General features: G+C 41.5%; 1 protein-coding gene, 1 long non-coding RNA gene, 1 other non-coding gene and 1 pseudogene across 3 annotated transcripts; 1 reads left to right on the forward strand and 3 right to left on the reverse strand.

Annotated features, from left to right (window-relative positions):
• Positions 1-790: 790 nt before the first annotated feature.
• On the reverse strand, positions 791-12,388 carry C2H8orf37 (chromosome 2 C8orf37 homolog). Its single transcript, XM_039549652.1, has 6 exons — positions 12,259-12,388; positions 10,257-10,356; positions 7,816-7,886; positions 7,234-7,299; positions 6,338-6,433; positions 791-4,380 (listed from the first exon to the last, which is right to left on the reverse strand). The coding sequence occupies exons 1-6, from the start codon at positions 12,357-12,359 to the stop codon at positions 4,221-4,223; spliced, it is 594 nt and encodes a 197-aa protein (XP_039405586.1). The 5' UTR covers positions 12,360-12,388; the 3' UTR covers positions 791-4,220.
• Positions 12,389-12,458: 70 nt separating this feature from the next.
• Positions 12,459-66,596, forward strand: LOC109145300. The gene is made up of 5 exons (XR_002046614.2): positions 12,459-12,699; positions 27,413-27,509; positions 28,862-28,969; positions 57,578-57,660; positions 63,397-66,596. It is a non-coding gene; the product is annotated as an uncharacterized LOC109145300 (long non-coding RNA).
• TRNAS-AGA lies at positions 12,549-12,630 on the reverse strand. Its single transcript has one exon. It is a non-coding gene; the product is annotated as a tRNA-Ser (tRNA).
• A 319-nt stretch (positions 66,597-66,915) lies between the features above and the next one.
• LOC120411764 lies at positions 66,916-83,119 on the reverse strand (annotated as a pseudogene).
• Between the last annotated feature and the right edge of the window lie 61,060 nt (positions 83,120-144,179).

Here is a 144,179-nt window from a genome sequence, read left to right on the forward strand (position 1 = left end):
GTGCTGCTCTGCCCTCTGCAGACTGGACTGTATAATCACATACTAACCCTGATCACGCACTTCTAAAGCACATCTAACTCCACAGAAAAAGAAGTTATCAAACTGAATGAAACACACAGAAACACCACTGTGAGACTTCAAGTCCTAAATAAGTCAGGAGTACTCCTGAGGCAGCACGTGGTTTCTGAGTACCTTCACCGTGTCCACACTGGCAATTAAGTTAGGGAAATAATTATTGCCTGAATAGCACCAATGCCTGGAATCCAAATTCAGAATGAGGTACAGGAAGTATTTATGTTTGTTACTCTAATGTAAGCCACACAGCATTTCTTGATGGTGGAGAAACAAGTTCCAACTCCCATATACAGAGCAACTCCTCCGTGGTACTAGGAATGGTTTTCTACAGCAAGACCCAGGGCACGTGGACCACGGCAAATGTGTGACTGATACACCAGGCTACCAGCACCCCACTCTGCAAGTTGTTATATGCCACCCTGCACACCCTGCCTCTACCTTTTATCCTCGCTAAACATCCAAGAAATGTGGCAAATGCATCCACCTTTATGAGCTCTCTATAATTTCATGTGCTCTCGTCATGTTAGCTGGTAAAGAATGTTAAAGCTTATTAATTCTCCTCTATTTGCTGCATCCCCACTGATGTGAGAAAACACACACAACAGTACTTATTGCTTCTCATAAGCTGGACAATGCTTTTGTATGAAGGACATGTCATAACCCTCCTGGCTTCTCTTGGATAGGAATAATACAATAGAATTCACACAACACACAATTCAGATTTGTTCCAACTTTTCATTTTATTAAGTGCTGACATTTGAAAAACTTTCTCAAAGCACACATGCCAAACCCTAGGCATCAGATGTGGCCCTCACAAATGAGCAGCACCTGACGTTCCTTTACTCCACCTGCCACCTGTCTGTGGTTATCGGGTGTCACACCACAGACAGAACGTCAGCTCTTCTGAAAAAAGAGCCTGGCAGGAAGAAAAATTTGCGTATGCAGCTCCCAACATAGCACTTCTTGTATTCTGTGACTACCACGTGTGCTGGTTACATGACCCAAAGACTCACATGTCAGGAAACAAGAGAAGTGGCAGTCTTTCAGCAAGTGGCAGTATTTGCAGAATAACTTCAGTACAAAACTAAAATAAGTGTTTGGGGAAAAAAGGTCTTTATTTGATATTGCAAAGTTTGCAGTAAGTGATGTTATTATGCTTCTGTAAGTTAAATTTAATGGCGGGTCAAGATTCTTAATAATGACTCTTCTGAGCTATATTCACCCTCCATAGTTTGCAGGTAAAACAAGTGAAAGTTAGAGCAGCACATTAAAATTTGATGGAATCTCATTTTGCCATCCTTCATTGCTTTTATTTTTTTTGAGGGACCTGCTGCAGACTAATGGGACAGGCTAGAAAATTTCCAAGTGTATCAGTAAGCAAAATAAAAGTCTCAAATTTTCACCCTGCCCATTTCACAAATGGAAATTGTATAATTAATCCAAAGCAAAAAATTGGAGGAAAACAAGTGTCACATTTATACTTAGCAACACTGTTCTCCAGTGACTTCCATTTGACAACAGCTGAATTGCATTCTTAAACAGAATTCTTTACATATTCTTAAACAGAATTCTCTACATAATCCCTGCTATCTCAGATAACTGACACAGAAATATCACTTAGGGTCTGGGCTACATCGCGAAAACCTTGTACAATCTGACAGTACCTTCATCAAACGAGCATTCAAGCCCTAGTTTTACCTTTCTTTACATTCTTTTCATCCAAGGACTTTGGAGCGGTTTGTAACATGTAACTGAAGAAAGCAAAAGAAAGGAAATCAGATCTTAATGATGCTCCTCCTTCCAACAAAATAATTGTATCTAATGACATAGCAATTATTCTCAAATGTAGAAATATGCTAAATTCTGAAAACCCATACAAGAAGCACTATTTCTATACCTGTCTGCAACTTCTCTTAGACAAAAAGCTGTCATATCCCACCACTCTAACCAAGGCCAGAAGCAAGTTAACTACACTTGAATAAACCTGATTATTTCAGGGGAATGTTCAGCATACAGGAGACACGCTCCTTTTCCAAGTCGCATAAGACTTGGTCTCATGAACTGAGATGGGAATTAGGATTTTCCTCATTTCCTGCTCACAAGTTGCAAGCCCAGCTTGTTTCTATGCTGTGGCACAAGTTCCAGTACAACTCTAGCCAAAAGACACCCTGTGGAACTACTTGGTCATGAGTTCCAAATAGCCTTGGAACAGACGAGCCAAGGCAACTCAGCGTTTTTGAAATGCATTCTTTAAGAATGGAAAGCAGATTTCTTCTTCCCCAGAGCTTGTTGCCTTCTGTTGGGTTCTTCTCTTAGGCACTCTTCTCTTAAACACTGATGCTCTCTAGGCATGGAAGTCGCTTGGGCCCATCTGAAGAAAACCTGGGAACACTCACTGTGTACAGCCCAGACCAGGGCTACATCTTCACAAAGGACAGAAAGGCAAGCAGAGCTCTTCCAGGAGCTGACTGAGCATTAGCCAACTGGTCTCTGGTCCTGAACCTGCAGTTTTGGACTCCAGCAGTTGAAACTTCAGCCTGAAATACTAAATTCACTGAAAACAATACATGACCCTAAATATGTCTGTACCATCATGCCAAGCAGTACCTCTCCAAAGCCAACTCACCTCTGACTCTACAGCAAGGCTGCATGGGGCACTGGAAGGTGAAGTCTGGAGCACTGAAGAAGCACTGCCAGGCTTTCCAGGCACACTGCTGGGCCTCTGCAGGTTCTAAAACAAGCACTCATGGGAGAACAAGGTAAGCAGGGTGCAGAGTACGCGACGCCTCTGGTCACTACTGAGATCTGCTCTTTCAGAGGGCGACAGACACAGGAATCACCTCTACAAGAAAGACCATGCAATTGTTTTGGAAAAGCTCAGAAAGAGAATAAATGGACAGATTAGAACCATGAGCAAAACTTCAGAGAAAGGGAAATGGCTCTGTACAGCTAGAATTGCCCAAAGTAAGTAATTCTGAATTTATCTGTACAGACACACGTGCTGCACAGCAAAAATACTGACAGATGTCCCATTTTGAGACACCTTTCAGTGTAGTAAATGACAGGACTGGTTATTCTTTACTCCCTCTCCCCCTGCATAAAACTCAAATCTATCTTCTGTGTTATTTATACATAAAGAAAAGAAAAAGCTCATAAACTATAGCAACATTGACTGTAAGCAAGACAATTCAAGGAACAGTGTTACTGAGGGAAGGGAGTGTGTTGAAACAGGACAGTTACACTTTCTGAATACACAGTATTTTAAAGAGAAGCTGAAGTGAAAGCTAAGTGAAACTGAAAAAAAATCTTAATTTGAACATCATTGAGGATATATATTTTCTCACTCTTAAAAGCCTGAGCCTTTTTCCCTTGAAAATATCAAAAAAAGAGTAACATACCCTTCAGAATCTCTTTAAAATTGCATATTTAAAAATTGCACAATAACTTGCTCATCTCTTGTGCAGTGAGGGCTGAAGAGAAGTTCAAGAAACTCACTGTGGTAGAAGTCCTTAGTCAGCAGCAAGTGCTCTGAAGAAAGCAGTAGGAACTGGAAGAAAATTTTCAGCACCTGCAGTTTTTGGGTACTGGTGGGTAAAAGGAAGTAAAGTTTTGGGGTGTCCTGAAACCTTTAAGATGAGAGCTGATTCCATAGTAATTTTTTAAGAGATGAACAACCACTTGCTCTCATTAACAGCTATGAGCAAAGCAGAAAAGCAGGATTCACTTCTGTGCAGGAATTCATACACTTCTGTGTCATGGTTGTTTCCCAGTCCACCAGTTTGAGTCCAAGATTCTGCAGACACGGGAAATAAGGCTCTCTGCTAGATGTGAGGAACCGTCTCAAGGTGCTTTGCCCACGCCCAAGTCTGTTACTTCCTCTTCTTTTCTTTAACACTACTGTATGAGCTTTCACCTCATTTAGCTTCCAGAAAGCCTCCAAGTTGGTTGTTTCTCCTAATAATTCAAATCCCCACACAGCTTGCCAGACAGTTAAATTAAATTAAAAAAAAAAAAAGAGTTTTCAGGTTGAAATCTGGGTGTTACAATCTATTTCTAGATCTAAATATTGCAATTTTTCCATCTGTTCTCGGAAAACTGGGTAGGAAACAAATTGATTTTAAGACCCATTTCCACACAAGAAGACTTCATTCTCCATGTTTACCACAAACCCACCGAAGCTGCTGCTCTGTTTGGAGGTCAGTTAATTCATCAATGGATCTCCAGCTGCACTGACAAGCATATGCACGTGCTCCTTTCTTCTTTATCATCTTTGCTCTTAGTTTACTGAGCTCAGGCATGTTATTCCTGCCAAAGAAGTGAATTCAGCTCAGGATCATGCTTTTTTTTTTTTTTTCCTAAGAAAAAATATTCACGAGGCCATTTCAAATCAGAAGACATCTTAAGGACAATTCAGAGTGCCACTGTCATGGATGAATTTAGGGATATATTTGAATTCTGTTTTGAATGCAATCCTTTCCCGAGAGCAGTCTCAGTGCTGTGCTCCCAGATTGACTGCAGATTGGTGTTTTTGTAAACAACGTTATCTGTTGGGTTTAGAGACTTCCAGTCAGCCTCCAGAAAAAGAGTTGGGAAGAAAACCAGGCAGAGTTAATTCCTGTGTTAAAAAATGATCCAAAAATGTATTTATCTTATCAAACTTACTGTAAAATTGCTATGCATAATGGGTAAAATTAGAGTTAAACTTTTCATTAGGAACTGCTACTCAGGATGATTGTTAAAGGGACTGAAATGAAATGGCCATAAGACTGTACATCAAACCAGAAATAATTCCTGTGCAGCTAATAACCACAACAAATGAAAAATCAGCATGGCTATGACAAAACCAAGTTGTTTCAAAAAAACCAAGTGAAAATGTAGCATTTTAGCTAACTTTGCTCTCATGACCTCTTGCCGGCCATCAATTACTGGACACTGAATTGCAAAAAAACATTAACAAGCCCAGCTAAATAAAGAAAACCCAAAACAAGTGTCAAAGGAAGAACTTTTAGAAAAAGAGATCAGGCACCTATTGATGGAAGGAAAATGTTTAATCTTAAAGTTTGCTTTCTAAAATTCAGGTTTGTCAAAATAAACAGCTAAGTATCTTGCTAAAGATTACGTATTTTAATCAATTTTACAAATATGTGATACTAATGCTGCTCATGTGGGTGGGGTTTTTTTTCAGTTTCATTTATTAATTTCAAGATCTGAGAAGCAAAATAATTTTGACTTGGGGTAAACAAAAGAATCCCACTTTTATTTTTTTTTATCCACCTTTCCCACTACCAAACTCATCTTAGGAGACCAGTGCAGCATGGTATTTTTAAAGCTGCTTTAAATAATAGGAAAAATAATGGTATTCAGAAAGAGATAGAAATTTTGAGACAGGAAGAAAAATACAGGAATAACCAAAGATGTAATACAGGAAAAATAACGGAAAAGGAGCTGATGTCTCCATTATTGTTCTGCTCTGGCTGTCACACTCCTCACTGTCCAAGCACTATCTCTGAACACATCCACCTCTTCCATCAGTTAACGGGCACACACAGAGACTGTACTAAAATAAGAGAAATCCAAATTTGATGTCTGTATTAGGAACATGCCTACTAAACTACATTTCACTAAGTCTTGGCATTAACTTTAGAAAAACTGGGAATAAGAACTCCTTAATTTTAAGTCTTCAAAAACTATTTAAAGAATTAAAGACATCACAATATAAGCAGAAAAGAAAAATCCCACCTCTCCATTTAACCAAACCTTTCTTTCAAGAAAGAAATCTGTTAAGAAATGAAGCTATTTGATTTTCACTGAACATGACAGCATACTTGATAGAGGAAAAAAGAACATCTGACTTGAAACCATCACAGTCTGTATAACTGAAAGTGAGGTGCAAAGCACATGCTGAACAGTCTGCATTCATGTTGTCGACATTGTAGACACCCTGCACTGGTTGGCAGAGGCCAACCCATCACATGGATTACCTGCTTATTTTAGCAACAAGCTGGCCTTTTGATCCATGAAACTTGAATTCTTTTTAAAGCAGAGGGAGAGTCATGGGAGAAGAGACAGAAATGGATGGAAACAAATTCTGGGAGATGTTGCTTCCCCTCCCCACAGAGTTTCCCACCTGATCCCAAACAGGTAGCATGCATGCTTCTTTTTAGGTGACACAGCAGTGCTAAGGGCTTTTCATCTTTCCTGTTCATATCAAGCCTCAAAGCACAGAAACACAACACTAATACCAAACCCACCTCAGACCCACCTGAAAAAAAGATAATCACAGGACTGATCCCAGATGTAGTCATTGAAAAGTGACACTCGGAAGTCACAAGCAGTACAACGTAGCTGATCACACGTTCTGGACAAAGAAGAACAATCAATCAGAGAAGCTGACTGATACAATGTACACGGATCATACCTGGTGTGCAGTACAGCACACTCAGAAATACCAGAAGCAACGTCACCTAATCTTAATGCTTTTACATCTCTGTCATGTTCAGAATTATGGTATGTGATTTAATTATATGTTCATGTATTATTTTTACAGGTTCCTATCCTCACTGAACACATGAAATAAACTGATATCCACTTGATATATTCTCTTTAGTCTTCCTCACTGGTACAGGACATGGGCAGCATCCAAATATGTGTTGAGTACATTATTACTTACTACAAAAAATGCCACATGGAAATGCAGTGATGTTCTATAGAATGTTGTGGATAAATCTTCAAAGTACCTCTTCTGCTAAATTCACCTGCAATTGCAAAGCACTCTGACCATTTTCAGTTCAGGTTCTGGGATGAACCAGCCCACTGATTTAAGTCACATACTTGGCAACACATAGAAAAATGAAGAGAGGCAGGGAAAAATAACAATGCAGCAGCAATTTCCTTAACTACTTGTTACTGATTTTTGGTTTCATGTCTCATTTGCAAGCATCTTCGAATACCTCAAACAAACAAAAGGTCAAGTGGTCAACAACAGAGGACTGGAAGGGACCAGTTGATTTCAACTGCAGTTACAGGGAGCCACTTCTTTAGATGACTATAAGGCTGTTCTGCCCTGTTCAAATGCAGAATTTTGTACCACCACAGAAACACAGCTGTGAATAAAAATAATGATAAAGCAAATAGCACATATTTTTTCAGGTTTCCTACCTTTTTGAAATATTTGTTCCTATCCCAGATGGTGAAAGGCTTCCACCCAGGTACACTGGACAGCATCTATACGGATTCATTAAAAAATACTAAATTATAGCAAAACAGGTTGGAGAAAGCAGTACAACATTTCTCCTAGTTTAACCACATGGTATTTCTAAAAAAAATATTTATTAAATATAGGCAAAACATCCAAATGCTTTTAAACTACAGAATATTAAAATTTCCATTACCAAAGTGTTCAAAGAAAGACTCTTATGAAAATCACTCTCTATGCCAAATACACAAAGATCTATATATTGCAGCATTTGATAAATGTGTATGTCCATAAGGCAAAGGAAGATGTTGTTCAATAGCTTAAATAATTAATAAATTTATAATAAATTATTTTGATCAAATGAAAACACATTAACAATTCTTTGAAATTACCTGTTTATCTTTGTTGTTCTTTACAAAGACTGTTTCTCTTCTCAGCGTCTTTCTTAAGAAATGTCAACACAGATTAAACAGCAGCACTATTATTAGACTGATAAGAAGTTATAATCAAGCAATGTCCAACAGGCCCGAATATTTTTCACCTACCTTTTCCTATATGCCGGTACAACAACTTTATTTCTATCAGGTGTGAGACTTGCAGAATTAGACTTCAAATTCTGTTTAAAAACAATCCAAGAATAAAATGCAGCATTACAGCAAAGTCACAATATTCTGTTTTACTTAATAACCAGGAGCCAGAAAATCTGAGTCACAGAAGACGGGGACTAAGACTCTAGGATATTTCTTGTTCAAGTTTATGAGGCTCTGAAGTAACAGGTAAGTGAGGAACAAGGCTTCTCTTCCCATACTGAATTTCCAGCTCTGGCTGAAGGAATTCCACACCACATGATCGCTTAGACTTTACAATCAAGACTTAGTATTTCATGCCCTCCTTTTAATAATTCTGCTTTTAAAACCAGTTATAATTTGGAATCTCTCCCTCGATGTCTTTTAGCTTTTGTTTCATTAAAACCCATCAAGAACTTAGATTATTCAAAAAGATAGTCTTTGAAAAGTTTCTTATTTGCTGTACACAGAAGAGTTTATTTGAATTCTAGAATATTAGAACTCTAGATCCTAAGTGGGAAGTTCTAGGGATATAAAATGATAAAATTATACAAATTTACTGACATAATTCTCTCTCCCTCAGATGTATACAAGTATTTTTGTTGGTTCAGATTTAGCCACTCTGTAAAAAACGAAAGACAAACAAAACAAAAACCATGTCACTCATGAAAATAAGAGAATCTGCAGGAGGTTACGAAGTATAAGTAACACCATTTACTACTGCTGATACCCAAATGAATATCTATTTTCAATGCCTTCTATCATTGTAACTGTCTTGAGAATGTAAATTTGTGGCTTCATCTCCATCTCCTGCTGTGAAATGAGGAGTCATTTGCAGAGGATACAAAACGGGGAGCAGTGGTTGGTGTGTCAGATGACTGCACTGCCATTAAGAGGGACCTCAAATGACTTACAGAAATGGGCTGAAAGCAATCTCTTCAAGTTCAGCTAAGGTGAAATGCAAACTCCTGCCCCAGGGGAGGAATAATCCTTATGCACAGAACACCACGTGGGCTGACCAGCCGGAAAGCGGCCTTGCAGAGAAGGCTGTGGGAAATTTGGTCGATAACAAGTGGACCATGAGCCAGCAGTGTGCCCTTGCGGCACAGAAGGCCAACAGTATCCTGGGCTACATTAGGAGGGATGTTGCCATCACGTCCAGGGAGGTGACCCCTCCTCTCTACTCAGCACTGATGAGACAGAATCACAGAATCATTTCAGCTGGAAGGGACCTTCCCCAGCTCAAAGCAGGGTCAGTTTCAGCAGCTTGCCAGGGACTGTGTCCGGCTGCATTTTGAAAACCTCCACAGACTGAGACTCCACAACCTCTCTGTGAAGTCTGTCCCTGTGTTTGACCACCGTTGCAGTTTAGAAAAAGTGTTTTCTTGTGTACAGATGGAATTTCGTGTTTCAGTGTATGCCCATTGTCTCTTGCCCTGTCACTGGGCACTACGGAGGAGAGTCTGGTCCCTTCTTTACTACAACTATAGTTATTTACACACATTGATAAGATCCCCCTGGAGCCTTCTCTTCTCCAGACTGAACAGTCCCAGCTCTCTCAGCTGCTCCTCATATGACAGGCATTCCAGTCTCTTAACCATCTCCACGGGCCTTTGCTGGAGGTTCTCCAGTAGCTCCACCTCTCTCTTGTATTTGAGAGACCAGAACGGGACACGGTAGTCCAGATACAACCTCACAGACATGTTTGGAGCACTATGTCCAGTACAAAAGAGGCATGGACATAATGGAGTGGGCCCAGGAAAGGACCATGAAGGTCATTAAGGATTTAGACCATCTGACATCCAGGTATAAGCTAAGACAGTTGGAATGGTTTAGCCCAGAGAAAACAATGGTCAGGAGAACCTTACGAAGGTATGTCAGGGAAGAATAAAGAAGACGTAGCCAGACTCTTCTCAGTGGGGATCACTGACAGGAGAGGCAATGGATGCAAACTGAAGTACAACAATTTCCACTTAAACATATGAAAAATCTTTATGACTTGTGAGGGTAGTCAAACACTGCAACAGGCTGCTTAGAGAGGCTGCAGTCTACATCCCCAGGGATAATCGAAATGGGTAACTGGCTCTAGGCAGTCTTGCTTAAGCAGGTGGTTGGACCAGATCGTCTCTAGAGGTCCCTTTTCCAACTGTGACCATTCTGTGATTCTGAGCATTGACACTATGCTCTATTTTGAACTAGCATTTTGTTTAATTGCCTGTTACTGTGTAGGTAAGAACATCTCTTTGTATTTCTCCTGTTCCTCAATACAGGATTACTGCATTTTCCTTTCTGCTTTATTTTCCAAGTTTATTCTACAGCTTGTTTTCATTCATGTTTTGCTTTAGAAGTTTTAGCTTATGGTGCTTTTACTTCCATTGTTGAACCTGACTTGTTCTGAATTTCTCCAAACCCCTACTCACCAGAGGTGTTTTGGTAAAGCTGCTGTCATTACAGATTTCATCAATAATGTCATCTAGATCTTCTTTGCTGCTGCCAGCACTCATTAACACTTTAGCTGATCTGAAAAATAAATAAACCAGCCTTCATCTTTGTAGCAAGACGACAGCAATTCTAAGAACTGTGAATTAAAAAATATAAACAGTTACAGCCTTTTTGCTCTAATATTTTTGTAGTATCTCAGGTACACCATTCAAATAATGACTGAACAGATGTAAACTGCAGGATAACACCTTGCAGGATAACCTTGAGTTGTCGCATCATAGGTCTTATTTTTGCTTGCTTCTTTTATTTCCAACCACTTCCAACCCTGAATAAAATTGTGACAGTATAACCCATGCTACACTTACTGGGAAATTAACTGGACAACCCTGATTTTTCACATTTAGCTTCAGCAGCAGGAGCACAAAAAGGTCAGAGGAAGGTCTCTACTCAAGTTATACAACTGCAGGGGTTCTGAAGAGAATTCCTGCTGAACTGGATGCATTTAGAAAGACCACCTGCACTTTGCTTTCACTCAAGTAACACTCAAGTCTTCTGTTTGCTAGCTCTTTGTCAAAGAAAGACAGGCCTGTAGTACTGCTGTGTTAACCAATCACGAACAAATCTACTCCTGAGAAAGAAGAAAACTGTGATTTTTTTTTCAAGATTGTCGTTAGATCGACTAAAATTAAGTGCTCATCTAACCATTATGCAAACAATGTGGAAGTCCAGTAATGTGGCCAAAGGTAGTGGTCTTGCTGGTCTTGCATTAGTCATTGGATTCTTCAAGATCCTTTCCTTGGACTCTGAACTGTGTGTAAGTGCTCAGCAGCCCACCTGTGGAGACATCTGGCCAAGCCTCTCTGGTCCACAGACCTTCCAAAGGGAGTCCGAGATGTCTGTGAGGGCTGGGATGTAAACCTGATAGTCAGGATGGAAACCCAAGGGCTGGCAAAGATGCCTGTCAGGGCCAGGCTGGAAACCTGAGGGCAAGCAAAGACACCAGTGAGGGCCAGGATGGAAACCTGATGTCTGGGACTGAAGCCTGAAGGCAGGAACAGATGTCAGAAACTGAACACTTGGCAGTACTGTCAGCAATGACCCTGTCGGGACCAAACTTGCTGGTATTATCATCATTGTTTTGAAAATTGTGGAATTTGAGGCAGATACCTCAAAGTGTAGTGTGTAAGTTAAGTGCTTACTGTAGTAGATATGGTTAATAAAGCATGAACAGAAAAATTATGAACAGAAAAAACAGACCCGAAGGAACAGCATGAAGCTGTGTCAGGGGAGGTTTAGGTTGGATAGCAGGAAAAGGTTTTTCACCCAGAGGGTCACTGGGCACTGGAACAGCTCCCCAGGGAAGTGGTCACAGCACCAAGCCTGACAGAGCTCAAGAAGCGTTTGGACAATGCTCTGAAGCACATGGAGTGACTCTTGGGGTGTCCTGGGCAGGGCACAGAGCTGGACTTGATGATCCTTGTGGGTCCCTTCCAACTGAGAATATTCTGTGATGTGTATGAAATGACTGAAGTATCAAGAGAATAAAAGCTTTGATAATGCTATTGCTAAAGTTCTTCCTGCTCTAAATCGCAAGATTTATAGATATTTGAGGTGAGTTAGATACAGAGAGCTCTCATGAGGTCAGTTACAGAGCAAAGTAATCCCACAACCCTAACTCAGAGGCAAATTAGTGCAGCTTTTAACGCCATATTTAATCCGAGGCTGCGGTACACGCAGAAGACAAAGACTCTCTGAAGTAACTAAACTCGCTGGCACACGATTTGGATCTTTAAACAACAAGGGCTGCAGGTGACACTCGCCGACCGTCAGCCCGGTTCCGGCTCCCGAACCCGCGTATTTTGGGTTTCTGAGACGTGTGGCCACACGGGCCAGGCGGGGACGGGCTGCGCGCCACCCAGGCGGCGCCTCGCTCGGCGGGGAGCGTTGTGAGGGCGCCGGGACCGCGGCGGGACCGCTAACCTGCGCTCCTCAGCCGCCGTGGGCTCCTCCTCGCCGCCGCCGCGCCGGTGGCACAGCCGCCTCTCCACCTCGTCCAGCAGCCGCTCCAGCTCATCCGCCATCTTGCCGCCCAGCGGTTGCCGAGGCGGCCCCGCGGCGCGGGCGGGGGCGGGGTCTGCGCGCCCGGCCGGGGTGGGGGCGGCTGCGGGGTCCTGCGGGGCTCGGCCGCGGCCTCGCCGCGCGGCTGCCGGGATTCGGCGGAGAGCGACGCGGGGGGAGAAAAGGAAAATACAACGCCACCACACCGCGGCCGTAGTCGGCAGGATTCGAACCTGCGCGGGGAGACCCCAATGGATTTCTAGTCCATCGCCTTAACCACTCGGCCACGACTACGCATGCTGCAAAGGTCCTTCCCACCTTCCCATGAGCGGTTACGGAGAAGGAGCAGGGTTTGGTACTTAGGTACGTCTCCTCACGGGGCGCAGTGAAAGGTTTAAAATAGAGAGTAGGTTTAATGCATGTCATACAGTTCACTGCGCTGTATATTGGTCTGTTTATAGCAAAACCAAACGGTTAGGCTTTGCTAAGTCCCACGGGAGAAGCCAGTGGTGTTTGGTTTTTGGTTTTTTAATTTTTTTTTTTTTTTATTTTCGTAGATTAGGAACAGTCGTGGATAGAGCGGCCTCAGTCCCCTTAAAACCAGGAACACTCCCCAGCTGACATCCCCCATAGCGCCCGGGAAGTCGGGGCAGGCATTTTTGAGGAAAGTCCCATAAAGGTGGCTCTCGCCTATCGCCCTGTTAATAAATCCAGACAAACGTCGGAGGTGTCAGTCACCAGGTTTCCAATGCCAGCTCCACCTCCCCTCTCGTCAGAGACACGCGGGAGGTCAGGTGTCCCGACGCGGGCGCACCGCTCGTAGTGTCAGTGAATGCTGTATATTATTATATTTATTTAGAAATGCAAGGAAGCAGTTTAAAGAGAGAGGTCTTGTTAAGCTAAACAGAGCATTGCCATTTCCTTAGGTCAGCTGACACAGAAAGCACAGTGCTTGTACCCTCCCGTTGCCAAGATGGCTCAAAATTTGTCAGCCTGTGATGAAGTGGGGTCTGCAGTAAGCGCTCCAAGCAAAGCCTCCTGGTAACAAGGCATTTTACAATTCTCTGGGTATTTCAATTAATGAGTTGCAAGCCCCGTCTGAATTCCCTCATACTTAAGCTTTTATTTCATCATTCCATTTTCCTCCCCACGTATCTCAGGTCTCTGTTAATACCCCAGCCCAATCCATGGCAGTGCTGCTGGAGGAGACGTGTTGGGTAGAAGAGTTGTGAGTCTTTGCTGGGTTGATGTGATGGAAGAAACTAAATAGTGTTGATGCTGCTCCAGCTCTTTTAAGTGGTCCCTTGGCCAGGACTCTGTGTCATGTAGGTAAATTCAATCCAGAAGAAGTGGATTTTTGGGTGGAATTTTTACATTCATCTCTTGCAGCTGTGGAGAGTTTAAACTAATCACAATTCTCCCCAGTATGCTATCATCTCTGTAATTTGAAAAAGGATCAGGAGCCCACAGGCTTGGAAAATCTTGAAGAAACTCTTGTCTTGAAATACATCATCACATGTGGAAAAGACCACTTGCTGCATCATCTTAAAGGAGCTTAAGAATGCCGAAATCCAGTATCATTCTGGCATTCTTTCAAATGGCCTTAGAAATCTGAGTACATTCTCTTTTGACTGTAAAACAGTTTCTTTCCCTTTCCATCAATCCTGTGGCTGTCAGTGTGTCTGTTACAAGGTGCCAAAAATGTATGGAGTGTCTATGGGATAACGGTGCCAAAGTCAGGGGTGCCTTGAGGCCTTCTCCCATGAACTCGCTGCAGCATTTGCTCAGTTGGAAAGCATTTGAAACCAAAAAAGAAAAAAAAAATGAAAAAGAAAAAAAGGAACAGACCTTTAAAAATTGTTAAACTGAAAAGATTGGCTTTGTGCAGATTGCTGCCTGCTGTTTGGATCCTTGTTGTTCAAAACTTCTGAAAGGCCTGATGCAATCAAAGAGACAGAGACTTACTGGGTCAAATTGATTCCAGACTAGTCTCTGGAATCACACTGAGGTGAATCTGACATACTGGGCCTTCAGCTAAGCTGTGGCCAGGAGAAAGGAGTTGAGGTCATGCCCTAAATTTTGTCCTCTCTTAGGAAATCAGTGAAGTGGCTTGTTCAAATCATGTCTCCCACTGACTGCTTGGGGCTTATATTGGTGCAAATGGAAAGGTTACGGGTTGCAGAGGGCTGGAAAAGACAGAGTGACCACTTTGATGATGATGGCTTTTTTTTTTTTTATATACGATCTCTTAGGAAGAGAGGACAGAAAGCTGAAAGTCCTGGGTGGAAGCCATAATGTTCTCTAGACCTCAAGCTACTGAAAGCTTTCTCAGTGGTGCTGATAAAACTGGATTTTGCCACAACAGTGATGAAGACAAAAAAAACTTCCTAGGACAGGATGTTAATTTCTCTCTTCTGTTTTCTCTGGGAACCAAAGTGAGCCTAAATTGAGGTTGCCCAGAACTCTTCTCAGCCTTCTTCTCTGAACAATGAAGTCTCCAGGGATCGGGTAATGATAGAGGTCAGCAGAGCCAGGTAATACCAGTCATTTCCGAATGCTACCCATTGCCAGACAAAGAGGGAAATGATTGCAGGGAGGCCCTCTTCTTTTTGATATAGTGATAGCATGTTGCAGGCCTGTCTGCCTTCCAATCTCTTGCCCCAGAAGTTGGGGTGGAGGTAATGCAGTGATTGCCTCTCCCCAAGGTGTTCTGCTGCCTCCAGCATATGTAGAAAAGTTCAACTCCTTGCTCCCAGTCACAGGATATTACTCTAATCTTGTTCCTTGTCACAATCCAGTATAACATCATTTTAAGTGACACCACTTATTTCCTATTAGTAGTACAGTGCATCAACATGAGAAAATTCAGGGCTGAATCTAAATTTTTGGATATAATTTAAACCATTAGCAAGCATTCATGTGCATGAAATTATTCTACTAAAGATACCAGATTGGGAGACAACTTCTTGAAAGACCTCTTGGCAGCAAGACTAACAGTGTGTGCAAGATTCCTCATATAACACTGGTTTGTGATGTTGAGAGACAGCCTTGGATCAAAGGACAGTTTAAGCTGGAGGCTGCCCCAGTCTTGGGCTTCACTGTCAATCTTTCCATCAAAGGTGCCAGCTCAGAGGGTGGATTTTTCACTTCAGTTTGCTGGCACAGCTGCCTTACCCATGAGGGGCATGAGGAGTGGAACAACTTCCAGTTACTTCCAACCTTCCTCTGAATTAATAATTTCAAGGTTAGAGTATGTGAGCACCCACCAATTTTTGCCTGGGGCTACACAGTTGTCTTGCAAGGGAAACTGTTCCTGAGAAGAACATGTAAGTGACCAGAATGACAAGCCCTCAGCCCTTGCTGTGAGGGGTACACATACTTTTGGATATTTGTAAACATACATGCTCATTTTCAAATAAGTGTGACATTGTGGTGCTTACTAAGGGAAGCAGATTTTTCAGGACTGTATACAAAACAAAAAAATACTTGTCTGGGGGCCTTTTAATGAACATGGTATAATCCTCAAGGCTTCTTATAACCATGACATTTTGATCTCCGTGGGGGCATAACAAGCATTGGAAAGTCGTTTCTGGAAAAAAACTGTCAGCTTGTGAGGCTGTGTAACAAGGAGGTCACACTTCCAAATCAATGATAATTATGTGTAACTTCGAATAAAAATGGTGTTGCCAAGCACTGTGCAGCTTTACTGCACCTGCATTCTCTGGCACCAAGGGTGTCAGTCCCTGTAAAGTGGAGCAGAGGGAGGCACGTGGTGATAAAGCAGGTCAGTGCAGAGAACATATCACAAGGTAAAAATGTTTCCATTTAATAGACAGAAATAATAAGTAGTAGTAAATATAAGATAATTGGCCTGCCAGGAAGGACCCTAGGCTGTGAGAACATGAGTAGGGAGGAGAAAGCATCAAGCAGAGAGGACTGGGGACTACTGTGGAAAAAGTCCTTCCTGCTTGCTACCCATTGCACAGCTGTGGTGAGAGACAAACACCATGTAAAACCAGCCTAGATGAGGGAGCTGAAACCAAAGCAGAGACAGTGTTCCATCACCCTTGCCAAGGCTGGAAAATATTTTTCAGGGGTGATTCTCCAGAGGAGTTGTGAGCTAGGAAAAACTATCCCGTAAGCCACAGGGGCATGGCATGAGTGTGCATGTTGGGGGTGAGATGCTGTTTGTGGGAACTCCACACTAATATCCTGCTCCTCAGTGGGGCTGATTCAGATTTTTCTTCCTGAGGACCCAGATACTGCATCTCAGAGGGGACAGATGTGGTAGCTGACAGGGCTGGTGTTGTCACACATGAGGTTCCAGATACACTCATTTGTTTCACTGCATAGCAGTGTGCTTTGTTTCACTGCATTGCTTCTTTTTCTCAGTACAAGAATACTGGTCAGTGAAAATATATGTTAGGCAGAATCACACTTGTGTAACATTAGTACTATTTGCCTGTGTGATTTTGTACAGTTAAAAGACTTAAAAGAATGGCAAGAAGAACAAAATCTTTTACAGATGAAAGCTTCTTCATAAAGCCTCTCTCTAGAAGCTCAAATGCTAAAAAGAGAGCTTCATGTCTGTGAGTAATGAGGTTTTCATTTGGACTTGAAATAAACAGGGTTTTTTTCCAGTGCAGTTTTCAAAAGGGAGAATGTTTAAGGGCAAAGTGAAAATTAAAAGCTGGGACCTCAGTGATTTCAGCAGGGTCAGGATTTCATACAGAAGGTGAAAATCCAGTCCATCTCATTGCAAATATCCGTTCCTTGCTGGAGGACATGAACTGGTAGCTCTCCTTCCAGCTCCAAGCTGCATCTCCCAGCAGAGGGCATTGCAGAATGACATTATTGTTTTTCAGAAATCTGGCAGAAAGTAAACTGAACTTCAAGGGGTTGTTTGGCTGGTCTAAAATTTATTTTCATGACCTCCACTGGAAGAGTAGATCATCAGTCGTTTAAAACCAAAAGATGCTGCTAGCAAACTGTAGCTGGAAGATAAAAGGAATTTTCCCTTGTGCTCTAAAAATCCCCAATGCCTGAAAAAGAAAGCAAATGCCAGAGAGCATTTGTTCTTCAGTTTCTCTACCACACAATTTATTTTCATGTTTTAGATGACACTGTAGGCTGAACTGCAAAGACTTGTTTCAGGCTCAGATCCTCTTGACATTCTGTAAAAAATAATAAACTGTTTCCTATAAAAAATAAATGCAGAATTAAAATGATAATGATAATGATGTGAGCAACAAGAAGAAGAGAGAACCTTTAACATTTGCAGTAGATGTGGATAAGAAGCATAACATAAAATAGTGGAGATAAAAAAGGAGATTTTTCAAAAGACTGGGGCATGCTGTGAATCAAAACAAGAAGCTACAGGGTACCCTGAGCAGTTCATAGCCTTCAATGCAGGCTTCTCTCTTCCCTGCCATCTTCCCTGAGCCCTGCAGCCCCCCACACATTACCCATCAGGAACACATTCAGGGGACAGACAGGGCTGTACCTATCATGCAGACAGGTCTTCTGACCCTGTCCCCACATTCTGGCTGGTTCTGTCTCATAACAGTTGTGCCAAGCCACCTTCTGGAGGCAGTGTACATGGATTTCATGTACATGATCAGATGACTCATAATACAGGCCTTCTGTTAAATCTTTGTCTGCAGGCAGTGTTCAGTCCATCTTATTGTGTGGTCACCCAACAAACTGAGTGGGTACATACCTTGGTAGAGGAGAATGAGGGATTGAGGGCAGGAGAGGCTGAGAAGTGTGTGTAGCAACAGTACATTCTCTTGTTTAGCATTTGTTCTTTGGCAGATCACAAGAGGATTCAGTGTGATTGAAAGTAGTCATTATAGTTTTACAGGTGGAGAAACGGAGTCACTCAGGGGTTTGTAGCCTGCCCAGACTCATTAGATAAAATCAGGATAGAAGTACTAAGAGCAGTCCCATCTCTTGTGTTGATAATCAGCTGTGATGATCAGTGTGATGATCTCAGCTTTATTGTACGCTCACTGACCTGCACCATGTCTGTGTACTACAGTGAGAAATGCTTCCAAGTTAACAAGTGCAGGTGGGCAAGAGTTAAAGAGCAAATTCTGCCACCTTGATTCTTGATAACGTTCTCACTCAGGTTAGTTTACGGTGTTAAAACCAAAGGGACTTGAACAGAGCAAAGGTCCTGAATTTGAATTTCAATGAATGATATTAAGGGGGTGGTTGGGGTATTTTATGCATACCCTAAAAATGCCTAAAAGGCATTCAGCTCTGGAGGACTTGAAAGGACTGTAACCTTCCCTACAGTTAAACAACACATTTCTCCATAAAACTAACTTGAGAGAAATTCCCTGCATTCCCACACTGAACACTTAGCAGTCTTTTCAAACTTATGATATAGCAGTAAATATAGCTTATAACCATAAAATTAAGGTTATGTGGACTTGTAACTTTTTATTTTATGCTAGCTCTGTGGGCCACTAGCAATTTCTACAGAGGTTGCTGTCCTGAAGTCTGCAATGAATTACATGACTAAACTAAGAAGAAACACAACTCAGAAGAGTAAGAAGAAACAGAAAACAACCCTCATTCTTTAAACAGACACATTAGGTGTTTAAGGGGAGAAGGGCAAACAATAGGAACTTCTCATGCTTTAAAATGTCAATTTCTTTTAGGATAGTTCTTTGTGCTGTATAGGGAACTTGCTAGCATACATAGCTGTCATTGCACTCATGGGTGCACTCATGCATTCTCTTGGCTAGAGAATAACTCAAGAAAAGGTGATAGATCTCAAAAATAACAAGTGGTGTTTTCTTGGAGTGCTACCAATGAGATTCTAACAACCTGTGCCAAGTGAAGTTTTGATGATCAAAATGTAGATGATTTTTACTGTGGCGTACTAAAAAAATTTGTTTCCGTCTAGCTGCATCCTTGTAATTTATGTTACAGATTGATTGTGAAGTTACAGAACTCCTGGTTTCTACAGGAAATGGGCTCTGCTTTTTTTATGTGTGTACTAGTTTGAAAACAAACCAGTGGGAGGCACCAAGTCAGAATAACAATTTAATGGGGAAGTTAAAGAAAAGGAAAGAAAAAAACTAAAAGAAAACACTGGTTCAAACTGACAGAGTCAAGATACAACCTGAGTCCCTGTTAGGCAGGGTGGTGGTGGCTGCAGTCCTCTGAAGCGGTGATCCTGTAGAAAAAAAAGGTCTGCTCTTCCTCAGAAGGTCTAGTGGTGGCTGTGTAACTCCTGTCCTCTGGAAATCCAGTGGAAAGGCGTTGTCTCTGGTGTTCAGCCTCAGCTTATATCCACGATGGGATGCTTGGTTCCTCCCTCTGGGTGGAGCATCTCACAATGGGGTAATGAGTCATGAGGCCAAGTGTTGATTAGGCTCATTAACAGGAGATAGTCTAGAGGGAGTTATCTCTGAGTCATGCAGCAGGACAATGATGGGCAATTAACAGCAAGATAGTCTGGGGGGAGGAGGCAAGGAAACACTGCCCCACCTGATTTCAACAGCTCATGAGGATGGTAATAGAATACACCGCAACCCAGGACAATGTGGTTTTACAGTGCCTAGAAAACCTTTGGCTTTCCAATAATGTAACTGTAAACTAAAATCTGATGAAGATAGATAGCTGTTTTTTTCCAGTAGTGACTGCAGACTGACTGTAGAGTCAAGGTACCTCAGCTTTTGAGTTCCTGAACAGAAACTCTTTAAAGTCTACTGCTTCAAAGAAAATAGGTGATCAGAATTTTGTGGAAATTAGCCTTCTCTAGGGTAGATTTGTTACCTCCCACTATTTCTGTTGTCTTGAAGATTTTGAAAGCCAAGAGCCACCTAATGAACAGCCTTGTTTTTCATGAAAGCTCAGTTTACTGTAAATCTGTGATTACAAGCATCTGGACAGCATGGAAATTGGATTCATCTTTAGTGGCTCAGGCCCCTAGCTAAAAGAAATACAGCCACAGCAGGAGGGGGCTAAGGAAAGGAGCAATTAATTTAGTTTTCCAATAGTATTGCAACAACATGGGCATCATAATTTAAAAGCCTTTGGAACAGTCTTCTTAATTTCCTCCTATCCCACTCCTTCAACTTCTTGTCTTGGTCTGGCTTTTGTTCACTTCATGCAGCCTGCCAGACCAACCTGAGCCTGCCTCAGCCCAACCGGTTGGTCCCTGACGTAATCCCGAATGGTGACCTGTGAGGCCGACCTCAAGATTTGCCAGGCGGGAAAGGACCCACTTGGTTTTAAAGTGCTGGCTCTGTTTTGTGAAGAGCTGGCAAAGTATGTTTTTCTTTTTACTTTTATAGCTTGTTCCAAAGTCCATGGAGGATACACAGCTGGCTGGCAATACCACAGCTAATTCCATGGCTGCAGAGTCTTAAAAAGCCTCTGGTGGTGATGCTCAAAAGCAAGGCCCAGGAGCAGTGTGCAGTATGTAATATGCATGCTGCCTACAGACCTTGTTGCTCTCCACAAATGCACAACATTAGTGAGGTGTTTCATTAATCTGCAATGGAAGTAAAGCAGACGTTTCTCGAGATAGCAAGTTCTAAGTGCTCCTGATCTATGTCAATTCTGCTTTTACCCCCCTGCTTCTTGCTCTCTGTGTCTAATGCTACCAAAAATGAATGACAATTCCAAACCTGTTTTACAGTTTGGAAATTGCTTGTGTCTGGGAGAGAGCAAACTGTTCTTTTGAAACTCTTTAAATGAATATTCAGGTTCCAAATGAACTAATATTTTTCTCTTGTTTGGTTGTTTATTGATAATGGTTCTATTTTCTCTAGAGTGTCTATGTTTATGGCCTTCCTTTTTCCTTCTGGATATCTGTGGCTTTGCAAGTAGTCTGAAAAAGTCTGCAGGACAAAAAGAACACAAATTTACTGAAATTTCATGTAAATCATAACCCAGAAAAGCAGCAGGAAGAGAAATAAATAGTAATAACCCTTTTGGAACGAATCTCATCTCTCTCTTCTAATTAAGGGTAATTGAAAACATAATACATGTCTCTGTAGTAGTAATCCCAAGGACAATTGTATGAAACATGGTAACTAGACAGGTCTCCCAAACACTTGCTGGTAGCTAGGATGAGGTAGTATGTATTTTCCTGTTGTTGAGTAAAGTCACCCACCCAGTCTTTACACAATGGCTGCCTGTGAACACTGACATGAATTTTCTTACTGTGAGCATTGAATAGCTCATCACCTTCAGTCAGCTAAATGTCAGCGTGTCTTAATAACATAAACAAATCAGGATGTCTGCAGCAAAGGCTCACACTCTAGTTAGATTTATGTCTCCACATGTGAAAGATCTACTTCATGTTCTTAGAGGAACAGGACAGTCCCAGCTCTCAGGACAACGTCTCTAAAACCTCAAAGGAATGCATTAAAGCATTGTTTCTTTCACAGGTTGTGCTTGTATCTTCTCTTTTGACCCCCCATTCCCAAAACCTAGAGATTAGTGCTCTTACTGAAGGTGTGAACAATCCATGCTCAGTTCCTGCCCCTGCTCAAAAAAAAAAAAATCCAGAACTAACTATTTTCCCCACCCATTTTGGGTAAAGGATTTTTCTCTCTTTTTTGGAGAGGTGTTCTCAGTTCCTTTTGTGGTGCAGAAAAGAAACCAAGACTCAGTGGCTATCATTTAATGCTTTTTAGTTGTTACATGAATGACATTGCCTTTGGTGTGCTCTTGGGGACTTCTCCAGTGTGTCTCCAGAGTGTCTAGAGTGAATTTTTTTTCTTTCACATTGAAGAATTAATGGATAGGAAAACATCTCTCCGTAGGCCTCAGAACAGAGACTGAGTCCCGGTCAGAGCATGAGCCCCACATTTTCCAGGTGAGTCTCCCAGCAGGATACACATCCGTGTTTGCGTGATTTTCACCTGAGAGCCTGGAGTGGTGTCTTGTGGTTAGAGCAGGGAGCTTGAACCTCTCAGGTAGAGAAGCAAACTGCTCAAGTGCTCTATCCAGTAGGCTTCTGCATAAGACACTGATGATAGAATCGCTGCACTACAGCTTTTCAAACACTATCATGATCTGTACTTCGTTTCTGAAATGGCTTCAGGACTTACTCTGGAGCTTGTGACCTCAAGCAGAAGTGTATTCTGCAGCACAAGGAAAGGAGCTTCAGCTGTGGGGTGAAAGGAGGCTGCTAACACCCTGTTGCTGCCCATGTTTCATGTTAGCTAGCTCTAGATATATGTCCCCTTGGTGCTGAGGGTATTGGGCCCCATTCCTGGGATTTCTGACTCAAACTGCACATGTGGGAAGCCTAGCACATGTGGGGAAGGGCTGGTTCCTATTTCACCACCAATAATTCAGGCACTGCGGCTTTTTCAGTCCTTCTTATATTGTCAGAACCACGCAGTTGCCTGGTGTTGTGAATCTTGGTTGCTTGACACTAGAGTCCAGCTATGCAGCTGTTCATGTCTGTCTCAGGGGGTTGGGATTAATTAATCTCTTTTCTTTCTACCATTTATCTGGGAAATGTACCTGAGAGGAGATCCAGCTCCGTAATATTTTTATTTGTAGGTAGTCCATAAGTGAGGTAAAGAATGGCGTTAGATTATTACCTCAATCAAGTATTTTTAGCTGCAGCTCCTCTGTGTGGATCACATCATGGGCAGTGGTCTTTCATTTGGTGCTTTGGCAAAAGGATGAGGGGCAGAGAAGAGGGAGGAACAGGGAAGGAATGAGAGTGGTGGAGGCCAACAAATACCTTGATGAGGGGGAACACTTTCACAGAGTAGTGGAGGAGGAGCCCAGGCTTGAGTGGTGCTTGCTGACTTCACCAAAGGCTATATTTATCCAAAAACCAAAGAGGGGGGTAGGAGGGGAGTTTCCTCTAATAGGAAACCTGAGATGACTTGCTTTTTGTTGGAAACCAATGTGTGAGCAGTTGTCTATGCCTACCACCCAAGCACGAAGCTCCTGTATGATTATGAAGACAGGTTGTTAATCTACATTTACGTTTGGTTCTATTATTTACTTTTACAAATGTCCATGCTACATCCATCATGGAAAAACCAAGACTAGCCAATGAAAGCTGAGCTGCAAAAGCAAAGTTTCCCTATAAATATAAAATGGAGTTTTATAAAATCCTGTATTTTATAATCATTATGAATTGTGACTGGTTTCCAGACCAAAAAAAAGTTATAATATCCACAAAACTGCACCTGCAGCAAGGCTGTATAGTGCTGATGAAAAATGTGAATCATGGATTATTACAGTTTTTTTTTTTGTTGGTTTTTTTTTTTTTTTGGTGTGTGTGTGTGTGTGTTTATTTTGTTTTTTAAGTCATGGGTTTTCCATTATTTATTACAATTCCTTTAGGACAGCACTGGAGTCTTGAGTGCTAAATGTGTTCATATGCTCTGTGGTACCTGCATGCAATTTAAATGAAAAAGAAGATAAGTGTTTGAGAAGATTGAGCTCTACAGCCACTGGAAATTGAAAGGAGATAAATTTTTACAGCTAGATGTCACAGTTAAATCTTAATCACAATCATACTGGTGTAAATCCAGTGTAACTCCACAGGGAACTTAACAAGGTCCTGACCACACTGCTGCTGAATTAAACACAGCTTGTGCCTAGCATGTTGCAAGCCACCCTTTGGTGGATGTAAGCAGGTCCAGACAAGTTCACAGACAGTGTCCCAATTGTCTTTTATAGTACTATTTTCTGGTGCCCTGCTGGAGTTCCTGGTAACCAGAAAGCTTAATAAAAAGCTATAGTATAGTTCTAGAAAATGTAGATCTAAGAGAAAAATGTCACTAATGAAAATACTGAAGAAACATGATACTAAGATTAATAAATGTCATTAGTCAGGTTGTCAGCTCTGTCTAAGTAGTGTTGTAATGACCATTGGAAAAAAATTAATAGAATATTTCTGAAGACATTGCAGGAACTAGTAAATAGAACATTTAAGAGGTTATGTTTTCTCCTTTGTGTGCATACAGTCAGGGAAGAATATACCACATAGGAAAATTAGTTTGCCTAACACATTTCACATCATGGCTATCCCTGGCATACTTTCCATAGTTAGTTTAAAATTGTGTTCTGTGGACTTACAGGACTTTCTTTGATTTTATGCCAATATTTGCTTAAGCAAATTGAAGAGCTTGTACTATATTAGGGTAGAAAGAGCAATAAATTGCAAAAATGCAGTGAATGTTAAAGCTACATTTTTAAGCAGAAATCTGAAGAAATTGCTCTTATGGCTGATAACTTTAACAGATTTTAAGGAAAACACATGATCACATAACACAGTAAGTGAAAGCTTGTGATAGAGGATACAGGTTCAAGTATTTGCCACACCTGAAGAGATTTCAAAGTATTTTTTACCTGGTTCCCTGAATCACAGTTCATTAGTGTTCAAAACAAAAGCTTTGATTCCTAGAAAAAGCTTACCAAATATTGTGTTCAAATATGAGAACTTAGATGCTAAAATCTCCCTTTAAAAAAGTGCCTGCAGCTCCAGAGTTGACTTCAGGATAGAATTTGGTCCATTATAGTTCTTTTAGCCTATTTTCTTGTTAACAAATTTGTGTTGCTTTTGTTTATTTCTACATGCGTGGAGAAAGCCATTGCAGAAGTTCTGTTTTTAGAGCCATGAGGCACACAATACAGAGCAGAACTAAATCCTGACCTCTAGTTTTGCTGCACTGCAAATATGGGTTTAGATGAAAGTTTTACAGTATCTGGGAATCTCTTGAAATGCAAAAAAGGAGATGCATGATCAATTATTATGGACAGGATATACTACTTTATAAAGTATAACAATCAAAATAATTTGAAATCGATTTAGTGGCATGTATTCTGTCTCTGGTTTATACTTCCAGAAATATACTGTGTATTTATACTAGTTAATCTGAAGATATGTATGCTACTTAGATCACATTGAAGTCAGGTGAATATTGTAGAAAAATATTTAGAAATGCGAATTTAAACAAAAGAAGGAGCTCAGTGAGGTACAGAACTAATGAAGTCTCATATTCCATTGCCTCGTTACTTTTAGGTGGAACCTTGGATATTTGACTGAAGCTGTTGTCTCAATTAGATGGAATTCTCAGATCTTTTAATGATTTCCCTTAATATGGGGATACCCAATTACATTTATTGAAAGGCTATTAATGGAAAATAGGCCTCATCACAGATACTTATTATATAGTTGTACAAAATTTTGTAAGAAAATACGTGTTGGGAACAGACAACAGTAGGAAAAGAGGACATAATGAAATCTCTTCAATTTTGCTCCTCTCAATAAACTTTCCAGTGACGTGAGAATTAGGTAATATTGTCACCAGGTGGGGTAAAACCAAATACAGCCCTTGAAGAGTAAATAGCATATAACAAATAGCAAAAGAAAGAACTGAAGTGAATCATTTGAGAACATCTAAACAGCTGAAATATGTTCACTGACACTGTTATTTGAACAATTGTGAAAAACGACCAGATGAATTGAAGTCAAAGTTTCTCCATAATAATTCAGAAAGAGAACAAAAGGCTTAAACTACTAAATAAAACATTTGCTATGAAAATCCTGTCCAGCTCTAGTTCATATATTGTAAAAGGATGTTAGCTTAAGATATGCTTTATTACCAAACTCAGATAAGAATACAGGGAAATGCTGCCTGAGGACTGCATTGAAGGGGCTGTGGACTAAGAGATCTAAGAGTGGTCAATAGGTGAAATGAAGGTATTTTTACAACTTTACGACTCTAATAAGCAAAGGATGTAACCACTGGAACTTGGGGGAGGAGGCAGACAGAAAAATCAACATAAGACAGAGTGCAAAAAGATAAAACATCTTTTGGCAAGCTTATTTTGACTTTTTAAACTGGAACAATGGACTACTATAGACAGTCCCTCCTTTCCACCACTATGCAATGACTTCCACCCCATTTTCCATTGGTAGCCCTCTGTGTCAGTAGACACAGATCAGCTCTGGGTTTTAAGTGGCCCTGGCACATTATGAGATCCCACCTGATTCAGGTCTGTGAGTTTCCTCAGAGCATACCCCTGCTTCTGCAGAGTGCTGTGCTATTCCTCCTGTCACAGACATATGCATGTGGCTTTACTGTGATTACGTCCTCAAGGTTATGTTGACCTTAACTAGTGAGTCAAGTGGATAATATCCTTGTGGGAGGGGAGGACTAAGTGAGGCTGGATAACATAAGTCCTCTCTCAAGTTCCCTGTGAGACCACAAAGAAGAATGCTCTCCCACGCACAAAAATAAGAATGTGCATTTGGAGGGAGTGTTCATTTCTGATGGAAGACTTGCAGGGCATTAGAGTCACTGTAGCTTGCATCCAAGCCCAAGTCAATGAATTACAGTGCATTCTCTGCTAAGCAGGACTTCATGCCTTCCAGTTATTTCACATGCAGCAATTGTACAAACTACAGGATGTAACTGGGAAGGGATTGTAGGATTGTGCTGAAAGTTGCAGTCCTTTGAAAAGGAAGCTTTATTAATTTTTAGTCATATAGATGTCATACACCTTTGCAAATCTTAGACATGTTCTGTGGAGCAGTCTGTTGACAGTGCTAGGAGTCCCATATGCTTAGGTAGGTTGCTAATCTTACCTAAGGGAAGACAGTTGTTCACATGTAACAGCTGGCAGAAATCACTATCAGCAATGAGACAGGTACATCTTTATTGGATGGGAGCCCTGAGAAGAAGAAGGAGAAGGGTCTCCACTAAACAAGAATCTTTGAGGATTTATTTTATAAATTCCTCCCCAGTTCTCCTCCAGTTTCTTGTTTAATTCAGGGGTTCCTGGGTTCCCTTTAATGCTGGATGGTGACTTCAACACACAGGGTTTAATGCAGAGCAGGATAGTTAGTGGAGAAGATTTTTTTGCTCAAAGGGAGATTTGTATCTTTATTTTCACTTGATTTTTGTGGATAACTTGAGCATTAGCTTCTCCAGTTCCTCTTCATACTGTCCAGATTATCCATGCTTACTTATCGTACTTTTGCAGCTACTGGTTACTTTCAGCCACTGAAGGCTGAAAAAGACACAGATGAGCACAGATGCACAGAATGATGTATTCTGTTTGCTTTCAGATTCCAGATTACATCTTCTCCCTGACCCAGCATCTAAGGCTCTTATAGAAATTGACTTCAGGGTACTGAGGACCAGGCAAATTTGAGGAGGCAACAGGTTGGTTAAATGAAAGAAAAAGCCTGCAAAACATGCTAAACCTCAAAACAGTCCTCCCAAAAATCCAAAGCAAAGCACAAATTCAGTAACACTGGAACTGCACTGTGACCTTTCACAGGTGGGAGTTGAGGAATTAAGGAAACCTTAGAAAACTGAGGTCATGTCTGCTCAGCCTAGACATTAAAGATCCCATGGTGCTTTACATACTAGGGGAGCATTTACCCTCATGTCCTGACCAAAACATAACCTTTTCCCCAGAGCAAAGGAGCATCCACACTCTGATTAGAGTCTCTTCTTCATCCTGGAAGTGTCTGCATTTTGATGATGCAGTTTGTGCCTTTGTGTAAACACACACACACAAGTGTATACAGCAGGACTTGGGTATTGAAGGGGGCTTTGCACACAGAAGCAAATTACCCATGTTTGTACAGAGTGTGAAAGGCTTATGGCCGAGCCTTGGGAAAGCATGTTCCCGTGGAAAGGAAAGTATTTTGGGATCCTTTAAAAGATCATTTTCATTATTAATTATTAGTTTAGAGGGATGGCCAGCAGTGCAAGCAACAACATGTAACAGCTGTTGGGCTTGACTGGGCAAACATTCTTCTTTTACACGTGGGGACAGTCTTTTTGACCTCATCAGAACTGTTAGGAGTATTGGTATTTACCAATATTAAATTCAATTTGGGAAAATCACTTAGGTGAGAAAAATAAATTGCAAGTATACAGTTAAACGTGCAAGATTATTTGCAGAGCATAGCTTTGATTTATAATTAGTGTTTGCCAAGTTCTGTGCTAATGGGTCAGAATTTGTCTCTCCTATTTCTTAATTTGAAAAAAATCCCAATGAAATTTTATTTCATCTTTTAAAGCACTTTGACTCTAGGGATCAAAATAACTCGGACTTCTGCGCTAAGTTATACCAGAGAATAATTCTTGTTGTACTGTAGCATAGACTTTGAATAGTTGCTGTTTCAATGCAAAAATAAAAACCATTCGCTTAATGTGTAATTAATAGTTTGGCATTTCCCTAAGGCTTTGCCCAGGACCCTTTCTGTTTCTGTTTTGTATTACTGAACTCCCCTGCTAAATATTTCCAGATCATATAGATTTAGATAAGACATGTTCCAGAACTTATAACATTTTTTATTTTGACTTTTACAGTCTTTATTAGTGTAATGAAAATAATACTTTGACAAGTCCCCAAATAAATGGTAATATTCACCCCTGGATAGCTAAGTGAAACGTTCAGTGCCATGGGTTATTTGACTGTGTTTACATTGCAGACATAAAAAATATGATAAAAATTTTAGTGCAGATCCGTTAAAAGCTCGTGACCCTCTCCTTTCACCAAGGTGTTGATCCTGTAGTTTGAGGAACACTGGAGGACATTGGCTGACATGAGAAATGCCACAGAGCTCTCCTGGGAGTACAAGGAGACTACAGGATTGGGACCTAACCTTGTAAGTGCTTTGTGGCATTCACTGGGACCGCTCTTACCTGCTTCTATGCATAATACAAAGGTGTATGAAGAATAATTTGGTGAAAAATATGTGACTCAGAAATGGAATAGCTGTGAAAATATCAGAAATTGACAGATGTCAAAAACCCAATTATGATAAATTGATATGAACTTCTGCACTCCTAGAGATAAAGAATTTTACCTGTGTTCACCAATATGTATGAAGTTATTGAAGCCACTTTTATAGTTAGTATGGTATGAGTGAGAACTACTTCTGACAAGCATAAAAAACCCCATTTCTGTGTAACAGATTGTGTGCTTAAGGCGTGTAAAACCTTAAAGGTGACATTTGTCTTCTTTGTAAAACTTTTAACACACTTTTGACACTATTCAAAAATTAAGGAGCCCTTGGAATCTAGGCTGGATTTTAGGATGTGTGTGCATACAAAAAGAAGAGCTTTGTAGAGCTCTTTGGCCAAAATGAGTGCTTTTTCTCCTTTACATGGCAACTTATGGTTCCCTAGCTGTATCTTCATACCACAGTTCTTTTCTTGGTGGATGTGAGTCAGGTGGACTTTACCTCCACACCATTTTGTGACCCACACAGATTTTCAAGTTGATTTTTAGAAAGAGAAACATCAGTTCAAAACCAAGAGCTGATGGGTCTCTGTTAGAGAATATTAAAAATGATGTTTCAACATCTCCCGAAACAAGTATTCCTCTTGCTAAATTAAAAGTTTAAACATAAAAAATAGTTTTTCCATTTTTTAATCCCAGCCATAAAATGTTTCCAAACATGAGTAAAACTCCTAAGTTTATGCCCCTTACCAAGTTCAGTTGTTCAATACATTTATTGCTTGTCTAAAAATTGTCTGAGTGGCACCAGGTTTGCTACATGAGCAAGGCTGAGAGGCATAAGGGTGTTTTCCTGACAGAAACACTTGAAATATCTTAAGTAACTTAAAATTCTTTTTCTCCTCTTGGTCCTTCCAGAATAGACCATTCCATTCAAATTTTCATTTCCTTGGAGCATGCTCACTTTTTCATTAACACATCCACAGAGTTGGCTGTGATTTTTTAATGCGAAGCTTCATAATCAGAAGAAATTCCTTCTTGCCAATCTTTTCCCAATATATGTTTTCATGTGTCCAAAAAGGTATTTATCTGACTGCACAAACACATGGAGAAATTTGAGATCAATTTGATATTAATTCTGTGTACACTTTATTGTTTTTTCAACATAGGGAAGAGTGATCAGTTTTTTGTTTCGTGTCATTGCATAGATATTGTCTGACACCCTCTGGGCATCTATGACTGGAAATGCCATGTTTTTACTCTTTCCTATATGAGTGTGAAATGTCATGTGCTGGTCCACACATTACCTCAACCCTTTGAAAATAGATTATTTTTATAACAGCTCTACAGAGCTCTGTCTCTTTGCAAAAGCCATGAACCTTTCTAATTAATTGGACCTGAATGTAATGAATCTGAAAAGAAATTATCTAACTCTCAACTCTACTGTTCACCAGTGTGTATGCAGAACACACAAAATTTATTATCTCTTTCTTTTTCACCACAGCTACTGTTATATGATGAATCAGTGGTGACACATGAAATATGTTTCTTCATGATTAAGGAGCTAAGTGTTAGTAGTATTTATGTGTATGAAAAAACCAGCAATATTTTAAATTGCTGAATGTCCCCTTTGAAATGAAAAGAAGATTAAATCTCTCTGATTTAGTGCGATTAAAATAATAAATGTAAAATGAAAGTATGATTAAAAACCTAATGCATGGCCCACTGGTAGAGTTAATACATAACCAAGTCTCCTCCCAAACACAGTTTCAACATTCTTATTGGCATTTGAAAACCACTATTGGCATCATTGTGCAAATTATGCTTTCCTTGTTTATTCTGGTATCTGAGTTCCTCTAGGGATTATAATGGGAATTTGGGACTCTGCTGTGGCTAAGTGCAACAGGAATAGGGGACTGGCAAGGGGGTAGAAAAGTAAAAGAAGGGCAGAGTAAGAGCAGTAAGACAGAGCTGGGAGGGAAAAAATGGCAGATATTGAATCCCTATTGAGCAAGTAAGGGAATTTCTTTCCAAGCAATCAAGCTACCATTCTATGTTGTTTTCCAAAACTCTTACTCTAACTGCTGTTACCTCTACCTTGTTGAAATGCATATATCTCATTACTTCAGTGAGAATATGATAAGCACTAAATAGAGATGGAAATCCCACTTTTTGCATGTTTTGAAGGCTGTGTATTCAATTTACACTGGTCATGGGCACAAAGTTGTAGCACAATCTTTTTATCTTAAAAAAAGGAGAAAAACTCTCAAAACATCAATGCAATTCTTTATCTCTGAGATAGTTTTGAATTTTCAAGACCCTTGTCCCAGTTTCTAGGTCCTGCATAGTTTTGTGTCCTGGTTGGAAATACTTGTATCTGAACTAGGGCCTGTGAGATGCTGCAGGTTCTGCTTCCCTTAGGTTTTATGACTTCAGGGTAAGCAGCATTTAAGTGTGTGGGCAACCTACCCCAGCTGTGCTGATGACAAGCAGGTTCTGCCTGCTTAGGTTTATCTATGTAGAAACCTCCAGATGCAGCATGCTGCTGATGCAAGAAGGACTTGGAAATTGTTCATAACTTGCCAGAGTTACACTGAAAGAAGGTCTTGATTGTTCATTTTGGTGAGGAGCAGGAAGATCACAGATGGCCAAAAAAAGTCTTCTTATCTGTAAAACAAATAAGTCATTCAGTCAAGTTCTGTGAGAAGGACAAAGGGAAAGGCAAGATGGAACAAGCCCACACTTCCTTGGATCTGATAACAGCACAACCTGAGGTAACTGCTGTTAAAGGCTAACAGAGGAAGTATGACCTAGGGTTTGTCCAGCTGCAGGTTTCCTTGGGGTCTAGACTTCTGTTTTCAACAGCCTTTTCACCAGTCTTGTCCTAAGCCCACTGACTCTTCCTCTGAAGAATAGCTGAGAATAGGGGAGCATAGAGCCATGTTAGAAGTCAAGAAATCAGAATCCTTTCTGTTTAGAATCATAGAACCATTTAGGTTGGAAAAGACCTCTAAGATCATTGAGTCCAACCATTAATCCACCACTGCCATGTTCACCATTAAACCATGTCCCCAAGTGTTTCTGTCTTTTGCATTTATTCATGTTGCAGGTGTGTTCAAGGGAATGGCAACACTTTGTTGCCACTACACTACACTGCAGATGAGTTGGAAAGGGTCTTTTCAAAGAGGGGACCCATGCGATGTTCAAACAACAGCCAACTGGACATGCTCTATAGGAATATTTCAGCAGAGAGATTAAAACACACCTGGAGGCAGCTATAACTTAAGAACATGTGTAGAATAATACAGATGAGCTAGTGGTCATCATGTTTACCTTTCTTATAGGCACTCCAGGCTTGCTTAAGGTATGCTGGCACTGCTAGGGCTTTTGAGAAGCCATCACATGTGGAAGTGGGCTTGAGGCAGAACACATCACAATAAAATCTGAAAACAATCGAACAACCAGATGTATGGTTTACCCTGACATCCTAAAAGTTGACTGAAATCTCTGAGTGAAAAAATAAAGTGAAGTCTGAGCATGGAAAATACCAGCAATCTGTCAGAGAATCATGTGAAAACCTTGAGGGGGATAAAACAGAACCTTTGCTGAATGCTTAACTACTGTTTACCAAGCAAAAATACAATGGCTTCTCTGCTGTGATCACAATTATGCTGTTATAAATCTACTGATTTCTTCTGCTACCTTGGATTTACAACATTGTAACCAGCCTTACAATCTTGTCGGGTCTGCTGCTGCCAAAGAATTGTATTTTATCACTCAGGCACACCCAGGAGATTTCTCTTTATGTTGACACAGCAAGTGGTCTATCTTCCGAAAGAAAAGCATGGAGATTCTGCATGTCCAATTCCTGCTTCTTTTAGTGATTATTCTGTATTTAGTCAGGGTTAGGAACAAAAATTTAGTTCTAACTGGCTAATCTGATTGTGATCTGATTTGCAACCTTCTGTTTTGATTTTGAAGTTTTGATTTGACTGAGAAACCCATTGGATTCAATGTGCGGCTGATCTGTATCAAAGCTCAGTCACAAAGCTGTAGGAGTGGAAGGGGTCACAAAATGTCCCACCACCCATATTACACCAGGATTCCATGATATGACTGGTTTGTTCTTAATGATCTGCACTGTCTTCCCCAATAGATTTGAGCTTTGGTCCACTGCTCACTCTGACCTCCTAGACTGAAGTTCTCTCCCTCCTTTCCTACATTTCTCTGAAATCTTCTTTACTGTAAATTAATTTTTCATCCTTTTCTCCATGGCCACAGAGAACAGTTCATCGTATCTGTCTCCAACAGCCTTTTTTGTACTGGAAAACTGTTATCATGTGCCCCTTCAATCTCCTCTTTTCTAGATTAAATGGACGCAGTTCCTTCAGCTTTTTCCTCATAGGTCATGTTTCCTAAACCTCTTAACATTCTTAGTTGTTTCTTTTGTTCTTTTTCTTTCCATGTAAAAGAGAAGACAGTGATTCTGGGAAAATTATTTCCCCAGCATCTGGCCATAGTGGGTCCCTGCTGTGAGACAGTTCCTTACTTGCTGGAGAGTGTGTTATCCACCTTTGATAATGCTAGCCTGAAGGTCCCAGGCTAACATTACCTTGTTAGCTATTGTCAGTCTCTGTAGTCACTGTGTGGTGTGGAAAATGAAAGTAGGATGGTGAGGAAGTATTACTGATTAGGGGTAATGTGTGCTAATTTGAACTAAGAATTGATGTTTGCATTGCTAGAGGGAAAGTTTTCTCTGCAGTGGAGAAGAAATGTATTTTTTACCTCTGACTTTTTTTCCCTTGCCCCTCATGACAATGGTATTTCTGGAGGGAGAACTGGTCAGGCTTGTCTCAAGAGTCCAGACTGCCTCTTTTCTAGCCTAAACATACAGGAGTTTTATGTTCTACTGATTTTTGTACCTGAAGCTTGAACTACTCTTTCTTCTGTTGCTCATTTTAATGAAATGCACCAGAAAAATGCAAAGATGATGAAAAGCCTCTCAGAGTCCAGGATCAGCCCTGGGATCCCTTAGCCCATGACTAGTCAAAATAATGTGTGATGTTATACTAGAATTTTCACATTTCCTTTTTTTGGGGGTGGAAGACTGAAAAATGTCGTCAAATATCTCCAAATCCATTTTCATGTTTATTAAGCATCATCATCACTTATTGCCCTTAATTTGACACATAAAATTTGCCATCATTTCTGAGGCTGGCACTGCTGAGGAGCTATTGAGTCTCGTCTGCAGTATTTCTGTGACAAACACACAGCAATTACTCTGATGAGTAATATTTGCCTCAGTATTAAATGCTGATGGGAATACATATCCCAATGTATTCATCCTACAAATTTAGAGTTGCCTCTAAATTAGCCCAACTAACTTCTGCTGAAGTTAAACTCTGCTTACACTGGCCATGACAAAGAACTTCACCTCTGCTAGAGGACAGGGTTAAGCCTACTTCCAGCTGAAATGGCTTATGAAATGTTTTCACAAACGTGTGTGGATAGCAGCAGACTGTTTCAGAAGCACATTTACAAACTGCACTCTCCTTCAGGAGCTGGAGATCCTGTTCAGAGAAAGCTGAAAGAGCCACCTGTGCCGTAGTTTACACTGTCAAAGCACAAAGCAAGCACTAGCCAGCAGGGTGCAGCTACAAACCAGCCAAAGTTTGTTTCATGCTGTGTTAGCTGGGAATAAGGAAAGCAGAAGCACTGCCCTGCTGTGAGCCCCAGTGGTAGGATTTGCCAAGAGAAGGCTGTGGGACTGTCCAGGAGGAGCTGTGAAGGGACCAGTAAAGAAATACAGACATTTTTGCAAAAGGTAGTCCAGTAATGGATGTCCTTGACCTTGATGGCATGATGCATCTCATTGCCTTCCATATATTAATGCAGGAGGGAATTCACTCAAGGTTCTGGAGATATTACAGAAAGCCACCCAAGAGAAGACCTTATGAATCCTTCTTCAATCCGGTACCTTTTAGACACATCTGCAGACTGACTGCCTGGGTCTCCATATTGATCCTGAATTGTCGTTTCTCCCTTTTATAGCCCAGAAGAAAGTCACAGGATTTCAAGATTTTTATTCCTTCAGACTAATTTGTATCTTCTGTTTTCTGTGTTTGAATGATAAATGAGGTCATGCCCATGTGATATTATTGGCAACAGGGTTTCCTAAAGACTGCAAAGATGCTTCTAACCTTCTGCCATTATGAGATTATTTTGCCAACTTCCTAGACATTCAGAGGATGTTTACTTTCCCATTTTATATTTTTGCAGAGTGGAGATACGCATCATCAGACAGTAGTCAAACATGTCTAATTAAATAACCCCATCCATATTCACATACAAGAGTGGCCAGTTCGGGAGCTGCTAGCAGTTGTGCCACAAGCTGAAAGCCCATGCCATTAATTTCAATACATGAAAGTGCAGCTTGCTAAAAAATACTTTTCTTTCCTTCACTGGTAGAATTAGAACTTTCCTGGTGCCTAGTTTGGCAACAGAAAGGATGGCTTTATGAATGAATGTGTAAAGTAAAAGAAATAGTTGCTGATGATCAGAAGGCAATTCAGCTTTCTGCCATGAAGAACAACTTCCAGAATCAAGAAAAATGTGAAGTCTGTGTTCTTTACTGTTCAGCAGTGCAGGATGCTATGGTCGATCAGTTGTTAGCACAGACCTTCAACAAATCACGTAACTCTTTCAACCTTTCTACTTTTCTGTGCAAATGAAAAAAGTAACTGTAAATCTTGCTGACAATTACTTGTATATCTATTGGCAGGCAGTCAACTTTGGCCTGAACAACATGGGAACAATATGTGCTGCACAGCCAATGCCCATTAATTGTCTCTTTAGTTTCTCCTGCAACTTGTAGAACACATTTCTCCCAGGTGATCTGCTTCTTTAAACATTAGTACAAGCTTGTCTGGCACAGAATGCCAGTAATTTATGAGTCAGATTCTGCTTTTCAGTAATATTTACAGTGTGCTCTGTTGTAGAGCACATTAGATACTCTAACTACAGATGAAAATATAGGAAAAGTGATTTTTTTTTTGGTTACCTTCAAGATACAATTAAAATTATTCTAATTTTTCTATTGACTGTTTCATCAGCTGACACAGACCCAAAGCCTGTTTTTTCACTCAGTCTACATATGTATGCTCATTAGTAAATGGCACAAGGATACAGTAAAAGGAGCTTCCAAATACTTTCCTCTCTGTGCACAGGACTGCTCTCTGGATTGCCATGTCATCTTGACTCCTTGATGTACTGCTGTACTGATTAATCACTGTTGTTTTTGTTACTGTAGCTTCTCCAAGACTTCTCCCTGGTTTCTGAGAAGGGTGCTGTGACAGTAGGCAGTAATAACTGCTTGGCTGTGATGGAGACTTTTCTAGTGGGAACTGCTGACCTTTGACTTTCTACTTCTGAACTAGTCTGTCAGTTCTGAATGCTTTATAACACTTATTTAATGAGCAATCTCTTCTCACCTCTTCCAAAGACTTAATAGCAGAAGCTGTAGTGAGATCTCCTATCATCATCTCTTTTTGTTCGAGGCATTACTGAACATGCACCAATGTTTTATGTAATGTTGTTACAGTTAAATCCAAGTAGCACACAAAAGCAAATGAGGAGGAACAACTACTGCCTTGAGTTCTACCTCTTTAACACTTTTCATTCAATTTTATTGTACAATTTAGTCACTGGAAATCCACTGAGGATTGGAATGTGTTAGACTATTCTAGTTAAATTTTAAATGAAGGTTCAAGCTATAGTTTAGGCATACTAAACAATATATACCTTACAATTTTAAGGATCACCTGCTATCTCAGGCTTACGGGTGTGGAGTTTGGAACCAGACATGCTTTCTGGCAATTTTCTAGTCTTAATGTCTGGATAATGCTGCGCCAGTTACTGTATTTGGCCTATAGCTACTTTAAGTGACTAAAAGTTTTCTTCTTACCTTCAAACTTGGGTCCAGCTCAAGTCTGTTTGAAGACCTGAGAACACTGGAAAGGATGGATGACTTGCTGTTGTGGTATGTAACCTATTCAGCTGTAACAGGAGACCCCTGGCAGCTTTTGTGGGATCAGTTAGTGCTCACACTGTCCGGGAGAGTGAAGCAGGCTCCTGCTGGTAACCTAGCATTAGGCTTACTCCTCTGTGTGTGTGTGGTGGATTTATCTCCCACTAGACTGTGCACCTTTTTCACGAGACCTGAGAGATGGTGTAATAGGAAATCCAGCACTACAGTGTGTTGGAGAGCCTGCTGACCCACACTGCCCTGTCTGTCCCCTCAGTGCTGGACAAACCAGGAGGGCTTTTCAGGTGCACAAGGAGCTATGAAGACCTCAGAAATGTTAGCTAGTGTGCTGGAGATGTGTCTGCAGCAGCCAGCCTGCCTAAAGGTGCTGCATGGGAGCGGTGCTTGGGGCTGTATACAGCTTCAGGCTGGCTCTGCAGGGAAGTTCTGCCTGAAGCATGGCTCTGGGCCTGGGCAGTGCTTGTTATGCCAGTGGCAACCAGTTCTTCACCTGGACCAGTAAATAAGAGCGAATGGGCGCAACATTTACCCTCTGGGGAGCAGCATTTTTGCTAGTGAAATATTTAGCCCAGAATGTGATGGTGCTTCTCAGTCTTGAATATGAGGCTGGACAGAGAAGATACAACTGGATTACAAGGACACTCACAGACCTGGGAGGATTCTCCTTTCACCTTGGCAGGTTTAGTTGAGCAGATATAATTTTGTTGCAATGCCCAGGCTTGGAGTGCTGTTCTGGAGAGCAGCACTGACAGAGCTGGGCTCCTCTGCCCCTCTCTGAGGATGGCTGGAGTCCTCCACAGAGGTTTCTGGGCATGTTCATTAATACAGTCTGTCTGAACTAAGGTATCGTAATGAGAAAAGAAAAACACTTATCATTTGTCTGTGGACAAATGTCAGGATTCCCAAATGCTTTTATTTTGTATTTTTATTCAGCAACACTCAAGACACCAGTGTCTATTCCTGCAGAAAAATCTTTCCTGCAATATCTGAAAGACTCACTTATAGGAAGTCCCACCTTGTCAGGTCTGGCAGAACTTTTCCAGCCCTCCTCCTTGTCCTGCCTGGGCCGAAGGTGTTGTTGGACAACCTGCATTTTTCCTCCTGGAGAATGGTGGGAGCATGCTGTCTCTGCTCTGCATCCCATGAAGCAAAGGCAGGGGGAAACTTGTCCATGGTCACAATAAAAAATTTCAGTATGAAGCTGTCCTGCTCAAATTGGCACATAAAAATATGTGGCTTTTCCAAAGGTGCCTAATTTTTTAGAGCTCCACAGACTCTCTTGGGGAATTCTTTGTGCTGAACATCTTTGGGTGTCAAAAATGAAACATGAGTGATCTGAGTGAATCTCTCAATGGCTGCTTACTCCTGATAGTCACATGTTTGTAACTGAGTTTATTCCTGGTGGTGGTGATGGGGATTAACCCCATTCCCATCTCCAAAATGGGGAAATACATTGTAAAAACAAATTTTCAGTGCTGATATTGGCTTAGAGGAAGACCAGAGCCAGTAAAAACAGTTTTTGCAGGCTTCAGATGAAATCTTTGATACGCAGTAGCTTTCCCAGATGTACAGGCACAAGGAGGATAGCTGGGCTCACATATTTTCTCACACATATCTGCTAATGGAGAAATCCCATGTCCCACTGTAAATGTAAATACCCAGAAATGTTATATAAAGTTATGGCTTTCTCTAGAGAATTTTTGCTGCATAAATTTTTGGCAGCTCAGGATGGATGTAATCCTGCTCCTATGTGTTAAGTGGAAACAGGGCCTATTGCTGTCAGATTGCTACACTGAAGCCTTGAGCAATAAGGATATCTTATTAATGGACCCAGAAATACAGTTGCCATGAATTTTGAGACTTAGAATTTAAAATGTGTGTGAGTATCACCTTTGAATAAGGTACTGCCTCCTGCCTGTATTTTATAACACAAGACAGGATTATTGCTTCACCAGAATACATGAGAGGAGTTGCTGCAGCAGTGGCATGTGAGGTTTGGATATCACAGAATTGTTTTGGCGTTAGGTAGCTCATTTAAGTGATGCTGCATGACACCTTTTTCCAGTGATCTGAAACATAACAAAGGTATATTCTCTCTTGCTGTCTCTGGCCTGGCTGGGTTTATTTATTTGCCACTGCACATAAAAGCTTTGACGGATTTAGTGTTGGTGATATATTTAGTATTTTTGTGCTGTTGGAAATTTTCTCATTTAATCCTCTGGGCACTGATTTTCCTTATCTTTTGTTAAATTACTTTCCTAAACAAATATTTTACATGACCTTGATGTGATTTTAGGCAATATTTTATATAGCTCCATTCTAAAGTCTGACTCATGAATCCTTTGTATCTGTCTTCAGACATCTGTTGTCTGAAAGATGGCATTCTCAAGTTGTGTAAGGACCCCTGGATATATGCCTGTAAGTCTCACTTCCTAGGTTGGAGTTGGCACCTGTTTTTCGGACATCTCGGTACCCTTTCCCAGGGGGATGTCCAAGTCTGGGATCTTTCCAAATGGGAAAACTCATCACAAGCTAGATCAGCAGCTAAGATCCATGGAGGTGGCATGGAGGAACTGGATGTAGTTACTAGGCTGATTCCAGGTATAGGATCTTTAGAAACCCGTGTGAGCTATTTGCATGTGAGTGTCTGTTGGCAGTAGGATTTTGTCTATAAGTTTGAATTCCCTGGTTATCCAGAGAAGATTTTATTCAGCATGCTCTGCACTGACCCTGTGATGTCTGTGTACATCCCATGAACACAAAGCAAGTCAGTTTGTTGGATGGAACAAGACTGGGGTTGGAGTGTCAGGGGCAGAGCGATCCTTCAGTGCCTCTATCAGACATATCTAACAAGGATTGCTGTCACTAGTAAAAATACCCCTTAGAGATGACAAAGAGCACATGTGCACTTCGAAGGTTAAAAATATGTGTCTGTAATTGTGTCACTCCATGGTGCTCATAAACATTTTGGAGAACATAGCTAAAATTTATGATACGTGAAACACAGTGTTAAGGCATCATTGAGCCACCACTGTTTTAAAAATCTGGCATCCCCTTTACTTGTAAGACTAAACTGTTTTAAATTTATTTACACCCCATCGTTTCCTTAGGGACCTGTTTTCCATAAACTAATGAGGCACTGGTGCAAGAGCTCTGCTGTTATTCCTGGCAAAGACCATTTTGACTCAGAGGCATACCTCACTGGATTTTTTTTCTTCAGTAGCTCACTGCAAATAATAAATAGGAGAAAATACATCATGTTTTTGAGTATCAGAGACAAGTCGCAGGACTTGTGAAAGATTAAACAAAGCAATTACAAGTTGAAATCCATCTTATTGCACTTGTCCCCACAATTTTGCATGCCTTACTCTTCTCATCTATTTCAAAATTGTACATATGCTTTGTTGAAGACTAGGTCAATCCACCAGCAACCACAGAGCGTGCGATCTTGCAGAAGGGAAATAACTAGATTGATATTTCTCATTGTGTCCAAAGGAGTGATATCTCCTTTCTTTTCCCTTGGCTAACATGTCACAAAATTGATCTTTTACTTAACATTTGAGATACCAAAAGACTGCTGCTGAGACATACAGGAGTTTCTAAGCAAGTGGTAAGCTTAAGGTCAATTTTTAGAAGTAAAAAGCCCAGAGCTTCAATGGATTTTCTAAGTGCTGATTCTCAATGCTGAGTGAAAGTTCTGTAAAGGGACTGGGCACAGTAATGTATACACCCAAGTACAAAACTGTGTTAAACGTGAACTATAGAAATCAAACCCTTTTCTTACATACCGCTTCCAAGATGCACTGCAGTTATTCACACCTTTGCACTAAGGCCCAAAAGATTGTAAAACTGATTTATTGATGAGGGGAAAAATGGTTATTATTGGTGTGATTACAATTGATTGCTAGAATATTAGCTTATTTACATGAAAAATGTCAAAATAAGTGTCTGTGATTAACCTCAAGGTAAAAACCTCTTCCCAATTACATATGAAAACATGTTATTCTACCTGTGGACATGCCTCAGTCTCTGCAGCAGCGTGGCAGTATGAAAAACAGAAAAGGCCTTGATGCTGTGCAAGCCCTGCTCAGCAATAAGGAAAACATCCCAGAATTATCAACACTCTTCTCAGCACAAATCCAAAACATAGTCCCATACTAGCCACCATGAAGAAAATTAACTCTACCCCAGCCAAAACCAGCACAGAAGTAATTTCCCCAAAGCCAAAAAACCAAAGCTGAAGCCAAAAGCTGATTGTCCTGATTTGCTGGTCATGTACATTAACTAAAAGACCACCTCTTCCCGCAGAGAAGAAGAAGTAATTATTAGACATGGGAGACAAAATGTGCAGAAATAGTGATGAACTAGAGCTATAAAATAGGATTTGCTTGTTTGGTTCCTCCCCCCTCCCCCATTCATCTAGTTTCTTTAAGCACTGAGTGGCATACAGTCCTTTATCTGTGAGCCCTCATGAATGTAGAGCAACCAAATAGGATAGAAGTGAAGTCTTCAAGCAGGGAATATCCCTGTATATTTCACAAGCTCAGGTGACCACAAGGAAGAAATCCACGAGGCCAAATTGTCAATGGATACAGAAATAATTTTTTCCCTGACCTTTCTTTTGCTCACTGTGTCACTAAACTGATTACTGTTACATGAGGGTGTACTGTTAATAGATGCACATTTAAAAATTTTAACTTAATAAAATCCACCTTGAAGATGAGATGAGAATTATGGCAAATACTAAAAATTCTAAATAATTGACTTAAAAAATAATTGATGATGCTTGAGGTCGAAAGTACTAATAAGGATGGGTAGAAGTGGATTGTGCATCACATTTTGAATTGTGTAATTTCTATGCTGTATCTCTGGAACACGAATCTTACAGTAAACCAGGCGAAGTCTGTTCACAATGAGAATAACCATTGCAAACTGCTTCTGAATTACACTAGAAAAAGTATTGTGATAAGTATAACTCTGTTGAATTACAGCATATTATACAAAGAGTACTGTCAAAAAAAAGAGTTCAGTTTTCTGATATGTTTTAGAACTTCTAATCCATCCTGGTAGTCCAAGTTTAAATTTTCCATGTGAGCTTTTTCTTTCTTAAATCTTAGAAGGTGATGAGGTCCCATGCTTGTAGAGTATTTCAGACTTTCCATTTCTTTATTATGTGTGTATGATGTAAAGTGCTTTTATGTACAAAGTAAATAATGGCTTTTAGATATAAGCAGACAGATTTGTAAATTTAAATATTATTATATATTTATAACTGCAGCCAGATTATTTGATAATGCTCATGTCTGCCTACTCTCACAGAATGCGTGAATGTTTTCGTTTCATTTTATGATGCTATATTGCATGTATGTGTGTAAGCACTTGAAAATATTCTCACAGATGTAAAGGCATGATGAAGCCCATGTTCAGCCCTTAGGGTGGGTAATAGACCCTTGACTTGAACATACTCCTGGCAAAATTTATTGCTGATTAGGGGCAGAAATTAGTTTTTACACTAAACATGCTCAACATGTCAGGTAATGCATTTGGCCAAGGGTGCCTACAATCAAAGCCATCTGTCCTGGCAGCCAGGCACCAAGATGCTCAGCATGGTGCTTCAGAGATGCTGTGAGCTCCTGCAGCCTGGCAGAGGTCAGGCAGGTGCTGCAGGCAAGAACATGGGTGGGTAGAAGAAATGGTAGAAGTCACAGCACGCCCCATTCCCACCATCATTGGGTGCGCACTGCCTCTGGTAAGCACAGCACATGGGTTTCTCTCATCTCTCTGGTTCAGGTTTGGTCTGCAGAGGGGAAAAGGAGAGAGAGCTTCTGCCTCGTGTTTTTACCCTAACTGAAGCCAGAGAAAATACAAGATTTGGTCAGTTTTGGACACAGCCTCTGTCCCAGGCTGCCTGTTCTTGAAGCTTTGCTTACCCTAGGTTGAGACAATGGCACTCATCTTCTGAAAGCATGCACTTGTACATTCATGCACACACGCACACCACGGGTGCCCTTCTTGCAGCCAGGTTTTTCATTGCAGACACCTCAGTGAGATGAGGATGGGGCAGGAAGGGAGAGCAGGGCCATCACTTTAGTCAGCAGCCTCCAGGACAGAAACAGTAAATGCCCACTAAAGCAGATGAATACATCAGCAGGGTGCATGAGAAAATTATGGGGTTATTCAGGAAAAAAATGTGTTTCCCAGACTTGCCCAGGTTTTGCCCCAGCTTGTCAGTCACTGTGACCTTGGTATACTTTTGTTTTGTTAACCATCATCCATTCTGACTGCTAGCAGCATGGCCAGTAAACAAGGGTCTGGTTTCCTTGCACACCCTTCCTGCAGCCTCAGCCCCATCCTGCTCGGCGTGGAGTGGGGTGACCAGCGAAGTGGGACTGCCATGAGTAGGGGATTAATGGTGTCTGAATGCACTCCAGCACTAAAAGCCACCTTGGTGGGACACGGAGGCTGTGCTGCACTGAGGGGCAGAGAGCACCTTTGGGAGATTTATTCCTCTATTTAGACCTTCATAATTTTTTTTCCTTACCTTTGCAGAAAAGGAATTCAATAAATCACCAAGAAATGCCTTATACGCTCACAAGGAAAAACCATTACCTGCACGTTTTCTGCATGCATACAGCATCATATCTACATTACAAATGTCACAAACATGTCTTAGAATCAGTCTGCTTCACTTTTTCCAGATGGCATAAAACCAGCTTTCTACAGCTGTTCCTTAAAACATATTTTTACTTAAGTAATGGTGTTTTGCTGAACAATGGTACTCATAAACAAGTAATAATGCTCAGACCCATTTTGCACTGTTTTAACTGACTCCCCAAGACACAGAGAAGTGCTGAATTTTGCTTACAGGCTCAGTTTTTTTCTTTTCTTCATGGTGTAATTGATGCACACAAAAATTATGTGGAACAGGTTGTCAGATGTGGCAGCATTTTTTTCCACCCTGAGAAAAGGCTTTGAATTTAATTTGGCTAAATGTTTAAATACGATAGCATTGAGCTGGAGAAACAGAATTTTGAACATCAAAGCATTTTATTTTTATAATTTCAAAACTTTATAAAATGCTCTTAAAAATAAGGTCTTTCAATACAGATTTTCCTGTATAATGCTTTACTTCTGGCAAATCAGAATTTTCTGGGAAAAAATACTGTCATTACATGTCTCAATTAACTCCATTTGATATGAGAAAGGTCATTTGAACCTCTTGAAAGTATTGTGTATGTCTTTGCAAAAATTCTGAGATTTAATCAGGGGATTTATGAGGATGCAAGTCAGATGCAAGTAAAGAGAATCATAGGCCTGCCTTTAGCAATTAGGGGATCTTTGTATTTTTGGAGGAAATAAGTCCTCAAATCTTTCACCACCATCTTCCATCTTCCATCCTTCCATCTTCCAGCTCCCTGAAATCATGACTATAGAAATCATTACTACATGAGTGTCAAGCTGATAAAACAATCCCTTGTGAAAAACAAGCAAAACAAATGTTTAATAAATTTCCTTCTGAGCCTGTCTTTTTGTACTGGGACAGATAACTTATTTTTTTCTTTTTTGTGCTCCATTTCCTTGTCTGTAAAATGGAGTATGTGATCCTGGTGCTTGAAGGAAACAGTTTAGTCTCTCCTATTGCAAGTTCAACTTTTCTTGCACAAAAAATGGGCCAGATGGTCAGTAAGTGCAACATGGAGCAGGTCAAACAACAAGGTTGGGTTTTGCATGGAAATACCAATTTTCTGAAATCCAGATTTCTGACTGGCTGCTCAAACTTTTTTGAACCAGAATGAAATTGCTGGTTAAAAGCAGCAAGATCAAGCATCCACCTGCTGTGGAGAATTTTATTACAGAGACAAACACACTGCAGAAAATTTGGAGGAAATTAAACTTTGTGCAGCATTTGCATCAAGTAAGGCACCTTTAGGAAGCCTCTTTCTCAGGAATCTTTGCTGAAAGGTAAATTTATTTTAAAAGATAACTCTACTTTGTTGTTGCAAGGCATAACCTCCTGTTAGAAACGACTAGAAGTGCTGTATATGCTCAGTCTGGCCTCAGTAATGGCTTGTGCCAAAGGAACATAAGCCAGTTGAACGTGGCTCAGAGATGGGGGTACAGAGATGTAGCATTGCCATGAAGAACGTGAAAGGCACATTTGGCACTAATTTACCCTGTTTTCAATCCCAAAACCCCAGCATTTGCCTTGACAATCCTACACTGCATGTTCACAGAGCACTACAGCTATCTGGAATATGTTAAGAAAACACAAGACATGTGTCTCATGCTGACTAATACTAAATTTACAATGTTTTGAAGGAAAAATCTGCAGGACACTGCGATTGCTTCCTCCCCTTTCTGACTTTGTTGGTCATCTGGGAAGTTGTCCCTGTGCTCTATTTTTCTGAGACCTGTTCACATCCTTCCGTAGCTGGATGGGAGATGTTGGAAGACAGCAGTACACCCAAGGAATGAGTTTTGGATCAGCCTGGAAAGGTAATGCTGAGGCATCCATGCTCCTGCTGCCTGTTTATGCAGCACTTCCTCCTCTCCAGGTTTCCCCTGCAACACCTATACTCACAGTCATTTTTGTAGACAGTGCAAAGTCTAATTTGGGGCTTTAATACAGCGTGGATCTACTCTATTCGCTACACTCTCAAGAGGATGCTCCAGGTTTTTACTGCAGCACTGTTCACAGCAGACACTCAGGCTTGACTTTCTGGAAAGAGTTCTCCAGTTTTTGACAGCTTCATCAAAAATACTGCCATGCTCCCAAGATTACTGACACTCTATTTTTGAAGTAATTAGCTCTTTGTTTACCTAAATCTAGGTCAAGTGAGGTCTCATTTGGATGTTTTCAAGACACTCATCTGAAAAGATACTAACAAATTGCATTGCTGAAGTTGAATTTTCTTACTTGGTTTGCAATCTATCAGAGACTGCAAAGCACAGATTTCCTTCACTCCAGAGAATGTCATAACAAGTTACCAGGTCTTTTTATTAGCACATGAGAACTTCCAAGTCATTAAAAAACATTACTGTTTGTGTGGCATGATTAGTTTCTGGAGGAGTAATGGAGATTTTGCTAAGGCAAAGTGGCTGCTGAGGATCCAGACAGTGGATGATCCAACAGCAAGTTGTGAAAGGGAATCCTGTATCCTGAGCACGTGTTCGAATATTGGTGCATGCTTTGGTTACACCAAAGGTCTCTTGGTCCTCTTTTGTTGGTTATTAGAAGTTCTAGAATGCTTTTCCCTTGTCCTATATCTGCATTACACACACAAACTTGCAGTATGGCACAGCAGAGGTAATCCAGGTGCCTAACAGGTGGGAAAAGTATCAGTGACATTAATGGCAGAATTATACTAATGCAGATTTTTAGATACTTAAAAAATTCACTTCTACAATTTTGTTGGGTGCAATTCTGACCTTAAGGTAAGGCCTCAAGACCAGACAGAACTTATGTGAGCAGGTAAATGCAGAAGACATAGGATACTTGTTTTTCAGCCAACAATCAGGTTTGCTCATGCACTGCTGCATTTGCAGCCCCAAGCAATTCCCATTAGCTTTAGCAAAGCTAAATGGTTGAGTGCCACAGAGTTAGGCCACATTAATCTCACCTTTTCCCATGTGGGCTTTAAAAAATGGAAATGAAAACAGTTGAGAGAAAATACTGGTCTTCTGGGAGAAGAACAGGTTCTGCCTGCTGGCCCCAGAGGGAATATATAACACCAGGATTAGAGTTACTAAGGAGTGGCTTAATGGAGCTGGCTGGCTTAAAGCTTGTCGTGGTTGTACTCATGGGAATAGCATCTGCATACCAATAGAGCAAGGCAGTCCATGGTCTTTAACTAAGAACCAATCAAATAAAATCAAAGCAGTGTCTTCATACATAAAAAATTTACCATTTTTAAAATTTGGACTTAAGCACAGATTTATTGATCTTTTATATAGATGTAGGGAATAAAGCATGATAGTTTAAGTCCATTAGAAGGGGAATCAGATTGATGTTGTTTGCTGATCTCCTGAGCCAGCAGAAACTGGCCTGTAAGAAAAGGATGTCTCTGCAAAGCAGTTGGCTGTCAGCTTATTTGGCAAAGGTGCTTCAGGTGGTCTTGCTCAGGTACACCACTGCACATATCCTTGCATTTAGATGGGGCCATTCCTGGACCTGCAGGCCCAGGTAATGCAGCAGCTCTTCCATTCTCAGTCACATTAGAAAATCACCTTCTCAAACTGAATCAGCTTCATTTTAAAGCAGTTTGCACTCTCTAGAAGTGCATGCCAGAGCCTCACTACCATCTGACAGCTAAAGCCATTTAATTGCCCTCATCCATGTATTTGAGGCTAATTTTCAATAAATTAATTATTTTATTAGTTTTATCTTTTCATCATCTTATGTACCCCACAGCATTTACTATCTCTAAAGATAAAGTAATACTGACATCTCTTTTATCTGCCTTCATCCCCCATTTTTCTGCATATCAGTCCCTTGCACCCATGCCTTGCTTGGGTGCGCAGTGCCCTTTTCTGTGCCTGGTGGCTCCCTGTACCCAAGGAAATGGCACTGCCCTGCAAAAGTGCTCAGTGCTTACCTATGCTGTTACCTGCTTTCATGGACACTTTTGACCATTATCCCAGACAGATCCTGGACTTGGTCAGAAGGTGTCATGAGCCAGGGAGTGCTATTCCAGTCGGTACCAACAGTGTAGGTATCTAAGCCTAGGTGTGCTTAAGTTGCTGGTATAGCTATATTCTCACAGTGACCTCCTGCACTCCTCACACCAGTATTTCTCAGGTCTGCATTACTGCCGTCGATAGAGGTGAGGTCTGCACCTCTGTGGTGGGAGTTACTGCTGTAATGCTGGAAATTTTGTGGATAGCATCATTTGCTGGATAGAAAGGGAGTGAGACGGAGGGAATAGGAAATCTGAAAGAGGAATAAATTAGTGAAGGTTGGTATAAATTATCAGCTGTCAAGAGGCAAAAAAAAAAAAAAAGGGTTGTAGCACCTCCATGTATTTACATTCAGTTTTTTTCCTGCCCTAATCCTGAAGTTTGCTGTTACTTAGGCTGGCATATGTGCTGATACCCTCAGGCAAAAGTACAGTCTGCAGTTTATCTACCTGGCAAATCCTTCAAGTGCCTATTGACAGAAGAAAGTTTGGTTCTGAGCTACAGTGAATCGTTCTGCTCTCTCAATAAGCCAAGTGGTGCAGTGAGGAAATACCACAACACAGAAAAATGCTGTTTACATGGAAAGGAGAACACATTGGACCTGCTGTATCTGTTCTGGTAACACAATATCAGTTAAGATTTATTATAGGAGATGCCTATCCTTTTTTCTGAGACAAAATCAGAGTGGTTATTCCTGAAATGACCATTTCTTTTTCTTGTATAGTTGAAAACAAACAAACAAACAAACAAACAAAAGATTTTATGATTCATGAAAAGTACCAGATTGATAGGGATGGAGACAGAAATCTGCTGTTCAAAGGACAGATGAAAAATTATTTCACTGGCAGTATGTCTAAGATTTACTACAGAAAGGTCACCTACAGAAGTAAAATGACAGTTGAATTCCTCAGTTTCACTGATCTAATTTTTTTCTAATGTTTTTCTCTCCACCCACACGTTAACTTGGAAAACAATGTCATTAGCATTTCTTAACTGTCTCATTAATACTGTACTCAGATATGTACATTTTGGAAAACAACCAAGCAATCCCACTTTGTCTAGCTAGAAAATTACAGCATACTGCCTTCTCACCTGTGGCCAAAGGATGCTTAGTTTTAATTCCTCAAAAGCTTCCCAAGCCCCCTAAGGCAGCATCAGTTCCTACATGCCAACACTGGAGTATATTGAAAAAAATATAGCAGTACCCATGACCAGAGGCTCCTGCTGGCAGAAGCCAGAGCAGTAGGTGGAAGTCCCTGGATCTCCACAAAAAACACCTTCAAGTGTGGGTGAATTCCCACATAATAAGATAAGGAGAGGATGGTTTGGAGAAGATGTGCCTGGTTTTGGAGACTGTAAATACAACAATATTTCAAATTCTAAGGCCATTTGTTAATTTTTGGGAAGGCCCAAATTGAAAAAGGAAAAAAAAGTACACAACTACTAGAATCGATTTCTTCTCATCCAAACAGTGGCAAATTTACCCTTTAAAGAATCAAATCACAGTTTGACATGATCTCAAATGCCTGTTATTTCAACATACAGGTTGCTTGCTCGTAAAAAGCCAACAAAGCTTAGTTTTCTCCAAAATTATGTCTTTCACAGAATCACAGAATTTTTAGGGTTGGAAGGGAGCTCTGGAGATCATCCAGTCCAAGTCTCCCACCCAGGCAGGGTCACTTAGATCAGATTACAGAGGAACATGTTCATGTGGGTTTTGAATGTCTCCCAGGAGGGAGACTCCACAACCTCCCTGGGCAGCCTGTGCCAGTGCTCTGCCACTCTCCGCGTAAAGAAGTTATTCCTCATGTTGAGGTTGAACTTCTTGTATTTTAGTTTATGGTCATTGCCCCTTGTCCTGTCACTGGGCACCACTGAAAAGAGCTGGTGAAAAGGCACCATCTTCTCGGCACCTGCCTTTGAGGTATTTATAGGTGTTGATGAGATCCCCTCTCAGTCTTCTCCTCTCAGGCCCAGCTCCCCCAGTCTCTTTTTGTAACAGATGCTACAGACCCCTCATCATTTTTGTGCCCCTCTGCTGCCCCTCTCCAGTAGCTCCTTGTTTTTCTTGTATTGAGGAGCCCAGAACTGGACACAGCTCTCCAGATGGTGCTTCACTAGGGCTGAATAGAGGGGCAGGATCTCCTCCCTCAATCTGCTGGCCATGCTCTTCCCAATGCACCCCAGGACACCATTGGCCCTCCTGGCTGCAAGGACACTGCTGGCTCATGGTCAGCTTGTCATCCACCAAAACTCCCAGATCTTTCTCTGCAGAGCTGCTCTCTTGTGGGTCAGCCCCCAGCCTGTACTGGTACTTCTCTCTCTGTTCATGTGTCCACATAGCCCAGTACACCTGAATAAAGAAGACTTAAAATTCTGGACAATCCCTCCACCCAGAGTTACTGAGTAGCAGCTCAGTAGTCTATGTTCTACATAGTATTGACAGATTATAGTCAGTCAATGTGCTTGCAGCATTTGTGTGCTTGGAAATACTCCTCAACTCCCTTCTTCAGTCCTTTATCCAACTCCTCCCCTAACCTATGTCTCTTCCCTAATGTGGAGGGAAGTATTATGGAAGATCTAAAGGACTTTATTCACCGCCCCAAAACATCATCATTGTCTGACAATCCCCCACTCATCTCATCTCAGCCTGTTTGAGCCTGTCTTGGTTCAGAGAAGCCATCCCTACAAACCAGGGATCCTAGCTTCTGCTCCAGCCATCCCACTCTATACTCAGTGAAAGCTAACTGAAGTTAAGCAGAGTGGGCATGTTTATAAATCTTTAATAAATTTAAGTCAAGACCATTTACATGAATAAAAGTAAGTCCCTTGAGGTTTTTAAACCCTCCAAAAATAGCCCTCAAAATTCAGCCAAAATTAATGCAGCCACAATTTCCATGGAAAGCACCATCAGATGGAGGAGGCTATGCCAGCCAGCATGCATACAGTGGCTGTTCAGTCCCCTCCACTCTTCTCACCTTGACAGATTTCGTAGGGAGACAGGGAAAAGGTAATAGTTGAACTCTAACATGATGTCACACCCTCCACTCAGGAGAAGATCACCAAAGCTTTCAAAAAGTCTCTTACAAAATCCCTCAAAAGAGGCTGTTGAAGAAACTATGCAATCACAGAACAAGAAGAAAGTGTTGTCAATGATTAGAAACAGACCAAGACAAAACATAAGAGAAAGGAAGAATGACTAGGTTTAGAAAGAAAACAGGTTGAATGACAGGCTGAAAGAAAAACAGGTGCAATCCATGCTGTAGAATATCATCACTGGGGATCCTGCAGAAAGAGGTGAACAGTGAGGGGAGTTCTTGGATGTGAGCAGGGTTACACTGCTCACTGGGTGGCATGCATGGCAACTCTTGGGAAGGGTACATGAACCACTTACAGGAATTATGGTGCATTTAAAATGAACTTTAATAATTAATAAATGAGCCCAGCAGAAAGATCTGTAAAGTCCTTTGGTAAACTAGCAGTGTCCAAACCCAACCAACCTAAAAATCCTCCAGTTTCAAGAGCAAATGCTTTGATACCACAGGAATGATGGGCACAATAAGGAGAGGAAAACATCTTCATTTGAAATTATGCATCTCATGTGAAATCAGTGAGCAATGCTCTCTTAGATAATGAGTGAGGAGCTGACCTTGATTATTGACATAAATACTGAAAGTGGAGAGCAGGAATAATAAGGACATAAGCCAACAGCTAAAAAGGTGGCATCTTAGAAACAGATCATTCCATAATTTGATTACCACTGGGATTTTCATGAATTTCCTTTGAAACATCTTGGCAAGTCTTAAAAGCAAGATATTAGACTAAGCAGGTTGTGACTTGATGGAGTATAGCAATTCTTAACATAAGTGGGAGGTCTTCAATAAAGTCTGACGTGATACAGGCTATTGCTAAAACTAGAACATACAGTATGAATAAATAAAAAATATGTCCATTGTTTTTAAAAAGAAAATAAATCCCCCACTCCAAGCTGTAGGGTATCCACTCCTCTCCACTTGGTAAGGTATAGCTGAAAGATCAGGTTAATGGAAAGATCTACCATTTTTCCTGATATTTTTCCGTTTGTGCATGTTTCTGTATGACCACGTGCACATGTGAGCATACTCAGTACTCTTTGCAAAGATGAATGGATCTAGTGGCACATATTCAGCATCTACGCATTTCCCAAATCACCACATCTGCAGGAAAAAAAGCGTTGAGTCCCTCTATCCGTCACCGGTGTCAGGCTTGTACAAAGCTGTGTTTTACACAGCTCAGATCGTTCAGATACATCACTTAAGCCAGTCATGAGTAGGATGAAGTGTGGGGGACACTGAGAGGGAATGTTTTACAGAATGAAGGGCTTCAGGGAAAGGATTGGAAATGGAAAAACATCCATGATGGACTGTGCTTCTCTAGCTGTCAGATGCAGCTTGGAAGTCAACCAGGATGTCTAGAAAAAGCAGTTTTTTCATATCCTGATGACTAAGTTCTTCTTTCATTTTTTTCCCCCTCCAATGTTTTTTAAAGTCTTTTACATTTCACTTATACAAAAATGGAGTGTTATGGGGAAACCCCCTTTTTTTATATACAAGGTTTTGTCCTCTACCAACCAGGGCAAATTTAGAATTGGTGCTGACACTGAGGGAGCTGCACACACAGAGAAAGTAAAAAACTGACCAAAGCATCTCTGGAAATCCATTTGTGTTTAAAATTCTGGTTTCTAAGATTATGATGATTATTTTCTGTTATTACAGGCCCTAGGCAACAGTGAAATAGTTCTGGGCATGGGACTCCAAATGGCAATTCCATGCATAGACTAAATAGGCGAGGCGGCTGAATAGGAAAAAGATTGCAACACGCAAGGAAGAGAGGGGCGATGCTGAGAGCTGAACACATCTCTTGGATCCCACAGCATTAACCACAACCTCAGTTTCTCTCACCTACATCTTGCACACCTAAAAGTATCACCAGTCCCATCACTGCAGGTTGCAGCCACCCACGGGTCCAAGGCACCTGCTGTTTCCTGCTGCCAGGAATGTGATTCCTGGCACATTGCCCCACTGAACACCAGGCCCGTGTCTAGATGACAGCACTGATGGTGAATGTGTCTGTCTGGTCTCCTGGCTTGAAAAATTTCTGTTGTTAAAAGAAAATAAACTTGGTTTAGTTGCCTTTTTTTTTTTTTTTTTAATTTCTTCTGTCTGGAACTTGATTTTCACTTGATTAGTGACAAAGACATACATGGTTCCCCCTGCTCTAGCAACTCCTGGATTGCTGTACCTGTTGTGGCACATTCTCAGGAAGTCCCTGCTCTTGTAGGCACAGATATAAAGATTGGAGCCATCTCAACATCTTTCTGGCTTCTTCGCACCAGCACTGAGAGTTCAGGTCTTCAGAGACCTCTTGCAGTTCACTGTATATTGCCTTTCTTATCAAGCTGTTACATAAACACTCAGTACTGTGTGTAAGATATGGTATCTTGATAGCTTTATCTCTCCCATTGTTTCTGACCTGGCTGGGGTTTGCCACCGAGGATGTTTATTTGCCACTGGACATAAAAGCATCAAAGAGAGAATAACACCTTTGTTATGTTTCAGATCACTGGAAAAAGGTGTAGTGCAGGATCACTTAAATGAGCTACCTAAGACCAAAACAAATCTGTTATATGCAAACTTGGTTCTACAGGCAGTTTAGGAATTTGGTTCTTCAGATGGCTCTAGACATTGCAGATAAAGTGATTGGGATGGTTTAGACACTGTAGATAATGGTCCAACTTCTTTTCTGTAGCCTGTGACTGCCCTCCTGATACAAGAGAAGCATCCACAATGCTGTGTACCACACCACATCATGTGTTTCCTGCTGCATCTATGCTTATTCAAAACACTTCCCTTGCATCAGTAAGTTTTGATACCTGCTGTGGAGGCAGAGGCTTCTGCTGAAATTTAGTCATGTGCCCCTTTCTTCTGTAGTGGTTCACACTGAGCTTTCTTCATTGGAGCAGCCAATTTGCAGTGTGCCATGTGGATTTATGAGGGCTACATCTTTTCCTCTGCTAGTTAGTAATTCACAGAGCTTATGGATGTGTGCTAGCGTTAGTGTAAGTACCCATTAATCATTATTACACACAAAGCTGTTGCTGACTTATTGTACTCCGGGTTATCATTTGCATGCTTATTATGTCCAACTAAGTCTCATCAGTGATGGTTAAAACTTCTGCCAGGTCTGGATCAGGTGAGAATGCACTCAAATCCTTTCCATTTGCCATGCTCTGAGTGACATGTAATGATCTGTTATTTTAAACAAGTAGCACAGTTTTTGCTGACTCACCTGGCTACTTTCCGTGCTGCTGAAATTTATACTGTTCATCTACCACATCTATTTTTTGTCCAAAAAAAGTCTTTAAAACTAAGAATGTGCTATTGTGTTTGTCTCTGGTGAGGGGGAATGCCTTAGGATGCAGATGTACCTGGAAATCCAGTGTGGTGTTTACACACGTGCTCTCCTGTCACTCATCCCTCCCACACCACTCCCTCTTCAGCCACTCCCACAGATTTACTGGCTGATTTCATTTTGTATTCTTTTGTCTTTCCAGTATATAACTTACTGCACAGTATCTTACTGCCCGCCTCAGTTCTGTTGCTCAGTACAGCTGCAGCAGTTTTTCTACACTGACCGACGTGTTTTCCTGTGCTGTACCTGTGCGGATGTAACCACGCTGGACAGCAGCCATGTGAGACTCCTTGGGAGCAGAAAGTCCAGCAGTGCAAGCTCTGGCTTGCTGGTCCCTGTGCCAGCAAATATATATATTTTAAGAGAAACACAAACAGAGCTTGTCCTGGTTATAGGGCAGCCAGGAAGATGCAGCTGAACTTGTAAGACAGTCGGCCTTCTTGGTAGATGCCTGGGTAGCAGTCAGGCAACTCAGGTTTAATTTACAGTTAAGCCATCTAAGTTTATTTCTCAGAAAATAAGTATTTTAAAAATTCTGAAATTAAAACATGGTTAAAACTCTCTACAATAAACAGAAGTCTTCAGAGGAAAGAATGGCTGCCGGCTTTGCTTTTTGTTCAAGCTGTAACAGATTTGAAGTTTATTTTATAGTCAAGGCTTAAAAAGATGCTTGAGACAGTTCTTCAAAAGGAGCTGCACATCTGTGAAAGCCCTTGCTGAATACTTCAGATAATGCTCAATCTGGGTTGGATGCCCCAGAGATCAAGTCAAAGAGAGAAGTGATTGTTTTGCTTGTGATATCTACACCCAACCCCCTTAAAATGGGTGACATTTCAGCTGCAGGCACATTATCAGTAGCCTGAGATCAGAATAGCTGTCAAGTACTTTCAACTTGGAATAAGAATCAAACAAGCAAGAGAGGTCATGAGTTAAAGATTTAGGACATGCTGTTAAACTTCTCAAACCTTGTTCTCCCACAGAAAGGAAGCTGTAATAGTTCTCCATATAACTTATATGGTGAAGGGAGGTGGTGAAGGAAGCCCTAACAGACCAACCAGTATTCCTGAGAATGCTTCTGCTGTGTAATTATTTGAAAAATGAAACTCTGTAGGATTGGGAGATTAACAGGACAGATTGACTTTTGTCAGGGTTCTCATATCTATGTCTTCAGCAGAGGCTGTGTGAAACTGGTCTGTCCCCAGCCTCACAAAAAGGGAACAAAATCACTTCATGCCGACTCTGTTGAGTCTCCTGCGTCATGCAGTCTGGCACATACTGATGCAGAGGGGCAAACTGCATTTTGCAGTTCAGGGGTTTAGTTTTTCTTTCCAAAACTCCAGAATTCTTACATGACAAGGTGAGACAAATCTACTGAATTTTGTCTTAATGATAATTTCCTCTCAAAGACATTTTTGTTATGAATGACAGATGATTTTGTTGGTGTTTAAAGGAGAGGAAGCCCCTCCACCACACTTTGGCTGAATGAAGAGTCCATGACATCTGCTTGTCTTAATTACCCTGTATTGCTCTGTAGATGAGTGCTGAGGATTTATGTCTTCCAAAGCATGCCTGGTATCTCCAACACTACCTTCTGACCTAACAAATATCAGTCCCCCACTGTAAGCTCCTTTCTTTTGAAGGCCCTGGAAGACCCCAGGTGTTCATATCCCATCCTGCTGCCTTCTAAGGACTCAGAATAATTTATTCTTGTAGGGGTTTTTTTGGTTGGTTGGTTTTTTGTTGTTTGGTTGGGTTTTTTTTTTCTTGGTTGTTTGCTTTTATGTTGGGTTTTTTGTTTTTGTTTTTGTTTTGTGTTTTGGTGTTTTTAGTTGGTTGGTTTATTTTTGTTTGTTTGTTTTGCTTTGTAACTACCAGTTAGGAACTCACTGTTAGAATCAAGGGAAGTAGTAACCTATTCCAAGCAGCCCTTGCTTGTGCTATCTTCCGTGTGGGAAATCCCTTCCCTGTCTTTCAGTGAACAAACTTCACCCTGTCAAGAAGGATTTCAGGTCTATCTTTTGTGTAATTCCCTGTTCTGGCAGCCAGGCAACCTTAGCAGATCTTCATGAAAATCACTTCTTTCCGTTCACAAGCTATCAGTGAAGATACTTCTCAAGCCCTCTGTCGATTTTCACAAGCTTTGCATGTTTCTATCACAGTGTTTGAAGGTGTATCAGACAAGTGACACCAGGTACCACTAGCAGTGTGATGGCTTCCGATAGCCTGCCAAAAGTGCGCCCATTGTCCAAATGTTCCAAACACATATACCACAATGCAGGTAGACTCCAGTGAGTTTCCTGATGCTTCGAGGTCCTGAAGGGAGCTGAAGTCTAGTCAGCACGCTCTACCCTGCTGCAGAGCCTAGAAGAGCTTTGGTGATCTGAAGTGCTGTTACTGAGGTCAGTGAGCTCAGTTTCCAGAGTTCACTGCATATTCTTTCCATATTCTTCCTCTGGCTTGCAGGAAAAGTGGAGGGATAGTTTGTTTTCTCTTAAAGCCCTTTATTCCACCAGTCCTCTATGCATATGCAATAACTTATAGAAGCTGGTCTGAGGAGACCTGGCAGCCAAGGGTAGGTAAACAGTAGCAGTCTCCTGTCTGGGACGGAGAGTGTGTAGGGAGCTCCCTCTATTGATCTTCCAGGTCTTAGGAGAAGGGTTGGGTTCTCCATGTCCTTTACTGGGGAGAATAAAAAAGCTTTCTGTGAAATCCCTCACAGAAATATTCTCTCAGTGTAATGGCTTCTTAGGCTCCAGAATGCACTCTTACCACCTATTGATTGACATCTTGAAGTCAGGTGTTGAATCTAGTTGCTTGGCCTCAGTGAAGAGAAATGGCTGTTCCCAGGTTGATTCATTCAAGATATCATGGGCATTTGTTTTAGGACAAGTTGTCCTTAGAGGGTGACCATCACTGTGTTGGTTGTAGGGTTGGATGTTGAGTTTTTAGACACACAGAGAAGTTGGAACCCAGAGCATATAATTTTTTCTAACCTCTTAGGAAAAAATATTTCTTCATATTTTGTTCTCTTTCTCTGTCATGAAAGGAAATCTGCTTGCAGTAACACACTGTGATACTTTAAGGACTGTGCAGCCAAGCTGTTTAAAGCTTTATTTAGAAACTGTGGCCTGAAAACTATAAACTGAGCAGCACTTTAGGTACTGGCATTGCTCTTTAAACCCCATATATTTAATTTCTCTTAAATTTCCTGTATTTTTGCTAGAAACTATTTAGGAGGTTTAGAATTTTGCTTATCACCTGTGTTTGCAGGGTCTGTCATTCATCTGGAAATGTAAAATCTGTACTGTTGGCCCACAACTTCAGGTATCATCTCTGAGTCATATGCTTTTCTTCTGGATACAGGAAGAAAGAGATTCATTGCATTGCAAGATTGAAAAAAGAGAAGGTGAAAAGAGTGCTCAGAAACTATGGGAATTGGGAACCAGGTAAGGGTTTGCAGGGATGAAGAAATAAAAGAACTTTTGCTATGACAAGAGAGCAACTGGTGCTGTACTGTAATAACAAAACAAGTAATTAATATTGTATTAAAAGATGAACTGTTATTGCTGAAGGACATACCATAAAAAAAAAAAAAAAAGCAGCCTTGCTGCAGAAAATTAAGTTGTGCTTGATACTGTGATGAATAACATCTCATAGGCAACAGGAAATGCACCCCATAGTAGGAAATATTAGGAATTAGAGAGAAAGCACCACCTTGCATGGAGTTGGAGGCCACATCTCAGTGGGGACAAGTGGGAAGAGATGGAAGATTCCTTGATTTTGAAGTCTGCTTTCCTCTCCTGCACACCACAGTGCTGGTAAAGGATGCCATCCTGCTTTCCTGGCAGGTGCTGTCCAAAGCCTTCCCTGCTTGTCAGGGATGTTGAGGACACAGGCTTTGTCTGATTTCCCAGTGGGCAGCCCTATATTTAAGGTGGGAATCTTGGCTCATAGGGAATGCAGGCAGCCACCTGTGGAAGTCACTGCGGTTTTCAGCGGCATTCTTCCACATTAACTAATCACGGCTTTAAAACAGCAGCAGCTGCTCCGAGGATGCATAGGCAGGTTCCAGCGGGGCTCTCGTGCTCTGCGGGCTCGCACAGCCGAGCCGTGCCGTGCCGAGCCGAGCCGAGCCGAGCCGTGCCGTGCCGTGCCGTGCCGTGCCGTGCCGTGCCGAGCCGAGCCGTGCCGTGCCGTGCCGAGGCGAGCCGAGCCGTGCCGTGCCGTGCCGTGCCGTGCCGTGCCGAGCCGAGCCGAGCCGAGGCGAGCCGAGGCGAGCCGTGCCGTGCCGTGCCGTGCCGTGCCGTGCCGTGCCGCCGTGCCGAGCCGAGCCGAGGCGAGGCGAGCCGTGCCGTGCCGTGCCGTGCCGTGCCGTGCCGTGCCGCGCCGCAGTGCCGAGCCGTGCCGTGCCGTGCCGTGCCGCAGTGCCGTGCCGTGCCGAGCCGAGGCGAGCCGAGCCGTGCCGAGGCGAGCCGAGCCGAGGCGTGCCGTGCCGTGTCGTGCCGTGCCGCAGTGCCGAGCCGTGCCGAGCCGTGCCGTGCCGAGCCGTGCCGTGCCGTGCCGTGCCGTGCCGAGCCTTGGCCGGGCTGGCAGCAGCCCCAGGCCCCGCTAGGTGTCCCCCGCCGTGTGCGCGGCGTGAGCGCAGCCGGAGCCGACGCGGCTGCCGCAGCATCTCGGCCCGGGCGGCGCTGGGGCCTGGGTCACCCACCGGGAAATTTCCGCTCCCTTTGTTTCCAGCCCTGAGCCAAACTCGAGAGCCATTTCTCTAGCCTTGGGCTGTTAATGCAAAATAATGCTCGGATCCAAACTGCCCCGATTTTACTGCCCTCAAGCCTGTGGTGTGGCTGGAGCTTGTGGTGAAGCAGGAAATTCACTGGACTTTTGATTATTGCAATTTTTTTAAGCTGTGGAAGTCGTTTTCCAAGATGATGCTCAGAACAGAGTGGAGAACTGTTTGCCTTTTAAATGCTGCAAATAACTGATTATGTGTAAAAATGTCAGACCTGATTAAGAACTGGAAGTTAGACTTTTGGAAGAGTGCTTCAGATTGGGATTTGCCACCATTTTTCATGTGTGTGGTCACAGATCCAATTCCCCGTTACCAAGCTTTGCCCATGGTTCAGGTGTGCAATTTGTCCTTCAACTGCCTTTATAGTGAATACAGTGCACGTTTGAGTACTGATCTGGCTATGATGGTCAATACACGTTACTCTTCTGCAGCTGAGGAAAAGCCAGTTAATGGAGATAGATCATATCTGTTCAGTCCGAACAGATGCTGAATAGAATGTTCAGATGCAGTTGCTAAACACTGCACATTTTTGGAAACAAAGCATATGATCTTAAAACTAAAGCTATGGGCAGCTTGCAAACCAGGGTTTCAAAAAAGCAGTCTAGTTCAATAGCTAATGTTTCTCTACTCTGAAATATTAGGTGATGGTCAAGAAGACTGAAAAAAGTACCCTAATACTATTGTGCCATCATTCAAAAGAAGCAGAAGATAATGTCTTGTTAAATGTGGCTAATAAAGACTAGACAGCTTCACATGTGTTTTGGGCAGATGCTAGAACTGCGGAAACAAGAGTGAGTCAATGACTGCTAAAGAAGGGCAGCCTCATTCAATGGCAATACTTCTATAACTTGATTTTCTCTGTCTTAATTTTTTGCTAATGAAATTAGGGCAATGTAAAATTTGGTCATGTAGTTTTGTTCTTTTAGTTCAGATCTAAGTACTTAGCCTTATTAGGCAGATCATGGAGATAAATGTGGAAAGCAGTCATTCTCCTATTAAGATGGGTCTGTAGAGGAGGTGGGATGGGTTGAACTTTGGAGACACTGGTCCTCCACTAGGATGACTGTAGAGACATTCTGGGCTAGAAGTCCAGCTCCTAGATGGATACAGCCAAATGAGCTGAATCCTTCCTCAAGCATATGCACATAAAATTACAAGTACTACAGAGGTATGATGACTGAAATAGTAAGAAAAACAGCCAAATATTTAAAAGCAAAAGTAAACATTCTTGAACTTTAGTAGTGAGGATAATTTTCTACTGAAAGAAATTTCTCAAAGGTGTTGATGGAACCTCCACCCTCGAAAATCCTGATAATGTTTTTGTTAAGACTGGATGTTCTTCTAAAAGCCAACTCAAAAGTTCAAGAGCTCAAGAGTTCAACTCAATATGAAAAAGGAATTAATTCCTGAAAACTTTATGCTAGGAAAGAAGTCAGATGGCAAACTCTTCTGCTCCTAGAGTCCAGATACAAGCAAGAAAGATGATACAGCAAGAAAAATACTAAGACTGGACTGGAATGATAGCTTGAACAGAAATGAGTGAAAAATTACATGTCTTTTGCTGAGGTTGTCATTAAAAAACATAGTAAGTGTTCTCCACATACCAATACCATGCTCTTTACCATCCAAAAAAGGACACAGGTGTACTCAACCACAGGCATTTAACACAGAAACACAGCTCTTGAATACCAGATGTGCATTTAGAAACACCATGCAAGAGAATTAGGATGTCCATTGGGAATTACTGTGGCTTTTCTTCCTGCTAAACGAATATCTGTGAAGCTTTAAACCTGAAGAGACATTCCTGTCCCTGTGTTTTATACAGCAGGAGTTCACTGGTGTAGCATGGGCCGGGGAAATTTGCACACAGTCAGAAGCTGAGATATTTTTCTGGTTTTCCAGCTTGTCAGAGCTCAATACACTACAGCAAAATTTGTAAAAGTCTTCTTTGGACAGCAAATGGGGACATATAACCATCTTTGTTCAGCTTTGCTGAACATCCTGGGTAAGGCATGAGGCAGCTGCTTTTCCCTGGCCAGGGGTTGTTCCTGTGAGTGAATGTGTTGCTCACTGACTGCATTTGTAGAAGTCACCTGGCAGAATATTCATCAGATTAGTCTGGTGGGAACAAAGTGATGTGTCTCTATTGCTACATTGCACCATGTATTGTGTCACTCTCATGTTATCTCATATCATTCTGGTACCTGGTGGCCTCACTGAGAAGGAAAATGTCACTGTGCCCAGCATGTACCTTCCTTGAAAAGCAGAGGAGGAAAGGTGGTATTGTCAGGGAAGCAGGGAAAGCAAATTCAAATGTCCCCATGGGACGTTAAACCAGTAGGAATAAGTAACTGGAGTGAAGATTTCTCACAGGAAGAGACTGTCTTACAGAGATACTGAAAGGAAAGTGCTAGGACACAGCTGACCTCAGAGATATTCCTAACTGCACCCCTTTCTGAGTCTTCCAGGGATCAGGAGGTTCATTGCTATCTTAAAAATGAGAAAACCAGAAAGTGTAAGCAGAGGGATTCAAAACAGAACCCCTGTTCATTCCAAACAAGGAGTTTTCTATGCTGAGCACTTGGGGTTTGAATGGCTCTGTTGCTCTGCCTGCGAAGAGAAGAGCAAGTGAATGAAGCTGCTAATGGAGAGCCTTGTTTTGGCTGGGCTGCAAAACCCATTAAAACAGCAGAGCCAAGACAGTGACAATATTTTGGCATGCTTTTGCAGTGTTCAAAGTGACCCTATATATCATTTTATGTGTTTATTTTTCTATATGTGTAGAGTCACCTCAATGACTTGGCATGCTTTCTAGTTATGCCAGCCAAACCAGACCTTTTCTATTTGGCTCCACCTTCAAACTTTCTGACATGTTGACTTCTACAAGGAAAGATGGCTGGCAGAGGAGTCTTTGGCCTCAGCCAGGATGTAGTGACTTTTTTTGCTGCAGCCATAGGTCACAGAAAGAAAAATTCTGTGTTTATTTCTACATAGAAGATAAAGACAGTAAAGACAAGAGGAAAAAGGGCTAAGCAGGAAACAGTAGAGTAGGCATTACTTTTTAAACCAAATAATGTGTGAAGTTTTTAAACGTAACAGCACAAAACTGCATATAGCTTAAAGCTGTCTAATGAAACCAGTTAGTAGAACAGTCTCACCTGAAAGGAAGTGTAAGAACCCTCAGAGATTCACCTTCAGCTTCATGATCAACTAATACTACATTATGGGTGTAATATTTAATGCTTATGGCTTGCTTGTGTACTCACTTTCCAGGGGCTCAGCAGTCACAAGCTGTACAGTGTTTTAGTGAAGCGTCGTCTCAGACCCTGCATAAAAAACAGAAACAGAGACGGTGTAGAGATATCCAAAATGAGACAATGCTTTTGAGGACTGGAAAGTCTAATTGTCAGAAGAGCTTAGTAGCTCCTATCTCATTGACAAAGATACCTTTCATGGCCATGAGAGCGTGTTTGAAAGAACTACACCATGAGGAAAGAGAGTGGAAAATGTTATGCTGGGAACTCATGCTTCATCTGTAATCACATTTTACTCTGACATGGGGATGATCTTGTCAGGCTGATCTGAGAAAAATGTCTTCCAGGACCTTGTGAAACAGGGAACTTGATTTCCTGAAGCACAAAGCAGTGAGATGATATGATGATTGGTTGGATAAAAAAAAAATTAAAGTATGCATCTCCTTCTCAGCAGCAGGCTGGGATACTGAACATCTTACTTACAGATCTATGCAGTATCTTTCTGAATCTGCTGCTTGCAGACAAGCTCCCATGGACAGTTCTTGTAGGAATAATGATTTGAGTGAGCTGCCCATTATTCTCAATGGAATAAGTTGCCATATTATTAGCACACTAGAATGAACTGAATGCAGCAAGGACTACTGTCCTGTGGTGGAGGGCTATTCTCGCATACTTCATGATCTGAAAAAGACAACACTTTAAAACCAGGTTTCATATAGAACAACAACAATAAAAAAAAAGAGGCAATAAGGATTACAGTGCTAGAAATTCACAGGTTTAAGGCATTTTAAAATGAAGGCTGATAGAGATAGGGGCATCTGTTATTGAAGCTCAAAACATTTGATTTGGGAAGAATAGGATGATGTGTATCACTCCACTGAATCTTCTTGTGAATCAATATTTTAAAAATATTTATAATGGCATTTTAATATGATTCATTTAATATTTGTGGTATCAAAGATAGCCTTCAGATAGCTCTGAAAAGTTGTAATACATTGCTAGAAATGGCCATGTGTTTGCACTGACTTTAAGAAAATATTTTGTCAATTTATAAGCAACTATAAGCAATTAAACAACAACATAAAGGAATTAATCAGAAGACACACAAGGGTTATCTGTTGTTCATTTCTGAATTACAGAACTGTTTTCTGGAAGGGACTGCTGGCAGTCATCTGGGTCAACTTTGCTGTGAAGGTGAACTATTGTTTACACCAGGTCAGAATGGAGAGAGCTGCCTTCCACTATGGACTGAAAAAACCAAATACTGATAGAATATTCTGGTGGCATCCAGTTCTACAACGGCAGATTACTAGTTTAACACTAATTTTGTGAGGTGAAGGTATGTGGTTATTACATATGATCTAAATTAAAATGTAAGTCTGATTGCAGTACAGGAAAGATAATTGCTTTGCTCCCCCTCTGGACTATGAATAAAAAACATATCCTGACGTATTCTAACCACTTTTCAGCTGTTGTGAATTGTTTGGCTTTCCACAAAAACATTGCTAATAATTTTTTACCATCATTCCCTAATTGTACCTAAAAGTATGCAAATAGAATACATTGATACAAAATCTCTCAAATACCTGCTTTGCCAACACAAAATGTACCCTGTTATGGTTTAGTGTGGCATAAGATGTGGACACCACCCTGGTAAGGAGCAGAGATAATGCCACTTGGCTGAGCTGTGCTCGGCACAGCTGTGCTGTGCCTGCTTACAGTCTGGGCAAACAGAAGGGAAAAATGTCACCTTAAACTTCAGCAGGTATTTTAGGTCAGCAGATGCTAAAATTTCTTATCCCTTTAAAGACGTGGGCTGATAAAGCTGGCAATTGTGATGAGATACTCATCTAGTAAACCTTGGCATTGTGTTTATTGTGTAGAAGCTGAAAAGTCAATAGCAGGCTGTGAGGACAATTTTGTAACTGCTTTAATACTGGCCTTAGCTGCAACATCTGTCATGCCACCAGCATTTTAGTGAGGAGAGAAACAGAGCAGAACATGGTTCTGTGCCACCCATCCCATCCCCTACACAGCAGCTCTTGGTTCCACTGCTTTTCTTGTCCCCTTTGCTGCTGGGTCCTTCTCGCACCATGTCAACACTTTGAGAACTGGCATGGCATGAGCCTCATTGATGGGTCTGGCTTGTGCATATACAAGTGCTACAGATGTGTTTGAGTTTGTATTTACTAGCAAGATGGCCATAAGGCAGATGTTTGAGAGGAGTGCCTGCCAGCAGGTTACAGAAAAAGAGAGCAAGTGTGTTCATTTGGATCATGGATGCAATTTACATTCTTGATCCTTCAGTGTGTTCTGCTGTCCATCACAAGGATCCAACTGAAGCCAAAATATTTCCTTTCACCTCTCTGTTGCTTGATTTGCAGTAAGTACTGGAGCTCTTTCTTTCCTCCATACCTGCCTGGAGGATTAGATAGGGAGCAATGATGCAGGCAGCAGATGTCCAAACACCTGCAGCAAGGTCTTGACTGTCAGCATGGCACTACAAGAACTAATTGTTTGTAAATGTGATAATGTTTGTAAATGTGTACTCAGAGGACACCACCCAGTGCTGTCTTCTCTTCCTGGGCTGTAACAGCATATCTGAGCTCCTCTGGCTGCTGGGCAGGGGTGAGATGATGAGCACTGGACTCAGCCTCAGAGTGACAAACAGAAAAGGAGCTGTAGCGTCTTTGAGTGACCTTCACTGCATGCAAACCTGAGGGCTTTGCAGCATGGTTAAGCAAGGAATATGGCCGGTCTGGTGTTTTAATGGAGACAAATAAATTAACTAGTTATGTAACCCACTACTACAGTATGCGTTTGACAGAATAAAATGAACTGCATCAGTTTAATCCACCTGTGGATCTAGGCAATAGTTTTCAGGATCGCAGCAAACCACTCTGAAGATGGTTCAGATATAGTGTCAAACAGAATTTGGCCCAGTGACTGTAACCAAAGTCAGAATGTTTATTACCAGTTAATTTGTACACATGCCTGTGGCTCTTATTCTTGGAAACAACCTCCCTGAGTGACTGTGAAATGCTGCTATTTCTGCTGCAAAAGTACATTTTTCCTGTGGTAGACCAACTCATCTTGGAAGCTGCTCAGCTGGTGTAGCTGTTTGTTAATGTTCTTTATTCGTGTGTAGGAACTTCTGGAATAATGTGATAGACAGTATAGTCATATGGCACCTGCATCCACTTTATTGTAGCTGTAGGAGTGGGGATCAAGTTCAGTTTGGGTTCAAGCAAATTCTGCTACTAGAAGGAAATGTCCTTGTCATATACAGGTCTTGTTCTTATCCCACAGAATGAAGACAGGGAACTGAATTTGTGATACTATTTTAAACCATCAGGAAGAAGCAAATAACTGGTCTGCAATTTCCGGACACATTCTACTGGGAGCTTTTTAAGGCTATTTGAGCATTTTGAACTACATTGTTTCCCCCTGAGCCGAAAAATTCTTCCCTGCCATTCTGCACCTTCTATTGATCATGGTTCAAAGATCAAAGTAAAGTGCATTTTCTGAGAAGCAAAGGTTAAAGTAATTCACAAAGTTACTTGACTACTGGGAGTACAGGGGCAAGCATTTGGGCAGCAAACACAGTCTAGAGTCCTTGTGTCCTACTGCCTATCCATCCCCTGGCATCTGCTCCAAAAATCTGTTTGCTTTTGCAAGAACTGCATCGTGCATTAAAGAACCAGCACAGGGGCTCAAAAACACTGGAAAAATTCACTAGGTGTGAATTCCATAGACCTCTTTATAAGTATGGCATTTTTCCTGCATTCACAAATAGAGCAGTTATCCCTCTTCCTTGCTTGTTAGTGGAGGGAGGATTTTGTCCCTCGAGTTTAATTAAGCACCAAAAGTCATGGCTTTATTTATTGATAAGCCTTTCCAGGGTGCCCGTCTCTGTAATATCTGAGGCCACTCAAGCCGTGACCCTGCTGCATTCCTTGGGAGGCAGGGAAAAGTCTCAGGGGTTTATTGCTGCTGCCTGGGAGCTCACCCATCACTAACTGTAATAGTGCTAAATGTGCAACCTGCTGGTACCAGAGTCACCACTGGCAGTGGAGGTGGAGTGATTATAACAGTATTTGACTTGGTATGATATGAGACACTATACTTAGAAAACAGTCAGAGGGAAATTCGATGGAAGAGACAATAAGGCAGAAGCTGTTAATCCTTTTAGCTGTGTATGGTAATTGGTATAGAAGCTTATATACCTACCTGAATGTACTTGAGAGAGAATCACAGATTCACAAATTCACAGACTCACAGAATCACAGAATGGGTCAGGTTGGAGCAGACCACAGTGGGTCATCTAGTCCAACCTCCCTGTTCAAGCAGGGTCATCCCAGAGCACATGGCACAGAGTTGTGTCCAGACTGTTCTTGAATATTTCCAGTGAGGGAGAGTCCACAATCTCTCTGGGAAACCTGTTCCAGTGCTCCACCTGCACAAGTAAAGTAAGTTTTTCCTCATGTTCAGGTGGAGCTTCCTGTGCATCAGTTTCTGCCCATTGCCTCTTGTCCTATTGCTTGGCCCTGAGAAGAGCCTCCTCCATCCTCTTGACACCCTCCCTTCAGAGACTGATAGACATTGATGAGGTCCCCTCTCAGTCATCTCTGAACAGGCCCAGCTCCCTCAGTCTTTTGTCATAGAGATGCTGCAGTCCCCTCATCATCTTTGTAGCCCTTCTCTGGACCCACTCCAGGAACTCCATGTCCTGAGGAGCCCCGAACTGGACACAGCTCTCCAGATGTGGCCTCACTAGGACTGAGTAGGGGGGCAGGATCACCTCCTGCCAATGGTTCCAAATGTACTACAGGATACCTTTGGCATTCTTTGTTATCGTCCAGGACCCCCAGGTCCTTCTCTCCAGAGCTGCTTCCAGCAGGTTGGCCCCCCAGCCTGTGCTGGTGCCTGGGGTTATTCCTCCCCAGGTGCAGGACCCTGCAGTTGCCTTTGTTGAATTTCAGGCAGCTCTTCTCTGCCCATCTCTCCAGCCTGTCGAGGTCCTTCTGAAGGGCTGCACAGCACTCTGGGGTATCAGCCACTCCTCCCAGCTCTGTGTTGTTGGGGAACTTGCTGAGGAGGCCTCTGCCCCTTCATCCAAGTCACTGATGAAATATTCAACAATACTGGGCCCAATACTGAACCTTAGGGGACACCACCAGTGACAGGCCTCCAACTAGACCCTGTGCCACTGATTACAACCCTCTGGGATCTGCTGTTCATCCAGTTCTCAAACCACCTCTCTGTCCACTCACCCAGTCCACACTTCCTGAGTGTGCCTGTGAGGGTGTTATGACAGTGTCAAAAGCCTTGCTGAAGTCGAGGTAGACAGTATCCCCTGCTCTTCCCTCATCCATCCAGGCAGTTGTTTCATCACAGAAGGCAATCAGGCTGCTCAAGCATGACTTACCTTTAGTGAATCCATGCTGACTACTTCTGATCACCTTCTTGTCATCCATGTGGATAGTGATGGCCTCCAGAATGAGGTGCTCCATCACCTTTCCAGGGATTGAGGTGAGGCTGACTGGCCAGTAGTTCCCTGTGTCTTCCTTCTTGCCCTTTTGGAAGGCTGGGGCAACATTTGCTTCCTTCCAGTCCTCAGGCACCTCTCCTGATCTCCACAACCTTTCAAGGATGACCATGAATGGCCGCGCTGTGGTGTCCACCAGCTCTCTCAGCATTTGTGGATGCATCCCCTCAGGGCCCATGGACTTGTGGGTGTCAGGTTTGCCTAGGTCTTCTCTAAGCCAACCCTCCTTGACCAAGGAAAGGTCTTCCTTCCAACATCCCTTTAGCCAGGTCCCTGGGTGAGAGATCCCTGAGGGTTGGTCTTGTCAGTGAAGAGCGATGCAAAGAAGGCATTTGGCAACTCTGCCTTCTCTGTGTCCTCTGTCCCCCCTCCATTTAATAATGGTCCCACATTATCCTTTGTTTTCCTTTTGTTATTGATGTATTTGAAGAAGCCATTCTTGGTGTTCTTGACATCCTTGACCAGATTTAATTCCAGATGGGTCTCGGCCTTCCAGTGCCATTTTTTTTTTGCAAGACCACTATCAGTATTTAAAAAAAAGCTAATTAAAAGCAAGAGCCTAGACTAAAACTAATCCAAACCTGCATATTTTCTGGGTTTTCCCATTTCTGTCAACAGCAAAAAATTTGCAGCTTAGAATAACTCCCAGGAGAGGAAATATTATTTATAGCTCAGCCTTTTTTTCTTCATAAAGAACTGTGTGGTAAGCATATATTTAGAAATTAATTGAAAAATAATAATAACAAAAAATTATGAGAACTTTTCACCTCTGTGAGTACCTTTTTCTTTTCCCTTAGCAGTCCTGAATATGGAACAGGGAAACAGGTGTCATAAATCCACAAAATAATTATTCCCCATTTGCTATATTACATTTTATTTATATTCCCTGGCTGTTATTTTATGTTAAATCTGCAAGTTCTCTTGTTAGATTTTAGTTTTCACCCCAGCAAATGAGGACATAGCACATAACCACTGTTGCTGCAGAGATTTCTTTTCCAAAGCTTAATTACTCTCTGGTTATGTTCATAAGAGTTTTAAATATTTGTGAGAGTTTTTTGTAACTGTGAATTTTTGTGACAGACTTCCATTTTGATTGGAAATAACTGGTCTATCAGGAACCAAATCTTCAGATGTTTTTCCATTAAAGATTAAATTTGTTTTCGTGTAAAACCTAGTAAGGCTTTGGCTTTTAAGGTTCAGGTAACCTGCCCCTCTCTGTTATGTCCTTGAGCAAAAAGAACTTCAGACTTCCATGATGTTTGCCTCAGACTGGGGAGTTGGAAATAAATGAAATTTTGATCTTGACAGAAGCTGTTGCTTTCAGTAGTGAAGACATGTTTTCACCAGTGTCCTGTGTATCCACTGGACATAAAGGGGGAGATGTTCACTGCCATAAGGAGCATGTAGTCAAGAGGTGATGGAGGAGATCGGAGAGAATAAAAGGAGCTAGAGCAGATATACAGATCTGTAGGCAGCCTCATCAAATGTGTCTCAAGATATAATTCAGCAGAATAGAGCAGAGCCTTGCAGACAAGCTCAGAGAAGCCCAGCCATGGATTTCTCTTTTCTCTCCTCCGTTTTAGATGTCAGAATGTCAGATTCCCTTGGTTATGTTTTAACACCATCAGACCTGGTACTGATTCCTTCCAACAAGCTCCCTCAGCCAGGGTGAGAGGCTGCAGACTGTAATGGCATGCTGGCTGTCCAGCCATGCTGAGCAAAGGACAGTTTGAGTAGAGGCACCCAAGTTATTGCTCATCTACACAGGTATTTGCAATCATCTTAAGTGTGGGCCTGAAAATAATATTGCTGTGTTAGCCTGCCTCCAAGCCTCTGCCAAAGAGGATTACTTCGGGTCATGCTATACTGCTTCCATTTCTGAACTAACATTTTTCCCATTTGCTTGAGGTCTCTGAGCCCTGCTTTACTGAAGTAGGAGTAAAATTCCCTTCAATTCAAAGAGAACCACTTTGCAGAACAGCAGTGCAGAGGAAAGCAAGTTTACATAGCCTCCAGGACAGTTGACTGTGGAGAATGAATAATCTGAGTTTAAACTGGGAGGAACTGCTGTTCTTTGTCCCATCATGAGCAGAGTCAGCATCTGTAAGACCTTTTCTCCAGTAAACCCTGGCTTTCAGTCTCAGAATTCTTTCTTCATAGTCAAAATTGCTTTGTTTCTAGTTTTTTGCAATTATCTTCATATATAGATTGAAGCAGATGGGTAAAATTCATCCTCTGTTGATTCCAAAGACTTTGGTTGAGCAGTAATATGAGACAGGCCTGTACTTAAAAAGCTGATATGGTTAAAATTTGAGGAGGTAAATGATGGTTCAAGATATGCACTGTGTAATAGGAGAGCTGGAGGGAAAGCACAAGTTACACTCACAGTGGAAGCACAGTATTCAGCACAGAGTGGAGTCATATTCCAGCAGGTAATTCAAAAGCATCTACCCTGCCTTGGACTGCTGCCCCAGCTCTTATTGTGTCCAAATGACAGGCAGACCAGGCCATTTCTCCACCAGAGGTGACCGAGACCTGCCCAGCACAGATGCAGGGTTGACCAGGTTAGCAAGATGGGGAGCAGCACCAGGCTGGGTTGGAGACACACTGATTCACAGTTTCCAGCAGGTAATTTTTGTCAGTGCTGCTCCTCAGGCCCTTGTTAGAAGTGAAAACAGCTTTGCCCATGGGCACATTCTTTAAGGAGAGCAGCTGTTTTCATAGAAACAGTTAAATCTGTATCAAGGAGACATTTTATCAGAGTTCTGGCCAGAACCAACCCCCTCCCCGTTCATCTACTTTGCAGGTGTTTCAAGAGGGAAAGCTGAGAAAAGGAAAAAAAGCAAGCCTTAGCCAAAAGTAAGCATGACTAACAAATTACTCATAATTGAGGTTTGTTAATTGCATAGAACCCAATTAAACCTTTCCACATCTGAAATGGAATAACTTATGCTCACAGCAGAGCTGTTTAGCTATGAGACATTTCTGGTGACACTTGTCTGTTGATTTGCCGTTAGATAACTTCTTGGCTTGAGGCGAGCGGGACTGAGCTAAGAGACTTTCTGTACATGTGTTTGCAGCACATTTTCACAAAGGGTTGCCAGAGTTGGGCCCACGATGACTAGTCAGTGGATTTATTACATTATTATTTTAGATTGTTATGTTGTTACTATGCATGACTGACATAGTGAAATTCTTATGTTGCAGAACTATGTAGAGTTCATATAAACCAGTAAGCCAGAGATGCATTTTTCATAAAATTCCAACCTGAAGTGCAAATTTTATGTAACTGAAAAGTCATAATTTTATGTAGCATCTGCTAGAATACCTCCTCAAATATGTTGCCTCAAAGTCGACTTTGAAAAAACCTTTCCTGTGATTCCAAAAAAATGCAGATGACCAAAACCCCACCATTTCCAAGTGTGTGTGCCTCTTCCCTTCTTAGTTCCAGCTGGGGCCACAAGTGGAAATATCAAAATACCACAGAAATGTAGTTCTTGTGGTTCTTCCAGCCCCAGCAGAAGCAGGAAGTATTAGAAATCTTCCAATAAATAATGTTTTCATGAGGTTTCTAGCCCATCCTTGCAAGCTCAAAAAGTTTGATAAATAAACCCATCTCTGCTTGTCCACCTTGCCATCAGATTTACCTTTATATTCAAGGACTGTTCTGTCTGAGATACAGCTGATGTTCCTTCTAAGCTGTAATATATGTTCAGTTTCACATTAAATTCAGCAATAAATTGGATTAAGTCTTGTTATGAAAGACAGATTTAACTTTGGCCTTCCATTTCTGATAGATGCAGGACAGTTTTTGTTTGTTTGTTTGTTTGCTTGTTTGTTTGTTTTCCAGGACAAAGGCAGCTACAAGGCTGAACAGTTTGAATGCCCATGGCAGAAGAGCTGCAGCCAGCAATTTGGGCTCACAGCTGTGTGTGGACAGTAAGAAACAGTGTCATAAGATGGAGAATAAAAAAGTGCACACAGCCTGACCTGCACCTGAACTGGCAATGGCAGAAGAGAGGGGACTTCCAGGATGAACTGATGAGTAAATGAAGACCCATAAGAAAAGCTGTCTCTCTGGTGCACCCTGACCTTCCTCTGGTAAGCAGCTCTTCCTTGTTGCACAGAACTCACTAAGCCCAGCACCAGCTTCTCTTCTTACAAGGCTCAACCTGTAAGACGCTGGGTTTGGTGGTTGGCTGAGCAGATGAGGAGGGCTCACCAGATCAGCTTAGGTAGGTCTATATGGTGGGGGCACTCTCAGGTATATTTTTCTGTCCTTTCAGAATGGGGCTTTGCTGAAACCTCTGTAAGAAATGAGGTCAGTGTGATCACACTGAAGAGACTTTCATTGTTACTGGTTGAAATTTCACCACTGACAGATCGTAAGATTTTCATGACCTTGTGATTTCTTTTGTGAGTGGTGGTTGTGCAACAGATCCCCTCATAAGATAAGACAACATGAGGGTTTACACAAAGTAGGAAAGTTTACAAGAGCTACGGCTTGCTGCTCTCCTCTTTTAAAGAGATAACAATTACATTTCAGGCTCAGAAAAAAAAAATAAAGCAAAAAACAGTGAAGATTTTTATCCTCTTCTGAGATTGAGTGTGATGCCAGATCTGCAGTTTTCAACTTTTAAGTCCTCTCTCTGTGCTAGGAAGATGACTGGTTGAAAGCAGCAATTATTGGCAAACACTTCTTTCCTCCCCAGCAGCTGGGGCTGAGTATTCCTGAGGGTATATTCATGGTGACCACTTTTATGGCAACAGCTTCCTTCCATGTTCCCTTCATGCTGCTATTGAACAAGTCTGAGATGGCTGTGAGAGCTACCTTTGCATAGCCAACCTCCCAGGTTACTGGTAAAAGAGGAAAAAAAGGAAAGCAGAGCTCAATTTCGCAGTATTTTGACTAGGAATTTTGAGTAACATTTCAGTGTCTGTGTTGGAGGATGTGGCTGGACATATCCTTTCACCTCCTCATATGTGATATTGCTGGGCAGATGTCATCTCTACTTTCTGCAGACTGCACTTCTAGCATTTCCCAACCCTCTAACGCCTGCAGACCCAGGCTGTTATTTTGTTCAGTGCAGACTGTCACAGAGGGAAACACGTGCTCAAGCAGAAACATTACTTTTGTTCTTGTGCTTTTGTTCCTCTCATTTAAAATGTGAACATATCTGCTTGCTTTTTTGTATGGAAACCACTCCTGTTTCCTGAGTTAGAAGTCTGAAGAGACAGAGACCTTTGAAACATTTTCTTGGTGTGTGGGAAAAAACTAGCAATAACTTTGTTATAAGGTATATGACCAATTCTTGCTGGTACTCAGATTGCAAACTGTTTTGGCTGCTTGCAGTCACAAATGCTTTGTCCATTTCTTCTTTCTTTTGCATCTAGCATAAGATCTTGTGAGCATTTATATTCACTTAAAAATAAAACACAAAGCTCTTTTGCTGACCATGTGAAATTCTTCAAGAGCAGACACATGCATACATACACACGGGTGCACACACTCTCAGACAAACATATATAGCTTAGGAAAGAAATACTTTCTTTAATAGCATGGCTTGTATGGACAATAAAACGCCCACTAAATATAGTTAATATTATAAGTTCCCGTAATACATCTTAGGTTTCAGAAATTTAGAACCTGGGTATAAGAAGTGACTTTTGATACCCCCGAGAGTATAACTTTTCCTTAAAAAAAGAAGAGTATTTGTTGAACTGGCCACTGATTTTCTCTCCAACAGGAAGCCTTTCCATAAATGTTGGGTACAATTACGTGTTTATTAGTTTTGATTCACTACTCCCTCTCTTTCTTTTGAGCGCAGAGATGTGTTCTGGGATGCGTTGCTCATTCCTCCTCTTAAAAATTACATCAGAAAACAACAGACTTGGCAAGAAAATAGGGGAAAGAGGATGCTTGTTTGGAAATGATTTGGGGTTAGCCTCCTGTTCTGAAATCTTGTGATGGGAAAAATGTTGAGCCCTTTATGAAGCATGCCCTTCCTAAATAGACTGAAGGAATATTTACATGCTTCAGAGCTGAACAGGATGGCTAAGGTAAGGAAAGCCTGACAGTATGTGCTGTGATGGTGAGAGCTGCAGCTGGCCACGCCCAGAGCAGGGATGTGAGGCCTGATGCACAGCTAAAGTCTGAATCATCTAGGATGAAGAGATGAACCAATAGTGACAGACAATGGTTACTATCCAGCAAGGCCTAGGTGGCCCATGGTTTAATAGCTGACAGTTCCTCCCTAGCAAGCAGTGTGTCCGTAAAATCATCTGAAAAGTGTTCAGGGGTTGCTTGTCATTGCTGGAATTACTTAATAACCATCTTGGAGCTGCCTTGGGGCATGGCAATGAACTGCACTCATAGGTGCAGGTGGGATCATTTCCCAGGCATGGGAAGGTTGTACTGCTCCCACAACTTTGTACCGCTTTTTTAAGTAGGCAGAAAAAGGCTGACTGTAAGTTTGGCTTCTTTAGTTCTTCATGAGCTGACTGATTAGATCTGAGATTTCTGGGGAACAAAAGGATAATTTCAAAGCAAAATGGGGAAGTTCCTGGCCTCTGTATGCTTCTGGGCTTTTTCAAGGTGTTTTGCAGAATAAATTGATCTGGACCTATATTGCAGTCTTTTCTTCTTACTTGTATGGGCAAGATGGGAAAGGTTTTACTGGAATCACTCATCTGCTTTCAAGAAGGTTACTCGAGGTTAAGGGGAATGCTGAAGTTCAGTACTGTTCCCAGGCTGGCAGCCTACTCTTTTGAAAAATTTTTGCTTAAGGCTGTTCAGCTCAGGATGTCTGCCTGTTCCCCTTTAGAGACACTTGGGGAAATACTCTAAAAGGTGTGTGAGAAATTTATGTTGTGCCCCTTTAAAGATACTTACGACATTTTATGCTCTTGGATCTTGAACTCTCATCTGATGCTATATTAGTCATCATGCAGAAATATGATCACAAAACCATGGAGAAAATTTTTGGAACTGTCCAAGTTTCTGTGATAAATGTGAGAGGTCAGTTTCAAAAGAGGTTCTCTATTTTTCTGTAAGAGGTGAAAGACAGCTGTATCATCTATTGCGTAAGAGTTGGTGTCTCTAAAGGTGTGGGGTAGATTGTGAAAAACCTCTTGGTGTTACCCGTGATGATGGGAGAGCAGGAAAACTTCAGAAGGAAAGTTCAGGAAATGAGTTCTGATCACATGAATCTCAGCAGAAAGCTAAGCAGGCTAATTATCTGAGCCAGAGCAGTTTAGAGAGTTATACAGGGGAAGATAAAAAGTCAGAAGAGAGGGGATTATCAGGAAAAAGGCACATGTTTACAAGTGGATGAGGTGACCACAAGAGAACGTGTAGGGGATGACCTTCTTTAGCACTCATGACTGAGTGGTGAGGAGCTGGGTTTGCCAAGACAGACATGGATGGATTGGCTAGTTGGGTAGGGGAAGAACTAGAAGAAGGCATAGTCATGAAACCAGTGGGAGAAGAACAGGCCGTGGTGGACTGGATCATGGAAGATAAGAACAGAACAGTCTTGAGAAGAGGAAATAAAGAACAATTACCAACTCTGCAGGTAAAGTCAGCTGAAGCAGGTCTGTTTGAAAGTATACCCACAGTGGTGACAGAGTTCCTGCTGCTTTGAGGAACGTGTTCTCTCAAAAGGAAATTGAAGCACACAAACACATTTTTATGCTCTTCCAACAACACCAACATAGTGCAGAGAATTCAGTCCATGTCTTCAGTGATGCTTCTAGAAATTGACTTCTGCCAATTAAGTCCACATGTAATTCCACCTAAATGCTGCTGTAACTGGCATGGTAGAAGTGCTGAGTCAGGTGGAGATGGGCCCTGTGCAATGAGAGGTAAGATTTGGTATGTCACCTTACAGATTTGGTATGTTACTTACAAGCAAATGTCTCAATTGTGTGCTTTAGGTCCTGTGGTCTGCCTGCTGCTCTTGGGAATGTTACAATTGCTTTCAGTGCAAAAAGGAACAAATATGTCCAGACTTGTAGCTGCATAATAAGCCCTCACAGAGTCTTTCAGCCAGTATTTTGATGGTGTATTTAGAAAGTCTTTCAAATATGACCTTTCAACTACTGATGCCATCCTGTAACTTTCACAGAAATGACTGTGTCAACTGCATCACATGGCTGAAGCTAGACTGATTTTCAGCCATGTGATGCTATTTTATCACCCTCAGGACAAAGGTTAAGTCCTTTCTTTCTTTTCTCTGTTAGGCACCACTTTCTTTGGTCCTCTTACTTTGATAACTGCTGAAATTCCTGAGGACCACAGAGTTAAGAGTTTCTATAATCCACTGTGCGCTTCTCTGGTGAAGAACCCTGCTGGTGTGCTGCATGTAACAGAAATACCTTCACACAATGAAGCAATCATTCTTCCCTGTCAGGTCTGAATGTCTTGATTCTCATCCTGCAGCAGGCTTGGCAGGCAACAAATCCCCTGGTTTGCACAGGGCAGTGGCCAGCACAATCTTTCTGCATTTTAAAACATTCTTTAATGCTAGTCTCTCTGCATTCAAATGGTAACTTTAGCTGACATAGGCTTTTGTAGAATATTTGAATTGTAGCCTATTGAAACTCTACCACACTGAATTTATGAATAACTTTATTGCAGTATAAATGTGTTATTTTTCCCTTTATTTATAATCGTATGAGCATGTTTTTATACCTGTTCTGTGACTTATTTGGAGGCTATTGTTTCCTTTTTCTTTAGATGGGGGCATGTGCATTTTTGAAAGCTTGAATACAAAGTGGGTATCATTGAGATAAAGACTCATAGTTTTTACATCAACCTAATCAAGCCTGTGGACTGAATGGACAGAAGAAAATAAATTTAATACTATATTGCATATTATATGATGGTGTAATTAAGTAAATGGACAAGTGTTGGATGCACAGCTGGACTAAAGTAAATTTACTGAAGCTGAGGGTATTTCCTGTGTGTTTTTTCACTCTAGATTTCAAGATTGCATATGCAAAAATTCAATCTCTTCCTAAGTGAAAACCAATGTAAAATTAATCACACTTTGTAAGAGAAAAGGTATGAAGTAGGTCGGGTTTAAAATCTGAGTTTTAAATATTCTCTTTTCTGCCAGTTCTGGAAAACAAACAAGAAAAGCCAGGAGCAAAACCCAATGCTAACAGCAACTATCCAAAACTTGGACAGGTACTGTGTAAAACTCTAATACTAAAAAAGGAATTATGGCAACCCAACTTGATATTTGCAGCATACATAAGCCATGCTGGATGCCCACCTGGGCATGAGGGGTGTGATGCCTGGCTGAGCAGTGGTGTGTCCCCACTACCAGTGGTGATGCTGCTCTGCTGACACTGGTGGAGACTGACTTGAGGGGACCTGTTGAGCCTGCCAGAGCACAGGGTGATCTCTGGGCAGCAGGCTGGGGCTTGGCAAGAGGAAAGGCAGCTATGATTCTCCCTGTGCCACTTGTCCCCTTGTTCCCCTACCACTTAAGATCCTCAGTGCCACCCAGCCCATACCCACTTGCAATGGGGATGGTCCTTCCTGGCCTTGTGCCCAAGCACTGGATATTTGGGTTTTAGTGACAGCGAGGCAGGTGTTGGGGCAGAGAGGGGAATGTGGGTGAGGGTGGACAATAAGAATTGGCATCGGAGGAGACCTGAGGGCTGGATCTGTCTCAGGATGTGGCTTAATGGCTTCTTCCAATTCACAGCGCCGTAACTTGTGCTGGAGTCAGGTTTATAATATCTCAGGCATGTGATTCACGTAAGTGTAAAGGCCACTGGATACAATTACACATTTATTTTTACCTACCACTAAGGGAATTTCCATTCAGTACGATGTGAGCTGGTTGCCCTTGCTCTGTACTGTTTCACTAGTATTTTTCCTGACAATTCATGTCTAAGAAACACAAGACAGAGAGAGACTTAATGTTATGTGAAAGGGTTTTCCTAGGGTAACTGTATTCAGTCTTTGCTCAAACTGAACGAATAACTTTGATCTGTCAACTGTGAAAAGTAAACTGGGTGCGACCTTCCGTCATCGGCTAATCGTCTCACTTAATGACATCTGTTAACTTTGTTCTGATATTAGATCATGGTCTTTCTTTGTACTGTCAAGATTTTTCATTCAAGGTCTAATTATTTCACTTTATGTGTATACAGATATCTTGGGAGTCAGTTGCACCTAGTACGAAGAGCATTTTTTCTATTTTGAATTTCAAAAACTGATCACAGTGGTCAGATCGACGTGGCCTTTTAATGAATAAAATATGCCAGCTTAAAGCCCAGCATTGTATCTCAGTCCCTCTCTTCCCCTCAGTTTCTTTTAGGCACTGTATTTACTTTTATTCTTAAGTGAGAGAGAAGGAGGAAAAGGGAGAATTGTTTCTGTTCCAGATATTTCAATACTTGAAAATTTGATTGAATTGATTTGTTACATACATCCAAACTGGCCCACAGGAAGGAAGAAGAAAATACTGGTTTTCAGACTGTCCCTTTCCCTTTCAAAGTTCTTTTTTGACCTTTTAATGGTGACAAAGGCATGGGTAGGCGGCATTTTGGGGGATTAATGGTCATTTGGGGTTAATGCCCTAAGGCCCTCTGTCCCTCAGCTCTTTGCAAACAGTGATTAATCTCCAGGGGAATGTATGTGCCCTGATTGGTACTCCTGATAATGCTCATCCTTATAGTATAGATCAAAACATGTAGACTTATTGTGGTAATGGCCATGTTCTCACCTCCCAGGCTTTGTTCAGTTCAGTCAGCCACAGCTTAAGCTCCTGGTATCTGGTCACATTCAGTTCAACAGGCGTTTCATCCCTTGGGTCCAATCCTGCAATATGCCCAGTGCTACTCACCAGTGTTTGTGCACACTGTCTTCTCCTCTAGGAACTCTAGGGAAATTTCCCTTAGAAGGTTGGGGCACTCAGTTCCCTCTCCCTCTACTGTGCAGTAGCACTGGAGGGTGTGGGACCACTGAAAAGGCAAGGAGTGGAAACTGGCTTTTGGGGTGAGGGGACAGTGGTAGGTGGCCAGATTGGTGGCAGGAGAGGCATTGCACAACCATGAACTCTTGCACCTGTTTCCTTTTTCTGTCCCCAGCCAGCTCTTCATTTGTTACTATGCTGTACTCTCTTCTTTGCCAGGTTCAGGTGAAAGTAAAATGGTCAGTTAAGTGAATTGCACCATCTGTAGAAGAGCAGTGCCTGTCAGTAAGTCAGCCCATACTGACCAGGTGAGTAGGTCTAATATTTTTCAGATGCTTTCCCAGGTATAGCAAGGGATTACAAGCTGCAGAATACCACATCAGCTCTTACAGATAGGCCAGGTGCTGTCTCTGTATTAGGGGATTGTTCTCTTGTTTACATTTCTTAGTACATTGTCTGGTCTACTTTTCCATTTCTGAAGCAGTTTGTACTACATCACCTCCTCTGGGAAATTATTCCATAGTCTAGTAGTCCTCACTGGGATCCAGTCTCATTCCAATTAACATTTCATGCATTTGGAGTAGGAGTGTCTAGTTCAATATCTGGTTATAAAGTAACACCCCCAGGTAAGGAAAAATGTATGGAAGGTATCAAGACTGCTACATGTAAAGGCTTTAAATTCTGAGAATCTGAAATAATTATTTCAGTACATTCCTGACTCTTTAAAAACATACTACCTGCTGAGAAGTAATGGAATAAAAAAATTAAAACCTCAGTGGCCATATTTCCTTCTCCTGTCCCATGTTTAAGTCAATGTAATATTTTTATGTGGTATCTAATCTCTCTGTGAGCAGCACCCTGAGCTGTCCTCTGGGTTTTCAGCATGCATTCTTTCCACATTAGGAAAAGGATTCTGTCTTATAAATTCTTATATGTAAACGTTGTCACTGTTAGATCTTTATGGTCAATTAAAAGCATGTGAATGGGTACAAGTATTTGATTTTAGTTTAATAGAGTAGGAAGTTTTCTTTTAGTTTATAGCTATCAAAAATGCTATCTTTTTAGTTTATTTTTGGTCTTGATAGGACTTTTAAATACAACAGTTACTTAGTAAGTGATATTATGTTACATTTTCACGACAGTTTATTATACATACATACAATTTTTCACAGCTTCCAAGCAGTTGTTTTCCTTTTTCACTCTTTCAGTGATTGCGATGGGCTACTATAGAACTAGCAAAGCGTATAATCACTGGTCCCTTCTGAGTATATTCCCAAATCTAGTTTGAAAGCATGGAGGCTATTCCTGTAATTCTTAATGAACTCCAGCCACTCTTGATGACAATAAAAGAAAATGCAAAGCCATTAGCAACTTGCCAGAACAGTGGAGTAATAGCCAGTCAGAGCTATTGGGAGCTGTGGGGCTATTTGGAAACAAATGATTATTTCACCAGCAGCAGAGTAAAACAAGCTGCACAGATCTACTCTACTTTTTTTTCCCCTTAAACTCTTCCTCCTCTTTTTTCTCTCCCTCTTTCATGCTGACCATATTTGTCAAAAAAAGCCTAGAAATCAAGCATGTGGAGATTTCATTCACACACATCAAAGTGGGAGACTTTCATCATGGCATTAATAGCTAAGCCTTCTCTCTTATCGCATTTCCAAGTGCACCTTTGCTTGCTCAATTTATAGAAACATTCACTATTCTTGGAGAAAAAATATTCAGTCTTTATTAAGAATTCTAAATTAGCATGACTACTGACTTTCCTAGGGGAATACATTTAAAAAGGAAATGTAACTTCTGGCCTTATTTTGCTTTTAAGTATTTTACCTGCTTATTGCATGTTGATTTTAACCATCTCATGTATTGTGTAATAATCTGAGGTGGTTCATTGTTCTGTATTTGCCAGTTGAACATTCAGGTTCCATTTTGTTCTGTTCTATTCTTTATTTTAAAAAAACTCCAAACCACCATGAACTTGATCTTGCCCAACCTGAGAAGCCCATAAGACACACCACGGACATTTAGGGGTCTGCTAACAACTTCTCCCCAAAAGGTCCAGTATCAAAGAGCCAGACAGACTGCATCTTTGATGCAAACCACAGGAATTAATAAAGGAAATAAACACAACTGGAAAGTTTGAATCCAGTTGATGGGATCCCTGTCAGTGACTGAAAGCCATTTCAGGGCTGTCCTTTTTCTTCAAGTGTCCTGTTTAAAATTATGAGAACACCACTGAAAGGGATGTCGGTGGGAACTGCCGGGTGAAAACAGGACTGTTGCCACCACTAGATCTGGTCAGACATAGCTTGTCTAGAATAATTTAAAAACCCTTCAATTCCAGCACATTACTGGTTACCTGTTATCGTGCTGCATCTCTCTCTTGCAGTGAATAAAATGTCACTGCATCTTTTTAAGTTCTTGTTCTAGTGAATCCTGTTGGCTTGTACACATCCAGGCCAGTGAGAGTCAAGGCAGAAACCACACACAGGCACAGGCTGTAAACATTGGAAAGCTGCCATGTCCACTCCCAGAATATTTGGTATAAGGAGGCAGGAATATAAGAGCAGTTAAGCTGGGCTGGGCCACAGGGAGAATACCCAGTAATGACTGCAGTGAATGCTTTGGGGAGAGTATAAAAAGGGAGTGATGTATAGTTACTAGGGTTAGACAAGGAGTTCAGATGTTTCCCTTTCTACAAGACAGGAAGAAAATCATCACCAGTATCATAAACAGAAACACTTAAGACTGCCCTCTGCACTGTATGCATGTGTGCATGTGGCAAATGAAATCCCATGAAGGAAAGTTTTGGAAAAGAAAAAAGGCAAGGAGAGGAAAGCTACCATAGCTCTCAATATTATTATCAGAAAAAAAAATCCCACAACACAACCCTCCAGAGCACTCATTTATCTTTGCAAAGCCTATACAATGAGTTACTCAGCTCTAAGAGATATCCTCTGAGTGAAGTGACTCATCCTGGATCTTTCAGCTGTGTACACACACAGGTGAGAAGATTCCCACAGGATACGTTGCTTACCTGACGTATTCTGGAAGTTAGCTAGTAGGAAAAGGCAATGCTTGCTACCCAGGAACAGAGACCCTGCCTTGGATATCTGCAGTTTAAGGGGAAAAACCTTTAAGTTTTATTTTAGATACTTCCCTGATAGCAAAGTGGGTAAGGCTTGATGCAGGGCAGGGGAGTGGGACAAAGCACAATCTTGTCTTGGCAGAAAGTGCTAGAAGAGGGGACAGCCATGAAGGTCCAAAACTGCTTGGATATCCTGTGAGAGGTGATGACCATATGGAACTCAAAGATGGAGAAGAGGTTAGGTATTTCATGAGGGAGAGGGAAGATCCAAATCCTTGAAGAAGGTCTCTTTGCAGTAGGATGAGGTAATAATGAACAAATCTTCAGTGAGAAGACACTATTCAGAAATAGCAATCATGAGCACCTTAGGGAAACTGAGAATCTTGATGTGTTTTTGCTTCAGAATGCAGGGAAAGGTGGGCATGAGAGTCACAACATTGGTCACATGCCAAAAGATGAACCTGGCCTGACAGGTGTGATGACTTGAGTTCTGGCTGTTAAACAGTATGCTCTGGACCAGGGCAAGGAAAGGTTTACTTCAGTTCCAAGATGTACCAAACATGCAAATCATGAGATTCAGGATGATGATGCTCACATGGAGTAATTGACTTAAACTAGACTGAGTCTTCTCTTCCAGAAGCTCAGTGCATATGGGCTGTTCTCTACACTATCATTCCTGTTGAATCTTTACAGACCTTTGCTTTTCTGATGGGTCTTCTGCTTCTTTTTCTCTTATTCTCCCCATGCTGCTGTCTCTACTTCCTTTAAATTCTTTCTCTTTGTTGTTGCATTTCTCTACAAACACCTTGGAAATTTTGTCTGAGCTATCCTTCCTTTCTGGGGAGTTGGCCTGATTTATTGAGTTTATTCATTAAGACTTGTTCTTCTCCCCCATCTTACCCCTCTCCCTTGGTGTAATACGGTCTTTTTCTGCTGTTTAATGTTATTGATTCCTGGTGTAATCTATGTGGATTGTTTTTTGGCCACATCTTCTTTTCTGTCTTCTGGCTTTTGTCTCTTCTTTCTGTTGAATTCAGTGAGATCATGTGCTTCAAGTAAACAGAATAGGCCAAATTCTTGTCTGTATTTGTTGCGGTGGTTTAGTTTCCTGCATTGGTTTAGCAAGCCCCAACCATCCCAGAGAGTGCAGCAGGGCTGCTTCGGGGAGGGCGGCTGCTCCGCTCTCTCGCAGCCCTTTCAGGCGGCCCCGTGCTCCGGCTAGCTGGGCTCCGCAACACGGTGACAATAAATGAGGCAGAAGGGTCCCTGCATGGCGGCCTCAGAGGAACTTCCATTTTACGCGATGACAAGCCAGCTCCCAGAGGCAGAGAGACCCCATGGTCAGGGAGCTTGGGATTTTCTCAGGGCGCAGGAGCGGTACATGGGAGTTAGGGTACTGGAACCAATAGGGAGAACCCGAGGGTGTGGCTGGGACTAGGGGCTGGGAAGGGGGGACAATGTGGAAAAGGCAGACAGTTTAATAAGAAAAGGAGTGGGAAGATACAGCGCTACATGTATTTTCTGCTTCTAGTGCCTGGTCTCAAAAGACTCTTATCAGCAAGAATACTTCAAGTTACAGGTATCTGAACAGGTGCCTTTATCTGCCTCATTTGTAAACTGAATGGTTAGGACATTTTTAATTACTCACCAATATTAACCAATATTAGAGCTGAACAACCTCAGTCAACAAACCAATTTTTTTCTTTTAATGAGTTCAATTCATTGAAATACAACTCATAAAATGTCATCCTTGCAAAAAGACTGGTTCTAAAACTTTGGTTTTATGGTATTGAATGTCACATTACTTTCGAACCTGTATAGGATGGTTCACAATTCTTTCAGGTACTCAACCACCCTTCGCATTGCTGGATTTCAGAAGAGTGGTGGGTTTCTAGCTCTTTGACTATGTAAGTGTAGAGTCTTTATACAGATTATCTAAATTACAGGTATGAGGTCAGATGAGAGATTTTAGCATTCACATTTCCCTTTGATTTCAAAGTAGCTGCCCAGAGCCTTAGAGGAGTGAGTTCTTATGCTGTATTTCTGGTACATCCTGGTTGGAAGTTAATTGCTCTCACAGGGATAAGTTGGGCTGTAACTGCTCTCACCCCAGAGGCTGTCTGTGTGTGAGTCAAAGTCCCAGCTCACTTGTTCTCTCTGACTTTTCCTGCAATGGATGATGGGTATCATTTAGCAATTAGCAATAAAAAAAAGATCATGTGGAAATAATACTATGAAGCAGAAAAGAGGGTTTCTAAATAGTCAGTTCTACTGTGCCATCAGGTTGTTTTTCTCTGCCAAACATGTCTTCATTTGAATGGGGTAAAGCACGGATAGGTAAATAGTGGATATGCTCTGAGACAGACTTGGCTGAAACCATTGATTTCCGTCTCAGTATCACAATGGTAACCTTGGCCTAATGCTTGGCTTGAAAAAGTGCCCCATGTAATGGAGCAGAATATGGGCAAATACCTCATGAGTGGTCTTGTGTGAGTTGCAAGAGGACTGATCTCCTGTCCAGAGGAGAGCTAGCTGAGAGGTTACAGTCTCTTTTATGCTAAGCTGGTGTTGAAAAATATCCATTACCTCCTGAACAAGAGTAGGGAGTTTTGCTATGCTCTGAGAAGGTGCACCAAGCCTTGAGCAGGTGATCCTGATCCTTTCATGCCACCTGAGCGGTTCAGAAACTAGGTACTTTGTCTGCAGATGTCCATCAGGTAAAGACTTCCCCACTGAGTGGGAATTATCAACTAGCAGAGAAATCATGGAGGTGCCTCCAGCCTCACACAGGCAGGACACACGATGGAGCCTGCCTGGCCATCCCAGCCCTCCTAGGCTGCCATGACTTTCCTCTGCAACTGTCATTTGAAATCTTGTGCACTGGAGGGCACGTCCAGGAGTGCCAGGAATATATGTCCAGGTGAGACAAGGTGTGATGATTAACACTCTGGAAAAAATGACACAAAGGTCCTCTGGGTTAGTGCTCCTCTGGGTACCATCACAGCCACTTGAAGTGGATGAATTATCTTGGCATAATCTCCAGCTCCTGGAGACTTCATACTGCCTGGAGCCTTATGCTGCTCTCACTAGGGGCTTGCATTCAAACAGCACATAAATGAAATGTGAAGTCTCACCCCAAGAAATCCCTCTTTCTCCTTGGGCAGAAATCCCTCTTTCTCCTTTCTCCACCCCCAATCCCACCCCACTGTACAGCACACAGAGATCCCTGCAAGCACAGGCTGTGCACCAAGTCCAGGCAATAAGAGATTTGGTAGAAGACACAACATTTACAGGCTCTCAGAAGGCTTATTGGAAAAATCTGTGAATTAATTAATGCATAATAAGACAGCACAGTATCTTCAAGGACTTCTTGTAGCCTTCCCCTAAAGCTTGGGTTTAGTATTTCTCTTTACAGCAGTCATCTCCATATATCTTCTGTAATGTGCTGGAATCAGTGTCTTGGAGAATTTTTTTTGAATTCTAGTTGTCAGACAGCTATAGACCAATTAATCTAGAAGTATGCACATTTGGGGATGATATTCTCCAGTGACTCAGCAATGTAACAGATGGCAAAATATTTCATATTTATTTCCATTCCATTTCTATATTGGAAATGAACCCAGACATTTTATTTTTTTTGACAGTCAGACAACATCTGTTGAGAGCACTGTCAGCTGAATTACAACCTCGCTGGCAGGTAGTTGGGTAGACAGCATGAATTACTTTCAGCTATTCTGTATGTGGTTAAATCTCTTTTTCTACTACATTATTTTCATTATAACTGCTGGATTGATGGATGTTGACTAGCTTTACATTGTATCGCTGAGAGTTTAAGTTTAGTCACATAAAGATTTGGTGCATTAAGATGCTGAGCATTAAGTTGTGATATCAATGGATTTATTTGTACTCATTCCTTAGCCAAGACCAATTAAAGAAGGGATATTTTGGAGGGAACAGGCCAGGGGTTTGGAGGAGATGCACTTCACTGCCATGGAAGGAACTCAAGTGTGGGAGTGACTTGGAGGATTTAGTCCCAGGAGCTGGTGTAGTCCAGACATATCACAGTCTGAGATATCTGAGCTGAGCGAGAGGCTGCCAAGTGCTCTCTCTCCTGGTGCAAGCAGCATACTAGATTTCTGGCAGTTCCCAAACAAAGTTTTTCCTGGGGAAGCAGGTGTGGAAGTTGAGGCCTTTCATGGTGAGAGGATGAGGAGCCTGAGCACTGGAGGAAGCCTGATCTGAGGGAAGGGATTTGGTATTTTTGTGCAAAGATCTAAACTCCCTGAGCAGTAGAATTAGCAGTTTCATTTAGGCTTGTTGTCCTGTGTTTTGTATGCCTTATCTCAATGCAGTAAACTCTGTTCCTGCCCTCCTGAGCACTATCCACACTGCCAGTCTACTCTGCAACAGCACAGTCAATTCTGCCTCTGTCTGGGTGCTCTTCCCCCTCCACGATACTCTAAGCTCTCTTACCTTTTTTCTGCTGTTGAGCACTACACTGTGTGTGATGATAAGAGACACATACATGTTAATTTTCTAGAGAACATATGGCTGTGGACTGGCCAGCTGCTGCCAAACAGATTGAACAACAGCTGAGTTCTTCTCCCGTTTCCATCAGACATTTCAGATTTTCAGCAAATATGTGTGAGTGTCCTCTAAGATGTTTACTGTCTGCCAAATGCTATTAGGGTAAACTGATGGACAGATAGGACAGACAGGGTAAGCACAGTTCTGGAAAACTAGGTTAAGAATCATAGTAAACAAGTGAGTAATGAGGGAAATATTTGCAAAACATTAGTTTAATTCCTTGGATTCTATGCTATCCCTTAACTGACTTTATTCAGCTTCTTCTTTGGGATAGGAATTAGATGTTCTTCTCTGTTTATTTGGTACTTAACATAATTTGCTCACAGCATACATATGAAGTCAGACTGGTTACATCCACTCAACCATATGCATGTGTGTGTATTTATACATGTGTACAAAGGTATCCGAACCCAAGGGTGATCACTGCTGTTAGTTATTAAAAACTTAGATGTTACTCTAATTGAGCCCTGGTTACAGTTCTTCACAGATACTTCTTTTTGCTGTTCTTTTATTAGGTTATGAAGGTTTTAAGACAAAAGGTGGTGGTCCTTTTAACCAAGAAACACAGCACTGTTTAAATTTTGCAAAACAAAGAAGCTCAATGAAGTTCAGAAGTCTTCATGGCCACTGACCACCTGCTGAAATGATCTGTGGGTGAATCACTTGCTGATCCAAAATCACCTGAGGCAAAATTTTCCTTTAAAGCTAACCCACATATCTTAGGATGCAAAACCCCTTCAGGTCTTTAATAAATTCTCAGTTTCTTGTCCAAAACTTTGGAGCATGGTGAACTACCCCCAAGACAATAAAAGTGCAAAAAATAACCTTCATGACACCTTTGTCAACCCCATTATGGTAGGCATAAGGTCCCAGACCTGGTATAGGGACTGTGAGGTGGCTGCTAGATGGACTCAGTTCCATGTACGCTGTGTCTACAGGTGAATAATTGTAACAGGAATATTACACTTTCCATCTATAATAAAAAGATAGGAAATAATTTAATATAAAAAGCCAGTTTAAAGGGTGTTCCACCTCCTCTGGAAACAGAGAGGGGAAAACTTGTAGCAGTCAGGAGTATTTAATAGCTGGAAAGGATGCAGATGCCATTAATGAGACAAGCCTACAAGGCTGAAAGAGAAAAACGTGCATGAAAAAGCTGCAGAGTATGAAATCCAAACTTTATCAGTCATGCAGCCTGTTTAAACCAATGTCTTGTCTTCCACAGGAAATCAGTAGAGGTGGAGGACTTAGCACTACCTAGATAGTGTCAACAAAAGTAGCAATGAAAAATAGTGTGGATCAAGGGGTGACATGTACAGATCTTGTAGCTAGGGTGGGGGGAGTTGCTGCAGACAAGTACGTCCTTTTAATTACCCTTCTCACATCCCTTAGATAAAAACAATGCAAAGGAGTAATCTCAAGAGGAATATAGTTCTCTCTAAATGTGAAAGATATTAAGCAAACATTCTTCTGCCCATAGAGACTGTAAAAGCTCTTCTCACTGTAAAGTTTGCGTGCCATCTCCTGTTTCTGCACTTATATGAAGAAAGCAAAGGGTAACAGAAGTTTAGGAATCACATGAGAAAGAGCTTCTTTTGTCTGTGGATCTTTCAGACCATGCGAAGCCTTCTGGGACAGGAGGAATATGAAATATTCCCTTGGTTAGGCTTGACCTTCATTATTCATTTCCCAGACCACTTGTTGACATCAATTTTGTCGTATCAGAACATGGCTGGAATATGGTCATTCTACCAGAATGTAACCAAAATAAAAACCCTGCGAGGATGATGTGTCTGTGCTCTTGTCAATAGTTATCCTTTATTTTTCTGTCTTATCTTTCCTATATTGCTATGGAGAGAGATAAGTTCAGTCTGTGAGGGAGGGTCCTGCATACAAGTTGGGTGTGAGGCAATGCAAGGCAAAGGCTTGATGAAGTCTGTAGCAAAGAACAGCAGGCATCACTGATGTGGGATTTTGCAGGTAAGAAGCCAAAATGTAAACAGAAACCAGTTTCACTTACATTCTTCCAAAAGCAATTAAATGCAGTAAATTCTGTGTAGTGTAAATTAGTAATGTTGTGATTTGGAGGAGCAAAACTGCAGTAAGAAGAGTGGCTGAGCACGGGTAGACAGCATGAGGTGGGAGCTGATGAAGCACTGAGGAAGTTAAACGAGCTTCTCATCTTGTTGCTGGCAGTCTGGGGAGTGAGGTTATCAATGTGACATTTCTCACCTGTACTTCAGGTTTGTTAATTTGTTATTCTGTTTTATTTGTTATTTATTCTTTATTCTGTTTATTTGTTGTTTATTCTTACAACAAATTAATGCATCCCGTTCAGTGGGAGAGTCTGGAGTTTTGCCTGTCACTGCCTGACCAGCTCAAATTGCCACTGACCTTCCTCGTACTCCTGTAAGCAATTACAGCAGTACAAAGCAGATGCAAAGCTCTGAATCTCCACACCTTCCTGCATCACAGTGAGGTGAAGTCAAGCTGTAAGAAAAAGATCCCCTCCATAGACTTCAGCTGGCTTTGCTGATGATAGGCTGGAGAAAGAAATTGGATATGTGCTGCCTGACTGACAGCGTGGAAATAACCCTGACCTTGGCAACACTTGTACCTGAGCCAGCCTGTCTGCATGTGAACTGTCCTCTAGAAACTGCTGAAATACTTCATTTGTTCAGAGCTAATATGTGTTTGAAGGACTGAACCAAAATGGCAACTTCAGGTGTTAGTCACATAGTCAGTCAACTCCCCTCAAAAATTTAAGAGACAAGGCTGTGGTTCTGCTTTCTTGCTTCAAGAGGAAGAGCCAGGCAGGCATGTGAACAGGCGGTAGCTGATCCAGAAGATCCTCTGAAAGCTGTCTGATGCTGACTGTTCTCCCATGGCACTGGTAACACCACCGTGCTCAACATGCACGACATGGCTGGTGTGGGTCTGTAAGAGCCAAGGTCTGTCGGGGCCATGGTCTCTGAGGTGCCCCGTTCACTCCAGCATGATGATACCTCTGTAACACAGGCAGACAGAACTGAAGTGTGCAGACTCAAATGTCTGAGCTAACAACCTCTACAAATTTAGCTCCTTGCATTAAGCAAAGAAGCTTTAAATTGCACAGAACTCACATTGTTGTCTGCTTCAAATTTCGAAGATACACCTATAGAAGTGGTTTTAATATTTTACATATTGAACAATCACCATGTGTCCTTCAAAGTCCTGTTTCTGTGCCTGAGCTACTGTTTCTGGGCTATTTGGGATTGAGGCTGCTGTGCTGTGTTTAAAAGTCAGTATGTGTAGATTAGAATGAGGAATACGTGAAATGTGGAGGTGTTTAGAATTTCTATTTCATTTCCACCTTAAATGTTCAGGTATTGTTTAATTAAAATTAATTCACCTCAAGTATTGCACCTAACCACAGAGAATCAGATTGGAGACAAACTTAAATTTTCTTTTTTTCAAGACTGTATTTGCCTTTTTTTTTTTTCTTTCACTACAGCTTGAGATATCCTTCTGTTAGAATGTGGTGCAGGATTCCCTTTATGACATTCTGGTGCATTGTTGTGAAAGGAATTATCATGTTGCAAATTCAATAACCTGCCTTCAGGATCAGTTAGCAAGAAATCATAGGCCATAAAGGAACAAAACCTTGTTAAACTTAACATCCTCAGTAACAAAGCAGGAAGGGTAAGAGGAGTTCTAAAAATTCCAGAGGTTTTGGTTTTAATCAGCTTTGAAAATTTTGATCTAATTTGAAACGTGAGTTTCAGATGATTATCCTGCTTTCTGTAACACAGAAAGTTTGTTCATAAGGTGAAAATCCACTGTGTGCCAAGACTCAGTTTAGAGAATGTTTTTATGGCTATCTAATAAACTTTGAAAATACGAGTTTATAATGGAAATGCTGACTGACTCCTTATTCTAACAAGACTGGTGGATGCTGCTGTAATGTATTGTGTAATTTATAGGAGTCACCTGTTAAGCCATCTGGGACAGAAAGTTTCCCAACTTCTAAAATGTTTAACTTGATTAGCCTTATGAACTTCATTTTACAATGATACCAAATTCAGGCTGTGCCAGCCCATTGTATTCTTGGGCTGTCTTTTCATATTTATCCAAAAAATTAAAAAGAGCTTTTTTAATTACCCCAATATGAGTGGTAGTGGAGGTTAGAAGGGTGATGCTGGTGCTTTGATTTATTGTTTATAGGTGTCATATGGAATGAGTCCTGGGGTAAAATAAAAGTTTCTGTTGTTACTCTTCAGCTAGGGAAAGTGTTGGTTTTTTTTAAAAGGGACTTGGGGCTTTTAAAAAGTGGCTAAACTATATTAGTCCATTGGGCCTTTCACAGGCTGGAGGACTGAACAGAAAGAGAGGTTAATGGAGAAAGAAAGATGATGAAAGATGGGGCATCATTAATGGGGGATCATTAATAGGCGTCAGCTAGAAAAGGCCTGTCTGTGAGTTTATGGGAATAGCAATGTCTCTTGTAGTAGTAAACACTTTAATTTGCCTTGGAAGCCAGTGATCAATGAGAAGCAACTTTAGTTTGTCACTGGTTTATTATTTTGTTCACCAACTGTTTTTTTCTCATCTATAATAATTTTCCTGTGTTCTTTATTTAGTTTCATAGTACTCTGATTAAGAGGTGTTTGTCATCAGGACTTTCACCTCAGCATTTGGGATTCTTCATGTGATTTAGCACGGAGAATTGCTGTTACTTTGCTAAAAGAAACATCCATTTTTGCAGATGATGTGATGAAGATAAAGCACTGAACTTCAGGTGATCATTACAGATATTTTGCATGGGAATTAGAGCAGTATTAGCCTTTCCCCCACATTGCAACTGTAGTACTTAACATTTTGCACTCCTGTTGAAGTGTCTATGAATGTAACTTGGCATTTTCACCCCAGCTGTTGCAAGGTGTTGCTCAATACTCTTAAACAGATGCTAACATCCAGTGAACATCCAGCTAGCAGTAGTCTTTAGACAGCCTGACAGACAAGCTCTGGCCTTGTAGGAGAGCCAGATGTTTCTGGGCAGCCTGTCGGAGATCGTGGAGCCGACTCCTATGGGAATAATGAGCATCCCAAGCCTCAGTGCTTTCCACACCATATGTAAGAGGCATGTCGCCCAGCTTTGTCCTCCCTGAATACATGTAGGGCAGATGAAACATTTATGAAAAATAACTCTGAATGAGAATTCCAGCAAAAGGAAAACCCCGTAGTCCACAGGCAGTTCTCCACCCTCAGGAAGCAGGTGAAGAACTGACTGAAACATCCAAACCAGATAGCAATCCCATTGCTTAATGTGCTACTGGCAGCTTCTCAAAAATTATGGTGATGGGGTGCAATGAGATTATACATATATTGGCACAGACTCATATTCCCTGGTGCCTTCTCTTCATTTTAATTTTTAGGTTTTTATGTATATTTCAGAAGTCTAGACACTATATCAAGGTAATTGAAGCATTAGTTTGTCTGCTACTTGGAAATACGTGAGGATTTGGGAGTCAGAGTGGACACAGCTGAGGATTCAGTGCAATGCTATGAAAAAGGAAGGTGGTGCATATCAAGTCAGCATAGGGAGATTATCTGCCCTCTCCACTTACTATTTATAGGGCTGAAAAACTGCACTCTTGTACTGGAATACAAGAGTGGAAAGATGGGCCATTAACACCTGAAGATGTAAAAAGCATGACCTAAATACTTGTCTGACTATTTTCTAAGAACTTTCATTCAGTGGAAATACATAGCATTTAAGGATTCTAACCTCAACAACAAAGGCAGAACAAAACGCTGGATACAGTTTAGCACCAAACAGATACAGCAGAGAAATGAGACAAATATTTAAGCAATGCTAAAAAAATGACTGAGCTACCAAGGGAAAAACTGAGTCCTACATCTCCTGAAAACTTCACACCAAGACTTGCTGGAGAATGCATATAAGCCAAAAAATTTCTGGGGCTTAATAAAAATGTAGGTGAATGGAATTATATGGTCAGTGTCATACTTTTGGTCTTTAGGAGTAGAAGTAGAAAGGAAGATGATTTTAAAGGGAGGTAACAGCCTGCTGCAGGCAGGCTTAAAAGAAGACAGAGCACAGACAGCAGTTGATGGTGATCACAACTATTTTTCTTTTCTATTTTTATCTCTGTCTTTTCAGTGACTGCATTCAAGGATGGCAAGAGACCACATACCATTACGTAACCATTTGAGTGAAAAGAATTTTCCTCAAAAGTACTTGGGACACTAAGCAGATGGCAGCAACTTAATCCAATCCAAAGAAGGAATAAATGAAATCACTTAGTCAGTTACATTCACTGGGGAAACTCTCTGATTCTCTCAGATCTAATGGAAAAAGAAAATAAAACATTACTGAAAGTGCCACGTATATGTATTTTTGTTACAGCAGAGTAATCAGTTGTCTTTTGTTTTCTTAAATTGATATTATTGACAAAATTAGTTTGGTTTTTTTTTTTTAATTACCTTTTAAATCTTCCTTAACAGTTTCTTACCGTAGTTCATATTAGTTGAACTGATGCTGACACAGAAATGCTGTAGTTAGTAGCTATGTGAGATCAGATTAATTGCAAACTCGGTCTGCTTGCTTTGCTGTTGTGTTTTTCCATGGGAGTCAGCAGAAACCATGGTTGAACGCTTGCATCTGCCCACAAAGCCAGACTAGGAAATGAACTTCACCAAAGCTTTCTCAACATAACATCATGGAAAACAGTTGGAAGGAGGAAAGCAGTGGGGCAGAGCTAATTCAGTCCCTAACTAGGTGAAAATTGGGTGCTTCATGCTCTTCTGGTGAGGTTTGGACCTGCAGCAAGTCTATGATTGTAGGTGACCACCTTTGAAAAATATCTTTCCCTCTCCTTCCTTCCGAAGTATGACCTTTCACCTACTGTCTCAGGAGATGCATTTTTCATCTCTAGCCAAAGGGGCTTCCACAATACCTCTAAAAGTTTTAGATGCACCCAAAATGCCAACCTTTAAGCTCCTAGGGAAACTACAGACAAATATGAGTTTGTTGAGCTGTATTACACGTCCTTATTGCTGTTTGCAGCGAAACGTGCTCCTGCTGATGAGATATCTGAATGCAAAGCAGAATATGCAGAAAGAATATGGTTACTGCTAATAGTTTGCTCTCTGAAACTAATTTCCCCTTAAAATTAATACTGTTTTAATTTTCACCATTCAGTTAATGGTAAGGCACAATTTTAAATTCAATTAACCTTCCAGGGCACAAGTAGTTACTGTCAGTGCACAGGTATGGCAAGGCAGATTGTCACAGCCAGGGCCCATCCTGACACCCCAGCCAGGAGCAGGGCAGCCAGGGACAGCCCCAGGCACTGGGAAAAGGAACATGTGAGGTTAACAGGAGAAGTTATTTTGACACTCAGGGTCCTGGAATTTATTGCACATCCACAAAGGATTTCTGTGCATGGATTCGTGCCTGTGTGTAGAGGTGCACTGGCCACATTCCACCTCCCACTTCATCCTGATGTGCAGCTCCATCGCCTTCTCCTAGCTCACCACCCACCCAGTTTCATGCTACCAATGGATGTCCCTGCAGGTCACAAACCCATACCAACCTGTTTCAAAAAAGAGTGGGTTTAAGCAAGGTAATCCTTGAAAGGAATCTCTGATTTGGAATCATTGTGAATTTGGAGTTGTCTTCCAAATCTTAGTCCTCCAGGTCCTGAATGTGTCAGTTTCCAAATCCTGCTGCCAGGTCTTCCTTGTTTTCTGTGTATCTGGTAACAAAATGAGATGAAAAATATTTTTTGTGGAAGAAATTGGAAAATGCAAGACAGTGACTACTATTTTCAGCTTTGAATGAGCAGAAAATAGAGGATTGAATTTTGCCTGCAAAGAAATTGGGTAATAATAATGTAGATGGAAGCAACCTTCTTTCTGAGCCCCTAAACATGGGAGCAATAGAAACACAGTTGTGTTTGTAGCCTTATTTCAGTAATGTAGTATACAAACTGAGCACATGTAAGTAGAAAGCAGAGAATTTTATCTTGAAATTTTCATACTACCACAGAGAAAACAAACTTTAAAAAATATGCAGAATATCACTTCAAGAATGTTTCACTTAGAACTTAGTGTTCTTTTTATTTTGTAAATTAATTAAAAGCAAAGGAGGTACAGCTAGTAACAATTACTGAAAAGTTTTTGCAAAAAATATGCTTTTCAGAGTGCAGTAATTTTCTTCCTGTTCCTCACTGAGGAGAACTAAGATTTATTTATTGTGCTGGATAAAAATATTGAACTAATAGTAGGCAATTTTTTATGACTTCATATTATCATAAATGAATTCATTTTCAAATCAGATTCAATCAAACCTCAATTTATAATAATAAAATCCAGATTTGCCTGCCACTAAAGATATGTTTTACCAAAAATAACAAGACTTCGGGAGGTCATTAAAGTATATTCTGTATACAATATATGATTTAAAATTTCCCTTCTGTATCATATAAGCAATGCCCAGAGAAGGTGTGGGGTTTGGGTGGAACTGGTTGAATAAAAGAAGTACTACACTGACTACATTGTTGGTTTTGGCTCAGCCCTGCAGTAAGGCTGTTGTATAAACTACACTGCATCCCAGGAGTAATCTTCAGAACACGGCACTCAAAGTATCTCAGAAAAATGTGACTTAGTGTACTTCTGTGCTTCACAGCTGGTTGATTGTCACCTGCTGTGACCTCTCTCACATGTGCCAGGGCACAAGTGCACACTGTGGTCTTTCCTGTACCTAGTCTGCAAACATGTTTGCAGGGACATATTCTGTGGTCCTTGGTGTTAAACACTTTTAATCGGTTCCCAACCTAGCAAATGGTGTGTCCTTGCCTTGCTGTGCCATGGTCTCCACTTCCTGTTGGTATCTTGGGCACAGTCAGCCACCTGTACCTTTAAATCCACTTTTGCTGTTGTTTGCCTTTGGGAAACAGGGTATGCCTTACATTTTATTCCCCCTAGAAACTCGGGGAGATGCCACAGTGGTTTGGCCTTGGAGATGCCAACAGGTGTCCAGTGGCCAAGAGGCAGGCAGGGGCCAGGTAGTGATGAGAGGGATGGGAACAGGCTGCATCCCAGCAGCGAGGGGAGGGGTGGAACTGCCCGTGAGAGGGCTGCCTTTGGGTGGTTTCTTCATTTCAGCTCCATTTAGCCTTGGTTCTCTAACTTGATATATCTAGAAGATGTTTAGTTCCCTGCTAAAATACATGTCTAACGTCAGTGAGACAATTTCCATCTGAGGATGGTTTCCTCCTGCCACTCCAAGCCCAGACAAGGAGCTGGGACCAAGCAACCAACTCACTGACATAAAATCAGAGGAGGTGGAGTCCCAGTTGCTGAAACTAATGAAGAGCTTCAGGCAGGGCAGCATGCCCAGGTGCAGAGGTATCCTTGCAGTTAAACACCTGTGGTTCCCCAATTTTCATCTTTTGGCTTACATGCATTAAGTTGTTGCCAAATAAAAGTCTTGAAGAATTTTTTTTTCTGGATGGGATCTGCAGTGCTGCCAAGTCTGAACTTCTTGAATATCCTCATCCCCCAAGTGCTCTGAAGGGTTTCCTGAGGGGCTTTTCCTGCAATGCCCATGGGATGGCCCAGGGCAACCCAACCCATCCTTGATCCCCTTCTGATCACTGAAGATCTCTCAGAAGAGAGGACCCCTTGGCAAAAGGAACTGGTGCCTTGAGACATACCTGCACAGAGACATACCTGCCCAAGCCCAGAAGATGTCCTCTGGCAGCTTAAGATAACCTTGTGCTCATCTTCTGCCATTTCTTCATTACTTTAAAGTAGGACTGTCTTCAGATGTTTCAGCCAGTGTGTAAATTGCCAGTTAATTCTGTCCTAGTATGGGGAATTATAAGGTAGAATTGGGTTGTGAGCTGTAAACCTGCCTGCAGAGGCACATGGCAGCACAAAGGAGCACATGGTGGCACAGAGAGGCTTGTCTCCACCGGGGCCTGGGGGGAGGAGGTGTCACAGGGCAGAGCCCTACAGAGAGGAGCCCGCGGGGAGCTGACAGATGAGTGAACAGCGAGTGATCACCCCACAGAGGGACATTGAGAAGGTGTGTTGTGATGTAGCAACACGGGATAGGTCACGCCATAGAAGGAAATGCTGTGCTGTAGAAAGGTGTACAAACCCAACGCACTCCTTTGAATAAACGATTCAGATTCCCTGCCAGTCTGGGTCTGGGATTCAATCGCCGACACTTAGAGATAAGAAAATGCTTCCAGCAACCGGGCTTTCATGTCAGTCTACATGCCATCTACATATTACCACGATAAAATACCATTTTCAACAATTGTTTTTCTCTATTTTGGAAGAGTTTATCAAACTTTTCAGCATTTTCTGTGTCTCTTTTTCAGTTTTTTGTTTTTTTTTTTTTTAATTAAAAATAAAGAATCCACAGGACAAGATGTAGAATTTCCTGTTAAGAAAATTTGAATAAAATATTTATTTTCAGGCCTCATTAATCACTACAGTTTCAGTGCATCTGGGGATCTGTGGTTTCATCCTCCCCAGCAGTCCACACTCTCAAACCCACTGTATCTTCTGTAAAGAGCAAAGGTCAGCCTGTGTCTTGGCAGTGTTATTCTGCACTCTACTATTACCACAAATGCTGCTTGCTGATTTTCTGTTGACACCCTGAAGTTGTCCTGTCAATTTTCTTTGCTTTGTAATGAGCATTTTAACAAATTAAATGCTCATTGCAAGCAACTTATTTATTTTCTATTTGTTGCCTTCCCCACCCTTCCTAATCAGCCTACTGTTTTTCATGGTTGAATAAGTATAAATAATTAGCGAATCAAAAAAATCGGATCTCTTCTATTGAAAATTATTGAGACTGAAAAGGAGGCTGCATCAATCAAATTGGTTTCTGCAATTGTTTCCTCAGTTCTACTGTGTGAAACTTTCTAACAGACTTGGGAAATATGGATAAAGCTAGCCACAGCTTTTTTGGAAAAAGAAATATCTCTCCAGCTCCCTCAGATTTTTCCCTGAGGGTCTATTTATTTAGTGCTGAGCTTTGCCAGACCACTTGATACTTCTTTTCTAACACACAAAAGCAGTTACAGTATATAAATAATTCAGAGATACATTTTGAAGTAATTAAATGCAGAGCAGTGATGCAGAAAATTAGTCAAAATTAGTGTAAAATTATGATAACCACTATGCTGAATATTGAGTGCAGTGGAAGCTGCAATGGTAGTGGAAAAAAGAGGAAGGATTATGGTTTAAATCACAGTCTTGGAAGTCAAAAGACCAATGTTCAGTCCTAGTGTGACCTCGAGCAACTCACCTAACTTCTGTTCCTCATCTTGCAAAGGGGGATAATTGCAAAGAAGGACATTTACCAATTTTTATAAATTACTTCTAGATGCTGTCATATAAAATGCACTGACACCACAGTCAGCAGGTTTTTCCTTCCTAGAAATCTCTAGGAAAAAGGAGACTATTTATGTAGCTTATTTACTTTGGAAAGTATTCTCAGAGATGTTTTCAATGGTAAAGTCAGATGCTCCTTAACTTTTTGGCAGAACTTCATCATCCTTGACTCTACCCATTTCTAGCCATATCCTGAGCAATTCTGCTTATTCTGTGTTTCATATGAAGAACTGTTGCTCCTTTCTCCTCTCCATATCCCTTCCTGGGCTCAGGGTGTAAGGCTGAGCAGGATGGAGGACAAAACTTTTTGTTGTGAACCAGGGCATAAGGTGCAGCCTTGGCTGAAGGTGCTGGTGGAGCAGGACTTGAGAGAAAATGCCCTTTGTGAATTATCCTCTTGGATGTGTCCCATAACCTGCTTGCTCCCTCTCTACACCACCAGCCTGGAACATGCCTCGGTGAAGTGGATGGGGTTTGGGAGAGCTGCTTTCAGGGGTTGAACAGAGAAAAGGGATTGAAACTTTTTTGTGTCAAAATTGGTTTTGGTGTGAATGTGGGTGTGCATCCAGTGCAGGCACATGCTCAGGATCAGAAGTCTGAATACAGTCAAGAGTCATCTCTGGTCTGGTTTTCAGAGGGGCCCCAGGAGAGCAGTATAGATATCCGTATATACAGATCTCCACTATCTCTGTGAAACACAACTCTACTATGACCAGGTTGCTCTTGTGCAGGGCCTCATGGGTGGCTCCATACTGGCACCCATGGCACTGTTTGGGCATTAAGGAAAAGCAGAGTGAGAGGGAGGGCAAGCAAGAAGGCAAAGAAAGAGCCAGAGAAAGAGAAATGCAATGGGCTGGAAGGACAATGATGATGGGAGTGGTAGAAGAGACTGTAAGTGCTCAGAAAGATGCAGAGTTATAATAAATACTTTAAATAGCTTGAAGCTCTTCTGACAAAAACAGGAAGAAGAACTTAGAAGAAGTAAATAAAGGAAGGTTAGAAAGAAAGATCACAAGATAGAGGAGAGCAAAAGAAAGGCCAGTTAGATTAAAGAGAGACAGTGAGGAAAGCAGGCATGGTGGGTGTGAGAAGGAAGAAACTCTTGGCTGGCAGTGGGTCAAGAAGGAGCAGCACACACAGAAAGCTCACGAGTGACCAGGGCAGGGCTGCTGATGGGGAGGATGAGAAGGTACAGCTGTGGGGGCTCTGCACCAGGGTTGTCTTCTGCGGGCCGCTTCCACTGGCAAGTTTCAATGGGAGCCTGATTTCACTGGTCAGCGAGGGGTCTTGGGATTTAGCTCTCTAAGTCATAACATGCTGATGTAACACAGCTGCCAAATTATGTAATTTACATTTATATAACCCCTGTTATTCCAATCTGGACTAAGAAAAGATTGCACCCTGCCAAAACCTTTCCTGCTTGAAACATGATGAAATATTACCTCAGTAACACTGCATGTACTAATTAAAGTACACTAATTAGTTATTTGAGAGCCCAAAGGTTAGGCACACATGGATTACCCACTATAATTTGGGGAGGGGAGGGGGAGCACACGTACAAAATAGTCTCTCTAGGATTCCCAATGGGAACATTTCCTCCTCCCTGCCCCAAGGTGCTCTTGGCCACTTCTTTGAAGCTGCATTAAGATATGTCTACCCAATTACAAATGTAACAACACCACCACTTATGCTCTGCAAAACCCTGTCTAGAAATTGCCACATTATTTTTGCTTGAACCTTTTTTATTTGGGACTGATTCCTGACCTGTTTCCTAAGTGAAGGCACATGGAAGACACTGCAGCAGGACCTTGCAAACTGACGTGGTGCAGGGGCAGCTGCAGCTCTGGGCAGCCTTCAACTCCCTGCAGCTTTGGGTCTACAGAATTCTTAGTGCAGGAAGACACCAGAGCTCAACAATGCACAATGTCAAGTGATGTGGCCATGGCTGCACAGCCCTTTTCAGGGCCTTGTCTACCTTACAGTTACTGGCATGCAATTTTATGTTTATATTAGGCCAGTGTATATAGACCCCATTAAAGAATCTGGGGATTTGTGTTGTTGCATGCTGTACCAACTTAAAGAGAAAATACAGTATCTAAGGTATCTGCCCCAGAAGGCTTGCAATCTGCATGATTTATTTGGCAGAGAAGTAATTTATTTATTCCTCTCTGGTTCTTTGCTATTCACTTGTAAAATGTTTATGTGAGCTCCTCTCTGATGGCTAGTACTTCTTTAACTGAATTATTTGAACTCAGAAAACAAATTCTTTCTTTCACTAGTGGATTTCCAGTAGTGTTTCTCACATGTTTCTCTTTAGCTATTTCTCTCTGTAAAAGGGTCTGAGCCATTCCCACTGGGAAATCTTTATGAGTCTGTTGGCAGACAAGGTTCTGGCCCATTTTCACCTAAAATCACCATGGTTTGAATACGGGGGCTTGAGGGCCTGGAAGTTTTAAGCCACAATAGTCACTTCTCAGCTGATCCTCCCAGTAACAACCCAGTCTGAGACCCAGGGGAAAGAAAGCTGGGGCATAAGTTCCTCTCAGTTAGTTGAGGTAGTTGAACCATGGTAATTGCCACATACTTGGTAGGACTTAGTCTGCCAAGTGCCAAATAGAAGAGAGGAGGCTGCTTCTAATACCTTTATACAAGCCTTTTGTGAGTGATTCACCATGGGTTGCCTATACCCTTATTCACAAACATTATCTGTAGGTGCTGAGTGCTTCTGTCTCTCCCTCATGTACAGAATGCAAACATGCAGCTACTAATGTCATGTATTAATGGGGTCATCAGCACAAGCAGAACCAAGTCCCTTCATTTCACTGTGTTTTTTCATACCTGAAAGGCTCTTTCTCCCCCTACAAAATATATGTAAATGCCCTGAGCAGAATATTAGTCCAGGGTGTTTCTCTTAGCTCTAGTTTGCATATTTCTACCTCTGTGAGCATGAAGTCAGACAGGTCCCAAAGGTCAAAGCCAATATCTCAAGCGCCCCCTGGAAAGTGCTGAAGTTACCTGCTCTTTAAAAGAGGATGACTCCATCATTGTATACTGCCATGTTCCCCATCAAACCCCAGCTCAATGCCATGATACTTCCCTAAAGGCTGATGTCTCACCCCAAGGCAGGTCATGTACAGATAGAAGTACATGAAGAAGGACTTGTGAAGAAACAGCTTTTTAAATGGGATAGAGAAACTCATGTGGATGGAAATGGACTTTGATCTTCTTTAATAAGGAGTCCAGCACAGTGGAGGTCACTTCATGTGTGATTAATTTTGTTCCCTTATATTATAAGGAAGTATGCTTTCTTTGCTCCATTTCTTTTGGTCTGTTTGATTTCCCATTAATTTTGAAGTCCCCTTTGTGAGCTTAAACTTTTTAATTTGCCCTTCAGTGTTTGCTGAATTGGGGTTACTCAGCACCTTTCAGGTCTGAGCCTTAGCATGGAGCTGAAACAGATGCTGAATGGTAAAATGCAGACATTTCCTCAGTCTTTCTGAGTTTTGCATTATTGCAGTGTCTGTCTCTAAAGATATTATCGTGGTGTATATCTCTAAAACAGCCATATGCAAAGGGATGAATTTGTTGCTGTATTTATTCTCCCCTTCTCAATGTAGGAAATTGTTTCTCAGAATAAAGCTTCCCACAGAAGACTGCATTTGTTAGATTTACTCCAGAAATTTGGCCAAGATAAATTTTGAAAGTGAAGTTATAATTTACATATGACCTCTCATATACAAGATCTTTTTTTCAAGCTTCTTCGCTGTTTAAAAGTTAAGTAAAGGTTTGTGCTTGTTTAATTTAGCTTTGATGATTGACTTTTGTGTTGAACACTGAGCAAAAAAAGAGAGAATGTCTTACTGTGATGTTTATGTTTATTTAAAAAAAAACCCAAACAACATACACACACACACACACACACACAATTTAGGGCTAAACCCAAAACCAACAACAAGACACGTGAGATAAACTTGGAGGAAGATTTTTGTCCCATCCTCCTGTTGGAGTGCATCATTCCATGTATGGGATAAGCTGGTTGAATAGTCTGCAAGTCCTGCAGGTGTCCTGAAAAATTAAGGAAAAATATACAGAGAGCAATTTGCTGGTCGGAGGATTAGCACTAGAGAGCTCTTAGTATCAGACCTTTTCTTGTGAGAGAAGCTCCATACAGAGGGGGATAAAATTCTGGTGCAGCAGTGTGTGGGGTTTGCTTGGCTTCCCTTGGTACAGCTCCCTGCTGTCCTCCAGAACCCTTCAACAAGGCAGAGACATGAGGAGGTTGCTGGAAGACAAGTGATGGTGCATCTTTTGATGTCCAGCTCTCACGCTACCAGCTCACCTGAAAAGCAAAGCATCAAGAGCAGCGTTGCCTCTGCATTACCACCAGCTCTCCCCCATTCCCTGCTCAGCACACTGGCTACTGTCAACCCCTTTCCAAGGGACTTAACTCCTTTATAATATTTTTGGTGTCTGTAGACACTCAGGTTAAACTCAAAACGGATGGAAGAGTTGCAGCACCTAGAAAGATACAATCCTCAACCAATTTAGGTGTCTAACTATGCTTCCTTTCTGCTATTGTGCTTTGACCTCTTTCTCGGCTAAAGCATATATTTCAACAATAAATGTCTCTGTAGGTAGTTGACACATAACACTCCTGATGGATGGCTCTGTATTGTCTCCTGAATTATTACAGAAAATATGGCTGTGTCCACTAGAAGAACTTCTTTAGTGAGCGTCTGTTAAGATGGAGAGATGAGCTGTGTGCTTGACTCTTGATTTCCTTATGCTTCTTCTGATGAGCCTGTGTGTTGGAAAATGCTGTGCTAGATGTGCTTGGACTCACCTTGCCCTGGGGATGGCCTGCTGTCCCCACCAGTCCACCCTCTTGCTCCTTAGGGCAAGGAACAAGCAAAGTGCGTGTTGTCTGATTTCACCTCCCCTCTTCCACCTATTTGAGCTAATCTTTGAAAGTGTTTCACACCTTCTGAATACTGACTGGCTAAACAGAAAAATGGCAGGGGAATATGGTCCACGTAATTTATGGGAAAGTAATACAGAAGTAACAAAAGCCACTTTTTTCCTGTGGTTTTTTTACTGTAAAATGGGACTGGATGGGAATCCTGGGTACACTTTAATAATTCCCAGATACTAATAAGAAATGATCCAGCAGCTTGTGGTACTTAAGATTTCAGGAAAAGCAACAAATGACTGTGACTTCTTCTGATCCACATCAACAAGACCACAAACCACTGATATCCAAAGAAATGGTGCATCCAGAAAACCTACTAGATGGTTTTATGAAGGAGTCATTGTTTTTCAAAACAAAATGAATGTGGAAAGGACAATTTTTGGCAAATAATTACATCTGTAATGGAAAACATATTGTCTCATTAAACTACACTCTTAATCTTCCTCATTTATTTATTGTCTTTTGATGGAGTAGAGTCTGGGATTTATATCCTGTCCAATGTCCCATAGAACTTTTGTCCAGTAAAAAAGGTCATCTATAAATTTCACATAGGCAAGTGTAACATTTTCCTACCATAACATCATCTTTAAAAAGGGGGGGAAAAAAAGACATGGCATTAAAAGTTAAAAGCTGCTGTAAACCTAAGAAAATACATTTGTTCAGCTGAGCCCACATTAAGCTTGATTTGCTTCATTTGGAAACAGCTGAAACTGGATAATCTTGAGCTTGTAGTGAGAAATATCAATTTAACATGTAGTTGGTGTACTAAGGGCTGCCCTGTTCCAATTAAAAATCCACTATGTTTTTATGGCGGTATTCTGGAGGGTGTCTTGATTTGCTGATGAATGCTGACAGGACTATTAAAGCTGTGAAACAACATCACTTGAACATGGCACAAAATGAAAGAAAGGCACTGCCATGCTGCTCTTGGGTGTTATTATCCTGATTAAACACTGGAGCCAAAGTGAAAATCATCCCTGGGCAATGCATTTATTTATTTATTTATTTATCCCTTCAAAATGACTTCATGGTATTGGTAGCTGTGTTTCCTGACAGGACCCCTTAAGGCCCTGTGACTAAGTGAAGGAGCATTTCTTATTAGCCCCTCTTTCTTGTGCCTAGAAGCACAGATGAAGAATGACTGAGTGTGCTGTGCGACAGTATGAATATGCAATGCTGAGAGTTGGACAGGCCCCTGACTGTTAGCGTTTCCTGACACTCTCAGTTATTAAAAACCCTTCTCTCAGCACAGTTTTGAGAGTCATGTCAGCAGGCCTTTGAAATTCAATGGGGAAAGAGTCACCTGCATAGAACATAGCCTTTAATTTGTCCCTTTAAATTGCCCATGACAAGCTGAAAATACCTGTTTTCCCTTTTTTTTTGCCATGTATTCAAAAACCTAGGAGTCATTCAGAGGATGACTTGACCCACAAGCTAAGCAACCACACAAGAGCCTCACCAGCTTGAGGTTTTGGTGCCAAATCAAACATTTCTCAGTCCTTTCTGCGTGAGATATGGGAACATGCAGGTTAGAAATAAAGTAGACTTCTTTCTGTAAGTTCCAAACAACATTTATTTTCTATGCATGATTATAGGGTGATTGTAACTAACTTTTTTCCTGTCCTCAGCCAGCACATGAGCAGAGTACCTGGCAGAGTTGAGCATGGGCAGAGAACTGGGCATGGCTGGGGAGCTGGGGTCAAAGAGGGATGCTGGCTGGAGATGAGGCTGGCACCAGGAGTGGATGGTGCCGGCACCAGGAGTGGATGGTGCCTTCAGCCCTGAGGGGAGGGAGCCTCCTCTCAGCCTTGTAAGTAAGGGGACAACTAGATCTGCCTGACAGCCAATGTAAAAGTGGGAACAAATAAGCCCTCATTTTCCATCCAATCAAGATATTGATAAACTTAACTGAGGCACAAAGGATGTGAGGAAAAAGAGTATTTAATTGTCTGTACACCAGTGCCCCATACCTGGTAATAAATTTGTCTGCATTGCTGTCACTGGATGCTGCCCATAGAACTCACATGCCTGGAATGCAAAAGCCCGTGAACATAACCTATTTAGGAAGAGTCAAGAGAGGAAGGCGAATGGCAAGCCACATAAAACGAGCTGTTATCTCCTTCTGAGTCATTGGGCATCCTCTCCCCTTGCCTCTTCTCCTCCCCTACTCCACACCCCCACAGTCTGCACTCTGGTTTCAGGGGACTTGTAGTTGGAGAATGTGGTGCAAGGAGAAAACATCTGCTTTTGTCCCAGCATCTGACAGGTTTCCCTGGAGAGTGCATGCCTGTGGCAGCACAGCATGAAATGCCCTTCACTCAGGTACTGGCATCAGAGAGAAAGTTGTCCCAGCAGACAGGAGGTGCTGGCTGGTACAGCTGCTTGTGGCTGGGCTTAGTGTTTCTGCACGGTGGAGGAGGGATGGATGGGCAGTGGCTTTATCCTTAGTGTCTCTCTAGCCTTGAGAAAAAAAAATCTGTGTGCATTTCTTGTTACTGCAGATTCCTGTGTAGAAGAGTGTAGAAGATGGGGACACAGCATCCAGCATGGATGCTCATCTCTTTAAAGGAGCTGCTGAAGCCTAGCAATTACATAGAAAAAATCCAGTCAAACCATTTGAGTGTTATAAGGAAATGTCAATTAGCTACAAAAATTAAAATTTGGCCCCACAAGGTATTATGTGAAGTGGCTGCGCATGGGAAAGCGTCTGGTTACGTCTCTTGCAGTTCTTTGTTCCTGGCAGGGTTCACATGAGGTCATGAAAATTATGCTGAATGCTTTTCTATGAAAAAACAGGAGATGCTTTTAATTAGCATTCAACAGAATTCACAAAATCACTGTAATAGAATTCACAAAATCACTGTAATAGGGTTTTTAAATATCTCCCTACACTGTGAGCTGGAATGAAAAAAACCATAAGATGCTGGAAGTTTCAATTTGAAAGATATGCTGGATCTCCCATTCTGTCAACACTAAAATACTGTAGATTTTTCAAGACATACTGATTTTTAAACAATTTAGTACAACTGATGAGTATAATAGATTTTACCCTAGTGGATAGAAAAGAAATAATCACAGAGCTATGTGCCATGTTGTCATGAAGGATTACACACTCCTTAGGAGGGACAAACCAGGAAGGTGTGGTGGTAGAGTTGCCCTCTATGTGAGGCAACACTTGGAGTGTATTGAGTTCTGTCTTGGAGTGGATGACGAATAAGTAGGGAGCTTACGGGTTAGAACTAAAGGGCAGAGCAGTCAGGGTGACATTGTGGGTGTTTTCTACAGGTCGCCAGATCAGGAGGAGAAAATGGATGAGGTCCTCTAGAGGCATCTTGAAGTACCCTCAAAGTCACAAGAAGAGGTTTTTGTGGGGGGCTTTAACTACCCTGACATCTGTGGAGAAGCCATACAGCAAAGCACAAATAGTCCAGAAAGTTCCTGGAAAACCTTGATCACACCTTCCTGTTGCAGGTAGTGGAGGTTTCCATAAGGAATGGTGTGCTCGACCTCATACTAACAAACAGGGAAGGCCTTGTTGGAGACATGAAGGTTGGGGGCAGCCTTGGCTGTAGTGACCATGATATTGTGGAGTTCAGTGTTGGGTGAGGGGGAAGCAGGACAGAAAGTAAGCTTACAGCCATGGACTTCAGGAGAGCTAACTTTAGCTTCTTTACGGATGTTCTTGGAATAATCCCATGGGAACAGGCCCTGCAGGAAAGAGTGGTCCAAGAGAGTTGGTTGAGCATCAGTTCCTCCAGGCTTAAGAATGATATATCCCAATGAGCAAGAAATTGGTTAAAGGTGGCAAGAGACCTGTGTGGATGAATAAAGAACTGTCATTAGTCAAGCAGGAAATACACAAGAGATGAATGTAGGGTCAGGCCACTTAGAACAGATATAGAGGTGGTCAGAGTTACTAGAAGTAAGACAAGGAAGGTCAAGACCCATCTGTAATTAAATCTGGTCAAGGATGTCAAGGACACCAAGAATGGCTTCTTCAAATACATCAATAACAAAAGGAAAACAAAGGATAATGTGGGACCATTATTAAATGGAGGGGGGACAGAGGACACAGAGAAGGCAGAGTTGCCAAATGCCTTCTTTGCATCGCTCTTCACTGACAAGACCAACCCTCAGGGATCTCTCACCCAGGGACCTGGCTAAAGGGATGTTGGAAGGAAGACCTTTCCTTGGTCAAGGAGGGTTGGCTTAGAGAAGACCTAGGCAAACCTGACACCCACAAGTCCATGGGCCCTGAGGGGATGCATCCACAAATGCTGAGAGAGCTGGTAGACACCACAGCGCGGCCATTCATGGTCATCCTTGAAAGGTTGTGGAGATCAGGAGAGGTGCCTGAGGACTGGAAGGAAGCAAATGTTGCCCCAGCCTTCCAAAAGGGCAAGAAGGAAGACACAGGGAACTACTGGCCAGTCAGCCTCACCTCAATCCCTGGAAAGGTGATGGAGCACCTCATTCTGGAGGCCATCACTATCCACATGGATGACAAGAAGGTGATCAGGAGTAGTCAGCATGGATTCACTAAAGGTAAGTCATGCTTGAGCAGCCTGATTGCCTTCTGTGATGAAACAACTGCCTGGATGGATGAGGGAAGAGCAGGGGATACTGTCTACCTCAACTTCAGCAAGGCTTTTGACACTGTCATAACACCCTCACAGGCACACTCAGGAAGTGTGGACTGGGTGAGTGGACAGAGAGGTGGTTTGAGAACTGGATGAACAGCAGATCCCAGAGGGTTGTAATCAGTGGCACAGGGTCTAGTTGGAGGCCTGCCACTGGTGGTGTCCCCTAAGGTTCAGTATTGGGCCCAGTATTGTTGACTATTTCATCAGTGACTTGGATGAAGGGGCAGAGGCCTCCTCAGCAAGTTCCCCAACAACACAGAGCTGGGAGGAGTGGCTGATACCCCAGAGTGCTGTGCAGCCCTTCAGAAGGACCTCGACAGGCTGGAGAGATGGGCAGAGAAGAACTGCCTGAAATTCAACAAAGGCAAGTGCAGGGTCCTGCACCTGGGGCACACCAGACACCAGTACAGGCTGGGGGATAACCTGCTGGAGACCATGGGATCCTGGTGGACAACAAACTGTCCATGAGCCAGCACTGTGTCCTTATGGTCAAGAAAGACAAAGGTATCCTGGGGTGCATTAGGAAAAGCACTGCCAGCAGGTTGAGTGTCATATATGAAAGGGAGTGTTGGCCTTTGCATATTAAGTGTTTCAACTTTTAATTGTTGTTTAATTATTGCTTATTCAAATTACCCATCAAGCCAGTTGAGAATTATTAAGTTCCAAAGTTATTCCCCTGATTAGTTGATTAAAGAGTGCTTTACATAATCCTCGTTAAAAATCCCTTGTTAATAAAGTTCCACAAGTTCGTTCCCCTCTTTAGTCCCTAAAAAGTGTAAAAACCCACAATGTCTTAATTCCTGTATGTATCCAAGGTAATTACCCTGTTTTTAAGAGTTCTCTAAAATACTTATAACCCAGTTTTAGACCTTTTACCAAGTGTTCTTAACCTTTGTAAGTTTTAAGTGAGTTTTGACCTTTGCCAAAAAGCAGACCTTCTAACTGACAGGCAGCTATTTTTAGAACCTGGACATTGGCCTGCAACTCCGCACCATGGCAACCTGGAATTTTAATGAGGACTTTTCCTGACTTTGGAACCATGTCATTTTTCCCTTGGACAACAGCGAGCCATTGGCGGACTGAGATTACCTCACCTGAAGACACCACCAATCATCCAGGACCATGGAGGCTGGACCGTGGGCGGTCATGGGCGGGACCCAGACTCTATAAAACCGCTGGACACCAAGTCAGGGGGCCATTCACCTCAGATTAGCTGCTGGTGAGGTCTGATGCTGGGAGCACAGGCCTCTACCTCTTTCAAGAGGCAATTTAACCATTCTGACTTTGGGCTAGCTAGAAGTCACCCCAGCATTGTAAGGTCTCTGCCTTGGGATTTTTGAGCCGGTTCGGCCAACAAGGTCTCTAATTACTGCAGATCCGGTTTTTTGGCTTTGTAATTCTTTTGTACTTGCTTTTTTTTTTTTTTTTTTTTTGCTGATTGTTCTTTTAATAAGTTGTTCTTAATTATTTTAAGAACCAAGAGTTGTCTCATTCCTCACATTGAGGGAGGTGATCCTATCCCTCTGCTCAGCCCTAGTGAGGCATCATCTGGAGTGCTGTGTCCAGTTCTGGGCTCCTCAGTACAAGAGAGACATGCAGCTACTGGAGTGGGTCCAGAGGAGGGCTGCAAAGATGATGGGGGGACTGCAGCATTTCTCTTATGAGGAAATGCTGAGGGTGCTGGGCCTGTTCAGCCACAAGAAGAGGCAACTGGGAGGGGACCTCGTCAATGTCTATCAGTCTCTGAAAGGAGGGTGTCAAGAGGATGGAGCCAGGCTCTTGTCAGTGGTGCCAAGCAATAGGACAAGAGGCAATGGGCAGAAACTGATGCACAGGAAGCTCCGCCTGAACATGAGGAAAAACTTCTTTACTGTGCAGGTGCACCTGAACAGGCTGCCCAGAGGGGTGGTGGAGTCTCCCTCACTGGAAATACTCAAGAACCATCTGGACACAACCCTGTGCCATGTGCTCTGGGATGACCCTGCTTGAGCAGGGAGGTTGGACCAGATGACCCATTGTGGTCCCTTCCAATCTTGTCCATTCTGTGACTCTGTGAAACACTTCAGTTATGTTTTTGGAGGAAAGCCATGGGAATTAGTCATATTACATGCTGATCCTGATACTGAAACACTTTCCAGTCCAATATTTCTCAGAGGATGTTAAACAGCAGCTGCTAAAGCTAGATATTTTAAAATCAGGATGTCTAGATAATTTGCATCTGAAAGTTTTATAAGAGCTTGCTGAGGACACAGCAAAAATTGAAGATACACTGTAACATAGGGGTACAATTGCAGCCTAGGTAGTTTTAAGTCTTTTACCTTTATACTGCTCATATAAAAAAATCCCAGAATTGTTGATGAAATTACAGATAAATAAAGAATGGAGGAAGTTAATACAATGAATTTCAAACCCATAGTTTTAATGGAAAACCTCTGAAACTAACTTGTCATTTGGTGGGGCTTTTTTTTTTTTGTAATATACATAAAATTTGGTTGAAAAGCAAGTAATGTAAAATGTTGATAATATACTGTGTAGCATTTTAATCAAGAAGAATATAATTTACTCCCTGCAGTGAACTAAATGGATTAGATGCTATAATATTATAATAAATGATTACCACCTCTCAACACATCTATTTTTAGTTGCATTTTGGCATTCTAGGTGCTGTCTTCTTCAATCTTTTGAACTGAAGATCTGAAAGGAAATCATTACAGAGAAGGTTTCTAACCAGTGTGGAGATTGGGAGGGGTAAGTGAGAGAGACAGACACCTAATAAAAAAAAGAGATGGGTCTTCTGAATCAAGCACACCGTAAAGGTAATGCCACACCTCTGGGGAAAATAGAAAATGAGTCTTTCTTGTGAGATAGCAGCTCCAATTTGTCAGAAATAACTCTGCAAAGGATTCTGTCAGGCAAGGTAATTTCCTGAAAATGCTGATCAGATCCTTCATTGTACAAAGAGGACAGGTAGGACAGGTAGGGAGATTTGAAGTGGTAAAAGGTTAGACCTTCTGGTGAAAGACTCATGGGGTTCAATCTGATTATTTAAATAAAAAGGGAAGTTAGAATTTAAGGTAAAGACTTGAGTTACTTGAGGTACTTGAGGTACTCTCACTACATAGAATTGTTGCTTATGTTGTGTGAAGGCTCCAGGTAAGCAATGCTAGGAGTTAGAGCTCTGGTACAGTATGAGACAAAACAACCTAAGCTGCAGGCTGACAGTTTTGGAGTAGTAATAAGATTAAAATATTTTTAGAGAGTGGTTTTTAACCTTTTGAGCTATATTACACTAGTGTGTCTCTTTTTCTTCAGGGGACACATTAAAATCAATTTCTAGAAGAAGTTATGGTCTCATTCAAAAAATTATTATACAGAAATTTTATGTGTTTTCTTTATAATGGAGATCAGAGAAGAAGAGCATACTAAGCCACACTGATGTAATAAGTATATTAATCTACTGGATGAATAGCTGAGTTTGTAATGTGGTCTGGAAGGCTGGAACTAGTAGGGGAGAATGTGGAGGAAGGAATGAAATGCTAGGGAATCTGGAGAGGCAAAGAGAATGTATCTGTTCTGAGCTGGAGACCAGATGAAAAGTTTTGGGTCAAGTGAGGTTATGCTGCATGTCAGTGACCACCAGAGTATGCTGTGAAGCTTTGAATGGACACGTGCTTCCCACATATTGCTAGTGTTCCTTGTCCACAGAAAATCTGCAAAGCGCTCTAGCCCTTTGGATGTCTGATCCTGTCGCAGTCCAGTCCTGGTGGAACAGATACGTCTCATTCTTGCTCTGGAGCCTTCCTCCCTCAGGCAGACCACTGACTTCAAAGCCTTCATTTCCACAAACCCTAGCCAATGGGACTACTAATAGCATGGTACTTATCTTTTTTTCTCTCTCTTAAAAATCCAAGCTAGCAAAGAGTCAAACAGCCTTTCCCCAACCCTAATCACTCACATAATTTTAGTGAAAGAATTGAATCTGAAGCTAAAAAAGCAATTGCTCGGAAACTTGGAGCTACTGAGAATGATTTGTCTCCCTTGAATTTGTGTGAAATGAGGAAACCTATAGTCATCCTTCCCCATGAAGCATTCAGGGTACAGTATACTCATGCCATCGTGAGGTGGATTGGATTTTCTTCAGGGAAGGGGGCTCTTGTCTGTAGGGCACTTGATTCTCTGGCTGCAGAAATTAGTAAACTGGACTAAATGCTAGAGAAGTGTGTAGGATGAGAAAGAATAGTCCTGTGATTAGGGCAGCTGCTCTGAAGAGCTGCTTTCTACCTTTGCCTTTGCTGCAGGAAACATCCTAACTTTTTCAATCCTCACGTGACTTCAGCAGCCCCACTGATCTGGTTTGTAATCTACATTGGCATACAGCAAGAGGAAATCATGATTTTCAGTTAAGCATCAGGCGAATGCCTATGAAACAAGTGAAGCTACATGGTTGCATCTGTAGGGACACAGTTGAAGACTGTCATTTGGTTGAAGATCGTCACTTGAGACTTCTGTGGCAGCCAAATGGCTAGTGCTGAAAAAGCTTTGTTGTAGGAGCATCCTGTGTGTAAACAAGACAGAGCAGGTGAATTACTAGCTCCTTCTCTGTGCTGTGTTGATTTTTAAACTTTGTTTTCTTTTCAGTGACATGAAGGGGCTCTCCTCAAGTGTAGATGGGCATATGCTCATATGTGAAGAGGATTGCTTTAATAGAGAAGAATGTAATAGTTCCCAGTTGGAAGGGACCTACAATGATCATCTTTTCCAACTGCCTGACCACTTCAGGGCTAAACAAAAGTTAAACCATGTTGTTAAGGGCTTTTTCAAATGCCTTTTGCACACTGACAGACTTGAGGCATCCACCACCTCTAGGGAAGCCTGTTCCAGTGTTTGACCACCCTCTTAGTAAGAAGATGCATCCTAGTGTCCGGTCTAGGCCTCCCCTGGTACAGCTCTGAACCATTCCCACATGTCCTATCCCTGCATAACCAGGGGGAAGAGCTCAGCATCTCCCTCTCCTTGTCCCCTCCTCAGGAAGATGTAGAGAGCTTGAGGTCGCCTACTTCATTCCAGACTGGACAAGCTCGATGTCCTCAGCTGCTCTTCACAGGATATCCCTTCAAGCCCTTTCACCACCTTTGCTGTCCTCCTCTGGACACGTTCACATCCTTTACCCTCATTCTTCAGCTGAGGGGCCCAGAGCAGCACCCAGAGCTCAAGGTGAGGCCGCACCAAGGCTGTACAGAGGGACAGTCACCTCTGTGACCGGCTGGTGATGCTGAGTTTGATGCACCCCAGGAAGGGGTTTGTCCTCTGGGCTGTCAGGGCACACTGCTGACTCCTACTGAGCCTGCTGCTGACCAGCACACCCAGATCCCTTCCTGCAGGGCTGCTCTCCAGCCACTCCATCCCAGGTCCAGAATCCAGCATTCAGACTTGCTGAATTTCGTCCCATTAATCACTGCCCAATGCTATAAGCTGTCTAGAGCCCTCAGCAAGGCATCTCATCCCTCAAGGCCCCTGGAACTGAGTCCTGAGGAACATTGCTGGGACAGGTTTCCAGGCAGATGTCCCCCCTTTCACTACAACCCTTTGAGCTCTGCCTTTCAGATAGTTCATTGCGCAGCTCACCATGAACCCACTCATCCCAAAGGTGGACAATTTGTCCTGAAGGATACTTGAGAGACAGTATCAAAAGCCTTGCTAAAATTCAGAAAAACTGTATCCATGGTCTTCCCTTCATCCATTGGGTGTGTGGCCATATTATAGAAGGATAATCAAATTGATTAAACAGGTCTATCCCTTTGTGACCCCCTGTTGACTGCGCCTGGTGATACTGAGTTATTCTTAAAACACATTTCAAGGACTACTTACAGTTTACCCTGATGGATCTCTTGCTGTCCATGGGAAATCATCTGTGCTACCTGCAACACTTTGAACATGCAGTTGTGGTGGTTTCAGCTGGGATAGAGTTAATTTTCTTCACAGTAGCTAGTATGGGGCTATGTTTTAGATTTGTGCTGAAAACGGTGTTGATAATTCTGGGATGTTTTTGTTATTGCTGAGCAGGGCTTACACAGATCCAAGACTTTTTCTACTTCTCATACTACCCCCAAATGAGTAGGATGAGGTACACAAGCAGTTGGAAGGGGGCACAGCCGGAACAGCTAACCCTAACTGACCAGAGGGATATTCCAGACCACATGGTGTCATGCTCAGTATATAAAACTGGGAGAAGAAGGAAAGGGGGAATGTTTGGAGTGATGGTGTTTGTCTTCCCAAGTTACTGTTACACGTGTTGGAGCCCTGCTGTCCTGAGGATGTCTGAACACCTGCCTGCCCATGGGAAGCAGTGAATTAATTCCTTGTTTTGCTTTGCTTACATGCACAGCTTTTGCTTTACCCATTAAACTGTCTTTATCCCTGCCCATGAGTTTTCTCACTTTTACTCTTCTGATTCTCTTCTCTATCCCATTGTGGGGAAGTGAGAGAACAGCTGCATGGGGTTGAGCTGCTGGCTGGGATTAAACCATGACAATAGCTCATGAGAAAATTGGAAATAAACTGATAGGGACATATATTTAGATATTTATTAATGAGAAAAAGAGAAGCCTCAGGCTCTCTGTGAGAATCAAGGTGCCTTTATACTCCCAGCTGGCCTACAGGATGACTTTTCACTAAGATGCCTGAGGTTTCAACAAAATGATAATCTAATCCCATAAATAAAAGATTTATTATGTCTCTTTTCTTCTTCTGTGATGTAGTATCCAAATTATTAACCAAACAATTCTAAATATATTGATTAAGTATTTCTATGTCTTAGCTGTTTTGTGAACAATAATTTTAGTATATTTTGGTTTTCTCCGATTAAGAGTTGTGTTTTCCTTCCCTATTATCTTTCACAGATACTGTCAATGGATCCTGTTCCCAGTGAGGATATGGCAGTGTATCCTAGGAGTCTTTCTGAAACCCCAGGAGATGAGGTCTTGCCAAGAAACGCAGCCATGGATGAAAGTGGAGACAGGAAATTATTTGCCCACAGCTCCCATAAGACTCTGTTATAGCAACTCAAAGTGGTTTTATATATATATATTTTGTATTTTATATGCTTATTAATTTTTTTGTTTTGGTGGAGCGTCTACTTGCCCAACCTCTTTTTTTAATTCGTTTTATGTTTAAAGTGCCCCTTTTCTGTAAACATTAATTGAGTCACAACTCTGGGATGTTCCACTGAAATTAGTTTCCTATTGGTGAAAGGGAAGGTAACACTGAAGGCACTGGACTGTAGAACCTGCTCTGTGTTACAAAACTACAAGCGCAGGATAGTAATTTCAAAATGTTTTCCCTGAAATCTTCAGGCAAAGCAACCACTTCTTCGGAACTGGGAAATGCTCTCAGAATCCACAAGGCTGAGGTGCTGAAGTTTCATGCCAGGGGATAAAGAGGTGCTGGGACAATACAGCAGGAGGTTCTATATACATGCAGCTATATCAACATCAATCAGCAAAGTGAAACTGCCTTTGGAGATTATTTAGACAGGTCTGTGCTGTGCCCTGTGCTGCTGAGTTTATAGAAAGACCCAGCCAGAAAAGCACTCTACACCCAGATATCATAACAAAAGTGACATCCAGGGTAGTAAAATAAATATTTAATTTCTTCATCTTCCCATATCCATCTCAGACATCCAGCTAACTCTAATAATACTTTACACTATAATACTTTGGAAATACAGCTATTCTAAATTAATATAATTGTTTTGATAGATACTTGTGAGTTCATTTTGCACTCTCTGTCCACTGATGCCTTTCCAGCTATGGGACAGTATTAAGCCTTTTTTTGCATGCTGTAAATGTATCAAACCTAAAAGCCAAAGTAGATTTTGAAACACTAACAATATCACTCAGTGCTTATATTACCCTTTACATCTTCAGAGTCTTTTAGGAGCAGCCATGAATGAAGTATAGTAATAGCTTTATTGTATTGCAAACCTGCTTTGCCATTCCTCCAGCTGCTTCAGTAGGTCTCATCCTGCTGCCTGTGACAACACCACATCAGAGCTTCAGATGACTAACCACTGAAGCTGGGCTTTGTAAAGCTATGGTTTTCCCTGTATCTCCCCCGAAGGCAGATTAGACACTACATACCAAAATTTTGGAACGCAGATGTGCGCTCAGCATGGTCAGGTGCCACATACTCAAGGGGGTCCACCTCCCTCTGCTGTCACCTGTCCTTGGACTGCAAGTTCTTTGGGTGCCAGACAGCATCTTTCAGCTTGGCAGAGTGTCCAGTGTGGCCCTGGTGCACAGTTTGGAGCTTGTAGGAGCGTAAACACAAGTTACTATAAATTGTCATCAAGGATAACTTTTCTAGATGCTAATAGTGGGAAAAATTGTAGTGCCTTACACAGAGGGGTTTGGACCCCACACTGGGGCTCAGCTGTTCACCATCATCCCTGCCCTGGGTCTACAGCAGTGTGCCCCATTGCTATCATCCAAACCACGGAGGGGGAGTCAAAGGACAGCTGGAGCAGGGGCGAAGCAAACAGTGTGGGAAATGCCCAGCAACCCTTCAGTCCTCCAAAGGCTCCCTTGTGAAAGGAGAGGCTGAGATAGCTGAGGTCCCTGGGCTGTGTCCTCCTTCCATCTGCAGACTTGTCTTCTCACAAGGGATGGGAACTGATCTTGGCTGCTTCCTCCTCCCCAGGTCAATAGGTGCTTCCAGGATGTGTCCTAGCTGGCATTGCTCCTCCATGACCAAGTTTGTCACACGGGTTCTGGGGCCACAGTGCCACTGGCCCAGCAGGGGCTGTGCTCCATCGTGAGCACGATGGCGAGGCCACCGTATTCACTGCTGAAAGTAAACTGGATGTCAAGCACTTTTCCCATCTGGCATCTATTAAAATAATGTGTGTGAGCGTGTGTGCGTGTGTGTGTGTTTGCGTGTTTGTTATGTGTGTGTACAAAATGTGGACACAGTCTCTGATTTCAAATATAGAACAAAATGCATGTTTCAAATTATGTTTTAATTTTGGCTTTTTTGTTAACTGGAAAGATCCTCTATTTTAGAGTTTGTGCAAACTATTTTACTTAACATATTATCTGTAACAGATTGCATAAGCATGACTGTTATCTGCGTTAGTCATCACTTTAGACCATGGAATATAACTCATGGCAGTCTGGATTTAATGAATGTTTGAATTAACCTATACCTAATTTCTTGTGTTTTAAAACCTAAATCTCATTGAAAGCTGAGCTTTGTTTACTTCCCAAAATTGATCTGAGGGCCATTTGGAACACTTAGTGTATTCTAAAATGTGATCGTATCAACAATACACGCTCAAGTTTGTTTTAAAGTGAGTTTTTCTTTCCTAGTTTACATAAATCATTTAAAAAAATCGTTCACTTTTTTGGATCATAATGTACTCACTTGGCTTTTAGACCTACATAGCTCACAGACCAATTTTTCAAACAGGATTCTAAAGCTATTTGTGGATTACTTTCTGTTTGCTACTTGTAATCTGCATTCCTGAGGCAAGCATGCTAAAACGACTGAGGATTTTCATCAAGCTAAGTGATTATACTAAATAGGGCAATTTTGGGTGCTCTTAGCTTCTGTGTTTAAAAGTACAATACAGAAGAAACCAACACCACATTTTCTGTTAAACCACAGAGGGCACTGTTTGTTCTTAATATGAAATGACCCTGCTACATAGACTCTAGTCAGTCTTCATTGAGCAATTAATGTTAAGAGCTTTAATTTAACCTTTTTCCCCCCTTTTTTTCTTTCTTTGATTTAAAAGTTAGCCAGGTGTATTACATTTATGCACACTGTCTTGTACTTTCAGTGTTTGGTACCAAATACTGCCCTGGTCCATCCCTCCTCTCCTTACTGCTTCATCACACTACTGGAGTCAGAGTTTCCTTTCCAGCGGTGGGTCTGGAGATGTAGTGCAGAAAACTGCCTCGTGATTGTTTAATGGTTAATTAGCACTCTGCATTTTTACTTGGTCTTTACTTTTAAAGTATTGGAGAAAGGGAGGCAAGGCAGCACTGGCAACAACTGAAGTGCTAACTCCTAATATTTCTTCTCTGGTGCTTTCAACCAGGATGCAGTAGAGGAAATAGTGAAGTTGAAAGTCAATTGGCTATGCCAATTTTGCAAATTATTGTTTATTTATCTATTATTTGAAATATTCTGAACAAAATATGATGACATTTTCAGTTTTCTCAAAATAAAAAACCTTCCAAAATATCCAACACAGAAAAACCAACAGCAAAATTTACAGGTTTTGCTAAAAATAAAGTGTTGGGTTTTTTTTGAATTCTATGTATTTGTTCATTTTTTAGTTTCTGTAAAACATGCTGGGAAAAAAAATCAGAATTTCATGTGAAACAAATTTGGGACTTGTTTTGTCTTGGAGTTTTGTTGATACAAAGTGGCCTTAGATCCTCGTACAGAACATCACACACAGACAAGATAAACTGTTTATAATATGAAAATCCTCATAGATTAAAGGAAAGAAATAAAAAGTAGGAATTGCGAAAACTGTCAACATCAGATTAGTGGAAAAGTTGTTGCTCAGTAGTGGTCCTGTTAACTATTGTGCAAGTTTGGGACATCTCAGAAGCTGTAAAGTATTACTTCATTTGCTATTGGTTCAATTAAAGGTGTATTTTAGCAGTTTCTCTCTCTCTGGCACAGTGACCCTTATGAACTTTGCTGGTTAATTTAATTTGTTTGTTAGAGGTCTGGATAACTTATGTGATATTTTTTTTTCCATTTCACTTCCCCAGCCTGAGTGTAAAGCTGGTGCTGAGACCCACAAGGTGCTTTGCAGCTCTTGATGACACACTGCATTGGTCTTAGCCAGACATAGCAGGTTTTGCTTTGTCTTTTTTGTGCCTTGGCAAAGACAAAGGACACAAATGGCTGTTCATGTTGCAAGCACTTGAAAAGGACTGCCAAAATTATGGATGTCTCTGGAAAATAGGGCTGCCCAGGATCCCCTGATGCCCTGATGGGCTTTAGGCAACTTGTGATTTCGTCACTGGGCAACCCATTACGGTGCTAAATTACCTGCTGCTCGATTTTTTTTTTTTTTTTTTAATATTCAGGTTGAATCCCTGTTGTCCCAGTTTATATCTGGTGTCTCTAATCTTCCTGACATGTCCCAGCATAGACCCTTGAGGAACTCCTCACCAGGCACTACATAGGGTACTTGTCAGTAGCAACTACCCTTTGAAATGGACAATTCAAACAGGTTTTTCTCCATCTTGTAGTCCAGCCATCAGGATTGTAAAGACTTAGCTTGGATATAAGGATGCTGCAGGAGGCCGTGTTGAAAGTGTTGCTAAAGGAAGCCTTTGCTCCCTTGGGAAATGACTCATGAGAAGGGTGCTGTTCGTGGGGCTACATTTAAAGGGACAATTTGTAAGAGAGCTAATGGAGGCTGTCCAGAGAAATGGAATTTTCTCTGCTGGTTTCTAGTTATTTTTCTTTTAAAATATGAGATGATACTGGGAAATTCCCTTCTGAGAGTAGTTCAATCAACTCATCCCTTGCTACAAGGCCAAGGATGATAAGTTTTTGCCGGTTTCTTTTAAAGCATTCAGGAATAAAGGTCTAAACTTTTTAAAGTCATGTGAATAGGAGATTGTCCACACCATCAAACAGGCAAACTCAGCTGCACAGCTGGAGTGTTATTTTCCTTGAAGGCACTGGTAGGGGCAAGGACATTATCTTGCTGGTGAGGTTACATGCTTTGTATGTGTTTTAGGATTGGGTCTGCATTACCATGGGATAGTTATAAAAACATGCGGATAGTTCTGCAGAAGAATTTGATTTTTCAAAATGTTCTTCCTTGCCTGTCTGATTTTCAAAAACTGGAAACATAATCTGGGAAATAGGGCTGCAGAGTCATTACAAAAGCCCTGCACAGCACAACTCTTGCTGTTTTTGGCTTTTCTATTTCCTCCATATGCCAATTCCTTCCTTGCTATGCTTATCAAGGGATCATAAGCATTTTCCATCTCATTTGATTTTTGAACCTGGAATTCAGTATTCTGCAACATAGAATATTGGAACTGCTTTAATTTGCTAAGTTTAGGCATATCCTGAATATCTAAATATTATTAAACATAAGGTTCCTTTGATTTTTCCTTTTAAGTGACATAGAATGAATTTGTAGAAGAGAAAGCAGTACTTCAGTTATCCATAATGCATCTGTTTATGTTTCCAACTGGTGCACTTTATCACCAAGTCATTGGTTTATATTACAAAATGATGGCTGTGTAATAAGTAGTTAGCAGAAACCACAGGCACGTCTTTGAAATAACGCTAATGGCCATTTTTGATGAAATATATGAGGCTTTGTGAAAATGATTTGATGAAGAAATGTATTTTCTTTACTTCCTGTTAACAGTGAGCATGTTGAAGCCCTTTAATCTCTGCTGCACAACTAAACATTTTTTTTTTCTTATTTGGGATTAGTTTGAACTAGCAAGCACCATTTAATAATTAAGAAGCTTTAAAGCAAGTGAATTTGTTCAGGGAAGAACTAATTAACAATAGCTGGTAACATTGGGAATTAGTCATTCTACCTCTTTCTATACTTATCTAGTTTATGGTACCGAGGATTCTCTTCTGCTAGCAGAGTTTTCCTATGTAGGAATCAATAAGTAATAGTAAATTATAAAGCATGCTGGAAGGCCCAAGTGTGATGACATTTTTAAGACTAAGATTTGCTCTGAAGGGATTAAATCTCTAGATTTTTATGAAAAGTGCAGCCAGTCCTTAGCAATTTACCATACTTCACATTGGATAAGTTTTCTGGCATTTCACAAGTAAATCTTCCAACCAGTTTCTAAGCTAAAATTAGATGTAAATTGGATCTGTAGTTAAAGATGTGATCCTTGGACAAGTTTAACGTTTATGTCTGTTTTATACTCTAGCTTAAAAAAGTTCAGCTGCAATGCATTGTGCAAAATGATATTTTGCACAGGATACATTTGAAGAAATAGTTTATGATTGAATTTTTATGCAGTGTTGTTTTTAACTCCTATTACATGCAGTTTTGCTGATGCTACATATTTTCAATCTTGTTCTCAGAAAATTTTGCTAAACTTTGGCTACTTTTTAATGCTTTTTTTTTTCACCCAAGTGAAGATTACTTGCATCCTGCAGGGGAAATGTTGTTTTGGGAAAGTTCTTATCCAACTTTTTCAGCTTTAAGAAATCAGTTTATTAAATATCTACTTCTTCATATTTTTGACATTTTGGAAAAAAACATCCTTCATTCAGAGTCCCACTAGGCTCTGGTATCAGGATTGTAAATATGGCCTTTGTTTCAAGACTGTATTCTTTGTTATCTTCATGACGTAAAATTTAATATCTTCAAGGAAGAAAAGAGTCTTCCAAAGAAGGGAAGAGTCTTCCTTTCATAATTTGTATCAATTTCTAAAACATTTGCTCTGTGACTTGAAAGGGATAGGGATCCTGCACTTAAATACCCATATCTAATAAACACAGTAAAATGCTAATTAAATGTTAGTTATGCAGGCAAAATGAATGTCAATGTTTCCCAACTGTTGAATGCTTCTCTACCTTCTTAGCAAAGTTAACCAGATTTAGGAGAAATAGCAGCTTCCAACAAGTTACCAGAAGGCATTTCACTGAGATGAATGACTCGGATCAATGCAACTGTTTTGCAAGAAAGTCTAGAAGACCTGGGCTGCCCAAACAGCACATGCAACCTGCCCAGATCACCAGCCCCTGCTATTTCTTGCTTTCTGGGCTGTCTCTCAGAGATAGGCTGAGATTGTGGGGAGGAACAGTGAATAGGTGACAAAGGACACGAGGCTGTAGAAAACCAGGCTCATTGGTTCTGTTGCCACTGGAGCAGTGTGTATGTAAGGATAAGTTAAGCTACGAAATCCTCTTGGTCTTACAGGTGACTCTGCCACTGACAGCCTACAGATAATGTGTATATAGTGCTTATGAGAGGGACAGTGCCTGATGCTTCTCTTGCTTGGCCCATATGATCCCACTGTGTTCAGAGAAATGATGCAAGAACACAGTCAGAAGCTCAGACACTGATTCAGGACTCTCCACACACACTCCACAGACAACTATAAAAGTCAAAAATAGCAGCAAGTTCCAGACACTTTGGGCTCTTCAAGTGTGACCAATCTAATTCAAAGGCACATCAACGACTTGGCCAGGTCTGGCAGTTTTGTGTACCTTTAATGCAATAGTAAACCTGTTTGTAAGAGAGAAATTAAGCAAAAAAGTTTTAAGTGAGAACTTTTGCAGTTAAGCAGAACATTAACTATATCTTTAGGAGCATCAGCAGGTGAAAAATGCATAAAGTGTCTTTAAAAATAACTTGAATCTTATCTGGAGCCAGTGCAATAAAATCATTCCATCGCAACTGCATAATTATTTTGTCACATTATTACACCTTGTTATGTAGAGTGCTTAAGGGTCTGGTCCATGAATTTCTTACTGAATGAATTTGACTTTTTTTTCTAAATATATTCTTAACCAGGTTTTCTTTTTAGTTTTCTACCTATGAAATTCATTGTTGATATTTTAATTTTTCTCCAGAAAATGACTGTTTTATCTGAGAATCCAGCCTAATCTCTCTGCTTTCAAGGGATATGATGGGAGGAGCATTAGGCTTACCAAAATGCTTTCTAGGAAAGCTGAAATTCAGGATTTCTTGGATCAGGGTGTTATGGACCAGGAAATAATAGGAATAATACCGAGGTGGGTATTATATTTTTAAATAGGGATGCACTGACAGTATTTCCATGTGTAGCATTTGTACAATGTGATCTGCTCAGCATGGCCTAATGGCAACAGGAGTTTTGCTATTCGTCTTCCATGTGTCCAGGGATTTTGCCTGGATGCATTTTTTATCCATAACTACTTCATTAGTGCGAAGATTCACATGGAGGTGCTTTAGAGACCTCCCTTCAGAAAGCTACCATTGATGAGGTGGATGTTGAATATCCTCAGAGGAAAAAGATTCACACTGAGAGAATCTCATCCGTGAGAATATGATGCGAGCGCTCCCTGGGGTCTCTACGCTTGCATGAATAAGAAGGATTAAAGGTTCAGGCTTATAGCCCATTTGTCATGAAATCCTCTAATGATGACAGAAACTGTAGACTTGCCTCATATAGAATATCTATAAAGAGCAGAGTGAAAAGGATATAGTGAGGCAATGGTGCATGACCCTAATTTTAGAAGTATTGAAAGTGGGAGAATTCAAGGAGTTTACAACAGTAACAGAATATTGGGGTTTGGTTTCCCTTCCTCCCACCAGTGCAAAACCCAAGCTCTAAAGACTGTGTCTTGAAAAGTCCATACGAGCATCTGGATATTCTTCTCACTCTCCCTCTGTCTCCCCAGCACCTTCTAGGAAATACAAAAACATTAGTGTAAAAAACTAAGATAACTCAAAAGCCACAATATGTAATGGGAAAAAAGCAAGAAGGCACTGAATGGCCAGCAGCAGCTGGGATGCAGCTGGTAGGAGAACTGTGATGCTCCTGCCTGTCTGTCTTTGGAGGGATGGGGTAGCAGTCCCAGGGGTTATGGAGGCACCTGCCAAGGGTGCCTATCTGTTGGTAACCTGGGACCTACTTGAGCCCCTGGCTTGACCCTGATCCCGAGCCATGCCAAGGCTCAGATGGTCCAGGATTGATGCAGTCAGCTGCTCTGTTTCATTATAGGTGGAAAAAATGTCAGAAATTCTAAATATGCATTTTTTATTTCAGCTGGAATTCAATATCCTACAAAATGGAATTTCCCTCTCTTTGTCTAGCTGCAGCGTGGAAGAAGGGTCCTTTGAGGAGAGGCACAAGAGAGGCGTAGCCTGATCTTCAGATGAGAAAATGGGTTTCAGACTCTGGTGCTGCAACTCTTCTGTAGAAATAGAGGTGTATTCCCTAATTTGAACATTTTGTGATTTAGCCAATGAAAGTAAGTTTGCATCTTTTTGCTGAACACCTGGAATTTTTCAAAGAGATATCTATACCTGCCAGGTTTAGTTAGAGGCTTGGAAAACACCAGTGGCAGGCTGGAATGAGGGAGGGAAAGCAAGGTGTTTCTGGACACAAAGCAGCCCTCCTCTGCCAGGTTGCCTGTTTAAAGTACAAGCTCATAGGAGCAAGGATAATCTTTTTTCTGTATGGAGTGTGGTGTCCAGTGAGCTGTTACAAATCTGTAATAATCTGTTTTGCCAGGCATATCTTCTTTACACCAAATTTTTCCTTGTGAATTCATAGCACGGTGTTACACATCTGTATCCTGGCACTGCAGCAGTGTCACTTGCTGCCTGTGAGGGAGAAGGGTTACGTGGTGGGCATATTGTCTGCATGCAACTGCTGTGTAAGCAAATGTGAACTGTACCTCTGTGAGAACTAGTCTGGTAGGGAAAGAAAGAAACCCCACAAATTTGCTGAGAGGATTAAGCACAACAGTTGAGTTTGAGGGACTCATGGGTATTTGTCAGGCCATTTACCATGACAGGAGGCATACCTTACTTCATGTGCTCTCAGATGACTCATGTGCTCTCAAAAATATTACCCTGCAGGTATGGAAATTTTTAAGTTCCTTGTTTAAAAATGCATTGAAAGTTCCTCAATAGAAAGTGTAAAATATTTGTTCAGTGGGCTACCTGGTAAGGTTTTCACTTCTGTAATTTTTCCTGCTTACCCTAACAGCTATCTTCTTTTTTTCAAACTCTCAGAATAGGAAATGCCTTCATTAATTTAATTTAGATAGTTTGATTGCAGTGGTACCCACTGCATTTCACATTTTATAGTTTGCAGTTAGGAAGCAACATCTGGACTTATCCCAGTAAAAATGTGATTTCCTGCTCTTAATACCTTTATTGTATTTTCTTATATAAATATTGTTTAATTATAGAAAGGAATCATGTCATTAATCTTCACTATGTTGATGACTTGAGGTACCTAAGCCCAGAGCTTGCTATTTAGTGGCATGAAAGCATTGCATTTGAGTGGGTTATGGCCATTAATATGCTCATGAGTCCTCAGGAGAAATGGAGCTTAGAGCACAGTCTATCTACTCACCTCATATTTGACATCACTGGGAATCTAAGTCCTTCTGGCTCACCATTGAAATATGGTGCTGGTGGGTTTGGTGACTTGAACCATTTAGTGAGACAAACACACCAGAAATCAGATTGCTACTTGAGTGATCACTTGCTAGTCATGTTTTCTTAAGCAGATGGTCCATGCTGTCCATGAGCAAGCAGCTTTTTAAGCAGCTATCCTGCTTGGTTTTATGGGACTGGATTTGATGCATTTGTAAGGTTTGCTGTGTTATGTAACCCAGTCCTCCAAAGTTTTTTACTTTTTTATAGTCACAGTTGATTAAAGCTGACCTGGCAAGAGACCAGAAAGCCTTTGAGAGGATTAGTGGTTATTAGTGTCATTGCCTCTTCTACTGTAAAAGTGGCCCTGCTATGAGCGGCTGAGCAGCATCGCCCCGGCACAGCTCACCCCTCGGAGCACCGTGGGGAGAGGGGAGCTGCGACCTGCCATCGGCAGAGCGTCGTGCCAGCGCTGGCCTCTGCTCCGGTGTGCGAAAGAGCCCCGTTTGATGTCAGCAAACACCGAGGAGCCCCTTGGCGAGCGGTGCTGGGGCCGGGGGCCCGGCTGCCACCCCCTCCCTGTGCACCGCCTCACCTGGGTGGCGGCGGAGGCCGGGCAATCACTCAACACCCGCCTCTGTGGCGCTTTGTCTCCCTTTCTTCTCTCGCTGCTTTGTACGCTGCAGCGGAGAGGTGGCTGGCGCTGAACTTTTTACCTTCAAGGCTAAGTATTTTGTGTGCTGGGGAAAATGGCCATTAAAATGATTTGTGAAATAAATACTATCACTGAAGCAGGTGTTGGACCAGTAAACAGTTAATTGCCAGAGCTCTGCAGACGTCGACTATTTCTTTTGAGACATCTGCCAGCTAATATTATCTGATAGCAGCTCATTGAGTTGATGAATCTGTCATTTTGCAATTTAGCTACCAGAATGTGTGCTGGGTCGATCAGCTTGCAAACCTGTGTTTAGAAGAGCTTCACAATCTGCAGTCATCTGGAGACATTCAAGGTATAATGCAATTAATAATTTACCATCATCCTGACATGAAAGTAACTTACAGTAGAAAAGTCAAAACACATCGGTTTTCTGCGCCTTTGGGACTCATGTGAACGCTGCTTTTAAACAATGGTAAGAGTAATAAAAGCCTGGCCCAACCTAAGGGTCAACGCACAGCAGAAGATGGGGCACATTGTTAGAAGGAGATTTAGCCAAAGCTTATTTGTAGAAACTTGGTGAAATAGTATATGTGTTCAACATCTGCGTTCAGCATTTTTCAGCTGGTTCGTGCCTTGATAATTATTGCAGAACTTTGCTTCAGCTATACCAATCATGTTCTAAAAGACATACATGATACTCCAAAGTTGATCCATAAGTAACCATGGGAAGAAAGAGGGAACTGTGTTTGAAACACACAGGATTCATATCTACTTTTGTATTGGACTGCATTTTAAACTGTTCAAATCAAAGCAGTTTTCTAAGTGAGAAGCATAACAATACTTGTGAGCTGGTCCACGGAATATCATTTTTCTGTTGATCACATGCAGGTAGCCCTTAACAACCTCCATAACAATTTCAGCTGTGTTTAGTAATTTTGCTTTTTGGTTGAACAAAAGATGATTTGTACCTGAGGAGAGTACATTCACTCAAGAAGCCTAGAAAGAAACCACGGAATTTGAATGGGATTTTATATAAAGCAAAAAAAAAAAGAGAAATGAGCTGTTTTAAAAAAGCACTAACATCAAGGAGTCTTTGGTGGAATTGCAATTGAGTCGTAATCTCTTAAAAAAGCCCCCACTAAGGCAGATAACTAATTTGCTCTGTAGTCAGGCTGCTCAGGTTACCCCCTTGATGTTTTGGGCTGTGGGGACCCTCCTTCAGGACTTTGTTGCTCTTGGTGGCCACAGCCGTGGGGCCAGGGATGAATAGGATGGAGTGGCAGGAGGGTAAATGTGAGAGCTTTGTGTTTTCAGACAGTTCTTTTGCTTCTAGGAAAGTTAATTAGGAAGTGAAACCTTAAGCAGTTGACAGTGTGCATTGTTGGCTGCTAGTGCTCTGTGACAAATACCACTGAAAGGTACTTCACTTTCTTTTGTAAACAGAAAGGTAAGGAATTTGCACAAAAATGTATTGGTGAAGATCTGCTTTTCATCATGGCCTAACCACATAGTAAACAACAGAAATAACTTGTTTTAATAAAGTATGGTGTTGAAACATTTATCAGCAAGCTCTTTCTCTCCATTTCAAAGGTATGTTTAGGTAAGAGGAACTGTTGCCTTAAAGAAACCCAATCTGAAATTTTGTTATAACATTTTTTTCAGGTCAAGGTCAGGAAACTTAAGGAAAAGTTTGACTTTTGGGCCATCATACAATTACGCCTGAGTTGATTAATACAGTGTGCTGAAACAGCCATCTAAGAATTTTGTAGTATTTTAAATGTATCCCAAATAGTAGTTACTCACATAAAATTATTCTAGTAGTCACATTATAAAAAGCATGACTTCATTTTTATTGTCATTTTTTGCATGTAGCATGCACAGTTATGAGGCAAGTGTAATAATCCATGTATTTTAATTTCTCTGTATAACAATAAAAAAATTAACATACCTTTCTCCTATAGGCTATGTTCCCTTGAGTGGCATCATTACAAGCCTCTGGGGAAATAATAAAATAGGCTTGGGGACTTCAGAGTTTAAGCCTGTTAAAACAGTTCTGCACAGTACTTCATTTGAATTAGACTTTAGTGGTGTACTTGTGAAACCAAAAGGAGAGTGGTGTATAGGTGGCTTAAACACTACAGACATCCATTTCAGAATAAAGGTAGCTGCCTTTTGTCCTGCATTTCCAGCCTCTGCAGGTGGAGCAGCTCTGCACACGGGCTTTCACAATGTCAGCAATACAGAGAAGCACAGCAGAGTATTAATTATGTGAAGACTGTACAAGGGTATGGCATTTGTGGAAGTAACGTTTGGAACTCAAAAAGCCATCACCACAGATGACTGCTCCGAGGGGCTGGTAAATAGGGAGGAGGGAATGGCATTGCATGTCTACAATACATTCATGCAGGCCAGTGCTTAGTCTCATAGAGGAAATGCTGCAAAGGATATTTTCTAAGCAAAATCCAGTCTTTTTGCAGCATCTGTCTCCCCTGGAGCAGCTATGCCTGCGGAGACATCTCCCATCTCTGCAGCTCACTGCTTATCCATGTTGTCCCCTTGCTTGTGACCATTAGTCTCAGTCCTCGTGGTAACACCAGTTTCCTCAGCCATGCAGATATTTCGCAACAGCTTTCCCTTTTGCCAGTGTTCCCTACAGAAAGGGAGAAATTAGTTTTCTGTTTATACATTCCCGTGAGGTGATGCTCTATCTGTTTTTATAAGGCTGTGTAATGCCATTTAGATTTAGTCCACCGAGTGAGCTGTTTTTAAAGGTTTTCAGAGCGGCATTGTAAATATTAAATTATTCAGATACTTTCACATTTTTCCATAAGAAACCCCCCAAATATTATTAGACTTAGCTTCCTTTTGGGTTGCTTTGAAAAATGGAGTAGGAAGATTTTCAGGAGTCCTTAGTACTGGTCTGAATTTCTTACTATTCCCTCCTAATGTTCTTAAGGATGCAAATCCAAAGCACCATAAAATTTACAGTGATTTAATAGTAATTATAATAAATATTGTATAGTATAACTATGAGATAACAGTGCTTGAGTAAGGTGGGCTGAGTAAGTGCTTGAATAAGGTTATTATGCATCAGAACTGCTTTTCAGGCACTTTAAATAATGCCAGGGCCAGGTGATACAGGTCTGAGTATTTGAAGTTAGCTTTCTGATGGCTCTTCCTGCTGTATGACTGGAGGTGAACACAGGGAGAGATAGAAGAAGGCTGAAGGGCTTCAGGGGTATGGGTCTGCCCCTACCTCTGGTTTGGGCTGGGGAGGAGGATTCCACCCTTATCAACCCCATTGTGAGCTCATTCCTCATTTCTTGAGCAGAGAGGAATGTTTATTCAGCTGACACAGTTTCTGGGAAAGAGGCTGGAACAAGAAACTGCTGCGTGACAGTCTTCCTCCTTATCATCTGAAGTGGTGATGTATCTGTGCAACATGTGCAGTGTGGGAAGAAATGGGGAAGGATGGCCAGCTAGACAAGGGACAGACCTAGGAAAATGAAGTATTTGAATGCACAGGGGATTATTACCCCATTTCTCTGCATCTACAACAATATTCATCTGAACTCAGCCTACCAAACCCTAATCAAAATAACCTTTTTCACTTGAGCCGTTGATTAACCCCCAAAGGCTCCATCTTTCAGTGAGTTTACTCAAATTCAGAGAGTATGTGTGGAGTATGCAGTGCTGATTTGCACCAGAGTATTTATTAATAGCAGCGTCAGTGCAGGAACAGGGAAGGGCTGGGAACAAACCATGTGGGTATCTGCCCTGCATGGACAAGGAACAGCTGAAAGCATGAGGCTGCCTCCCTGCTCCCATATGACTTTGTGTGGGAGAAGATTTGGAAGGGTGTGATTAACCCACAGGAGAGGCATGCAAGGCAAACTGGAGAACAGCCCATCATCTGATTTCTTCTGGGGACTGCTCTTCCCTTCACAATATCAGCCCTCCTTGCTATCCCCTCTATTACAGCACGGCGGGTGTCTCCGGGACCGGATTGGTGGCCTTCGGCTGCATCTCCTTATGGAAATTGCTCTGACCTTTATTTTCATTTGTTGGCCCAACTGCTATCCTCTCCCTGAAGCGGAGTGTGGTTACACCTTTCTGCTTAAGCTGGCATGTTTGGTTTAAAACCAGAAGGAATAAGAACTTCTCAGCTTTCTAGAAATAACTTTTCTTCTCTTTTTATCACCTACAGAATGCCTGGAGAGTTTCAAACTAATAACAAGATTATGTAAGAGAACAGGAAATAAAAACATACATATTTTTTATTTCTGCAGAAGCAGCCCTATTGCATTTAGTCTTCCAACACAGTAAATGAGCCCTCTATATACTTTGGCACTACAAAGCATTTCAAAGATACTTCTGGTAAACACCAATACCATATCTATCCCTTTAAACCTCATTTTTCAGAAATGTATACACTGTAGAAGTGGAACAAAAGTCAGCTTCAACATTTTAAGCAATCAGTTTGATTCTGGTCACAGCAATTACTCTTTCTGTCAGCAGAAGGAAAATTTACAATCAGGAAATCAAAGAGTCAAACTTATTCCTGTATTGTGCAGCATAAGATGCATGTAAATGGGATCACCCCTCTGGAAAACCTGCTTCCTCTCATTTGCCTGAGCAGAGCTGGGTGGCCGCACAGAAGCGCAGGGCGTGCTGGGCCCAGCTCCGGGCAGGTGGAAGGAGCAGGGTCGTGGTCAGGGCTGTGCTGCTGTGCCAAGGCAGCCTCCCGCTGTGCTCCCATCCCTGTCCCTGTCCCCCCTGTGCACTGCTGCTGGAGCTGGCCATCCCACCACCCCACCTGACCTGTTTCTGCCGTCCCAGAGCAACACATCTGTTCCAGGTGCATTGCACCCCTTTTCTGTCATCCCCTCTTCAAGGACCATCCAGCTGTCTTCATGCCTCCATGTCTGTCTTTTTTTCTTTTCAGGAGTGAGGCATTGACAGCTTTCTCTTTTCCTTTCTCCCCTTTTTCCCCATGGGTTCTTTGGAAATGGCTGAGGAAAACAGTGATCAGCCAATTTATGTGACACACTCCCAGATAACAAGTGAGAAAATGGGACTTTTGAGGCTTGTCTGGACAGTGTAATTAAAATGATCCTTGTGTGGCAGGTGTAAATTGACCCTTGGCAAACAACCTGGCTGGTCAGATCAGGTTTTGGAAAGAGCCTCATCATTTCTTAACATGGATTCCGCATTTTAGTAATTCTATAATGTTGGGTTTTTTTCTCTTTGGAGAATTCTAATGGATTTATTTATAAAATAGCATAGATTTTGAGACACCTACTTCATCTCCTTTCACTGAATCACCTACTTCTACAAATAGCTCAGGTTCACAATTCCTTTCACAGGGAGTTAAGAAAAAGAAAAAAAAGAAGGGGGGAAAAAAAGGAAAATAGATCTCATTTCACTCATTTCAGTTGACAAGAATCAGTAAACTGGTTCCCAGTTCTGGAGACCTTTCCTTTTGGTAATACATAATCCTCTCTGACTACATTCATTTAATTCTGCAAGCCCACTCTGCACTTCAGTGTGTTCTCAGGTTTCTAGCTCTTCATAGTACATTTTTAACACATAGAAATAATGTCTCAAAGCTAATTACAGTGAACAACTTCAAGGTAATTTCAAACATACTAAGACTTATAGAAGAATTTATGCCTAACTTTAAAAATAATTTCTGTTAACAATTATACAAAGAAATCATAAATACTTCTGCTCTGTTGAGCAGGATTTTGCCCTTAGAAAAATAATGTTACCATTACCTGTTTTTATCATAGCAACAAAAAAAGAACCAGGTGAGGTTAAATTCTGTTGTGCACAGTCTCCCTACTCACAGTCATCCATTAGAGTCTGACCTTCTTCTCAAAATATTTATAACCCAAGTGGATGCTAGGGATAAAGATGAGAGGAATTCAGCAGTTTTGCAGTAGTTGCTGGGAAAGGGGGCATATTGTATTCCTTCCCTTCCCTTCCCTTCCCTTCCCTTCCCTTCCCTTCCCTTCCCTTCCCTTCCCTTCCCTTCCCTTCCCTTCCCTTCCCTTCCCTTCCCTTCCTTTTCATTTGTGGCATTCAATATCTACCAGTGAGAATGAAACTTATTTTCAAACTTAGAGGCCTGGCTGTACATCTTGTCTGAGGAAAGGGACTTTGATATGATAAATGCACCTGACAAAGCTTAATTTGTTCATATATTTCTTGAAATTAATCATTGATGTAGTAGTTAAAAACACAACTTGAGATCATGAAGAAATGTGTGGGAAGCATATCTGGACTTACTTAAAACCTTGGAAGAATGTGAGAATTCACATTTATTAAGCCAAAATATAATAAATTCACTATGTAAAATACAACTCCAACTAGGCCAGATGATAAACGTTTTAATGCAATGCATGCAGCTGCTCCACTCTCTTGTTTCCAGTCCTTTTCTGTCTGGTCTATTTACCTCCCCTTAATAGCTGCACGACGTATTTATTGGGACCTAAATTTTCCCTAGTTGTTTGCAGCACAACATTCTGGTCCAAGGAAAGGCTCATTTCTTTGAACTGTTTTTCCAATAAGAGTAGAAAACAGCAAATAGTGAATTAAAAACTACATAAGCACATTGCAAAGCAATTTCACTGGGTTTCTGCTTTCTGGGGAGCCAAAGAGGGGAGAAGGTAAAGAACTCTGTGTGATGTGTGCACGCTGCCTGCCTAAAATGGCTGTGCACCTCTGCAAGGCTTGTAGTGACCTCCTGGGAAGCTGAGGGGTGACAACCCCAACTGACAGACAAATTTGTGTCAGAGGCAAAATGAAACAGTGCAGGGCAATGCAGGAATGTGGAAGGTAAAGTAAGGTGGTGGCTGAACCGGGTTTGGCTTCAGCAGTGGTTGTTCCTGTCCTGTATAGGGTGATCGGGCCCCAGGTTACAGATGTTTCAGAAAACAAAGCCAGTCATTGAGGGAGTGTATGTTCTATATTAAAAGTTGTTCTGGAGCCTCTCTCACCCAGGCATATGAAGACAATTTCTGTATATGAGGCAGCAGGTGAGCAACCCTGCTTATTCAGAAACACAGAAATAAGACCAATGTGACAGAAGCAGTGAGACCTTCATAGATACTTTTTCTAAGTAAAATAAGAAGATTTTGTCCTGGAAAAAAAGTATAGATTTTTTGGTTGTTCTGTATGCCAGCTGCAAAACCTGAGATAAATGGGCATTATGACAACTTCTTTTGTAGCAGCAAAGCAAAGGTGTGTGTTGTGGGAGCCTCTGGCCAGCTCTAAGATGGTTGGTCACCATGCCATGCTGGGAAAGCGCACTGTATGTTAATTTGGGCAGTAAGGACAACACTGCCACTCTGCATTTTGCATAGTATGCTGTGCTTTGTTTTAATAACACTAGGCAACTATCATACCAGGAAAAACATCCTCTTTGCCAAACCAGGGGACCCAAATATTGACCAGTAAAAATAAAATGCTCTCCATGAAGTGCAGAATGTAAGGGAATTAGCCTAAAAACACTGGCCTCAGTGGAGGACGGAGAGAGAATATGATAAGACACTGGACTTACGTAGGGGGCAGGGCACAGGTATGCAGAGCTTTGAACATGAAAATGGAAAGCGCCAAAGTAACATGATATCCCTCAGGTGAGAATATCTGCAGCTCAGCAGAAATTTCAGCTGTCTGTGGCCACTATGCCCCTGTCACAGACTCAGAGCCCCTGAGTGAACTGATGAACTTGAGGGAGCAGTCCCAGCTACTGCCTGTATAAAGCTGTGTTTCTGATATGCTGACGGCAACAAGGCACAAGTGTTTTGGGCATGTTCTTATGGCAATCCAAGCTGTAAAGCACACAGCTGTGGCTGTTTTACTTCCAGCTCATGTTGGTGTGGGTCTCTGCATCGCATCCCTCCCTCCACAAGCCACAGGGACCATGATGCATATTCCACATCGGCTTCCCAATGTGTGAAATTCTTAAGCAGATGGTCTTACTCAGCATGACATCTTCAAATCTTCAATTTTTTGTTAGAGGTAATTTTTTCATAGGTGTGTATATTGCACGGAACAAAGGCACAGATCATATTCACATGGTTCCAGGAATGTTTTCACAAGTTTTGGCAACAACTCTTGATCTAGTGACTGTGTGGCATAACACATCATTGAGCTTGTTGGCTGTGGGAACACATGGTGAGACAATCTTGTGGTTAAAGTGCTTTAACCTGCGTATATGTGCCATGGGATGGACCTGATAGGTGTACTTTGTGAGGGAAAGGGAATTAGATTAACCACTCCCCAGTGGTACCGATAGGATTTTTGCCATGTACTTTCCTAGGGGCAAGTAGAGCCTTTGCCCCATGAATCCTTTTATTGGACAGACTTGAATAAGCAGATAAAATACTAGAGATTCTTTTGAGTGGCCATTATCTTCTACAATCACTGGATTCAAAAAGTCATTTCAGACCATTGATGTGTCCCATATATTTCTGAGTTGAGTGTAAACTAGAAAATAGGCAATTTCCTGGCTTTTGGAGGGCTGGGTATGGACTGTTACATATAGCATCATCTCCTGTTTATTTTTATGAAATAGGATGAGAGGGAAAAGCTAAGGATAGGATGGAATTAATTTTCTTGGAAATGAAACATCCATAACAGAGAGGATGAAGATAGACCATTCCAGGTTAGTATGGTGCCAATGCTGTCTGCTGTCTCTATGTGCATACATTCCCTCATTCAGCTTCAGATTTATGGTTTTGTAATCCACATGCTCACTTGCAAGGTTATGATGACCTATAAAACACATTTGTATTGTCTCATGTCTTTTTCAAACTCTCTGTCTTCTGCTCTGTCTCTGGTTCCTTTCAGTGATGCAGAAAATGAGAAAGGAAGACATTTTTATCACCTGGTTTGTTTATTCATTCAAATAACAATTGAATTGTTTGAATAGCACAGCTCAAAATCGTAACCCTAATCAAATAACCTAAAAAACCAAAAACCCCCAACAAACCCAAAGAAAGTCTGTTGAGAAGCATCTGAGTACAGCTTGGTCCAAGGAGAGGACACAGGCTGCTATCATTCCTGCAACACTCAACAACGTCTGTCACACTTACTGCGGGGTGGGGGAAGAAAACCTGTTTTTTGAGCTGATACTTAGGTATTCGTATGGACTTTGCTTAGATTGGCAGCAACACTTAAATGAAAAGTTTTGTGAAGAAATAGACACTAAAGATAATGTTATTCCTGTTGTTTCCATGGCAATGGACATGCTTGATGGACTATATCCATCATGTGTGCTCTGTAACCATCTGGTTTCACAGTCTTCGTTTCAGACACTCTAGGAATGAAATGTAGGTAAACTTTAATCAGGTTTATAATTACTGTTGTCCTTACAGAAATTATTTAACATGATTTTTCAGCTGCCTCAGCATAAGGCCCAAAGGTCTTTTTATGGTTTTATTGCCACTTTTAAGGAATAGTTTAAAAATTGTTATTGTACTTTAGCTACAGATGCCACTGTTTCTTCTTGGTTTCTGAAACTGTGTTATAATGACATCACATTAAGATTTTTTTTTTCCAGGCTCCAAAAAGGTCACGGTTATTTTTTCCAAATGGCTCTGTCAAGCATAAAAATTAACCATACTTTGAGCTGGATTTTCTGTATTTGTAATGTATGTTTATGTTAGAGTTTCTGTCAAAACAGGCATTAAAGATAAATGTAGCTAATTAAAAGAACATTTGCTTAGAGCTCCTGGTAATAGATACCTCATTGTGGGGTCTTGAGGTAAAACTTACTTTCACAATTGATTCAGTTTATGGGATTGTGTTTGAACATTACAGAAGGCTATTTCAATTTTCCAAATTGTGCATATTAGCCTGAGAACAATCAAGTTAAGTCTATAAGTAAATTGCAGAAGAGAAGTTCGGGTGTACTTGCTAACTATGTAAAATGTTCTTGTTGGCTCTACTTCCTACACTTCATCATTTCAAATAATGCTTCCCAGCAGTAAATGTAAGTGAAAACTGGTTTTACAGAAGGGAAAAAGCCTATTTGGCACTGGATGAGTCAATAAGTTGCGCACTGTAGCATAAGATAAAGAAAAAAATTTAAAAAGATCCCATATCAAATTAGATAATTGTTTCTTTTTATCTTACTCTATTTTACTAAACAGCTGTGCTCACAACATTAATTTCATTGCACATGACATCTGTGTTATCCTAGGGACTCCTATGCTGGGGAAAAGGTCAATGCCAACTGCTATTGCTTCAAGTTTCCATAAACTTTCAATTGCCAATAATATTTTGGGCTTTATAAAAAGAAAGTAAAATAATAATGTATTTGTGTAGCACCTTTCATATTAAGGGAATTCAAAGAAGACTACAAACTGTAGGCCCAATCTTTTAGTTACATAAACAAAACTCCCATTGATTTCAGCAAACCTAAGCCACAGTAAAGAGGGCAGAGGAAAGGTGTCAGGATTTGGCTCTATGCACTGCAGGCAGCAATCACTTCATCCACTAATAAAGTTCAGTCACTTTTTGGATGGGACTTGGCAGTTGTTTAACATGAGTGGTCTTGAGCTGACTCAGTTTAAATGGAAGGATAAACAAAAAATTGTTCTCTAATTAAGATTTCAGATTTCGCTGGAGCAAACTTTGAAAAATTGAAAGGACTGGTTAGGAGAGACAGATGGGGCTGCGTTGCTCAGGGTCTTCAAAGTGGGAAAGGTTTGGAAATGCTTCAGGTCAATGATGCCGAGGAATACATCAAAGTGCCATGGGCAACATTACATAGGGATGTGTTTCAGACTTGGCAGAGGGAACTACTGCCTCAGGAAGAATATTGAGAATAAGCAGGGAACCTATAGGAGCTGAAAAAAGGACTGCTCTAGAGGAAATCCTTGTTGCAAAAGTCAAAACCAGTGAGAATAGTGTGAGAACTCTCTAATGTGTCAAAAATCTTTTGCCCCAGTGTTCAGGAAGGGTGACAATACTGGCCATGAGGACAAGTAGGGAAGAATCTTTGGGAATGTGGCATCCAAGTGCAAATTTCAGCTTGAAAGTTCATCTTGAGTGGGACATATCAGCTGTCTCCATGCCAAGAGGCTGGAAGGTGTGCTGTGGAGAACTGCAAGCTTCATAGCACCTTTGGGTGGAGTGAGCATTGTCACTGCAGACAGGAGAGTGGCAAGGGAAACAGCAGTACTTGAGTATGGGAAAAGGTATGTAGACAGCCATGGACAAAAGTCTGCCCTAAACTGTGTGTAAGGCACTACAGCAGGCTTTGAAAGAGATCCTGCAGGAGCACTCGGAGATAAATTAAACACAGAGAATGACAAATAATAATTTAACAGAGGTAGATAACACTGAACTTTTATATTTGCCACAAAAATAATGTGTAAAATATCATCTATCAAGATTTCAGGAAAACATGCTTTGGAAACAAATGGGCAACCTTTACTTGTCATAATGAGAGGAATCTGGGGTGGCATTGTAAAGTAGATAGCAGGAGACATGAATGTGGACAGCAGCAGTCTGTGGAAAGGAAAGGGATGAAACCAGACTGGTAACCAATTTTAATTTTGTTTAATACTTTCTCAGTGACTTGATGTAAATATGGATAGAGACCTGACAAAATGTACTGATATGCAGGGTTTAGAGGCATTGCCAATACACGTCTTTTGGAGAGAGCAAAGTCTAAGCGCCCAAATGGGAATGGGATAAAATATAATAATAAAAATAATATAAAAAATCTGCTAGAAGCTCAGGGCTCATCTGTTCATAAAAGAATTTTACTTGTTGATCAAGGTTTGAATAAGAGCCATCGATGTGATGTAACCACAAAAAGATAAATGCAGTTTCAGAATTTGTCTGTCAAATTACTGCCAGTGCAGATAAAAAATACTAGCATCACCCTACAGGGCTTTGGCTAGACCTCTTCTCAACTTCTGTCTTTAGAAAAGGCATTTGGAAGCCTAGCAGAAACAGACAAGGACCCATGCAGGTTCAAAAGAAGTGTCTTTGTCCCTGTGAGAGGATGGAAGACATGGTCTTGGTCAGACTGGCAAAATGAGGGTATGGGGGAGGGCATAAGGGAAAGCAGCAGGGAGAAAAGTCATTTAAACTAAATTAAAATATTTTCACATGGACAGTGGGTGTCAACTGAGAAAAAACAAGTTTAAGTTTGAAACTAGAAGGCAACTCCTCACTCTTAGAGCAAGTGCATTTTGGAATATTCTCCAGTTGAGTAACAGAGGCCAAAACCCAACAACTTTTATGTTGGAGTGTATGAAAGAAATTGTACAATGTGTTTGCTTGCAGTAACAGGGGAATTGACTTAATGGCCCAGAAAGTTCCTCAGAGCCCTGTGTTCAGATATCCTCTGCAGCAAACACTGTTGCTGTATAAGAGATTTGAACAGAAATTAAGTGCAGTCCTGTTGAAATTGAAGTGGGAATTTAAGTTCCCCAAGAGTAATTAGCCTTGCTGTGTGTGGTCAGGACATGGAAGAGGCATTTAATGGCTGTGAATATCAGTAGGTCTTTAAGTGGTGGAGGAGATTATAAGTTACTGGGACATTCATATAGTAATACTCACTTAAGTTCGAGGGATATCTCCTTTTGAACAGCAACTATTAACACACTGTTGAGATACTGGTTTAGTGTTCACTTAGGTGACAGCTGCTATGTCTGACTGTCCCTGGCCATCCCAGATGTGGAAGAAACAAAATAACACAGCCTGTCTTTCAATTAGCAATTGCAAATGTCCTGTTTTGGGGGATATCTTTGAACACACACACTACTATAAAAAGAATCCACTTGTAATGATTAAAGGGACATGCAACAACACAGTTTTCATGCAACAGGATACCAAATATAGCAAAGAGGGGAAATCAACCTCCATTTCTCTAAATACAGAAACATTTTTCAGCAGAATGAGTCAAATTGGAGAGTGTTCTTAATCTGTTGTCTTAACATCTTAGTTTTAATGTGCAACTTAAAATGAGATCAGGGAGAGGTATTTTGAATGTAGGCAGAAATTTTTTGCCAGCACCAACACTGCCTGGCTTACGAAAATTGTTGAGAGTTGTTGTCTAACAATATGATCACTTCAGCAGCACACAGTGATAGGGCTTTTTTCTAAACTACTAAAAACATTAAGAATTAATTATGTTAGAGGCATGCCATTAATTGTGGTCTAATTTTCACCATGTGTATAATATTTAACTGCACATTTTGTCACAGTGCAATTATAGGAAATGTTTTTCCAAGATGTCTCTCTGGCTGTATATACATTGTGGTTGCTCTAATTATTTTCCCCTGTGATAATGTACAAAATTCCCAGGATCCTGTCTTTTAAACCATTCACTGACAGACAGGATACATAGAGAGTAGGGTAGTGTAGTTTTCTCTTAATTTTATACTTTGTTGAGAAATAAATTTGAAAAAGTAGTGCAGTCTGTGCACATGTATTCGTCTCTGCCTTTTTATTTACATTTGACACATATCCAGTACTTTGTTTCCAGTGCTGTGATGCTCTATGTCCCTGAGGACACTAAAATAGCTGAGTGAAATTAACACTGAAAAAATATATAATAATTTGCCTCAAAATGACCACTGCTATTTGAAGTATGCTGTGCAGCATGGTTCTGCTCTGAATTTTCACCCACATTGTATATGTGGATGCAATAATGATGGGCATGCAATTAGTCAGCAATTGGCAGACACTGCACAAGTCACCACTCTACACTTAATCTCTTCCTGGAATCATGGGAGAATAATATTTGCATTGGCTTATAACCAAAAATCCTCTTAAATACAACTTGATTTTGTATATTTTACCCAATTGTATAATTGTATGGACAACATTTGTATATATTAAATGGCATATGCTACATGAAATTTTCTCAAATATAGTATTAGCTATTTTAAAAACAATTTTTCCAGACATATGGTAACATAATGTGGCCAACACACCTGTCTGGCTGGATAGAAAAACTGCAAAAAAGAAATAAAAAATTATCTGACTCTCCTTTTACTTCCAGCTGACAAATCAATAGAGATTTCATGGATGTTGTTATTCTTAGGTTGTTGTATGTTTAACGTAAATTGGAGAAATATCCTGTCTGTTGTCTTGTCAAGGTAAGGTAAGTTTTCCTGATGCACCTAACCTCCACACCCCCCCACAAAAAGCGCCCCCTAAAACACTCCAAGACACTACACATAAAACATGTAATGTGGTGGGTCACATTTTTTAAAATATGATTTTGGAAAAGCTGTAAGATTAGGAATTGCTAGCTATATTGTTGTATCACTGAAAAATGAGACTGAATTTTAGTATAGCTACAATTTGAACAAAATCTTCACGCAGAAGCTGTGAAATAACAGGTTGGTACCACATGCATTAGGTTAGACCCACTGACTGTACTCACTGGGAGTTTAAATTCTGGTCACACCACGATGGTAAGCATCAGATAAGTCAGAATTACTACTTTATGATATCCGTAGGACATCTGAATCAGTTCCTTTTCTCAGTCATATTCAGTCTTCAGATCTATCTTCATCTAAGCATGCAGACAAAGAAGTTGTAATGTAACTGGCTCTGAGTGTACAGTGAAAATGTAAAATTTTAGATATTTGTTGAGACCTGAGGTCAATGGAGATCTTTTCATTATTTTTGGCTGGTTCAGGGTCATGTCACTGCACAGGCTGCAGGGTTCACTCTCCTCCAGGCATGGATTTGCCAAACATGTGGGAAGGCTCCGTGCATTGACACCATGACCACATCCAGTGCTTCAAGGCTGTCTTCTTCACACAGGAAACCAGTATGAGAGACACTCTGAGAGTACATGATACAGCCATGACTACCTGATCTGATGGAAGAAGTTGAGATTTTCTTCAGTTTTCCTATCTATGGAATGGTTTCATGGGTGGAATCATAGATTAAATGTTCTTTATACATTTTTGGAATTATTTGTTATCTTGAAATCAAATCACAAGGGAAATAAAATAACACAGCATAAGCAATTTCTAAAAGTATGAGAAAATTTATTAAAAACAAGCATAATGGACTTTATTTTTCTACTAAAATGGTTTATATTAATCTGTTAACGTCTAAATTCAGATTTTTCTTCATATAAATGCACTAATTTCAATGTTATCTTTGCTATAAAGACAAGAGTAAACCAGAATCAACCCAATACTGTGGTGTTCTTAATGTCAACATCCAGAGACCATCAACAGCAGCAGTTCATAGTTGTTCATAAGTAATATAATTTATTTTTTTATTTAGAAGTCTTAGTTTCTGATATTAAAAGGGTATTATCAGGTCATAAGAGCATAATTTCAAGCCACTCTCTAGGAAGGAGTCTGAATGTAAATAGAGCTAGAAAGGAGGAGATTTAAACTAAGCTTTAGAAATACTCCTTATTTTGAGCTCTTTGGAGTTTTTTGCCCCAGCAAAAAAGAGAAGTGATGAATCCTTTGGTCTTTTAAAGTTAATCTAGGTGAGACATTAGAAAGTACAAGAAATAACCTTTCACTAGCAAGGAAAGTGCAAGTTGACTTTTTATTTTCTAATGACTAATTCTATGATTTTAAGCAGTTTGCTACCCAAAGAGCACAGAAGCCAGCAATCATGAATAGCTACAAGGTAATGATACAGGTCTTGTTTTACTTCATTGTTTTATTTCATTTATTTCATTTCATTCTCTAACTGATAGCAAAAAAATTTTTTTTAAATGTTGGTTTAATGTTTTATTCATGAAGGACTTCCTGATGATGAGCTTTGTGAAGATCATCCCCTGTGCTACAGAGGCAGATGTTTTCTGTGGCCCTGATTCAATAAAGCAATCCTGTTCAGGAAAGCAGTTAAACCAGAGAATATCGCAACAACCTGTGGATGAGAACATGACAGCTTTTCAGTATTGAAAACATCTAAAAACATATGCTTTAATGTGACATCTTTGACTGACAGTCAGCTTCCCTCAGATTATCCAGGAAGGAATTGAAACCAGGTTAACCGAGGGCCTGAGTGAATGTATGAGCTTTTATAGATCTGATTTTTCCATCACTTATAAGCTGTTCTGAGTATCAGACTAACTTCAGGTCAGATTATTCCAAGTTTGGCAATTATTTCTCCTCATCCAGTTCTAAATCTCCAGCTTGTGTCCTTTCCAGGCAACACATGATGTCAGTTTCTTATTTTGTGCTGGCACTATGCATCCAAACTCAAGAACTGGATGACAACACACACTTCTGAGCATCATGAATGTGACTCCAGAACCTGTGTATGAACCTATATTTACATCCATATAACTTTTGCAAAAAGACTTTTCAAGTTTTTCTTTGCAGCTCTGAAACTTTTGGCAGAGTTGCCACAGGCATGGGACAATTTCCCCTTCCCATTCCAGTCAGGTGAAGTCCCAGGTGACTGGAAAAAGGGAAACAGTGCACTCATCTTTAAAAAGACTGAAAAAGAGGACCCTGAAAACTACCAACCTGTCAGGTTCACCTCTGTGCCTGGGAAGATCATGGGACAGATGCTCCTAGACACTGTGCTAAGGCACACTGAGAACAGGGAGGTGATTCGGGACATCCAGCACAGCTTCACCAAGGGCAAGTCCTGCCTGACCAAGCTAGTGGCCTTCCTTGATGGGGTGACTACATCAGTGGACAAGGGAATGGCTATGGATGTCACCTGTCTGGATTTCTGTGAGATCTTTGACATGGTCCCCCATAATGTCCTTCTATCTAAATTGGAGAGAGATGGATTTGATGGGTGGACTGCTAGGTGGGTAAGGAAATGGTTAGATGGTTGCATCCAGAGGGTAGTGGTCTATGGCTCACAGTCCCAATGGATATCAGTGAGTCCGTACTGGTAGCAGTGTTATTCAGTATCTTCATTAATGATGTAGATGAAGGAATTGAATGCACCATCAGCAAATTTGCAGATGAGTGGTGTGGCTGATACACCTGAAGAAGGGGATGCCATCCAGAGGGACCTGGACAAGCTCAAGAAGTGGATCCATGGGAATCTCATGAGGTTTAACAAAACCAAGTGCAAGGTGCTGCACCTGGGCTGGGGTTGTATCAACACAGGCTGGAGATGAACAGATCCAGAACAGCCCTTTCAAGAAGGACTGGGGGTGTTGGTGGGTGAGAGTCTGGACATGACCCAGCAATGTGCATTTGCACCCCAGAAAGGCATTGTATCCTGGGCTGCATCAAAAGCTGAATGGGCAGGAGCACGAGGGAGGGGATTCTACCCTTCTGCTCTGCTGTTGTGAAACCCCACCTTGAGTACTGTATTCACCTCTGGGGTCCCCAGCATGGGAAGAACATCAACCTGTTGCAGAGGAGGGCCACCAAGGTGGGGCCAAGATTAGAGGGATGGAGAACCTCTAATCCTTCCTATGAGGAAAAGGTAAAAGAATTGGGATTGTTTGGCCTAGAGAAAAGACGATTTCAGCGTGACCTAATTGTAGCCTTCCAGTATCTGAAGGGGACCTACAAGAAAGATGGAGAGAGGCTATTTACAAGAGAATGTAGTGACAGGACAAGGGGGAATGGCTGTACATTCAAAAAAAAGAAAGAGAGTTTGTTAGATTAGATATTAAGAAGAAATTCTTTACTGTAAAGATGATGAGACACTACTCAACACAGGTTTCTCAGAAAAGCTGTGGGTACCCCATCCCTGGATGTGTTTAAGGCCAGGTTGGATGAAGCTTTGAGCAACCTGGTCTGGTGGACAGGGTCCGTGCTCATGGCAGGGGGGTTGGAACAAGATGATCTTTCAGGTCCCTTCCAACGCAATCCATTTTATGATCTATGATTCTAAGGTCAAAGTAGTTCTTCAGCAGATTGTGCCACAGGACAACACAGGTCTGTAGCATGGGCAAGGGAGGAGGAGATGACACAGCTGAGATTCAGACCCTATGGATTTCTGAGTAGCTGCTGCTACCACGACTGCTTTGAAGAAAAAAACCATTCAGCTCTAGACAGGATCACATCCCCTCCATAGCTTGCTTTTTGTATTTTTATTCTTATCTGTGAACCATCTAAACCACACAATAGTCCCTTTCCCCACCTTAATCACATCCCCTTGCTACTTCTGTTGACCAGAGTTGATGCATTTACAAGCTGGAAACCTGCTGGCACTGACCAGTCTTGATGACTGACCTCTGTTCTGGTATAAGCTCAGTTAGTTCATACAGGGTCCATATGGCAGCTTTCTCTCCCCCTTCCCCCTTCCCCCTTCCCTTCTTCTGATTCTCCGAAAGTCTGCAGTTCTGTATGTCTTTTGCAGTGTCTCCCCATGAGTATTTCACTTCTGTTGGCACTTTCCATAGCAGTATTAATAATGACATTTTGCTGGCATGGGGCCAGCTGTTAAAGTTTATGGAGTAATTTTGTAATAGAGCTGCAAGAGCATAGCAAAAACCCAGCAGGTGAACAAGCTTTCCCCCTCACTCTTTTAAAATAAAAGCTCTCCCATTCCACAAGCTTTGCAAAGCCTTTGCACCAGGGTTTCCTGGAGGCAAGATGTGCATATTTTAATGTGACAGGTTTAAGAACCAGCGTTCTCCTGTGGCACTCCCACCTCCAGCTGCAAGGCTGTGCCCCTAGTCCCCATTCCGAGCCATGCTCCTTGCAAACATTGAATATAAAATTGCTGTTTTCCCCTTGCCCTCCACCTTCCAGCTGCATATTCCCACCCTGGTTCCCTGCTTGGAGCAATGATTTAATAAATATATCTACAATAATCATCAGCGCCTCTGCCTGCCCTCCCCCTCCCAGCTGCAGTTTCCCACCCTTATTTCTCTTTCGTGCCATGATTAGTACATATGTTTAAAATAAAACTCATCATCTCCTTCTCCCTTCCTCCTTCCAGCTGTGGATTCCTCCCTGCCTCCACCTTACCCAGATTTTCACATCTAGTAGATAAATTCCATAGAAAAATTGAACCTCGTACCTAC

Source organism: Corvus cornix, chromosome 2 (genome assembly GCF_000738735.6).
Source record: "Corvus cornix cornix isolate S_Up_H32 chromosome 2, ASM73873v5, whole genome shotgun sequence".
Taxonomy (NCBI): Eukaryota; Metazoa; Chordata; class Aves; order Passeriformes; family Corvidae; genus Corvus; species Corvus cornix.

Excerpts from the sequence above, each read along its gene's own strand:
- C2H8orf37 (XM_039549652.1), bottom strand. The coding sequence starts at position 12,359 with ATGGCGGATGAGCTGGAGCGGCTGCTGGACGAGGTGGAGAGGCGGCTG. Across the intron at positions 10,357-12,258 it reads ACGGCGGCTGAGGAGCGCAG|ATCAGCTAAAGTGTTAATGA; the intron begins GTTAGCGGTCCC and ends TTTATTTTTCAG. Across the intron at positions 4,381-6,337 it reads TGTGATTATCTTTTTTTCAG|GAATAACATGCCTGAGCTCA; the intron begins GTGGGTCTGAGG and ends CTTCTTTGGCAG.